The 143,759-nt window shown below is 43.3% G+C and overlaps 4 protein-coding genes and 1 long non-coding RNA gene across 10 annotated transcripts in view; 3 read left to right on the top strand and 2 right to left on the bottom strand.

Annotated features, from left to right (window-relative positions):
* Positions 1–21,165, top strand: part of SERTAD2 (SERTA domain containing 2) — a 79,801-nt gene extending 58,636 nt beyond the window's left edge. For all 4 annotated transcript variants that reach the window (XM_027663072.1, XM_027663071.1, XM_027663070.1 and 1 more), the window contains one exon: positions 15,580–21,165. In XM_027663072.1, coding sequence (XP_027518873.1) covers positions 15,584–16,528 — 945 coding nt within the window. In that variant the 5' untranslated portion in view covers positions 15,580–15,583 and the 3' untranslated portion in view covers positions 16,529–21,165. The remainder of the gene's footprint in view (positions 1–15,579) is intronic.
* Positions 21,166–39,346: 18,181 nt separating this feature from the next.
* AFTPH (aftiphilin) lies at positions 39,347–83,296 on the bottom strand. Of its 3 annotated transcripts, XM_027663067.1 has the most exons (10): positions 83,107–83,296; positions 71,054–72,842; positions 61,170–61,321; positions 60,555–60,681; positions 60,183–60,239; positions 58,599–58,721; positions 52,098–52,158; positions 50,364–50,447; positions 46,275–46,398; positions 39,347–40,562 (listed from the first exon to the last, which is right to left on the bottom strand). In XM_027663067.1, the coding sequence occupies exons 2-10, from the start codon at positions 72,809–72,811 to the stop codon at positions 40,418–40,420; spliced, it is 2,631 nt and encodes an 876-aa protein (XP_027518868.1). In that variant the 5' UTR covers positions 72,812–72,842; positions 83,107–83,296; the 3' UTR covers positions 39,347–40,417. The 3 variants fall into 3 exon arrangements, with proteins under 3 accessions (XP_027518868.1, XP_027518869.1, XP_027518870.1); XM_027663068.1 differs by lacking the exon at positions 50,364–50,447 and having other exon boundaries at positions 83,107–83,295; XM_027663069.1 differs by lacking the exons at positions 39,347–40,562; positions 50,364–50,447; positions 52,098–52,158.
* A 174-nt stretch (positions 83,297–83,470) lies between these two features.
* Positions 83,471–109,075, top strand: LOC113956419. Its single transcript, XR_003530845.1, has 2 exons — positions 83,471–83,715; positions 108,951–109,075. It is a non-coding gene; the product is annotated as an uncharacterized LOC113956419 (long non-coding RNA).
* Positions 102,848–112,532, bottom strand: LGALSL (galectin like). Its single transcript, XM_027663021.1, has 5 exons — positions 112,310–112,532; positions 112,094–112,165; positions 111,842–111,930; positions 111,221–111,398; positions 102,848–108,552 (listed from the first exon to the last, which is right to left on the bottom strand). Exons 1-5 carry the CDS (start codon positions 112,340–112,342, stop codon positions 108,409–108,411), a joined length of 516 nt encoding a protein of 171 aa, XP_027518822.1. The 5' UTR covers positions 112,343–112,532; the 3' UTR covers positions 102,848–108,408.
* A 27,505-nt stretch (positions 112,533–140,037) lies between these two features.
* Positions 140,038–143,759, top strand: part of LOC113956435 — a 6,926-nt gene continuing 3,204 nt past the window's right edge. The window contains exons 1-5 of the mRNA XM_027663049.1: positions 140,038–140,059; positions 140,565–140,676; positions 141,323–141,467; positions 142,555–142,668; positions 143,246–143,390. Coding sequence (XP_027518850.1) covers positions 140,571–140,676; positions 141,323–141,467; positions 142,555–142,668; positions 143,246–143,390 — 510 coding nt within the window. The 5' untranslated portion in view covers positions 140,038–140,059; positions 140,565–140,570. The remainder of the gene's footprint in view (positions 140,060–140,564; positions 140,677–141,322; positions 141,468–142,554; positions 142,669–143,245; positions 143,391–143,759) is intronic.

The raw sequence follows: 143,759 nt of genomic DNA, 5'->3' as shown, positions 1-143,759 counted from the left end.
CCGTGGTGCCGGGAGGGCTAAAGGGGCCTGGGGGAGACTTTCACTCCGCTGTGGCAAAGCTGACATATGGCTGGGCAGGACCCGGCTGGCCCCGCTGCCTGGCCCTTTCGGGGGTTGGTGGTAGGGCAGGGGATTAGCCTGTCTTTTCCCTGAGCGATAGCGCTCATGGGTCTTCCTTGGGAGCACCGCCAGCACGAGAAACGGGCGTTTGGGGGGGCTTTTGTGGGCAGGGTGGTTCATCTTTCGGAAGCGGTGGCGAAAAATATATTTATTGGGATTTTCTTCAGGGTGGGTGAGCGCTTGAAAAAAAAAAGTCTTTTGCGATGGCGCTTTGATTTAGAGCGTTTGCTGCTTTACTCGTGTCGGGATCTGGAAAGATGAGTTCTCCTTAAGCATGAAAATAGGAGTACAGTTACCTGCTGTCATTTCTTGCATTTTGTGAAGCACAGCTGGAAAACCCAGGGCCACTTTTGTTAAAAATCTAGGAGGGGGACTGTGTGCTGTCCAGTGGGCCCCTTGGTGGCTGATTTACGGTTATGGGTCTGCTGCCGGTGTAAAATAAAGCAAATCTGCCCATTTTATCTTCATCCGGTGGGGGTGGTGGGGGGGGACTGTCAGCTTCTTTACCCGAACTTCAGTGCAGCACGCCAGAGCTGTTGCGTGTGGCGGCGTGTGCTCAGACACATTCAAAGCTCTCGGGAGCAGGAAAGTCCAGGCTTTTTCATCTCGTGCCTGGTGCAGTCATCGGGGTGACTCTCGCTACCGTCAGTGGGTGCTGGATTTGGCCACCGTAGAACGTACTATTGCTCAAACAACGGTGGGAGGGGGCTTGGCTACCCCAAACACCAGTTTTATGCTTGTGTCTCTCAAATGAGGAAATATTTGCTTATGTGTGTGAGTAGAAACGAGACTTTCTGCCTTTTTATTATGATAATTTTAGGGGTTCATCTGCACAAATGAAGGTGCCCGTGTCTTACGGATTTCTCACAGGGTACAAAATTGACAGAGGCACCTCAGTTTGCATCCAAGTGCACAGGAAGCTTTCACGTGGTGAAACAAACCATAAAAATGAAAACTGTGTTTTCTTAAAAATTGTTGCTGCTTGTACTTACCTTGCTGTAGAAATTAGCCAGTTGATTTAGCAGGGTAAATTGAAAGTAGCCCTCTCTGGCTGAAGTTAAAATGTGTACATTTTTACATAATAAGGTGGTATCTTTGGAATCTGATTTAACATAATGAACTAGTGGTGGTGGTAGAGATAGGTGGAGGATTAGCAGTTTGTGCTGCCAGACAGGTATCTGAGAGCATGTCCTTGGGAATACTTCCATTGTCCAGGCTAGTATTGCAGCATCTAATATAACAGCTGGAGATATTCCCCCTTTCCTGACGGATCCTGCTTCTGTTTAAGTTGGTGGCAAAAACCACCCACTCCTTTTCTGCAGGAACTGGATTGGACTGCTAACGAATGGAGCTAGACTTTGTGCATATTAAAACACCACTTTGATTTTTGCGTCAAGCTGATTTCTTTTCCTCTGAAGCTGATTGAAAGCAAACAAAAAGAAACTTGATAGCCATAGGTCCTTCAAGTTTTGTCTGCAGACGAAGCAGTCTTAAAGAGCATTAAGTACATCTGTAGGTGCTGTTTTATTAAGAGTTGTAGTTGTATTCCTTTGTACACCTGCTTTTTTTTTTTAATGGGAAAGATGAAGTCTTGCAGTGTTTTGGTGGAAATAATAAGTATTCCAGGTGCTTGAGTTGTCTCCCTGAGAGGCATCAAGGAGTTTGAGATAATGTTCTAATAGCGAGGAAAACCTCAAATTTCATATTCTAAAATTGTTTTTGTTTTAGTCTCCACGAAGTACAGCAGATTTTATGCGATATCAGGTTTGAAGGGTTTTGCCATCATTTACGCTAGCTGCTTTTATTTTTTCAATAAATATTTCATAGGGAAAACATTTTTTTTTAGGAACTCTTGACTTGTTTCACGGTGATGTAAAGCACTCCTGGCACAGTTCATCTCTGGCAGTGCTAACACTAGACAGGTGATCCAAAATACTTGTGACTATTTTTGCTTTTATGTAACATCTTAAAGTGTAATCTGTCAAACAAGGAGAATGCAGTACTTTGAAAGTGTAAGTAGTCTTCTGGTGATCTACTTATAAGGGGCTGGATAGCAAGAGAGACACCTTCTTTAACTCAGCTTTATATGTGTAAGTGGCTCGTGAGGGGGCAGCTCCAGTTGCAGTGGTTCCTTAACATGCACACGCGCCCGAGTCAGTGCCAGAAACAGCAGCTTTCAGTTACCAAGTCCAAAGATCAGGAGCGTTCCAAAGGAGAGAGCAAGGTCCAGCTTCAATGTAAGCAGGTTGGCACTGAGCACAGATCTTTAGTGTTGATGAATCTTCGGCTAATTAATGGTTTGTGGAAGATGAAGTTTGCCAATCTGAGTACAGCACTCATTTTCTTCGGGGGATATAATTGCATGTTTTCTGCCACTTCTTTTGATTTCTAAACTTTCACCAATCAGAGAAGCTGTGCTGTCGTGAAGAGGTTGCCTGTTTTCTATAAATGGAGAGAGACCCTCAAAGTGTGTTAGTTCTTTATTTCTTCTATAAACAGTCAATTTTTGTGTTTGCTGTAGTGGAAGCTTCAGGTTTGTTCAGCATTACCAAGGCAAACACTATAACAAAAAATAAGATAACAATGACTGAACTGTTCAACACAAGTGGGGAAAGGAAGCCCTGTAAATGCTGTGCTAATGTTGCTGTTTGATGTGCTGAAGTCAAGCTGAAACTGAAGTCCAAAGCAAATGTGTGGCTGGGAGACAGCAGAGGTTTAATGGGAGAAACAGGCCTGGATGTGTCACAGGCCCTCTATCGTAAGGCTGTAGGGTGTTAAATGGGGTGTCACTGTGCAGAACAGAAACTGCACTGCCACGTTTGCTTCACCTATGGCTCCTGATGAACGTGTCAGACGCTGGGTGTCATTGCAAAGTGGCCAGGAGGAGCTGTGAAGATGTGCTGGCTGGGAGATTCCTCCAGCACAGAGGGGATTTTCGAGGTGGGGAAGAGCTGATGTGAGGGGCATTTCCAAGGGAGAGCTGGAGCAGTCTTCAGTGGCATTGGTACATCTTCAGATAGGGCTTGAAGTTGTGACTAGGAGCAAGAAGGCTTGAAAGGACCAAAAAAACCCTGTCAAGTCACTAGAGAGCAAGTTTTTGGTTTTCACGTGTCCCTTTGAGGGTGGAGGCTCAGCTAGCTCAGGTGAGACAGCAGCCACCACCACATCAGAATGACTGTGGATTCAGGCTGCTGCAGTAATAGTAAAACCATGCCCAGAGTCCTGCTTTAGGCAAGTTCAGACCACTGTCCTTCCAAATGAGGGGCCTGGTTCAGTACTCTCCCCTGTTGGTACATAAAATGGTAGGTGTTGCCATATACTGACTGAAGTTCACAACCTGTATAACATGATCAGTATTTTGAAGAGCAGTGGTCTTAGAGAGGAATTTCTCCTTAATATCACTCTAGAATTGCATTTTAAGTGGCACTGAATGACACGAGTCTCAGTCTGTGTAATTGTGAAGAGCCAAAGCCTGTTTACTTTGCATTCACACCATTAAAATGTATTGGATTTCATCTGACAGCTTGTTTCCAGTGAATTTAAAATAAAAATTGTATTCTTAATATAGTAGAATACAAAGAGAAAAGCGCAAATGTGGGTTGTTTTCTTTTAATTTTTTTTTTTTTTTTCTGAACTGGGCAGCATATGGAAGTAGCAGAAAAAAGAAGTTCCCTTTTCAAAGGAACCCTGAATTGGTGGAAAGATCTAAACTCGCCCTAAAACATGCTCAGATGATCTGTGACAGTTAAAACTGTTTTCTTGATCCCAGATTTTCCATTCCCCTCCAGAAACCCGTGTACTGTTTGATACAGACTCACCTTTGATGGAAATGTAACAATTATTACGGCTGTTTTCTTACAGTTTCTTACAGTAGCCTGTAACATTAGTCTTAAAACAACTCTTTCTGTTGTACCAGGCAGGCAATAAGGTTGAGTGAACTGCACTATAGAAAGAACCACCCATGACTGGAGGTAAACTATGCGGATATATGTTGGGGTGGAGGTTGAAAGGAGCGTGGAGGGCATATTTGAAGCAGACTGTGCAACTGCTATAGCAGGTCTGACTAGTTTGAGATGCCTAAAGGCAGCTTTGTCTTAACTTCAGGTAGCTGCAAAATGAAGTTTTAAATCCTAATTCAGTAATACATCATCATCTTCCGGTGCCTCCACAAACTTTACTTTTCATGTGTTTTTACAGGCACTTTTTTCTCCCTTGGAAAAAGGGTTTAGTAGGTACACACACACGTGCATGCATATCATTTGAGTATTCTTAAAATACACGTTTCATCAAGATAGGAGACTGGCATTCTGTGCAAACCACAGTGGGTTTTTGTTGGTGTGTTGGTTTTTTTTTTTTTGTTTTGTTTTTTTTTTTTTAAACACTGGTAACATTTTGCTTTCCCACTGTTCATGTGTGAGAAACCTCTTTATTTCAGCATTTTTGGCATGGTGTGATTTGTTGCTGGTCAGTTCTTGTGCCTGGCCCTATGTTGAAGGAGAGCCCCGGGCTTTTGTAGTCTGTGCTGTGGTCGGAGGGATTTTGACTGAGGTACTTTCTGCTGGCTGTCCCAGGGGCACAATAACCTGCTTAGGTTACCCTCCTGTGATCTGGCTCACTGTCTCCCCCTTACCCTCCTGTCCCATCTGTTTGGCAAAACTGGCTCTTCTAAACAACCCCTTCCTCCCCCAGCTAAAGTGTTCCACAAATAACTTGTGAATGAATAGAGGAGAGGAGAATATTTTCTGTGTGTGTAACACACAGTGTCAAGCTTCCTGTCCCTGCTCTGCTTCCCCTTGCAGGCAGGGGAACATATGTGATACATATGTGCTTGGGCAAGGACTTTTCTTTTAATTGTGGGGAAAATCAGTGTAATACTATCTTGGGCGAGGTGAATGGGGTTGTGCCTGACTGAATATGAAGTCCAGGACATTCAGTTACCTGAGCTGTTCTCCTTCTGTGTTTTCCACTCCCAATTTCCAAAGGCTTATTTTGTGGTTAAGTTTGTTTGTTCCGTGATAATTGACCTGTACTAAGCATGCTTCGAAATACAGATTTAATACACATGTTGTCAAAATATGCTGTTTAAAGGGTGTCCCCATCTAAGCTTAAATGACTTACTTGAAAATGTTTAAATTACTATAGAAATTACATGGATCCCGTGGTGGCTGTTTTTAAAGAGCATCACTTTTGTGTAGTAGTTTTTATTGTGAAATCAAGCAGGTGTCTTGAAAAATGGAATGTCTTTCCTCTCGAACTCATAGCTATTACAGGTTGAGAATAGTTCAAGGCTGGCCAAAGTTCCCTTTAATCAGTTTTCAGAAGGCTCCTTCATGGGACATGAAAACATATGCTGTATTTCAACAAATGCAAGAGCTTTAGTACACTGGATTGAAAGGCCAGTGTTATTATCAGTGCTAACATCATTTAACACCATCTTAGCAAACTTTCATGTCAAACTTTACCTTTTTTTTGTTTGTTTTGTTTTCACTGGCGGTAGAGAAATGTTCAACAGCTTTTTCACCTCTTTAAGAGAAAGTTGTGGGGTGAGTGGGTGCTATTTCACAGAATACTTGTTTACAGGGCTGTGTTTGTTTCATTTAAGCAAAAATGTTGAAAACAACTCATATGCTGTTATAGCTGCTATAAAAAATTCCAGGGAAACACCTTTCTTTTCTCCTCTTCTAACTCTCAGTAGTGAGAAACTGGTTAGCAAATAAAATCTGCAGCTAAAATGACTTGTCATTGTGGGGATGTATGGTGCATTTTGCAGTATATATCTCTTCAGAGGTGGGGGTTTTTTTCCTCCTTCTTCCCTCCTGCCATTCGCTGCTTTTCAGTTTGACTGTGATAATTTATTCAACACTGTTTTCAGAGCAATAACCTACTTTTTGGCAAATCATTCAGTTCTTTTCACAGTCGTGTGGGTATTGTTTTTCCCCCGTGTGTTTATTAAGGGTCTGTGACAAGGGGGAAAAACAAGGTACCTTTGGGGAAGAAGATGCTGTGATAGGATTCAGACAAAGTAATTATACATAGGTGAGAAAAACTCTCTCTCCCTTTATTATGCACAAAGGGGTCTCGTCTCTCTTGGATGCACACACAGTCCTCATTAACCTTTGTGGGAATTATGCACATCCAGTGAAGATGGGTCTACAATTGCTAAAAATATCAGCTGGCCCGTGACGTGCACGTGCCAATGGAGATGTCTTGTACAATGCAACACAGTGTTGCCGTAATCCATTGTTCCGTGCGACAGTGCAGGGGAGGAGGGAGGTACAGCCAGGCTGGCTATTTCATCATTCTCCCTCAGAGTCTGACCAGTAGCATCTTGTCATTACAGGCGTGTAATTTTAGCAGTGAAAAGGGAGTGTGTGTGTGTGTTGGGGTGTGTGTGTGTGTGTTGGTGTGTGTGTGTGTTGGTGTTTCCTAGCCTGTGTCACTTTGTGGTGGCTGTTCTAACTCTCTCAGATTGCTTTTGAATTTAATTTACAAGTGTGGTATCTCTTTTTTAGCCAGCACTTTTGCTGTGCCGGTGCCTGCTGGCTCTGCAGTGGGGAGGAGTGGAAGGCAGTCAGCCCTGGGCTGAATTGGGCCCTGGAGCAGTACACAGCCATCTTAATTGCTGCTGCTCCACCTCTGGAAGAGACGATGGGTCTGGTTCTCCCGGCACGGAGCTGTGTGCACTGGCTCTGGCATGGTTCCTCATCCACTGATGGGGGAATTCATCATGCTATGGCCTTGCTCGTGAGAACAGCATCTCCTGCTTCCGTGCAAGGAGGGCCCAGACTGCCACACTTGGGGAAAGAAACAGTGATGTGATGTGGAGCCAGGAGGAGCTGCTTGGCCGATCCCAGGGAGGCTTGTGCATAGAAGCCCTTGAGTATTTTTGGGGTGACAACAAGCAGAGTTTGCTGAATAATTAGCTAATCATGTAGTAAAGTCAGAGGATCTGGCTGTGCTGTGCCTGGTTTGCTTGACTGCAGCTCTGATTTCCTGCTGCTGATGCCCAGGTGTGTGAAGCAGCTCCCAGTCCTTGAGCTTTTGATACCGGCAGAGAGCTGCTGAGCCGGTGTGTACACAGCACAATAGAACCTGATTCACACTTGGCAGGCCTGGCTGCTGCCTTAACACTGCCACATGGAGACCCAAATTTCAGAATAACCTCACCTGGACTTCTTTTGGTGGTTCTTTGAAGCCCAGAGTCTCAGCTAAGCTGAACCTTGGGGAGGAGGCTCCTGTGTGGTGGCATAGGCACTGTGACGGAATGTGCAGCCATTCTGGGGAAGATTTGGCACAGAGGTGACCCAAGGCGAGGGCAGCTTTGCCATCTTGTTGAAAATCCCTCTCCCCTCAGTAACTACAGCTTAATAAAGCAGCTCCTGGTACTGGGAAGGGGAGACTCCTCCACTCTGATCTACCTCAAAGCAGGTGCTGCCAGGGTTGGTGGTCAGCAGGGCCGTGCCTGCACCAGGCCTGTGAAGAGCTGAGGCAGCGTTCGGAATCGTAGAGGGCTTGTTTCGTAAAGCTTCCAGTTAAGGACAAGACCAAAGGAGGGCAGGTTGGGGGCTTGTTTGCATCTTTTGGGTGCTGTTGTTAAGGATGCCCATGGGAAGTCCTGTCTGAAGCAGAACATGTGAGAATTGACATTTTGGCTCTGAGATCTTTGAGACAGAAGTTACTTTTGCTGGGCAATCCAAACCTGTTCTTTTTTTATTTCCAATAAAGACAACTGCCTTCCTGTACGTGAATAAAGCCTATTTTGAATAAATGTTTTTTAGCCCCGGTGTGTTACCCATCTAAATCCCCCCTCTTGCTTCGTACTGAAAAGGAATTGTCAGAGTTGCTGAGGGTTTTACTCTTGCCTTCAGCCTCAAGTGGTTTGCATGTGCCTTGCTAACTTTCCATGCACAGAACCTGTGCAGTCTTGTTCACCTTCTAGTTGTGCCAGGGTAGTCTTTAATGCTTTAACGAGCTAACAAGTGCTCCTCTGATTTAAACTTGCATTAAGTTCTGCTACCCTGATAGAATTCCTAATATTATAAACACCCTTAATAACACGGCTGTAATCTAGAAAACCTGCTGTCCTTTTTCCAAACAATTACTTAATGAGGCAGTAATTTATTCTAGGTTATATTTATTGGAGCCCATTCCAGCTTTATCAGACATACTCTGTTTGGATGTGTGCAGTTAGTCAAAAACATTAAAACTGCTCCACTTCTTCCAGGGGAACATGTTACATTTAGCAAACTGACAGCATTAGAAACTGTTTCCAATTTAATAGAAGCATATGTTTCCTGCAAGACTTTAACACACTACAGAGATCGCCTTAGACTGCGGCTTTGCCTTTTTTTAGCGCGCTGAAAAGGAGCTGGAAACTGAAGGCAGGAGCAGAGTTTGTGTTTTTTGGTTGTTTTGCAGAGCCTTCTAGCAGGGCTTCAGCAGCTGGAAGTTAAGGAAACTATCAAGAAAGTGGTGTGGGCGGCGCACGCAGAGCTCTCGCTCCAAATGCAGTTTCTGATCATGAACAAACAGCAAGAGCTTGCTTTGCCCTCTGGGCCTCAAATAGTACAGTATGCAACAAGGGAGAGCAGGCAAGGCACGAGGATGGAAACAGTAGGATCAGATTACAGTTTCAAAATATCGCTGGAACACGTTGGCTGGCGTTACACTATTGACTGGCTTTATAATTGCATTGCTTATTTGCTAGGGAAGGCTTCACCTTACTTTCTGATTAACATGGACACTCCTTCGGGGACCTGGGGACTCCAAGCTCTGAGTATCAAAGTCAAACCCCAGGAGACCTGCACGACTTCAGATGCTTCTCAGATGAGAGTCTGGCAAACAGGAGTCAACAGAGGAAGCTCAGAGGTCTCCCTGCACAGTCCTTAACTAATTCCTACTTAGATTAGCATCTGAGAGTCACCCACAGTGGTTTTCCTTCTTATTTTGATTTTAACTTGAGACTAGAGAAGACGCTGTCACTCACCTGGCTCTCTGCACAGTCTTCACTCATAGGCGTCTAAAGCAGGGGTCTAAGGCTGTGTGGGGAGAGGGAAGCTGCCTTTCTTGCTAAATGCAGGAGTGAGGTGCTAAGGAGCTTTACTTGCCTCTCTGTTTCTTCTGGAAGAGCCAAGGTTTACCCACCACCACAGGAGATGGGAGAAGAGTTGGGTCCCTGTAAAATACACATGAGAAATACCTGCCACTCACTGTCACTGCTGGCACTGACACTCTTACAGCAAAGGCTTGCAAACATAATAACAATTCCCTGTACTCTGGAAGCACAGAGCTACCCAGGAGGCCAATTTTTTTATATACTCCAAAGGAGTTTTGTAAGTGCTTATTAAACCTCACTCAGTTAAAAAAAAAAAAAGGCAGTTGGGGCAGCCAAAATTAATGTAAGATGTATCAGGGAAAAACAAACCTTGTAAATGGGGAATGCCTGAGCCCTGGGTCTGGTGAGGACAGACACCCCAGCACAACTCCATTCCCTCTTACCTCTCTTCTGGGGTTGGGAGATTTGTTTTTTAACTCACATGTGACATGAGACCCAATTCTTACCAGGCAGCAGTTGTCAGGAGTCCTTTCTAGCCAGGCAACATGGATGCAGTACACTCCAATGAGTAAAATCTGCATCAGATCCCGAGGAACAGCCTTGTAGAGGAAGAAGGATGCCCCCCCCTCCCCACCCCCCAGCCCTGGCCAGTGTGTGTACACAGTGTGAGCCAGCTGCAGCACCGGGAGCGTGGCCGTGCAGCACTGCGTGGTACATGCTGTCCCAGCTCCCGGGGATGCTGCCGTGCCAGGATTTAAAGACTCTGGTGTCAACAGATGAAATCCCTGAGGAGGGGTGATTTTCGTGGTGCTGTGGCTGTCGCCTCTGAAAGTCCATGCTGCTTATTTGCTCCAGTCCTGGAGTTAAACCTTGTCATCTGGGTTGTTCAGCTTTCCTCCTTTTTAGTGAGGCTGGGAGGTGGTGCCAGGTTTATACTGGCCTTCCCCTCTACAGTTTCTTTCCCTTTCTAACTTTGAATGGGAGGAGGATGCCAGTGCTCTCAGAAGGCTGGGGCAGGTTTGCTCTGCCTTGCCAGGATCCTGCAGGCCAAGGGGCATCATTCTGTGGTGGGTGAGCCCATGGTCCTGCACTGACAGGTCTTCCAGAGATCTCTCTCTGTCTCTCTCTCTCTCTGCTGTGACCCTTGGGGATGGGGAGAGAGAGGTTTACCTCCCTAGCTCTATGGGACAGATACTTTGAAGTCATGGGTTACAAGTTCAGGTGGTCCCTCAGGCTGGATCTAGCAGCACTGAAATACCTCACAGCAGCTCAACCTGACTGTGTTAGCTCAGAGGATCTGGCCCTTGTCTTGCCAGTTGAACCCAGTTGGCATAAAGGGCCTTTTTATTTTGGTCCTGGAGCTATCTGTGCCAAATCCTGCTTCTGCTGAAGTCAGTAACAAAACATTCATTGACTACTGTTGGGCCGGGATACAGCCAATGGAACCCTCAAGGATGAAGAGTGAGGTATGGAGGAAAGTTGTATTTCATATGCCAGAATTGACACAGAAAGCACTTGCATAATTCACTGGATAGGTTCTCTGAGAAACCCTGGTGAGGTTCACTTACACTTGAGGTGTGTGAAACTTTGTTTTGGGAATGAAATGTGCAAACTCAGTATTCTCATAGCATTTTGGGGGGCTTTTATAGGGAGCTTTTGTGTTGAGGGCTTTTGTTGGGGGTTTCATGCACGTGTCTGAAGTAGTGTTTTGTTTTAATTTCCCCAAGTTGCCTTTTTCTTTTTCTCTCCATTTTTTCCCCCTGTGGTTTTAATTACCCAAGATTTCAGAAAGTAACTGGTCCTGCGTCAAACTCCACTTCTCGCACAGGCCCCTGTGGTTCACACCTGTCTTTCAGCATTTGGCTGCGTGGGGAGGAATGATTGCTCGTGGACTCTGGGATTGGGTGCTTTTAGCTTTTTGAGCAACATGGTGTTGGTTCTAAAAGTGAACCTCACTCTATTCAGCTGTTTGTCCTCTACACTGACCAAGAGGGTGGTGTAAATCTAAGAGTGGAAATATGACTTCTTAAAAACCCTTTTCCGTTGTTCTTGGGGTTCAGTTCCTCTTTCTTTTTGTCCTTCCCATCTGCCTTGATGAGGAGGGAGAGCCTAGTGGATTGTAGAATTGATTTCCAAGAAGAGCCCTCAGTCTTGAGAGACATTTAAAACTTAATTGTTAAAAGTGTTTGAGAATTAACATTAAAGATTATTTTTATTATTGGTGAGCCAAATCACTTTTCCTCTCAATTTTTTACATATCTGGTGCTTTTTTTCTGCGCCAAACTCCCGATTGTTAAGGACTTCAGGAATAGTCCAGCAGTGACAAGGTGTAATGTCCAAAGCACAATCAATAAATATAATACTCTCACAGCGTGCACGTACCTCTGTGCTCCAGAGAGCCAAGGATTCGTCACTAAGTGGGCTCAGAGACGCAGGCATTGCACAAGCTTTCCTGTGTTTAATCGATGATGGTCGACTCCAGAGAACCATCCGCTCCAGGCTGATTATCTCTTCTGCTGAGCCCCAACTACATTTTTTCCCAGCTCTGTCTGAAAAGCATGCAGAGCCAATAAAAGGAAGCTAAATGACATGCAAATGAAAAAAAAAAGAAAATATTACTTTTGTTTTTCAATTAAGAAAAGACAACTCCCAAACAATGCTAGGGTTTCTCTGGCGCTGAGGCGCGTGCAATCACCCTAAATGGGCAAAAAAGCACGTTGAATCTTTCTCAGCAACAATGGTTTAGCTTTTGGTTCTGAGTCTTCCAGAGCTGGAGCCAAGTGGTAGATTAATATTGGGGAAGATCTCCAAGTAACTCCCCCCACCCCAATCCCCAGATAAGTGCAGCTTTTCCATTCATTGTCTTTCTTCAGCTTTCTGGTTCCACATACCTAAGTAACATTGGAAACTAAAGTTGCACACCAAACCCTGCAGCACCCTTTATTAAAACAACAACAACAACAAAGCGACGTCCTGTCTCAGCTCTTCACACTTGACCTCAAAGTGATGTTTAGCGGATGGATGAAAATGCAGCAGAAATACATCTGGCTGAGGTTGGTGCTCAGCCAAAATAGATGCATGAAAGACCCTCCACGAACGTGCTCCTTAATCTCTGCCTGTCCAGTCTTGCATTTGGGTGGGTTGCTGTTGTCTGGCTGCCCCCGTTAGGGCTGTATGACTTGGTAGGACAGCTCTGTCTTTTGACACTTGGCGTGGTGCAGGTTTAGCTCATTTTGTACTGATCTTTGGTCAAGCTGATCTGCAAGTTTGGCATTTTCGTTTTCCTAGCAAGAGCTTTGGCTGGGAAGCCTAGGAGCAAAGTTTTTGAGATGAACAGAACTCAGATCAAATGCTGGTATTGTACAGCTTCCTTTTTTTAAAAAATAGTATTCAGTGTCTTAAAGGCATACAAAACTGATCTCTTTAATGTAGGTGCGATGCTGTTGGTTGAAGGAGGGAAGAGATGTTTAGAACTGTAAAGAACAAGCAGGCAACATTGTCTTAAGCTCCCGTGGTCAGAAACTATGTAATTCCTTTATGAAGAACTAGAGAAAGACCTGCAAGCCCACAAGCATGTCTGCTTTTACCAACTCTATCAGTTGGTCTAAAAAGATACTGCCTCCTTGCTTCACTTAGCATGAATAAAGTGACTTATGGAAACCAGAGGAAAAGGTTTTTTACATTTCCTATTCGCATGCCAGAGGAGAAGGGAATAAAATAAAACTTTATAAAGCTGAGAGTCTAGCGGTGCTCATTTGAGCCCCCTCCTCGGGGGAATAAACCCCCCATGCTTAGGCTGGCATCCTGCTTTGGTGCTTTAGTGGTTAAACCCTCTTCTCAGAGAGTATTAGTGGGGGAAAAGGAAATTGGAAGTTGTGCTGAAAAGCTAGTAGGTGAAACTGGGAGTTGCCTGATCTATTTTATCTTTTAAAAGGGCAAGCTCTGAATCAAGCTACGTGAAGATCGAGTGAGGTGTGAAAACTTGACAGTCACACATACAGGAAATCTTGAATCATTTCTGAGCTTCCTGGAAAATGACGTAGTGAGGTTATCGTGGCGTTTACTTAATGATGATGCCACAGCTCTTAACTGATCAGCTTAAAAAAATGTGTTAACTACCAGCACCTCACTCTTGGGTGGAAATGGGCTCGATTGGGTTCTGTGCTTGATAGGGTTCATTTGAAATGCTTCCGATGTTGCCTGTCAATAATTAATAACTGAGTGCAGGGAACGGAGCCTGGGCTGTTTTCTTTATTGTGGGGGAAAAGGTTTGCTTTGTACAGTGGATGTTTGTATACATTCCTGGCAGAGGCTGACAAACTTCAAAACTTTTCTAGTCCCCAAGCCATTTAAAAACGTCGTCTTTAAATAGAGTATTGCGGAACGAGCATTGGTATGTCTTTAGGACAGAGTCTGTCTTTTTTCAGGGGGAGGAGATAGCAGGAAGAGATGAAAAACTGCTACCTCTCCTCCTAACGCCTTGCTGCTTTAAAAACGTGCTGGAATTGGGCAGGGGTTTCGATTCTTGCTAGCCTGATCCTCCCTTTCTTGCTCTGTCTGTCCAAAGTGGAAGGAAATGTGTCCACCATGAACATTTGAACAGTAAAACCCCCCCCTCACACTCCAAACCCATGTGCACAGCTCTGGAGTAGTCTGTGGAAGTGACACTAGGGAGCAGAGAAAAACCAGACTTCGGCAGTAGTGCTAAATTTCAGAGGTTTTGTTCACCCAAGATTCCAGGCGCGGGAATTGCTGGTAGCTGGCCAAGGAGCTTGGATGGCAGCCTACCTGTTCCTCAGCTCTGCTCAGCTTGCTCCCTCCCCCTGCCTTTCTTTTTTTAATTGCATAATATGCTAGAAAATTATCTGGATTTGGGACTTATTTTTAACCAGAAGAGGCTCACTTCACCCAATCTGATTTTGGATTTACCACCCAGCAAATGCTTTCTGAAGCCCTTTTCTTCTGGCTTCTTTTGTCCCCTCTCCTGCTTTCCAAAGGACTCTTTGCTCTTAAATGTTTGTCATTCATTCTTGGGTATGTTTGTAAGTCCTTACCTACGTTGTCTGTCTGCAGAACTGGTGTATGACCATCAAACTGGTGGTAGACCTGCCTGGTGCAGTCATTTCACAGCCACCAATCCCACTGGGAGAATTGGGAATTATACTCAAATAAGGAAGGTGGATTTTGTCTCCTACACGGTAGATACATTATATGAGAGGAATCAGGTTTGGGGTAAAAATCTGTGTTGGTGTTGCAACTTCTTTCTGGGTAGCTGTGGCTGAAAAGCCTCTTCTACTTTTTTTTTTTTTTTTTTAAACAAGGCAGAAATCTTCATACCATTTTATTAGAGTTTTGTTAAACAGAGAGCTAAAATGTTAAACACGTTAAAATGAACAGGGAGCTGCCTGAGATCCTATTAAAAGAGTGAGTGGTTTAGGGCTCCAGTACCTCACCACTGTACCTAGGAAAATGAGAGAGGAGAACGTCAGGTCATGCTATTGTCACAGCACAGCAATTCCTTCATTCCTCTGCATTTGGGGGGATCTTCATGTCACAAAAATAATGGTGACAAAATGAGGTTGGGGCTGTGCTGTGTAGAGGAGCATTTCCAGGTGCTGTGAAACATCCTGGAAGGGATAGCACTGGGGATTGAACTGCCCTACTTAATCTTAGCTCAGAAATTATTTACAAGGCGGGGCAAGTTTGGTAAAATCCCCTTTGTTTCCTTCAAAATCTGCCATCTGACCAACAGCAGAGTGTAGTGCAGAGAGTGATCCTGGGGATTAGACTAAAAGACTTGACAGATCTTCTTCTTTATCTGTAATTTATCTAATTCTGAGTGCAGTAACTGCATTTCCTGCTCTGGTTGTTCAGTCCTTAGGCAATCAGTTAAATAAACCCTTATGCGTATATCCTGGTGTACCGAAGGGCTGGATCTCCCAACTTCTCTGGGAAGGTTTCTCTTAATATACAATTGCTTGAGCCTTGCTTCCCTTCCCCTGCGAGCAAGCTTTTGAATAATAAAGGAAATTCATTGTAAGAACCTTGGTGCTTTAAGTTTGTCTTCCCAGGCATAGCACTGCATCGGTCAGGAAATGTAAAGAAACATTTAAAGTACAGTGTCTGTAGCCTGTGCACCTCTGTGCAGATATTTGGGGACCATAATGTATGCAAGAGGGAAATTTGCTGCCAAGCATGCAAGATCTTGAGTATTAGGGATGCTGTTTGAATCCCTGCTTGGAATTTACCGGCATAGCCACACCGAAACAGGATGGACTAGGGCACTGCGTTAAGGCGGCTTCTGCTTCCTCATCACGCTGCTGTGGGCCAAGACTGAGTTGTTTGTGTGGACAGTGTGGCACTGGGCTTTGCTGTCTTCATGGGTCTCCTCTCTTTCCTTTCAGATATATGTTGGGGAAAGGAGGAAAGCGGAAGTTTGACGAGCATGAAGATGGGTTGGAAGGCAAAGTGGTGTCTCCCACTGATGGTCCCTCTAAGGTGTCTTACACCTTACAGCGTCAGACTATCTTCAACATTTCCCTTATGAAACTTTATAACCACAGGCCATTAACCGAGCCAAGCTTGCAAAAGACAGTTTTAATTAACAACATGTTGAGGCGAATCCAGGAAGAACTCAAACAAGAAGGCAGCTTGAGGCCCATGTTTGTGACCGCTTCCCAGCCTGCCGACCCTCTCAGCGACAACTTCCGCGAGGCCCAGCCGGCGTTCAGCCACCTCGCCTCCCAGCCCCTGCTCCCCACTGACTTCGTAAGCACTATGCCCCTGGAATCCTGCCTCACCCCAGCCTCTTTGCTTGAGGACGACACTTTTTGCACTTCCCCGACTGTCCAGCACGATGGTCCGACGAAACCACCACCTCCCGCTCTCCAACCAGTAAAGGACAGCTTCTCCTCAGCCTTGGACGAAATCGAGGAGCTTTGTCCAGCACCTACCTCCGCAGAGGCAGTAGCAGCCGAAACAGCAGCCGATGACTCTAAAGCCCATCCCAGCGAGTCCAACATCCACAAGCCCGAGGGCCTCCCGGAGAGCAGAACGGCTGAATCCAAACTCATGGACTCTCTACCCAGCAACTTTGAGATCACAGCTTCCACAGGTTTCCTCACAGACTTGACCCTGGATGACATTCTGTTCGCTGACATTGATACGTCCATGTATGATTTTGACCCCTGCACGTCTGCCACGGGGGCTGCCTCAAAAATGGCTCCTGTCTCAGCAGATGAGCTCCTAAAAACTCTCGCTCCGTACAGCAGTCAGCCAGTAACTCCAAATCAGCCTTTCAAAATGGATCTCACAGAACTGGATCACATCATGGAGGTGCTTGTTGGGTCTTAAAATATTAGAAATATAGCAACTTCTTGGTTTTTTTTTTTTTGTTTGTTTGTTTGTTTTTTTTAATTTTAAGTACCAGTATATACACTTGGTAGTATTTCCATAGTTCCTCCCAGCCCCAATTCACAGCACTGTGCATGCATCCTTGCTTGCCTTTTTTGAAAAGAAAAGGATCACACTAGTTTTTGCTTCGAGCAGAGTTGGAGTGCCTTCATCCATGTATGACCACTTCTAATGTATTTTTTTTAAAGTGGTTCCTCAAGGAAGACCGAATATCCTGGTATAGGAAAGAATATGTATTGTAGACAATGTTATGTTATTACAAAAAAAAAAAAAAAAAGGAAAAAAAAAGGTGAAAGCTAAGCACAAGGATTATGTTGGGGAAAGCTGTAAATTGCATGTGCATACTTGTCTATTTTTTCTATAAGTTTTATTGCAAGAGGTAAAAAATTTTATTATTTAGATAATCTCAATACCATTTTAGCCCTGTATAGGTTGACTTTAGCAATTCAGCCTTTTGGAGGCATTAACCTGCTCCTCTTTAAGTGTTGCATTTACATGGCTGTTTAGAAACTGCTGCCCAAATTTATTTTATATTTTTGTACAGATTCTGCAGTTTATGATATTGTTTTTTCTAAAAACAAATGCTGTTTATACACACAAAAAATAGCTATTTTGATAGGATTTGCTCACATAGTTCCTGCATAATTCAGATGTACAAGAACCACTTGTACTTTTATACAGAGTTGTAATGTTTTATATGTGTATGGTGCAAAGAGAAAATTGGATCAAATAAGCCTGCAGTCGGTTTCCCTGAATGCAAACAAAAAAAAAGTGCTTTAAGAAAGGGCTGGGAGCTGCTTCTGTCGGAGTTTCACAAGTGTTTGCTCCCTGCTGTACCCACTGCGCACTACTGTGATTCCTGAAACTTAGAGCCATGTCCTTTTCCAACACGTATGTGAAGCAGTTGGCAGGAAACAGTTGTGGAACTTCCCCCAAAGAGGTCCCTGAGCGCTGCTGTGGCCGCAGCTCCCGCCCCGGCACCGGGCTGTCCCCAGGCCCGCCCACGTCCCTGTGCCAGGGCATCCATCCCACCAGACACGGAGCCTCAACACGGCGGCACATCAACACTCCCTCACCTGAAGCTCCTGGGAACGGTTTTGGCAGGGAGCAACGTGCCCATCACCCACCGAGAGCCAATCTCTCCCGGAAATCCTCCTGACTGATGGGCGCGGGCGGGAGAGTGGGGCTGAGCGTGCCCACCCGCCCTTTCTTGGAGCATTTCTCCTCCCCTCTCCCACCTCACTGTGCTAAGTGCTGAAAAAAGGCAACTTCAGTATTACTGCAGTGAAGCTCATCTCGTACCTGCACTGGATGGACTTGCTTTAATATCCATTGCTGTTGAAACTGGAGCCAGTCGTGTGACATCACTTGGCATCTCGTATAGAGTTGGGTTCTTGTATCAACTGTGTTACCTGCTTTACACTTTATAGACCCGTTTTACAACGAATATACAGACACAGCTTTCTATGCATGGTCCCCTTCCCCGTAACACCTGAGAAGTCTTCTCCTTACTGCACCAATAGCTTTGTTTTGTTTTGTTTTTTTTTTTTTTAAGTTCATTGTGGTGTACATTTAATTTAAAAAGAAAAAAAATGTTTGCAATGTATCATGCCTATTGCTGAAGTTGCTACGGCATTTTAGTTTTCCAATGGTACTTTAGTTGTTGAGTGCCGGTTACAACCTGTATTGTTGACATGCCTATGGCTTCTTTAGGAATAACTTTTATATTTATTTAAGAAATTTTAAATTATGTTTTACGTCATTTGGCAATATTCAGTCAGTTCTGCTCCCTTCTTGTCATGGAAGAAATTGGGTCTTGCCTGCCTTTTAAGGAGGCGGCTTTTATTATAAATTGGCACTTTAAAACAGGCCATATATATTTATTAGTATATAGATAGATGTAACGTAGATATGCACACAGACACAGGATAAAAGCAAATACGTTTTTGCAATGAAGGAACTCCTAATGGAAATGAAATGCATTGTGTAGAGCTGCAAAACGTGCTTCTGGCTCCCAGGGTGAGACATGGGGCTGGGGGAGGAGAGGGGGGAGGCACTGGCTGAGGGGGTGGGTTTGCTTTCTTCTTTTTTCCCAAGCTGAACTGGGTGAAGCAATGGGATGCTGATGGATTTGCAGGAGTATTTCCTTATGCAGCCTAAAAAGAAAGTTACTGCTTCAAACAGAAAGCTACCATTGACCAAGTGTAGCTTGAGGGACCACGGGAAGGGAGGGGTGGGGAAGGAGAAGGGACAGTTTTGGCTCACACCTGGTCCTTGCTCAGCCACAGTCCTCGGTCCTCGTGGGAGAACCAACAGCCCTGCCTGATTCTGCCCTTCTGGTACCTGGGAACGCCTTAGACAGGGGTGTTATCTGCACAGACCTGTAACACCACCAGTTTCATGTGGTAACTTGGTAGGCGCTTGCCTTGCCGTGGTTAAAAACTGGTTTGCAGTATGCTGGAGCTGCCATTTTTTGGGGGGGGGGTTACATATTTACACAGTAACATAATTACACAAATACTACAAAGGCAAAAGCTCCCATCAATGCCGTTTTTGGAGACCTGTGTTAAGTGGGGTTAGTTGAAGGTTTTGTATCCACAAAGCTCTGAATCCACTTCACCACTTGGACGATGTCTGTGGCTCCTTGGTGCTGAAGCACATGTCCTGTGGCAGAATCCTTACAGGAATCCCATAGGACAGAAACATACTTGAGACTTATGAGACTCAGCAAAAGGTTGGGAAGGCTGGTGCAGGCCAGGACAGGAAGGGCTTGGTTGTGACTTTCTCCCTGCACAGTCACTGGCTGTCTCTAGTTTGGCCTTTGCCGTGGTCCTGTCAGCAGCCATGCATGGAATTTCTCTGAGACCTACACCAGGGATGGAGATAGACATTAACGTGCAATGAAGTGACAAGATGGGAGCAGAATAAAAGAGCTTTGGATTTGAAGTGATTTTTTTTCATAAATTATTTATTCTTTTTTTTTTCTTCTGTAAATATATTTATTTTATTGTGAAGCTAACAACATCTGGATTGTAACATGTACAGAATGTATGGTAGGAATGTATCCTCTTGTAGGAATGTAAATCTGTATGAAAAAGGGTATGGGAGCCAGATTCAGAAAGAATGAACTGAGTTCCAGTCAGGATATGCATGGATCACAGGATTATTTTTTCCCTACACTCTTTTTCTAATATGGGTCTGGTTGTTTGAAATATGCAAAAAAGGTATGGAGGAGGGACAGTTTTAAGTTCAAAATTAGTCCTAATCAGGCTCCTACGCCCATCAGCTTCCTGAAGGGGGCCTCCCTTGGCACGCTACAGGAGCAAATGCAATCACCTCCATCATGCTGACCAAGAAAAGGTTGAAAAAGGTGATTTGTTTGTTTGTTTGTTTGTTTGTTTTTTAATTTTGAACACCCTTGGGAGGCCCAGCAGAAATCCCTGGGGCTGGACAACTGGAGTAGGCAGCAGGATGGTACCTCCAGCCCCAGAAGTTGTGCCAGAGCTGACACCACCTCCTTGCCAGGAGGTAGGGCCAGGCAGAGGGTTCGCCTGCCCAAATCCAACCCACTCACGGTGCTCTGTGCATCCAACCAGCCAGTCCTCGGGCACCACAGGTCCCTCTGGAGTCCAGCAGGATCCCACAGCCCTGCAGGCAAAGGAAGGGGAACGTCCCTCTTGAAGAAGCAGCCTTGAGAAGCGTTGTCTATAAGTGCATCGATCTGGCACCTTCCTTGCAGCCAACTGGAACAGCGCGACAGGAAAGCCACTCTCTGGAGCAATCACTGTCAGGAGAAATTCAGACCTTGTGAAAGGTAATTTGGTTTTTTCCTCAATGCTGCGTGGTAAGAGCCTGGGTTTTTTAAAACTGATATTTTGAATCCAAAGTTTACACTTTTATTACCATTAAATTGAGTAAATCACAATGGATCCTGTCTGACAAACTGTTTAATTCACTCTGGCATGTTGTGAACTTTTTGTTCTTGTTACAGGGTTTCTTTTGATTTGGTTTTGTTCTTTCCCCTTCCTCCCCCCCCCTTCAGGTTTCAGTATCCTGCTTCTGTGCAAGTTGCTTTTGATATTCTATGAATTAATGAGACTGAACATTTTAAAATAAATTAGTTCTTTTTAAGCACTTTTTCTTTTTCTGAAAATAAGCCTAATGCAAGTTCTGGAACCTCTTTAAAAACACAAATCGCAGACAAAATCCCAACCTCAACTCCTGTCTAGTTCTGAGCATATTCCATACTAGTGCCTGTAAAGGCCAAGATTCTGGAAAAGGTGTAAATAGTGTGACATGTTCAGTGCATGGTTGTTTGAACAGGGCTTGTTATTGTCAAAAAAAAAAAAAAAAAAGGAAAAAAAAGAAAAAAAAGAAAAAAGGCTGTATTTCCCCTTCCCCTCCCACAGACCTTAGAGCTGTGCCTTTTCTATGCAATATTACAGACATCTGAAACCAGATTACTGTATTCACATGTAGGTATGGGCTGTAATCAAAAAACAATTGGACAAATGTACATGGAAATGAGCAGTCTTACTTTTGTAGTTTTATATTATACAATAAACAATTAAAATAAATTCTGACTTTGTTCTTTCCCTCCACCAAAAAGGAGAGTCAGGGGAAGACAAGGACCCTATGAGTGCTGTAGGAGGGGGGCTGACAAGGGAGGGACAGCTCAGTCTCACACCGCTTTACCTGACAGAAGTATCACCTTGTGCGAGGGCTGTTCCTGGCACGAGGCTTTCGTCCCCAGCACACTGTGGCGGTTCTTGGACTCCGTGTGCCCAGGGATGCTCAGCTCTGCTGTGTTGTGAGAGCTGCAGCCCTGAGCTCACACCGTGTGGTGTGAGTGGCTTCCCAGGGACCCGCTGGGCTGACCCAGAGCGAAACCTGCCCAGTTTTAATACGTATAATGCACTGTCCTTTAGGGCATTAAATCCCAGCAGGAAACATCTGATACCTTAATCCACTGCTTCATTTATCAGTGCCCTCTTCCCCCCGCGGCTCCTCCAGGTGCCTGGTGTTCGCTTTCAGTGCCAGCCAGGAGGGCGATGTCGCCCCTGCCTTTTGGCTCAAGCCTTTTGTGGCCGCGCAGCACATGAGTCACCCCCCCTCCCGCCCCCCCCCCGGCGCACGCCTCGCCCGGCCTCCTACACCCACAGGAGCACGACTGCTCCATTTTGGATTTGCAGCGAGAAACCGAAATCCAGACGGAAAAGCGGCGAGTTCTCCGGTCCCCGACGTGCCGCACATCAATAACATCGCGGCCGCAGCGCCCGGGCTCGTGTTACCGGCGCGGTGGCCGCGGGCTCCGCACCGGCTGCCGCCCCGGGCACGGATGGCTGCGGGGACACGGGGCCCGAGAAGCGCAAAGAAAGGGGAAGTGCGAGAATCAAAGCCAGCCCGGGCATTGAACTTCCCGAGTGCTCAGCAAGCGCCGGGCTCAGAGGGGCGAAACGCACCCTCCCCCCCCGGGGCCACGGAGCGAACGCTTTTCCCCCGGTGGCTCAGCTCCATTCCGGGCTACACCGGCCCTCGCCGGCACTGAGGGACTGGCAGCTCCCATACGGACATGCCCAGGTGCCAGTGCGTTGACCCGAGGCAGGACGTGTGGGGATGCCGCTGTTGCACTCGCAAAGCTGCTCTGATTTTGTTGCCACCTACCTTTCAAGAGCTTATTTCCTCACTTTGTGACTTGTCAGTAAGAAATGGCTCCAGCCCACAAAACCAAGACTCCGCATAGAGCTCTCCCTAAGCGGGCAGCTTCCCACCCACTCCAACCCTCCAGCTTCCCACCTCAGTGAGGGCAAACCATCGCTCTCGGCTAAGATGGGGTACCCCAGGCGGGGAGCTGCATCTCCCTGTGGTGTTTGCACCAACCAGAGGGAGCTGCCAGGGACTTGTCTGCAACCAGCCCTTGCTCTGAGCCTGCCCGTGCAGGGGGCAGGAGGAAGCAGGCTGCAGTTTGGCACAGGTATCTCACACCAACAGCACACCAGAGTAAAGCACTCACCGTGCCTCTCGAGGTCACAGGAGTCTGAGGTACCCTCAGGACTGAAGAACAGTCTCTCCCTCCTTCAGGTACATCTGCCCCTGTGCCCCAGGAGTGGGTTTCCAGGCAGAGGAGACACTGCAGCGCTGAGAGCAGTGATGGCCCAGGTCTGCATTCAGCTCTGCTGCTGCTCAGTATCATAAGTCAGTGCAGCAATTCCACAGCTGACAAGAGCCACATTAAGCTCCTCTCTGGGCCAACTAACTGGAATATCAGGGAGTCTGGGCCAGGCACCCACCTGCTTTCACAGACCTTGTTCAAGCTTGTGTCATGTGGGCAGAAAGACACTTAAACGCAGCACTGAGGCAAGGAGGGGATGGCGAAAGGCACCCTGTGCATCACGCTCCTGGTGCCCTTGTCCAGGAGGGATACTGTTCCCTGCCTCTAACCTGCACATCCGTGTGGGACATGTGTTCCTCCCAGCACTGGCAATAGGAGTGAGTCCTGCTCTCAGCCCTGCCTGCACAGCACAGCCAGCTCCCCTGGACCACACACACCTCACACTCACCAGGGAAACCACAGCAGGGAAAAGTCATTGGGGAATAAAAGCCCCTCCAGCCACAGGCAGTGCTTAGTAGAGCTGCTCTGAACCACAGCTAACCCATCAGCTGAGACAGGTTCCTTGGGATGCTGGCTCCATGGCTGAGCTGTGCAAGGAGCTGCTGCTCCCTGGTCCTCCCTGCCCCTTTCCACTTCTCCCCTCTCCTCTGGGCTCCTTCCCCTCTGCTCCTGCTCAGCCCATGGTCCCATTTGCCACCATCACCGGTGGATGCAGGCTACTCTCTCTGCCTGGTCCCTGCGTTCATCATCTGCCTACTCTCCAGGCAGCTCCCTCCTTTCCACAGCTCCCCTCCCTCCCCTTTTGAAGAAACTGCCTTAGCAACTGGCAGCAGGCCAGCAAGATCATGGGTTTTTCCTCCCACCCTTCCTTCTCCTCCAAAGAACAAGGTGGCCGGGGAGGGGGAAGGAGCCATAAGAACTGATGTGCTGTGGCCACAGGGGCTCTGTGTGTGGCAGTGGGCTGGGCACACCTACTGACTTCCACACCTCATCCTCTGGGACTCAAGCTCCAGGTATGCCAGGTGCTCCAGGGTCAGGGCAGAGAGGTTTCTTTCCAGTCCTCCTTCCCTCTCCCTTTTCCAACCAACATGTCCCCAAAAGCCAGCCGATTCCTCCCCAAATATCTACAGATCTAGAGCATCTGCCAGCGGGAAGGCACAGAATGAACAGCTTTCAAATAGCCCATTTGCTGCAAGGATTTCCTTCCATTCTTCTGGCCCTGCCTTCCCCACCTCATGCTACTCTCCCTGGACTATTTCCTCTCCTGTTTCCTCTCCTTTTCCCCCTATTCACTAGGCTTCCTCCCCCTCGCCCTGTCCCTCCCCTTGCTTTCTCTCCTTCATACAGTTTGGCCCACAGCCTTCAGTACTTGCTCCTTTCCTGGTGTGAGTGGGAATGACATGGATTTTGTGCTTGTGCCAAGCTCTGCATTTATGAGAGACAGGGAGGGAAAAGAAAAAAAAAAAAAAAGCCTGGAAGTTTGCTAGAAGACAATACTCAGGTAAGTTAACATTGGTCTTGTTTTCCTTGCACACTGCCCTACAGTGTGCGTGGGGAAGGGATTATTTGGGCTGCTCCAAAAGTAATTTACTCCCATGCTCACAACCCTTCAGCATAGCTAATTTGGCAGCCCACTCCTGCCTGCTGCAGGGTCTGCTGGGGTGAGGCATGGAGGGACAAAACCCTCTCCCCCTTGCTCTGATGGCAGAAGTAGGCACCTACCTACTTTTTTCCTGCCTGCCAGGGCTTAATATCTTTGCACTGAGTGGTCTGCATCTTTTCCTCTGCCTGCTCTTTTTGGAGGGAAAACTTGGTGAAGCAGAACTGCCTAATATTAACCTTAAATTAAGGGGAGTGGGGGGGAAAAGTAGGAGACCGCACTGAGAAAGATCCAGAGGGGAACTCGGAAAATCCAGTGGCTGTGGATAAGGGGGGCTTTGAGTCCTGACTGGTTTAGTAGCAGCCTTTTCAAGCAAGGCCTGCAGTTGGCTCGGGACATGAACAGGGGGGTATCTATTTCCAGGCATTTTAAAGCCCAGCCCTCCGCTCCCACACCTCTTGCCACAGTGTAAAGAAACTGCTTCTGCCATCCTGAACTGGACTGGTTGCCCCCAGCTAGAGAAGATGGACAAGTTAATAATCTAATTCCAGGGCTGAAGAGCACCTATTTTCACTTTGGAGAACATCTGTTCTGTATGTAACTCCATTTTTAAAACAGCAGAGTACCTGGTGCAGGTGCACCAGAACATCTTACCTCCCTCAACCATCTCACCTCAACCTACAGCAGCAGTGGCTGCAGGGATACAGCTTTAGGCTACACCAGAGTTTGAGGAAGGTCGGGTGAGCTGGCATGTCAGACTTTGGCTTTCACTGGATGAAAGCAAGAGTAGGATCTGGGCCCAGGTCATATCCCCCAGGAGGAAATATGTACAATTGGAAGCAGCAGCAATACTCAAAAACCACACAGGGCTGGCCAGTGCAGCCCAGAGATAATCCAGCTCCAGCAGCGAGACTTGATCCCAGTCGTGGAGCTTTTGTCCAAGGAGGGGCTTGGGGGTCAGGAGCAGCTCAGCTCCAGGATGGGAAAAAAAAGCCTTTAGGGGTTACCTGTGGATGTGAGTGGTCTCCACATACAGCAGCTGCTCTGTCTCCAGCCGTCGGACACTGTGCCACAGGGAACACCACGGGCACAGACCCGAGCTGGCCGCGCTCCAGCGGCATCACCGTCACGTTCCTCGGACCAGTTCCTCCCGCTGATGAACCTCGTGAGCACAGTGACTCACAGCTGCCTCAGCCAGGGAGGGAGAACTGGATCGTGCTGCTCTGGGAGCCAGGCTGCTCCCACCTTGGAAAGGAAAAGGATTCAGGGAAGGAATAAGGCAGGGGAGCTGGGGAAGAGCTGAGCTTGCAGTTTGCTCTGCAGATGCAGGCGACAGCTCTGGTAGAAGCGATGCTGGCAGTGAGGCCACCCTCATTGAGATGACACTCCCCCCCCCCACACACACACTTGGCAACAGCCTCAAATAGAGCAGAAGTTCTAAGCAGAGAAGTGCTTAGTGTACCTCTAGTGCTACAGGTTACTCCAAAAACTGCGTGGCCTCGCCAGTCTCATGGCTTATTACCTACTACAAACTGAATTCTGGATAGTTTCCTTTGTCCAGTCCAACTCCAATCCAACAACAACAACAAAAAAATTCATCTAATCACCTCTGCCACTCAAATTGGGCCATTGAAAAGCCTTGACTTAGCAGGTCAGGGATCAGCAGGACACCCAGAACTGATTGCAGGAAGGAGCATGATGATGATTTGTACATCCCTGGTGTGTGTTGGGGGCTCTGGGGATGGCAGTGATGCAGAATGGCAGCTATAGCACAGCTCTAAGAACTGTGAGCTGCTGACAGACACTGTAGGAAGAAAGTGAGGGCCAAAACATGTCCAGTGAATCATCCACTATGAATTGGTTCAACCAGTTTGAAGTCCCACACACGAAAGCAAAGACAACCCAGGACTTTGTCATCCCAGGCAAAGGAGTGGGGGAAAAAGGGAGAGAAACGTGCTGGGCAGGAGGGACAACTCTTCAAGTTGGCCCTGGTGATGAGCTTGGAAAGATGGCAAGTCCCAGCTTGTTCCCTCCTGCCAGAAATTCTTACTCCTGCCTCCTCTCCCATGTCCCCTGCCACGACCTTCCTGCCTGCTCAGCCGCCACGCAGCCGCTCCCTCCAGGCAGGTCCCCGTGGGGAGCAGAGGTGCATGGGGTGAAGAGAACAAGGCTGGGGAAGGAGAAGGGCTCCAAGGGCACTGGATTTGCCAAACTGAAGTGTCCTCAGAAGGGATGGGAGAAAAACCAACCTTCCCCATAGTCCATGGACTGCTCCTGGGGGACAGCAAATCCACCTGGCTCCAACTAACTTCGTTTCATACCTTGACGCAAGGCAGGGTTGGTGCTCTCCAAAGGTGATGGTAAAAATAAATCTGATTTAAAAATAAAGAATAGTCCTCTCCAGGAAATCCTAGCTTGGCTCAGAACAGGCACGGTGACTCCAGCCTGCCCAGCACCCCTACCCAGGCAAAACCAGCTCTGGTACCATGTCTGGGTGCCAAAACGCACCCAGCTGGCTGGGAAGGACTCAGTGGGACAGTGGCACAAAGGGAAAATTGCAACCTCAGAACATTCACACACAGAGCCTGTTTTCTTGTGCTGCTCTAAATGCTCCAATGCTTCAAGTGAGAGGCATCAAGATTTAAGCTTAAATTAAGATTTAAGATAAACAGCAGGAACAAACCCATTTGGCCCAACTCCTTTCTCTCCAGTAGACTTGTAATCCAGGACCAACAATTTCTGGTTATGGTGTCTGTTTTAAAGCAATTGATCTAAACTTTTTTCCACCAGTTTCAGTAAAACAGGCAAACTTGTCTGTTGTTCCAGAATGCCCTGTGCCATCTGCAGATAACTCTCCATACAGGGAAAGGTACCCTGACGAAGAGTTAAAACAATCCAACGGTTTCATGTAATACATAATTTATCACCCAGAGTAACCATAAGAAGAGCGCTTTTTAAATGTGGGTTTTGACTGTGGTTAACCCTGAAATTAGGGACTTTTCTTGATTATTGGACTCATCTTTTTGAAGTACAGCTATCCCCAGAGCTGAGCTCAACTCTGCTGCTTTAAACCCATCTCCTAACGCGATGCCTGCTCCTCACACAGCCAAGTGTTGCCTTTAGCATAAAACAGGTCCTGCAACTGTACCTCAGCCAGCAAAGGTAATACCTGCCATGAAAAAGAAGAGTTAGAAAACATAACTTTGTAAAACATTGCCTCCTTATTAACCCAAGGGAGAAAAACCAGGCGCTTACTCAAGGTTTACTGTCCCAGGCAACCCTGAGAAGCAGAATAATTTCCCAACATATAAACGGAGGGCTTAGGGGCAGCTGCACCACATAAACAGTCACGGCGGGGCTCTGAAGTTTCTATCAGTATATGGGATATAAAGCTGGGTGAATAACTGATTTTTCGGTTCGCTGGCAATCCTGAAAAAACTCTCTCTCAAAAAAAAAATTCATTTGGGGTCGACTGAAACAAATGTTCCACTTTGACTCTTCAGCCCTTTAACAAAAGTTAGTGCCGAAGATCATTCTAAATGAAAAGTTGCTTCAAAGAGGAAAATCTCAAAGCCTTTTATTTGGAGAAGGCTGAAACAAAATAGGTTTGTTTCTTTTTTCTCCAGATGAAAAAAAAAAAGAAAAAAAAAGTGTGGCAAATCTAAACTCGTAAAATGTTTTCGTTTTGCCAAAATTTGCCTTTTCTTATTCAAGATTTTAGCCAGCTGCAGTACAACCAATTTACACATATAATAACTTAAACAGAGACAACAGTAATCCTGATGGAATACAAGTTCTTTTTTTTAAAAAAAACTAACCACTGCAGAAATGTCCCGAAAGTGAAACCCAGCAGAAAGTAAGCTCAAAACCACTAAGCTTTTCTTGGCTCGGCAAGAGAATCTTATTAAGTCTCCGAATCATAGAGCCCCAGATTTGGGATGTTGTGAAAATTAAATTAGTCTTACTTCTTATTAGCAAGGCAAGAAAGGAACCAGGAGATTAGGATGCAGCAACTGCCATTGTGAGCCAACTTTTCAGCGTGTTTCTGCCTTTCTCCTGCAAACCCACAATTAGTGGTGTTTGCACTGTTCGGTGCTATTTTTAATCTCGGGATGCAGGTTCCTGACTTTCCACTCAGTCTAATGCAAATCCAGGATTTAATGCCATGCCATGGTGAGATTCTCATTTCACTTCCTGATTTGTCTCATTTGAAGCCTCTGCTTACTTGTGCTCTGTAGGTGCATCTACTCTGTGGCTGCAAACATAAGATCCAGGGCAGCCAGGAGTTAAACTCTTGGGATAGAGAGGGAGGAAAGGCATCCATCCATATGCATTTCCAGAGTACAAGTGGGATGGCCTCACCCCTCTCCTGTTTTGCCTTTTGCTGGAAGTTTAATATTTGAGTTTGCTGGCTGCAGAATGGCTCTGATGCCTTGGGGAACAGAGCCTGGCCAGCTGGGACAGGAACAGTGCCCTACACGTGGGACCAGAGAAAGAGATGGGATTTATCCAGATTTATCCATGCTTTCATTCAGAATACAATGGCTTCATGTGCCAGGGAAGAAGTGGGAGCAAAGCACTGTGTTTTTCTAAGTGCTGTACTTTTAAATTAAGCTGGGCTGTAGCACAGCTCGCCTTCGTAATTCACAGCTTCCAGACATCCCACCACACTCCTCACTGAAAACAGCAGAAAGCAAAGAGCAGATATTCCAAATGTCACACCCAAGCCTGGGTTTAAAACAGTAGAAAACAAAATAGATGTGGTTTTCATATGTCATAAACAGACAAGGACAGACAGTGACAGTTTGCTGGAAATTGTTTTAACAGACCACAGCTGAAAGTGGATTTAAACCCAGAGAAATCCTTGGAAGGTAAAAAAACAAACCACCACCACCCAAAGAAGAACTTGGACCATCTCAAATCACCACTACACTATGAAATCATAGCCTTCCCAAGGGCAAAGTCCAAAGCAACATTTAATAAGCCAATACTTCCATTTATCATGAGCTCATTTGAATACTACAGTTCCTATGTAATAAATCAAACCTGACTGCAGTGTTATTATTATTATTTTGTTTAAATAGCACCTTTAATCCCCGAAGAGCTGGCTCTCAGCACAGCAGGGTTAGAGGTCAGCAGCTGGGCAGCACAGCACCTCTGGTCCCCAGGCCATGGTATATCCAGCAGGTGAGGTGGGAAGGGCTGTCCTGATTGTCCATCCTCAGCTCTCCTGGGAAACAGCACTCACACCAGGGAGAAACCAGTCATCTTCAACCCCACCTGGAATGAAAGGAGCTGAAAATCCCTCCAAGGGGGATGTTGCTTTTAGCTCAGCACAGAGAGGAAGCTCAGGGAGCTCCAGCACCAGATAGTTCCAGTCACCAATTCTGTCCTTCAGCCAAGGACAACAGGATCTCATCCCTTCCCCATCCCAGGTTACAGCAGGTTTTACAGAGTGCCTTCCTAGCCTGAGCTAAATTAAACAATAAGAAAGCTTGGTTCTGTGCAGAAGAGCGTGGGGAGCTGGGAGTTCCTGAACCCAGGACCTCTGCAGTCCTTGGCCACATCCCTGGAGGAGACGAGTTGCAGGGAGCTCCCGGCACACACATTCCTGCCCCTTGCACTTACCCCGGGTTTCACATCTCCTGTGCTGCACCAGAGGAACAGAGATATCCTCTTGTTCCAAATCTCCCCTCCACAGCCTTCTGGAAGCTGAGCTTTCCCCTTGTCAGAGGTCTCCAAGTCCAGGGTGAGCACATGCAAATGTAGCCAGGATGGATCAGAGCCCAGAGACTCACTTATTTCTTGGAGAACCTGGGCCCTGAGAACACCAGAGGCCCAACACCGCCAGGTGAAACCTACAGGAGATGGGATGTGGTGCCACTGGTTTTCCTTCCAGCAGAGGACAAAGGGCACCCAAACCACCACTGCAGCACCAAAGATGAGCAGCTCCCACGTGCTGCAAAACCCCAGGCACTGCACTCATGAGACACATCTGTCCTGGACCCTGGCACCAACTCAAATAGCATCCAGCACCTCTCAGGATAATCCCAACTGCAGGAAATGTTTCTCTGTATCAATCATTGTGTGTATGTGTCTAATCACATGTAACTGTATTGTAGCTATATAAAATGGGCTCCTAACAGCAAACTCTATACAGGGAAAATGGTCTGGGCAGCATAAATTATACGAACAAAAGCAAATGCAAATCCTTATCCTTCAACACTTCAGTTGAAGTGTTTTGCTAGAGAATCCAGCCTTGGGTTCATCAGCCTCTTCTCTGGCCAGCTCCAAAGAGGCAGCAAACAATCACACTGCGACTGTAGCATCACTCCTGACCCTGGCATTTGAGCCAGCTCTTTTTGCAGGGAAAAGACACCTATAACTCACGAGCTGCACTTCTGCAGCTACAACAGCAACTGCAGGAGAGCCTTTTCCTCCCCCCTTGCTAGTTAATTAGTTTCCCACCCGTGAGTTTGTTTTGCAGGAGAAGAGTAAGGCCTACCTCTGTCTTGCTTTCCTCTTTTCCAGGGGCAGCTCTATTTTTAGGGAACTTAGAGGAGCAGCAGCAGGTTCTGCAGTGCTCCGTCAGGCAGGAAGGAAAAGCAAGGCGTGTTGAAAGTGGAGCATGAACTCCCTTGTGGTCCTGCCAGCGTTCCCTCACCCACCTCCACCTGTTTGGGCTGCTGAGGAGAAACTGGAGCCTATTATCAGGCCTTTTACTTTGTCAGGTGTTCCCTTTGATGTAAACTCAACCACGATCAGATGTGCTGATGGCAGCAAACAGCCAAAGAGAACCAAACGTGTAAACTGCACAGTGACCTGCAGAGATTAGAGCGAGCAGGGCCGGAGACAAATCGAGAAGATTAAACACCAACAAGCTGAGAAGTCTTGGGAGAAGCACCCAGGGAGACAAAAATAAGCAACGCAGACAGAAAGTAAGAAAACAAGGCAGACCAAGGATTGGATAGATCCTACTAATGCATAAATCAAAGTCTTCCCCTTCCTTGCAATCGGAACTGTTCTGGTAATCTCAGTGTCCGCAGAGTCCCTTTCTGCTCAGTAAGCTCAAGGAAAGCCTACCTGGAGCTAATGGCACACCTGATATCAGTCTTCTAGCACTGTACCTTACCCAAGGACAGAGGACCAGGAGGCTTGCAAGGCCAGAAAATCCCACATCTAACAGGATGCAATCCCATGCTGTACAGCTTCCCTTCCCGCAAATCTGCCCCTGCCTGCGGCATGACAGCACTTTGCAAGGTTTTCTTAAAACCTGGAGAGTAGGGCTCTGCTTTTGAAGGTGGAAATATTTAATTTGGGGCAGGATGGCATACCACTGCATTACTCCATTTTTCATCTGTTGCTAGTAGCGATGTCCTCACCCTGCAAGCTCTCAGATTTGAGGACCATTACTGATTTAGGACCACTTAGCAGTATGGTGGGGACAGAGGGTATTAAGACACCCAAATTCGTGGGGGAAAACGACACCTAAGAAAAGTACTTTTTCCACTGATCAACCTTTCTGCAGCTAAATGAAAACTGATGCCTTATTAACAGGCATATCTACCTTTCAAATCCCAGTTGTAGACAGCACTTTCTGTATGCCTCAAAAACTGAAGTTCTCTAGCAACACCAGCACAAGAACTGTGTAAGTTCCTCCTATAAACATGCTAAGATCCCCCTTGCCATTGTGCATCACAGCTCTTCCCACTGTCACTTGTAAACCAGGGCAGCAACACTTTGTTCACACTTGCAAAACAAGAATGCATTTTCAACCTTGCTGACCAGAAGTGGCAGAGTAAGATCAAGATGTCAGCGAGGCAGATTTCTGCACACTAGGCCTATTATTTGCTAATGAGATTTCAGCTGTGATCCTCCCGACTCAAAACACACTTTAGAGATGGGAACACTCAGAAACAGGTTGCCAGTAAATCCTGAATTCTCTGCCCTGATGCTGTAGTGTGGCCTGGGCAGTGCTACACCTCATCAGAGCCAGATCACCTCACTGGTTATCTTCCTACACCCACTCCCAGTCTCAGGGGAAGGTAGCTTTTCATGAAGAGATGGGAATTTAAGCACGGCCACTGCAACATTTCAGTCATGTCCTGAGACAGGCTGACCTCCATGGTGCCAACATGGTCCTCCAGTGCACTGCACAAATTAAACACAGGGAATAGGAGCCTGTGCCACCCGCAATGTTCCTACAAGCTGGAAAGGATCAAACTCCCTACCTCTTTGGTCCTGGACTAGGGGAAAATTGGCTTAGGCTGCCTCTTGAATGAAAGAGTTTTCCTAAGGACTGAGCTCACACTGCCAGCCTGCTAAGGAGCTGCATTGATTTGAAACCTAAAGGACAGCTGTTTGTTCCTCCCTTTCCACTCTGCTTCCTCCTCCCCAGCCAAAGGAGGGGGAAAATTGCCAGAACAGACTTCATCTAGGTGGCCAAGGATAGAGAGAAAGGGAAAGGACATCCCTTCAAAATGGAAAAGGGGGGGAAACTGTACCCTTAAGAACACAAAGCAGCCATACAGCTGCGCCTTTTGCCATTGTCAGAGGGAGGCAGCTCAGTCCAAGAGAAAGTGGAGTAACCTGCAACAGCCCTAACAGCTGCAAAACACCCATTGCCAGCTGCATGTTGCTTCTTAACTCGCTTCAGCATTAACTAAGTGACAAAAGACTTTAGTGCTCCTAATGAAAACACAGTCCCTGTATCCAGTAAAATAACACAGCCTTGGAAAAAAACCCAAACCTTTTTGGTAGTAGAATTCATGTGTAAACAGGTTTCAGGTCCAAGTTGCTGAGATCGGGGAAAAAACATTTGATGAGATTTGGGGCCAGGAAGAGAGAGGAAAGGGAGGATTTGAAGGTGTGTGGGGGACAGTTCATGAGTGCTTTTGATTTGTTTCCAAAATACCCATGTTTTCTATTTGTGCTAAGGCTTCCTTTAAGAGTTTAAAAGCCAAAATGTGATCCAAAAAGGCCTTATGGGCCCTGAGTCAGCCTTCGCATTTTTGAAAGAGCCTGTCAGATACTTTCCGCTCTGCTCTGAACTCTTGTGGAAGCTGCTCCCACATCCTTCTCCAAGGCTGCTGTAACTGAAGGGCTTTACGAAGAGATTCAGCAAATCTTGTTGCCTCATCTTCTGTAAACTCTTTGGACTGGCGAGCATAAAGGAATAATAAAAAAAATCAGCAGTCCAGCTACTCATGGAGTGTCTGCACACAGCTGCCAGTGTTCACTTGCTCGTTCCAGACAATCTCCTCACACACTTCTTTTCCCCAACTGAAAAAGACCTGAAAAACCAGCTCCAACCACAGCAAAAATTACAAATCAGACAGTACCACAGCTCTGCAGACCTGAGTAACAGCCCAAGGGGCCACCAGAATAGAAATTAGACAGACATTCTGCCATGGCCACACACGTCTTCTGCATATCCCCCTGTACCTCAGTCTGCTCCTCTGACCATAGAGCTGTTCACTGGTTTTGGAAAAGCATACTGGGATAAAGTTGTGTGACAGAAGCAGCAGGACTGCCCTCCTTTCCCGTGTCACTGTGGTCAAGACTCGTTGCTGTCTCAAGCAATAGGGCAGAACATTATTAGTTTTCTTTTAGCTATTTATACCAACAGGCTGCAGTTCACACTTGGAAATATTACTGGGACCAGCATTGGAGAAGCCAATTTGTCTGTTTCTTTCACTACTACTAGAGTTGGGACTCTGTAACAAATTCCCCGAAGTGGCACAAGGTGCTGTAACCATGACACCAGAAGTGGTTGGGGTGGGATGGGCTTTTCTCCCCAAGATACAAGTCCAGAAGGTTTACCCCTCCGCAGAGCCAGGCCAGCTGTGACACACTGTGCTCATGAGGATGGAGCTGAACACCACAGTGGCCCCTGGGGTTTGCACTGGAGCAAGGTTTGGGGTACTCATGGCACAAGAGGCAGCTCTCTGAGGTTTGCTGGACAACTCTTTTTCCTATGAGGCATCGTCCCAAGCAGCTGGAGCCCAGGTAACAGATTAAGGCCTGATCCAAAGGACTTGCTTTTCTCCCCTTGTGTAATGCCTTCTGAAGACCAGCTCAGGCAAGACAACACTTCCTGCCATTTATAAGATTAGAGCAGTCTTGAAAACTACACCTGGCCTCAGTAAGCTGCACTCACTGCAGTTCTGTACTGAGGGAAACAAACACCAAGTGTTTTATCGCTTAAAGAGCCAAAAACAATTGAGACACGTTTCATTGCAAAAGTGGAGACAAAGGCTGAAAGTGCCCCTCTGCTTCCCCTCCCTCCCCACTTAATACCTTCATTGCTTTAAATATGGAAGGTGAGGCTCACACAATGGCAGCAATTCCAACAGAAAACCTACTTGTATTCCAAGGGGATTTGCTCGCTAGACCTGGTGTCAACGATGCAAACACTTGCATGGAACTGTACCTGCACAAGTACTAATAAACCCCCATGATGGAGCCCTAACAAGCAAGGATCAGTCACAACAGCTCAACTGCCAGCAGGTGTAGCAAAAGCCACCTTGGTCACACAAACAGTGAGGATAGATGTGACAGTCCAGCAGAATTCCACAGGGAATAGAGCCCAAGAGGGGCAGCTTCCTTTTGATGCCTCAGATCAATTTATTGCACACAAGGGGGACGTACTCTAAGCATACAAAACTATGCCAAAAAGATCATTAAGCATATGGAAAACCACACCAGAAGAATCATTAAGTCCGCTTAGGCAGACATTAAAAATATGTACAATACCTTAATTTTGACTCTCCTTTGAATTATTTTGTTTTCCACAGGACAACAGTGACTTTAGTCCAGTGATAAGTATTTTTTTCCCCCTTCATATTCTAGAAGTAGTCCCAAGCCTTATTTAAAACTCACAATCTAATTATTATGTGGGGTACAGCACTAGGAACCTTTGCAGATGTACGGCAGGTGAGTCGGGTCCTTACAGAATCAGTGGGTCTGCAGAGGAAGATTCAGAAACCCTAAACTAGAAACGTACTTCTCTTTGGTGACCATACAGTGAATCCATATGTAAGACTGAGCATTCCCCCACGCCTCTGAGATGTGTGTGAGACCTGTATCAGCTGAGTCCTTCTCAGACATTGCTGACAAAGAGGAGCATGGCATTCCGAACAGAGTTAATCTCTTCAGCCTGGCTGTAACCCAGGGTTAACAACGTGTATTACAGTTTTAAGTACAGGCTGACAAGATGCAAACAAGAGCTCCACCAGTTTTAGGTGCTTCACACGTGCTCCTGACCCCACAGAGCCATGACTGTATATCAAACAAGCAAAGTTCCTAACTGCTTAAGCTGCATCACAGGGAAATTAGCATTTGTGCACATCCCAATCAGGCAACTCATGCTGGGCACCAAATGACAGAAGTGCACAAGTGACCTCCCGCAAAAAAAGCTGGCATGGCCAGCTGCTCCCAGCCAGGAGAGCATTGCACTCCACTGTGCCTTCTCTGCAATTTCCACATAAGGCCATCCATTCTCTTCAGCTGTATGAAGCAGGGGCCCTGCAGAGAAGAGTTCCACTGCACTGTGCTGATTCAGAGAATAAATCTGCACAAGGAAGGCATGAGGCAAGGATCAGGTGAAGACAGGAGGATATGTAAGTAACAACTGTTAACATTGCAGACACGACAGGACTGAAGCTGCAGTTCCAAATCACAGTGGCAGAGCTTTGCTCTGAAGGATTTGGTTTTATGCCTACAGTCTGGATTTATAATGTACCTCCTTATCTAAAAATAACTTTTGAAAAAGGTATTCTAACATCTGGACTTGCACCAACACTAAAACAGGCACCAGCAGCTGCATTTAAACCCCTTATGTCTGGAGTCCAGCTCTCTACCCAAAATAATTGATAGCAATCCTGGGCTGTGGTGATGCACAGAACTCACACTCACCCCACGGGTTCGACACATTTTCTCTGCAGCACAGTAATTCAGACACTTGGGTCTCTGAGGCTCAGTTCCAGATTTTGGAGAAAAGCAGCCAGTGGGCACCTGTAATCCATCCCAGGCTTTCCCTTCTCTCCAAATGCTCCTGCTCCTCATGCTCCTGTATCCCACTTTCTCCACCACCTGCTCTTCCTATAGCTATCCCAGCTGCTTATACTCAGAGTCCTGCTTCACCTTCTTATTCCCCTACTCAGAGCTTCTCCTGAGATCTTGCTTTGCATTTATTTCCGGCTCCTTCTTCCCTTGTTTTTAGCCCTCTAAATTTGAATGTTTTGTTTCTTCCCATCTCCTTTTACGTTCCAGGTTCACCTGAGGGAGCAGAGCAGGCTTGCTGCCTTTCGTGGTTGTGCTCTTTGGCACAGAGACCAGATGATGAAAAACTTCTCTGCTTTTGTAGCAGACACTTCTAGCAGGTGCTATGTAATTATTAGATGCCATATGCTTTTACAAATTATATTGAAGTGTATTTTGCAACTGTCTTGTACTTTGAGAGTGCTCTGAAATTTAAAAGGTAATTATGCATAGATGCCAAGCTGGCACAAAAGGGTTGCACCCAGGTGTAAATGGTTGGACCAAGGGTGATCCATCTTACACACACTGAACTAAGCCTCTCTGACATGCTATATAAACTACTAGATATTCATCCCAAGAGCAGCAGTCCAACGACAGAACTTCTCACACGATGATTTCATTACCAGGTAAAATTCTGTACAACAATTCAACGTGATGAAGTGTTAACTTCAGTGCACACTAATTGCATTTGAGGGTGTCTAGATAACATTATCTGCGAGCTTTACTTTTGGCATCTCAAAATGAATCTGTCGAGCTGACGATATTCTGAGAAGGTCTGAACGTCTCAAGTGCTGTGGGCTCCCTGCTCACACCTGCAGCAGGTGGTGATGCTCAGGGTAAGGCGGTGCTGAGTATTGGAGTGCAATCTTTTGGATAATACAAGCAGAGTCCAGCTCTTCTTAGCAGTCATTCAGGAGCCTGCAGCTTGCTTCACAGCAGGGTCTTTGGACTTTGCCTCATGGCCATGTGCCAGCTCAGGCAATTGCATCTGAACCAAGTGTCCTCCGCTGCTTGTGCTGGACGGGCCCACGAGCACCTCGCTACTAAATGACACCAGTTCTGGAGTGAGAGTGATGCCCACTGACATGTCTGATGACAATGCACAGCAACACATATGTGCAGAAAGTATCAATTACCATCCTGCCCATAAACCTACTGGCAAGATTAAACTAGATAAGGCATGCTGTGTCAGCGGGAACAGCACAATCCCAATGCAGCTGGATCTGTTAGACAGAACTTTCTGCATAAGAACAAAGCTGCCTGTACAAGACAAGAGGACAGAGGCAGAGAATCCTGTCTGTCCATCCCACCATCAACAAGAAAAAAAGGAGGCTTAAGCAAGGAGACAAAAAGCAGTGCTGCATTCTAAGGCAGGCAGTATCCACCTCAAAAAGCTGAATTTGGACATAAGCTTTATGTCTTTCAGCAGTATGAAGGTCTGCTGGATGCCTTTTTTTTTTCCTGGGGCAGAAAGAACATAAAAACCCCATAAACACACTCTGGGTAATACCAGGTTTCACAAAGTTTCAGATTGGTACATCAGTCACAATAGAAATCTCTTTTTTTCCCCTCCCCCATCCACGGCAGGCCACCAGAACTGCACTCGGAGACTGGAAGACAAATGGGCAGCTGCCTCTGGAGGCAATTGTGAGGAGACTAAAGATCAACTTGCAGCTGGCACTTCCACCCCCACCTCTCCTTAATACTTCAGTCCACTCACTGCCAGACAAGGATCATGAGTCAGCTCCTAAACATATTCTCCTTGAAACAATAGCTATAGCTCTCTGCTGCAGCTATCCCACTGCTCCAGCTCCAAGGGACACGCCACAGTCATGGAAACAAAGGGACCAATTTTAACCTACAGCAGTCCAACACCAGAACTGAATGATATAATAAGCATGCACTAAAGAATACTATGCTAAACCCTGGAGATTAGCAAAGCTAATTTTGACATGTAACAGGCATGAAGTCAGTACTGTAATGAAAATCTGCAGAAACAGCAAAGAGAAGTGGGTTTGGGGCTACGTGGAAAAACAGATGGCTTTTGCACAAACCTTTTCTGCTACAACTGGGTGCAGTTTGATACCTCAGCACTGTACACTGCAGTACTAATTAGAGGGCAAAGGAGACAATTTAGCCTTTACAAATTAACTTTATCATAGGCATAGAAGCTGCTGCTCTCTCAATTCGAGCAGCCACCACTCACTGAAACTCCTGCGCTCAGAGATGGAACCCCAGCACTCGTCTCTCAAGGGCATTTCAAGAAGTAAAAAGCTGCTTTTTGCAAGGACAACATTTCAGCTTACCCAGCTAATGACATCAAACTCGAGCTTTCCTGACCCAAGTGCTGTCAGACAATAAAGAATTTAAAGAACAGGTAAGAAAACACACTAGAGATTTCTCAGAACTAGATGTTAAGTGCTGAACTGGTGGTGACTACAGAGCACTTGAAGAGCTGTGCACACAGTAAAGATTACACATGGGAGAGTCTATGTTCATGCACCCTCCAGAAATATCAGCACCCAGAACATGTCTTACCTGCAGACAGTCCACTGAGACCCTCTGAAGAGATGTTGCTGCCAGAGCTGCAGTGCAAGCTAATGTGTTAGGAGACTTCAGTGACAGCTATGTTTACATTTTTATTTCTAGCTAAGAAATAGGCAAAATCAGTTGTCCTTTCTCACCTCACCATAACCGGTGTTTGTCACAGCTGAGTACTGCCAACTACTCTGAAGAAGTCTATAACCCGAAATATCATGAGCCACACTGCCCTACAAGCCAGAAGGCAAGCTGGAGACAGAAATAAGAGACTAAGTCACAACATGATAAAGAGACAGGACAATTAAAGGAAAGTCTGCAGGGCCCTGCCAGGTGTGGTTTGTGGGACTGGGCAACACAAATTGGAAGGTCCTACTGTTAATGCAGCACATCGATTTTACCATCCACAGAGAGGTGACTAATGCATACATTCTGTATAAAAAGAGAGCAGGCTGTACTACACATGTATCTTTTAAATTATTTTATTTTGTGTAAGCTAAAAGGAAATTTACACACTTAAATCTCAAAAGACCTTGGGCATGCATATTGACCTTTTTAGAGGTTCTTCGACATAGCTCTCTTTTTTCCATAGGAATTTCCCCAGACATTTACAACCCATAGTTTTTTACTGTATATACAGCCTAAAACCATAGCAATCTATGATTATGTCATTTTACACTGTGCAAAATCAAACAGGAATAGTGGTACAACAGAACATAAAATTTTTTAACAGGTAAATTTCATTGTAAGACATTCATATTGTTTTGGTCCTTCTTTTCCAAATCAAACTGATTAAAAGCAGACAACCTTCTAATAACCCAAAAAAAAAAATCAAGTGTTCAGACAGTAATCCATAACTGGAACAAGAAGTTACTGACAGCATACCTTTCAAAAGGCTATATAATGACAGAGCCATACTACTGAAGTTCAAGAACATAAAAACTGATCAGCCAACCAATCAAACAGGGGGAGGGGATGGGGAAAAGAAAAGGAAAAACACATCTTAAGCTTGTTAAAACACAAAAGAAATTACTGGGTTTTAAAGAAACAATAACTGAAAAAGCCACAAAGGGCCAACATAACCTTTTGATTTTTTTCCAGCAAGAAGTATTTTAATATATGCAGGAAAGAAAAAGTTGCTCAATGCAATCTGAAAGTCTTCAGGGGAACTTCACAGATTGTGAAGATTGAAGTTTTCATTATGTGTTTATAGGACTTTTTTTTTTTTAACTTTTTAAAGTTTTGTAAGAAGGACACCACCAGTGTATTTCACAAAGACATAAATGTATACAGCCCAGCACAACAAAAAGAATAGATCTTCAAAAAGATTTACCCCCAATTATTTACATTTTTCTCTAATATAAATTTAGGACTCCAGTATGTAAATAAATATACATTACTATGTATACCTTTCTAGTGCTGCTTACCAACAAATCATCTGAACTTGATTTTTTTTTAAATTAAAGCAAGATTGCTTTTTACGACCCACAGAGGGAAGAAAAAAAAAATCAATAGAAAACGTCCAATTCACATCACTTTAGTCTACCTTTTCTTGGCAGCTTGTTGAAGGTGTTAATGTGGCTGGGAACATCAACACCTTGGCATGCATGAAAGTTAAGTCAGGAAGGCTAGAAATCACCTTGGCAGCCTCTTCACTAAGATGTTCTTCCTTTTTAGGCTTCCTGTTGAGAAGAAAAGAACAAAGTGCATTAATCCAGTACCTGATATCCCTGGGATCACTGAAAGAATCACTGATTGAAGCAATGTTCTGTCAGCTTGTCTCCCACTGACAGGCACTTCTGTAAGCTACCTGATGGTAGTCTAATGTTATAATACTTACCTGCCTACCAATAATACGTTAACATGGAAAGTCAGATAAACGTTCCTGTGTATATTGTTGCAATAAGCAAAAAGAGTCCCATTCAAACGATAATTTTTATATATGATTTCTTTCTTTTTTTGGCAGCGTCAAGAGTGAAGAGACTCACTTGAAGAGATAACCATGCCCATATTCTACAGACGGAACAATAGGAGCATTAGTTCTAAACTACCTAAATCGTGTACAATCTCCAAAAATAAAGTGGAAAAAATCTTAAAAGGACACTCAATAATTTTAAAATAAAAAAAGTACTTATGCTGTGTTTCCAACACGACTGTTCTCAGACTATACATCATGCCACTCTACACTGTGATCCACAAACTCTCTTTTCCCTCAGGACTCATCAGCAGCAAAAGGTGGCTCATGATGTGTAGCTACTTGCTTTGAAGTGCAGTAATATGGGGAGCCATGATGATACACATAGCAGTTTGGGAATCATTGGGGTTTACTTTGCCTTTTGCATTATTCACAAGAATTACTGAGCACAAATGAATAAAGAGGTCTAAATCCCATGTCGTTTGGTTCTCACTATTATGCAAAAAAAATCACACTTCCCAAGTAAAATGAAGCCTGGCTCAGAGTGCTACAGACCCCCCTCTCCCTTGCCCAAACATCCATACTTTACAAACATCTGGCTTATCTTCGAAGAACACTGCCTACTACTAGAAATACTCAGTTTTCCATCAAACATTATTCCAGTTCCAAAAAGGCATCTGCTAAGTCCTGCAACAGTGCAAGAAATTCTAGCTGAATAAGTTCCATCACCTTTGAGATAAAAAGCTGAGGAAAAAAGGCTTGAACCAAATAAACTGCTTTCCCTAGAACACTTCAGAAATTTCCTTTCTGTATCTTATCTATAAACTTTAAACCAAACCCACTCCGATCACAAAGTAGCATGTACTCATATTTTATTTTGTCAGCACCCATGAGGATTGCTTCCTCAGCTGATCAGAGACCAGGGGAAAGCAAGGGGCTACAGCAGTCTTAGAATTCCTAAGCTAGGAGAAGAAAAAAAGAGCTGGACTCAACCTCATCCTTGGCATCACTGAACATTGCATTGACATTGAGCTATCATATTTGTTTGCTATTTGAAATCTCCACTTGATGGAAGTTCTCTAGATGAGGCAGCCTAAATACTAAATACTAAATCTGACTTACCTTCAACAGAATAGCAATATTTTTCTTTCTCTGCTGCAGTGGAATTTCATGAGCTACTGACTAGGCAGATTACCAAATTCTGCAGGATGAACAAAGCTGTGTGCTGGATTTACTGAAGGAAGAAGCAGAGAGCCAATATGTGCCTCCTCTAACAACTTCACAGTCAGCTCTGTTTGCACTCAAAGGACTATCTCTGAGCTGTTGAAATGTGGTTCTCACCCACCACTGTGTTATCAGTATCTGGTGCCACTATTAATAACCACTTACCACAAGCCTCTTAAAGGTACAAACTCCTGGTGATCAAGGACTTAGAGCTAACAAAGGAGTGTTTGACAGGGGAAGCCAAAGGAAGAGGCTGACTCGGAGATGTTCCTGTAATTGTTAATCAGGCGAGATGGAGCTCACACACTCCTTGCTATTTATAAGCCTCTTCCTCCCCTGCTCATCTATGGCATGCTAAGAAATGGCACTGTTGGGTCCCAGAGCCAGCACTTCATTTTATTTGGTGGCCACATGCCATCCTTTATCACAGGACAATGTTATCACTCTTGCTGTACCAGCTGTTCTCTGCAACATCACTGCAGAAGGGGCACACCAGTGAGCCCGGTCAGGGGTGAATCTCACCCAGTTACTGAAGGCTCCCCTCCTGGTTGGAAGTCCTTTGCAATAATTTATCTACTTAACCTGCAATGTAAAAAGTATCTATAAAGAAGAAGCTAACACACTAACACAGCAAACGCTATTTAACTATGACCAAGAGAGAGCTATAGATACAATCACTTGTTAATGAGGCTCAAACTCCTTTTTGAAATCATCTCAGTGTAGAAAGAGTGGAGATGTCCTAACTTCTCCAGTCCTCAATGGAGAGGGGCAAGTTCCTCTGCAATACAGTAAAACTGGACACTGCAAGTACCCTTTGTGGGTAACAATCAACACTTTTGGTAGTAAATATCACCAGGGCAACCCTGAAGAATTACTCACTAACTCTCTAAATTTAAAAGACAAAGTAGCATCGTCACTGCAGACAGATCTTACCCTTAAAACTTACCAAATTGCCTAATAACTGTGATGCTCTTTGATAGAGGCAAGAGAAATAACTGCATTCATTTCAGTCACTACTTGTGCTGAAGATGTTCCCATCATCAAGAGTTTCTTTTGCTGAACCCTGGTCAGCAGAGGGGGGCATTGCAGAGCTTCTCCTGCTTGTGCACTCCTAATCTCTAGATACCATGGCTAAAAGAACAGACACCCAAGTGAGCAGACTGTCAATGGCAGCTGCACTACTTCTGTCTGCTTTGAAACCAGAACTTTTGATTACTAAACCATGGAATGCCCCGGTTCTGGCTCATTCAGGTTTTAAAATTTTGTCCTCATCCACCTCTTCTCTTACACGAGGTTACATTTTCTCCCAAGAGAGAGGACAGAAGGGATGCCCCCACCCAAGCAACTGTGTCAGTCTATCTACCTGTGGGCATTAAGTTCCCTTTTCAAAGGCATGTTAACACTAAGTCACAAGAAATGAGCCAGACTGATGGGCAGGAAAGTTGCTGGAAGAAAATTTAGCAAGAAACAGGGAATTCTTTGTCGATGCGTCACTCACACCTCACTGTTCTGTTCTGCATTCCAACCCCCTTCTGCAGCATTCGAGTCTTTTGGGGCTTCAGTCACCTCCCATGTTTGCAAAGGGTTTTGTGGATAGTATCAGCAAGGCCAAGCTTTATCAGCAACACTGAGCCGATTAGAGAAACACACTTTAAAAACACTCTGTAATTAGGAGTTTGGCTGCTCCATCCAACACTGTCCCCAAGGAGTATTTGCAGTTTACATGCAGGTTTCGGCCATTTCTTGGAAAAGTATCAGTGCTCTGCTTTCCTTCAAAAAGACAACAGATAAACTTTTGATCTCTGCCAATTGTATGGAAGCAGGCTAGGCTGCAGAGTCTCTCTGGAATGCTGTACTGGATCCCTGACCTTCAGCACTTACTGCTGCCATCGAGGTTCCAGGCTCAAGCTGAGGGGGAAGCTTCCCCTCCTCTCCCAATACCATCCTTCTGAGAAACTGCCTTTGTGGTTCAAGAGATGGCTTTGCAAGCAAAAGATGGGGCTACTTTAGACTCTTCACATGGCATCCCACAGCTGAACAATGGTATTTTTACTCTAAACTTCACCCTAAAGATCCCGAGCTCAGACAAAGTTACACACATGGGAAAGCCTCAGCACAGCTGAAGTTGGAATCAAAGGTACTGGTTCCATCTTCCCCAACAGTTATATTGAATGCCTAACAGTCCATATTTCCAGGTTGGTGCATTAACATCAGCCTCATTGAGTTGGCTGTACCCAGCCACTCCTATTTTAAAGTCTTCAGTTCATTACAAAAGAAGTAAAAAAAACAAACAAACAAACAAATTTTTTACAGAAAGCTAACATTCTGCAACATATTTGGCATACTGCTGAGATAAGACCTTATTTCTCTGAAGGCTTCTAGCTTGGAAAAACAGACTGCTTTTCTTTTGGAGAGTACAAAATCAAGAAAGAAAAGAGCACTTTTTTTTTTTTAATTTAGAGTTGACAAAAATATACAAACTGTATCACACACTGAAAACAGCTTCTTTAAAACAGCTAATCCTTGTGTGAGTCTGAACTTAATCTCCAAGTCTGAGATCCCATGCCTCTCTCTACTGCCTGACATACTGCCATACCATAGATCTAGTACCTCTTCCCACTGGTAAGCAATGCTCTCCAGAACAGGGGAAGAACTCTGACATCTGGATAAAGAGCTTTAAGTGCACAAGTAAGAGTTTTCAAGTGTATTGTGGAAGCACTGGGAAAAAAACCCAAAAAACCACCCAACCCCTCATATCAAAAAAACAACAATACAGAAAAATGAGGGTCAACATTCATTTAAGCAAAGCAGATTTCCCTGTTGCTTTGTAAGGAAAAAGAAAGCTAAGACATCTTCAGGCAAGCAGGCAGGTACAAAACTATGACTTGAAATAAAAGAAGGATAGATTTGGAGTTTGCATTCCTATTGCAGTTACTTTAAAATCAGGCTTAGAATATAATACAAAAAGTATTTCAATGTAACTAAGTTTTCTAATTCATGAAAGTCAAACTTTTCCATTAGTGTAACCTCAGGAAGAATATATGTGCTCCATGAATAGAAAAAGAGGCAATCCAAAAGCTGAGACCCAAAAATCAGCACTGAAGTGGGGAGTTCCCTCTACTGGTTCTCCCTGGAAATTTCATGGCTTGTTGATCCTTTTTATTCCATGTTCACTTTCAGAATCATCACTGCAGGAAAACTAGCAAGATAGTTTTCTCAGTGAAGGAATGTGTTTTAAAAGAGCACTTAAAAATTAAGAGTTTTAATAATTTTAAGCAAGCCAGCTCTGTCCCACCATTCCTGTGCCTCCTCCTAAGTGCTTCTGCTGCATGTTTTAGAGTGCTGAATAAACCCTAAAGCTCGTTTACAAGTGAGGGTATGTTACCACCTATTTGTTGCATGTTGAGGCACACACTTCCAAAACACCAATATTTACTTTGGTGAGAATCCCTCAGTGATTCTTTTAATGGGCACGGACACTAATTATATGTTAAGACAGTTCAGGATGTGACAAGATATACGTTAAAAAAACCAAACCCCAAGAATACAAGCTTATAAGTGGAGAGACTATTCTGTACCCATTCAACTGGCCAGACTTCATGAAAGACATTTGACACCTGAAGACTTTCCATAGAATCTACCTAGAAAAAGCACAAAAGTACTTCACAGGTGCTCCTGGAAGCAGAAAGGACATCCTAAATCAACTACATGCTCATTTCCTTAACCTGCAACATCAAAATTAAACTCATGTTTGGTCACTGAAGTTTTGACAGGTGCTAGAAATATTTGTGAAGGGACAAATATAGTTATAACTATCAGTCCATTTTATCATTTTACTTGTGGAACATTCTGTATTTATAAGTCACACAGAGGTCCAAGGAGAGTCTTCTGCCACAGTCCTCAGGCTCTGAACTGTGTGGTTCAGTTTACCCTGCCATTCTTAGAAACCAGCTCTGGTGTTCACAAAGTCGCTTCCTCCAGTTCAGCCTTTGGCTCCAGCTTTTCAACTTATGTCCAGGTGATCTTCTTCTTTCAGCTCATGAACTATTTCCACACTTTAGAGTTCTACGATAATTTGAGATATGAACTACACGTGAACTACTAGTATGGTGAATTTCAGATTTAAAATTTAATTATTAAATTTAAGGCTTTTGATCATTCAGGAACTTCTGCCCTAAACCAGCACACGCGTTCACACCTCACATTTCACATACCCTTAGAAACAGAAGAAAAATGTGCAGGGAAGAGTATTTACCTTGTGGACGTGCTTGCCTTCTCCACTGTGGACATGAGTCTTGCAAATGCATCAGTCACTCTGTTGCTTGCATTGGAAGTTTCCAGTTTTGAGGTTGTCAATTCATACAACTCAGGATCCACACCTTATAGTATAAAATAATAATCAGTGATGGTTGGAGGCAAGTATAGTCATAATTAGTCACAGACCAACTTGCTAGAGACTGTTTTCTGTAAACATCTGAATCATTTATAATTTCAAGATACATGAAAAGAACATGACAGAACATGTTTGTGTTTCTGAAGCATCATCCTTTCTCCCCATCCTTTTTCAGCAGCTTTTTTAGTTGGACTACAAAACAGACACACCTTGCATCAAGTCTGGCATACAAGGTCTCAGTCTATGAGTAAAAACCAATTTGATTTACTTTTGAGTGTGAAACCTCTGTTAAAAGTGTCAGCTGTGTCAAAATGGATTGTTTCAATTATTTCAACTCAACTGCCTCTATTAAAAGAACACTGCATGTTAACAGGGACCAACTCTTCACCAAGAGATTACAAGCAACACTGGCACGCATTAGAGTGCATTTAGTATCTTGCTTTTCACCAGTGGTTGTGTTGAAATTTGAAGTGAAGAAAAACAGCTTTTATGAAACACAGAAGTGGAATGGCATTAAAAAAGTTACACAGTAATATGTATAGTACTACCAAGACTTTTACTCTGTGCTCCATTTTCATCTTTCAAGTATTCCTAAAGCATTAAGTATCTGGATGTTTCAGCCTTGAATTCTTAGTTTCAGGTATCTTAAGTCAGATGTTGAATTTTCACATCACATATGTTGGGAATGGATTTCAAATTTTATCACAGAGGTCACTCTGAGAACACTGCAAACAATGGAAAAAATATTTAAAAAAATACGTATGTATGAGTTAAATTCTACCTGCTTAGTATCAAGCATCACATCTCAGTAGGAAGTAGATCTAGAATTTCCAGATATTATGTATTATTTCTTTAAAAAAACACCTCTAGAAATTAGAATTATCAAAATAAATCAAGAGGAAAGACAAAAAATTTTGTTGCTCAGAAGCATTTTAAATTGGTGATATTCCCCTAGTTACAACTTCAGATATTTTATGTTTCATGGGTTTCAATGAAGCGTGCATGTGTGCCATTCGCAGTTGTAAGTATTTTTCAAAAACTGCACAGAATATTTTTACATAAGCAGTGTGATTTTTAGAGACACCTGTGTCCTAAACAAGTGTCACACTTGTACCAGTTGGTTTGGACAACACAAACATCCTACTGCAGAACAAACATTGCAAACACTGGGACCTGATGGTCCCCTGTAGCTCCCTAATATAAAACCAGCATTTACTAACGTGTGCTGACGATTGTATCCAGATTACTTCTCAGGATCAGGATGCTTCTAAAAGAATTCCTGACACATCAAAAGATTACTAAATAAATAAATGCCTGTGCTTATTATCCTGCCTTTACCACCAGTAACTGCAGCATTGCATGTGCTAACAGATGAGGTTAATCATCCTCAAGCCTGTTTTGCATGAGCTCTCCCCAAGCAGTGTCTTGACCCTTTGCCCTTTGGACACAAGTTAATTCCTCTTTTATTGTAAGGAAACACAGCTGACCAAAATGTAAAATTAAGAAAATCATCTGGTTAAGCTGCAGGAGGTGGGGAGAAGATTTGTTCCATATAACATGAATTGATTAGAAATTAATCAGCTGTCCTTTCAACATACATTTTTTTAAAGTCTGGATTTTCAAAGTTAATTTCATCCAGTTCCATACAAAATATTAAAATATGTACTGTCCCGAGACCAGTATACCAAGACTTTTAGTGCTGTCAGATGTTTACAGAACTTGGAAATAGGAAAAAGCCCAAATATTCCATAAAATATCCACTTTCAGTCAGGGAGAGGAAGCCTTGAAGAAATACACTTTGACTTGCAGAAGCCTGCGAAATCCCATTAAGGTACAAATTGGAAAGCTAATTGAAACGAGGAGCCCTTTGACATGCAACTCTGCAACAAACATTAAATGCAACCTTATAAGTTACATCATTTAGATATTCCCATTTACAGTCATTACATATGAAAATGAATTCATTTTCGCTGTATGGAGATGTCACTGCTCAATTTACTGTTCTTTAGGCACCTCTTACTCAGCTACATTTATGTTAAACTATTAACATGAAAAATAAAACAATACATTGAATTGTGGGAACATAGTAGAAATGAGTAACTCCCTGTTCATGATGCAGAATGCAAATTTTTATTAAAAAGTTATTTTGGCTACTGATAAAATCGGACTGAGAAGAATCCAGTGTTGATCTGTAGCAAGTAAAACTAAGGTCTCCAAAGAAAGAATAAACTTCTACTACTGATAAAAGTTTCTTCTTTAAGCCAAAAGATCTAGCAATTTGTCTTTCAATTGTTTTTTTGGTTTTTTTTGTTTTTTTTTTAAAGAGTTGCATATTCTCCATTTAATTCAAATGATGAGAGAATATTTAAGGAAAGCACTGCAAAACCTTAATGAGATATTGAAGGAAAGTTAGCCAACCAAACCCCACACAAAGCTCCTAAACACACACACAAACACACGAGCTGCAAGCCATGAAACAAATGACTTTCCCAGAAACAAGTCAGGAGGAAAAAAAAAACCTAAAACAAAAAAACAACCAACCAAAAAAAAAAAAAAAAAAGCACTATAGGGCATACCAGGGAAGGTGATAATACCTGTAACTTGGTGAAACAACAACATAAAAAATAAAATGCAATAAAAGGGCTAACAGTATTCCTGAGTAATCCCTTCCAGTGTGCACACCACCTGCACAAGCAATAATACATGTAACCAACTACATGTACTGGGCACTGGTGACTTGTGTCAGTGGACTTGCACACACAAAGAATCTGTAAGACTACACTCCTTGACTTTACTACCTAGCACTTCCATGACAAACCTGCCTTTTTTCATCTCATAATGACATTTCTCAAGGGTGGAATAAAAAGACATTTAGATTGCCATGCCACAAAACTGTCTTCAGCAATCAGATTTCAAAATTAAAAAATTGTGTTTCTAAATCCAAAAAATACAATAATAATTATAATTACTTATTTGAAATGTGGGAGAACTCCAAACATCTTAAGAACTGATTTTAAAAAATTAAAATCACTAAGAGGAAAAATATCCTTCCTATGAAGAAACTGATATTATGACTTCAGGCATTGTATTGAAAGAGTACCTGCCTTATCAACTTAACCTGTGCCCTGGAATAAACCCCCAAAGCGTTCCCTTAAACTCCTGCAGAAATTTGTTCCAAGTGTAGGTTTTTCACAAGCCCGTGCAAAATACTCAGAGCATGTCAAAACCATGTGATAAATGAACTCAATTACTTTCACACATTACTCAATGAGAGAGTGGTATTTTTCATCTCCTTTTTAAAGGGAGTAAGTTGCTGATAAAGTGCTTTGGCTTTACAATTAACATTCATGAACTTCTAATGTCCCACAAACATGCAACTATATCTTTTTTCTATTATAAATGCTGTTAAAACACTTTTTTCACTTTATCATTAATATTAGCAGTTTACACAAAGAAAAAAATTTATAGCAGCAAACCCCAGCAGGGCTGTGATATATCAAGCTCTGTAAATTTATATTCACACATAGTTTCCAAACAACACCATAATCCTACAATTTGGAGGTACTTATTTAGAGGAGAGAGCAAGGCTCATATTTTAGGAATTGTCACATCTACCCCATTTTTCAAATTCCCTTAAGTGCTTAGAAGAGCTAACTTCCAGGATTTCTCATTTGAACCAAGTGTTTTAACATGTTATTTGCAAGAGCATAAAAGCCATTCATTCCTTCAGCAGGTGACAAATACAGAGCTGACAGTACCTTTTAAATACTTCGTACTCGATACAAAACACCAGAAAACAGAACACAGATTAAAGGAAAAAAAATGCAGTAGAAAGACATTTTAGAGAAACGCCATGAAATTTCCCCTTGTTTGTAGGAAAGTCAAGTGATGTGCTCATGCTTTTAGTAAGTCGTTATATTCTTACAGTTGTGGTTTTGACACTCTGCTGACCTGGGATTGTGGTGGTGCTGCTAGAGCTACTGTCATCCACGGGCCCAAAGAAATCAAGGTTCAGAAGAGTGGAACCTCCACTAGCTTGAAATTCAGTGACCGTGTTGGTAGGCAGCCATATAGAAGGTAAGCCAAGGGAGGGGTTTATGTGTAAAAAGGGGTAAGACACACACTTGAACATGCAAGTTATAATTAGTACTCAGTACGCAATTTTAAAAAAAATCGACATGAAAACAATGCTTACAGTATTAGTTTGTACCTTCTAGAATGTTAACAACTTAATTCAGTGCACGTTTCCTCATGTACATTGCAGCAAGGAAATCAACACTAGTAACTTTAAAATAGGAGTATTTATTTCGATCTAAAAATGAAAGAGAATCAGCACGACCCAGAGAGAAAGATGTGATCAGTTAAAGGGAAACAATATATAGGTCAATTGATAGTTAAAATACAGTGGGGTTTTTCTCCCCTCACTGAAATTGAAAGCCATTCTTTCATCAGGAAGACTTAGCAGATCTTTAAATAGCAAAAAACAAAAAGAAAAAAAAAACACTTTAAAATTTTATTTAGCAGTTTTAAGCTATTAATTATCATTATCTTGAAGCAGTGTGACCACTGGGTAACAAAAGCCACTCTTAGGTCCAGTTCCTCACTGGTAAATTATACTGTTCCCCTTTAGTACTAAAACAGAAATCAAACCAAGATACATTTTAAAGTTGTTTGTTAAAAAGAAAGCATGATGATTGACTGAAGTAATAAGACACCAGACAACAGCAAAAGGGTCCATCCAGGCTTTCCTTCAGCACCGTGATATTGCTATCCAAAACTCTTACATCCCACAGGTTCTGTGGTAACACCAGTGCAGTAAGAGATGCTGTTTATCTGAGCCTGCCTTCGAACGACCTGTGTGCCATGAATTAGTTGCTGTCAGCAGGCTCCTCGTAACAGTATCAGTTTCTTTATAGGTTCTGTCAGTCAAACAAGTTTCTAAAACTTGTTTTATTTCCTTTGCGTGCACTTACGTTTCTGACACTGGAGGCAGTGGCACAACTCACTTTGCTATTAAAATAGACACATGTGAAGGGTCTTTTATGTGATGACTATATACATTTACAGATACAAATAAGTTTGTAGCTACCTCTTTAATATATCAGCTATAAGTAGCTCTTCAGTGTAAGCAAAAGTGATAATGGATGAAGTCACATTTTTGAAATATAAAATTATCTTTAAATCTGAAAACTTTCAGCTCAAGAAGTGTATATTTTGCAAAACAGTTCATGGTTAAAATATTGTGCTTTGAAGTAGCCACTATACACAAGTCTGTCATTCAAAAGATGTCTAAAGAGATAGCTGACTGGTGAAAAATACCTTCAGGAAGTAAAACTCCTCAATCTAAAATGCTCATTTGTTCAGTTTCATTATAATCTCCAGTTAGACATAATGAAGTGTTAATATTGCCACTGTGTCACTAGCATATGGAAGGAATCTAAAATAATACTTAACTTAGTGTTTTTCAGACTACATAATACTTCACATAGGGGCACTATTAATCAGAAAGAAAGCCTGAATTTCCAAAGTTAGGAGTAAGAAATAAATATTATATATATTTTTATATATATATATATGTGTGTGTGTATATATTTAAAAAAAATAATCAGCAGATAGATGTTTGTCTGAACTTTGTAGCTTTCTTATCTCTAGCTCTGGTGCTAGAGGCTCTACGGAGAGACGTACCATCTAAAGGGTTAGTAAGGCCACTGCTACTCCAGTCAAACTGGACAGGTGGTAGAGATTCCTAGAGTTGAAAAGTCAGAAATCAGATTTTATAGTCAGTTCAGGTTACAACAATGCAAAGCAGTTCAAACAACAGATTCTTTAGCGTCTAAACACTAAAAAAAAAAAAAAAAAAAAAAAAAAAGACAACTAGATGATCAAGCCCCAGCTTTTGGGAGGCATGTATTTTCATTATATGCACTAAAGATTCAAAGTAGAATTGTTCTACCACAGGAAGTCTCATTAAATTCTGAACAGTACAGATTAGGTAACTTCTAACTCAAACAGGATTTGCAAATTAACTAAAACACATGAATTGAATAACAAACCTTAAGGCACAGTTGAAAGTTAAACTACTATTACTTTCATGGAAGATGAGGCACTTAGCATAAAAAGGTATGTATACACAATTACAGGGCAAATGTAGAATAGTGAAAGCTGTCTGTACATCCATGCTTTGTTCTGACTATGTGTATTATTCATCATCAATAAGCCCATGGTTCTTTTTGCTTTGGTTTGTTTTGCTTTTAAGAGACATAATCCCTACATGTGAGGGACAAACACCCTCTCCACTCCACTCCCTTCAAAAATAAAAGTCCTGTGACTTATTACCCCTTTACAATTAACTCATCCTGGTCTATGTACAAACCATTAGTATCAATGCTTGAACAAGAGGAGCATGGAAACACTGACTCCTTCTGGGAGCCCATCTTTGCCTTTTCCTTTCCTCTTGTTAAGTCTTTTGGACACAAGAAGCAGCAGGGAACATGCTCTACTGGGAGGGTGTGTTCAGGTGCAGTATAACTTGCGAGTGCTATTCTCCTGTATTCTCAGGACATAAACTGATGGGACAGCATCAGAAATGTCTGAAATAAGTTCATCTTTTCCACCTCTGTGTATTACACCTCTGCTCTGTCCCCTGACAGTGAAGTCAACTGTCAGGAAGCACTGGGAAAGGATGTTCCCTCAACTTCTAACAAAACAATGACAGTATGGAAGAAAAGCAATAGAATTTCTCAGCAATATTACTCAAAATGCATCAGGTACTTGTCCAGCTTCCAGTGGCTGAGCCACACCTTCTCTTTGCTTTTGTACAAAGTCAGACTTGATTTTTTAAATTTATTTTATTTTATTTTTAAAACTTCCAGCCATCTAACGTTGAAGAAAAATGCAGATTCACTAATGTACAATTAAGCTCACTGTAAAAGGCTTTTCCTCAGTGATAGAGGTTTACAGAAATAAAAACAAAGGGAGCTGGAGATTTCTGTATGTACTTGTACTAAATGTCTTGCCTGGAAAAATCTTTCCTACCTAATGTCTCGAAAATATTTCCAGTACTGAGCACAGCTTGAACAGTATTCACTGCATGGAGCTTAAGGAGCTGATCCTACACTTCTTACTTTGCTTTGGTAATGAAATTACTGGCATTGAAATGATTTGCATGTAGATACAATGTTAGCAGTGTGGAAGCTACACCTGATGAAGTAATAATCACTATCATCAGTAGCTTGTTTAAACTCTGTCACATCTAAAATATATTAACGTTAAAAGGAGTTTGTAGGGGAAAAAAAAAAAAAAGATACTATGACAATTTAGTAGCTTTCTGCCCTGAGCAAAATGAAGTCAAATTGAAACAAAGTGGCTTCCTACCAACTCCCACTTACTGAGGAAAACACCCACTACATTTTGTGACAAAAGCCTGAGTCAGGACTGATGAGTGTGACAGAATTGCATGGAAAAAGTGGTACCAACGACTGGCTAAGCTTTTGCCTTTAATGATGACTCGATTCTCAGATTTGTCAAGGAAAGGACAAAGGATGTGACGAATTCTTCCTAAAATGGGAAAAAAAAGAATCTGACTCTAAATTAGTAAGAGTATTCTAAGTATATTAGTTGCTCTGTGGGATGAGACCATTCTGCTGACTTCAACCACTTCACAAAAGAGGGGGTAAGTAAAGCAGACCCCACCTATACAGGATGCTGGCAAGCTCTGGTCTATACAACAGCAAAAAAAGTGAAAGGAGAAGGCAGAGGAAAAAGCAAATTAAACAAAGTTTTCTGTTTCTAGCGACCTCAGCCCTAAGAAAACTAACTACACTGGGACACACCTGAACACAGCATTGAAATCTCAGACAATGGAAACATACCCTGCAAATGGGAATATAATGTTTTGCCTTTCAGAGATTGTGAGGTTGCTAGACTACTGCATTTACAACTATTATTTTAATAACATGCTTTAAGGAAAAGTGCCCAATCTAGGAGAATACTGAGAAATGGGGCAAACTGCTTTTACTCCTCAAGGCCTCCATCTTAGATTACAGGACATGGTACAGAAATGAAAAAAGCACACTCAGCTGTCAGAATACTACTCTGAATGTCAAGGAAGTAAGAAAGAGAAAATTAAAATGCCTGCTGGTTTTACTGCACCATAGCTCACTTTGATAAAAGTGAGAGATGTTTTCACACAGTAATTTTAGAATGCATTATGTAAGAGCTTTTATAATCCAAACGAGTAAAATGTAAATGTTTGTGTCTGTGCCAATAATTACCCAAGGAAAATTAAACAAAGGAAAAAAAAAAAAGAGCATTTTGCTGTCTTAAAGCTGGTGGAAAGAAATAAAAGGGCTTGTAATACAAATATAATGTCAATATTTGGATGGATCCCACAAATGAGCGTCATAAACATTCCAAAAAAGGGTTTACACAGAAGTAATTCATACATTTCATTGTGTGTATTCATTGGCAAAAGTACATCAGTTCTGAAAACTGCTCTTTTCAGACAACCCCCTTAATCAACTGCCACATCTGATAGAATAGCAAGTTTTGTAATATCTCTTACCTGCAAATCTTTCTCTCTTACTCTGTCAAAGCTACACGTACTCTTGGATCTTTCTCACATGTATAACTGGAGAGCAGTTCCTGATGGAGCCTTTGGCTGGTGGCCAACAATATGGTAGTTTGCATCTGTCATTGTTAGAAGTCCTGATGGTCTCTTATGTAATTAAAAGTGTTTTTAAAGACTGTCACCCCACGGGGTTTAATTAAGGTTCAGTCCCTAATAGCCAGCAAGTGTAATATACATATTTCTGTTATAACCTGATCCCTAATTCACTGCCTTACATGCAAGTGGATGTGCTGTAATGGACACCTGCAGAAAAGAGTCACTGGCCATTTTCTTCTAGACAGGTCTGGGTCACTGCAGATTTCCATTCCAATATAAAACTTACTATGCAAAACTAGGCAGGTAACTCTACCAAGGAAACAGTCCTAAATAGAGAGAAGAAGATGCCTTGAAGCAACAGCAAAAGAGCAGAAATATCTGGACAGCTTTTTTCAAGAAATCCAAAGAGAAGCAGGTAAGTAAACTCTAAAACAATGTTAACCAGAAGAGAGTATCAAATCAAGAGAAAGCAGTCACCATTAAGTCCAGACAGCAACCTCTTTAACAAACACTGGAATACATTTTAATTGCACTGCCTGAGGACTTGGCTGTGGTGTAGAAGCACAACTGGAGCTGTATTAAAAAAAGAAGTGAAGGACACCAGTCTCAGGTCTCACAATCACAGGGTGCCTATTCCAGCAGCCACTCCTTCCTACACCTGATGTGCTTTGACAAAGCCTTTTACTTGAGCCCTGCAAAGTCTTTGAGATATGCTTAGATCAAGGCAACAGTAATCAGGGGATTATTTCATATTCTGTTTACTGCCTTACAGTTATGAGCACAGAGGAACAGAGAAATAAATCCCTCAATTGTCAAGATAAACAACAGATCAAAGAAGAATTTAGATGCTACCTTCAAATATAAACCAGAATGAGTCTACAAAAAATCATCTTTATGCAACAAACTAATGTGATGACAAACCAGTCAGTAACTTGCTTGAGAGAAGTCTGATTTCAAAAACCTTGTCCTTACAGCTTAAATGGCTCAGAGAGAAATTTGTCCACTGTATTTGCACAGCCTAACCAATTCAGTGAGACCCTCTGCAGGGAATGAGGGCAAAACATACAGATTTTATACCATAACTAGGAAAAAGTATTGCAGCTCACTTACTGCTTTTTGCCTCATTCTTTTTATTTCTAATGTTCTCCATTTTAAACCTCTGCATGCTTTCCTCTGTTTGCCCGCAACAAAAAAATTTAGAAAGCATTTCTGTGTTTCTACCACTGTTCTTTCTATTCCTACCTTTGCATCATCACAGTCTTTCTTCCAAAGTCTTACTCTCTCAGCAGAAAGTCATACACATACATGCACAGACACTGATCTGTATACAAATCCCATAAATGCCAAGCTTTGAACGGAGAAGAACTCTTCCTTAAGGAAAGAACAGGAACCTATTAACTAGAACCTCTTCTTCCAAAGAGAAAGCCAAGATTCTGAAGTTTCTGAATAAAAGAATGCAATCATCACTCTCTGAAAATGGAGGAATTTCGAAGTTTTAACTAAATAATTACATATTAACCAGGTACACTTGTAAGATACCTAAGTTGCTGCACCTAAATTAGAATAAGAAGTTTCTGGGTCCACTAGAATTGCCTGTATCTCCACTGAATATTTAACAATGGTTTTAGCACAGTTCCTAATGAAATGTTTACCAAAGTTTGGGCACATCATCTTATTACCACTACAACCTGGGCTATTCCTAAAATGCAGCCTGCACAACGTGTTGTGAAGCTGCATTCTCCCCAAAGCAAAGAGAAGCCACCAAACATTGAGAGAAGATGAGACCAAGAAAGAAACGAGGTGGAGAATTGATCATCCATGCCCTGAAACTTTCTGAGTATCACTTAACTGTGGCCCCTTAGCCTTCTTAATGGTTACAGCTCTAATCCACCTCTTCCCCAAAAGCTTATTTTAGTATTTGTCTTTTCGGAAAAAATAACCTAAGGCCAACAGTGCAAACAGCACAGAAGCTTCTCAGATGTATTCCTGGACCACAGCTATTGAACAGAGATAGCCTTGTCAGAACAAGCTATGAGACAAGATAATCAAACTGTGACAAGTAATGGAAAATTCTGCAGCAGGAATTCATAATTAGACAAGAACAGAGATTTTGATAAGTAGAGGTTCTTATTTTCAGCATTATGACTGCCAAGCAACTGAGAAAATGGCAGTTGTCAGAGATGCTGCTACTTCAGGCTCTTGCAGCTCTTTCACTGTTTAGTGTGTGGTTTAATTTATGTTTTTCCCTCTGCAAAAGAAGAGTACTTTGAATGCTGCAAAAAGTGACATTTTCCTGCTTTGCTCATATGCAGAAATCACACAACCAATTTCTTCAGCTCAGATTGGTTGCAGTGATCATTATTGTTACCTTTTCTCATACCCAGTTCAGCTGACCAGTTCCACCACATGAGAGGCAGCACAAATGTGTATTGCTGTATAAAACAACATCAGCTCTGAGCCTACTGACAAACTGCAATTTGATCATGAAAAAACTCCTCCTCTAGTACAAGCATGTCACACTTAGAGCTCTGCACTACGGCAGAGCAAGGAGTGCAAGAAAATCACTATACTCAGAAGTGCCTATGAGAATAATTCCTTCTGGAATGCCTTCAATCAGAAACCACGGGTATAGCAAGTAACTAAAGACACCAGGTACACCAACAAGACCTGCACTAAGGAGGGACACAGCTGAGTCTCTGAATATGTGCCAAGAATCACGGTAGTGACTCTGGAAGTGAAATATTTCTGCATATCCCGTTAGCTTGTTGAGAGCCACACATTGCAACATGCATGGCACTGAAGTGGTCTTCTAACACCATTGCATCAGAACAACAGTGACCACACAGAATTAATGAAATTCAAAAGCTCACTCCTAAACTCCTCTGGATTCATTTTGCATCAAACTTTAAAGATAGAAGCCGGCAAAGCAACTCTGTTCAAGAGGTAAAAATTCAAAATCTGGCACAAAGGGCCAAGAGAATTCATAAATCAAAAAGTCAGGCATGTATGATCACACCCAGAATCTCTTTCCAGGCAGCTGGGCTGCTTTTCATGTTACTCTGAAGAAGTAAGAAAAGGTAAAAGGAAACAAACATGAACAGTACACATGTAAATAGGATCATTCACAAAAACAAGTGCTAACCAACAGGTAGAAGGACCTCCAACAATAAGCTCCAGGAAGAGCAAAGATGAAGAACCTTAGCCAGAGGTCAGATGAGTCTAATGTTGCACACACAATCTGTGTAACTAACTGCCTTTTAAAGTAAACTGCTGTACAACAGTATCATCAGGACTCTGACATGCTGGCCACCAACTGCTACAATCATAAGGACTCCCATCCAGTCACACATGAAAAGCAGATCCAAGAGCATGACTTCAATCTGACACAAGCAACACCTGCCTCTTACATACAGGTGTCTTTGAACACATTATCTAAATGTTTTAAATATAAAGGAAGGACAAGGCATCCCACTGTTTCCCTCATTCTTTCTTTTCCTCTCTCACCCTTCTCTGATTTTTACCTGGAACTGATCAGATGCACATGTGTTCATCTCTGGTGATACAGGAGGTGTCTGTCCTATTGAAGCTATTTTTTCTGCTGCAGATATTGGTTTCAAAGGTTCCTTGGTAGGTTCTAACATACCCTGAATAAATAAATAAACAAATAAATATCTAAATTAAAAAAATTCACATGCACACACAGACACACATTTTTATATATTTCAAGAACTGCAGATGCAAAAAAATAGAACACACTACCAGGTAGTACTACCCTCAACTAAGGGCTTGGGGGTAACCATATACCTTTGGGACACTTTCACTGAGAGGGGCATGAGTAGATGGAGCAGGGGGAATAGTCATCCTGGGTCCTTAGGGCTAAGAAACATCTTAAGAGTCAGTAACAAAAACCCAAGTGTCCAACTGGAGCTTGCTTTCAACTTTCAGTAATGTAATTTAAGCTGGAGAAAACAGTTACTTGATAAGGTGATGTCTTCTCCTCCTAATTGTGTGTAGGCTATTCCAGAAATATCAAATGGCCCATCACAAACGTACAAGTGCATTTGTTCCATTTCAACAATGAATTAATTCAGAAGAAACAAGTCAAATTATTAGTTTGCAGAAAGATACCAAGAACAATAATTACTGACATGGAAATAAATGCATTGAGAAGCATTAAGAAAATAATTAAACTCACCTTTTTTTTTTTGCACTGAAACGGGCAAACTGCCCCAGAACAGTGAGAAACCCCCAAATAAAAAAACCATGGGATTTGCAAATAGCACATTTTAAAACAATTTCTGGAAGTCAGCTGCCAAGATCAGCTGTCTCACAAATGTTTCTACACCACTTTAAAGGAAGCTTTGAGTTTACCCACCAGTTAAATCAATTCTTTTAGAAAGTGGAGAAACACATGAAGCAGTGTGGCAACAGAAAGCAGCAAACCATTTTACTCTTACCATCACTGCTATCCAGCTTATCATGTGCAAAAGTACATTAAAAATCTAGGAAATAACTAATCAGCAACAACAATTCATTCAGAAAAATACCTGCATGTGTTGCAAACATAGTTTTGCTCACAAACAGGAAGAAAACAACAATTGCTATGAGATGTCTCAACTATCTGTATCAGAATAGCATGTTTACATCCAAAGAAGTACATGAGTTCACCTCGATGCATCAGAAAACAGCTCTAGAAACTGACTGTGGAAGTCACTCTACAAAATCAAATCAGCTTAATATATACCAAAGAAAACTAACTTTTTTCATATTCCATTTCTAAATGATCATATAAAAGCTTAGGTGTGTTTGTATGTGCATGTACATGTATACACACGCTTCAAGAAAAAAAACACTTCTCACTGTTCTAACTAAGTACTTCTTTCACCTAAAATCAAGTATCTGCTTGCACACATAATGAAAATCATGTATTTGATGACTGTTTTTAGCATTTCTACTGATGCCTAAGCCATAACTGTACTTACAGAAATATTTTTCAGCACACTTGGTGCTTAATGTAATTTAATATATTTCATTATGTAATGTCATTGGAACTATAACAACATAATAACACTAAAATAAGACTAATAACACTAAAAAAAGCTTACCAGTCCTGCTGCATACATGGGTACTATAACAGGCTGTTTCTTGTTGCCTGTAAAAAGCTGATAAAACAACAAAAAAATTTACTTAAGAGCTTCTGTGTCAGGGATGAAAATGTTTTTCAATGTTACATAACATGAGTAAGATTAGAATTAGAGAATAAATACAATGTTAATTATTACACAATGGTTAAAAACTAATATAACTTTTAATATTAATAGGGCTTACAAAAAGTTGTCAGATGGTCTGTCATGAAAAGCCACGTTGAGTGCAGCCATGCAATTAGGTGACAAGCATTCATACAAATCAACTTCCACCTGATCCTACATTTAAAGCAGCTTTGTTATTTAGAAAGCCAATTTTACTGACAGACTCACAATATTTCTTGTGTCGATTCCCAAGGAGCACAAAAGCTTTTTGTTGCTGTGGGAGCCACCCCACTGGTATCTCAGTCCATATGCATCGTGGATATCCTGGAGCTCCGTCCACACGTCCGTCAGTTCCCTGCACAACCCATCATAAGTCAAGTTATCAACCGGAAAAACAGCCTGGCAGCCTTGAATATTTATTCTAGGTTTTAATGTAAGTGACTTATTATATATTCCAATTAAACTTATGCCCAAACCCCACACCCAAGGGAACTGCACAGTGTTCTCATTCTATTACAGTTCAGACTTCCTACTGGAAAATGGTGTCCACAGCAGACAGGACAAAACCTACTTAAGACTACATCATCACATAAATAAATAAAGTAATTTATAGCAAGTGTAACTAATAAGACATATTCTGATTAATTCAGAGGCATCACTGAAAAGATGATATGCTGCTAAGTTGCTAAGTGAACTACTCCTGTCATGTGTAGTCACTAAAAACAAGCATTCTGATAGATAGCTAATTTTTGCTCAATAGCTTCTCAAATGCTTGAAGCAAACACCTGAGTTTGAATTACATGTTTAAGTTCATTTTAAGTTCATTGCATTGTAGGTTCTTACTCAGTATTTGCTAAGGTCTCCTCAGTTGTCATCTGCTTTTCACCTGCTTCCAACAAATGATTCAAGGAACTTATTTCTTCTTCAATTTCAAGAACAGGCATGGAAGGAAAACAGACTTCAAATATTCGTTCCAGGCGACTTAGCAATGTTGTCTATATCAAAGAGAAAATATTTGTCAAGTTATGTTAACTGCTTTAAAGATAATAAGTCCAAAATTATAACAATAAGACAGAAAACAATACGTAGCTAACACAAGGTTTCACTTACCACGAAATATTAACTGTCAGAGGACCACAAGACTTTTAAAGCACCAAATACAGGCTTTCAGCTACAAAGAAACAGTAAGGAACGTACCCTCTGCAAAGTGAGTTCTTACAGAAGAGTCCAGATCTGGTCTTACCAGAGTCAGTCTGTTATAAATTAGTAGAAAATGTGTGCAACAAGAATTACACTATGTAAGGACAAGGTCTCAGCAATATAAACAGCACATATTGGTACTAATGGTTTCCAGGCATTTTAATTCCACAGCACGCACTGGGCCTTGGCAGATGGAATTGGTACAAAAAATAAAAAGGAATCAAACTCCTACCCCCCCCCCAAAAACCAACAAAAAAAACCCCCCCCCCCTTTTTTTTTTTGACAAGCATACTATGCTTTCTTCTTTTTAAGTTCCTCCTTTACATTTTTCTCTCTTCTCTCTGTTGTATTTCCATATAGACAAAATTTCAACTTCTTAGAGGTCTAGGAACTGACTCAGACATCAGATGTACCACTGATAGGGAATATATTTCTTTTCCCCAGTTCAACTATTAAAAATAGGTAACCATCAAGCTCTTAATATTTAATAAAACACCAGTTGCAAGGTATGCTCATAAAAATGGAATTAAAGCCCTTTTTAATGTACTAATTTTTCACCACAAACACCTGAATCTCTTTTCTTGCTAAAAAAAGGAGGCACAAGCCTGGCAATAAGAGCAGCATTTCTATCTTTCCAGTTTAGAGCTCCTCAACAAACACTTCCCCAGTGCTCTGCTGCAACACACACACAGGGCAGCGTCCAGCAGCTCCAACACCTGCTTTTCCACTGGGGAAATGGAAACGAAACCGAGTAGGCGGAAATCCCAGGGGCATCCCACGGTGAGTGCTGTTATAGCTATGCCAGCAGAGCCCTCCTGTGGAGACACAGCATATTCCAGCAACAATGTTGAATTCACACACACAAACCTCCAAACAGAGGGGGGTTTGTTACAATGATTTGAAGTTCAGAGAAGGCTGTAGGAGGAAGTCAGACCGATCAGCACAGTTGAGACAAATCTTTACGCACCAAAATACCTGCGGCACAATTCCAATAGTTAAACAACATTTCTCATTTGAATTTTAAGCTGAAAATTTGTCTTGTCTCTTGTCTCAATTAAGCAACTCACTGACCAGGTACATCAGCAAACACAACAGAGGAAAACACCATGTTATCAGAATGTCTGGATTCTGTATAGGAGTCTGGATGACGAGTCAGGAACTGGGAGTTGAGTCTGTCCAGACTATTCTCTCTATTCAGCCACTAACTGCAAAAAGCAGGAGAATGAATTGGCTTAGAACATCAACTCTTCAGCTTTACTACCTGTGAAAGAAACTCCTAACAAGGACAGCCACCAGGTACAGTCATTTGCAAAGCATCCTGTCAAAATGCACAAAGGATCTGAATTCAGAGCTTACCTGACTCACCCCCCCTTTTTTTTTTTTCATTTCTTCTTCATTACCTCACTGAGATATTCCGACCATAATGAGCCATGTTCTACAGTATGTAATTTTCCTTTTAATTGCCTCTTGATGCCAATCATCCTGGCAATACAGTAAGTTACAACATTTGTGAGCTGTTTTGTGTTTGTTGACCAGAACAAACACAAAACAGACACTAACTTAAATTTTTTGGAAGCAAAACTAGACAGTATTCCAGACTCTAGGCTAATGCTCCAGCACACAAAAGCATACTCTACTTCAGTTTTAAAACTGAACTTTGCCTACAATATATATCTTGGCCTTATTTTAAATCAAGAGGTGATGGTTACTTCATTTCTGTAATACAGCAAGAGTACATACCCCCAGAGAAAAGAAAAAGGCAGCTGAAAGGCACTGGATTATGGAAACAGCACATTTGTGAACATGGTCGTGACCAAAAATATGCTCACTTAGATAATGAAAGAAGTAACAGAAAGTCTCTAAGAACCAAGCAGCATCTCAGTCAGCACCCTGTTTCAAATTTGAGCTTAAGAATGGAGCTAAAATTTCAGGAGCAGTTTAACTATAGCATTCTTTACACTTGCTGTCATCTTTTCTACATTTCCAGAAATGCTTAGCCCTTGTTCCTATACGACAAAGAACTGTTTCCATAGCAAACCAGAGTAATTAATTCTGTGTGTGCAAATGCACACAGGGATGAGTGCACAAACACACATCTCTGGGCAGTGCCAATGTCATTAATGGAAGCAGCTGAACTTGTCCTCCTAATTGGTAATGAAATTCTGTGGCCAAAGCTTCCAGGTATAAAGGACATTACCAAGGTTTTAAAGTTAGTGCAAATGTCCACCTCCTACAAACCTTAATCTACTGTTTGCATAAATCAGACTAAGAAAATACTACTTTGTATGACAAAAGTAATGTCATGTCTGTCTTCAGGAAAAAAAAAAGCAGAAAAAGAGAACTTTTATCCACTTTTCATGTCACTAAAAGCATTTGATACCCAAGTGTTCTGCAGAACCACTTCAGAAGAATAATTCTTAAAGGGACTTGCTGAAGATGTGAACAAAGGCTCGAGCTGCCATTAAACATTAGCTGTGATCCTCCAAACAGTGATAAATTCAAAGCCCCACAGTTTCTATGACTGCATAGAAGTTTTTTGGTAGACTCTTTAAATATGTGGTAATCACCACCAGAACCAATCAAAATATCACAGATGTAACAGACTTTAAAATAAGAACAACCACAGAATTAGAATTTATGTCCTTGGCAATTATATAGGGGGCAAGATCCAGCCCTCAGAGCTGAAAACCTAAAAGTCTTGGTTTATAGAATTTGTTTTTCTCTTCTTTTCCACCACAAGACTGTAGAATTGATGAATTCCTCCAACACAGCAAATCTGCACTGACCACCCAGCACACCAAACCCTCCACCCTCCTCCACATGAACTCAACAGTGACAGGTCACTGCCTTTCTTCAGAGCTATGAAAAGAGCAAATATTACAACTTGCCATAAAGACAACACACTTGAGCCCCACTACGGAAACAGTTGATTTCAGTTTTCACCACCTGACTGCTGTAAAGCTTCTCTGGGTGAAGTTTCAGGGAACTCTGTGAACAAGAGCAGGAAAAAAACCAGTCTTGCTTCTCTCTATGACTCCAATCACATATGAACTACAGAGCAGACATGAAGAGCTCATCCAGTGAACTCCTCTTCCCGATGGAAGATGAAGAGTTGAGTGGCACTTTGTCCTTCCTCCCTCCCCTCTTTTCACTGGAGGGCACAGCCCACTTCTCAACACAATGGTTTTTTTTTCCCCTTAGGAAATCCCTTACAGCTCACAGCATCTCTGCTCTGGCAGCCTTCAGAGGTGTTTTAAGAAGGGAAGAGCCAAAAGCAGAGCATGCCTTCAGCCCTCCTTATCCTCCTGCCAGGAAATGAGGCCATAGAGGAAGCAACACCAGCTCTGGGCTGTTTCCATCTGTCAAACACAAAACTGGAAGACCCAAGAAATGAAACCAGTGTAGCAGTTAAATTACTGAGTATATTCAGATATTCAAGCTTATATGAAATGTAATAAAAGAAAAACATAAAAGAGACAGTAATGAGCATATAAAGGATCCAAGATGCTAAATGCATAATTAGGAATGGAATAAAGTTCATATGGACATCACTGGCTTCTAGTTAGAACTCAGAAGCTGACTGAAGACTCTCAAAAAATGATAGAACAAAGCTCCTGGGCCAGAGGCCAAGAAAAGAAACTGAATAACCAGAAAGATTTTATTTATTTTAAATTGTGAACCCACTGCTCTGCAATGTCTAGCACAGGTATTTATGACCATTTAAACAAAATAAAGTAGTGGTGAAACAAGAAACTCCCTTTGCTGGGTTTTCTAACAACCAAACCCTATTTTCCAGCAGCACATTTGCCTGTGAGGAACTAACTTTCTTCATCCTCCTGTACCTTCATCATATGTGTGTGGGGGAGTTGGGTGTCTTGGGATTGTTTGTTTGGTTTTCATTGGGGTTTTTTGAGGGTTTTTTTTGAGAGGGTTTGGGGATTTTTTAAAAAAAGTTAGACTACATGACCACACATAAGTCAAGGGAGCTGAAAAACTTATGCAACTCACCATGGGGAACACACCAATCAGCTTCAGTGGGTCTCAAAAGTTTCTGGACTCAGCATTAAACAGCTAAACAGATAACTAAACACAATAAGCAAACAAACAAATCACTAAGTACTTAGTTACAGGGGGGTAGTTTTTTCTTTGAAAGGGTTTATGGACTACTTAAACCATGAATCCATTTCCCTTTCACATAGCAACAATTTATTTCTTTGTCTGATGTGCAGGCTCTGCCTAGCAAAGGGAACACCTCCTCAAAAGCAGTGAGGGAACAGCTGCAGGCAGAAAAACTCCTGAGTAAAAAAGACAAGCAAAGCTTACAAAGAACACTACCTAACTTCTCATGACTTAAATGTGAAGGCTTTTCTCCTGAAAAGCAGGTAAATAATAGGTGGTGCCACAAATTTCTTAGATGCAAAAAATTGAACTGTGGTATTTTTCTTAGCAGAGGAAATTCATAATGAAAATACTTGTCCTAAACTGAGATTTGCAACCCAGGAAAAGGATGCCACGAGAACTAAAAACTCTCACCAATGTGAAATGAAGATTCAGGGTTTTTTACAATAATTTAAAGAATTAAAGGAGGCAATCTCAGTCCTAAATATCCCAAATCCCTTTTTAAAGAGTAACTATAAAAGTTGTGAGATCAGCTGCAAAGCAAATCTGAAAATTTAGTAGCTTGAGAAAAAAAGAACATGAGTTCTGTCCTCTCTTTACTGATTGATACAGGAGAGTTGTAAAGCACAGGGAAGTTCAGGGTAGAAGTATGAAGCTGTCTCCCTCCTTTTTGCTGGAAGCATTGACCATTTATTCTCCCTCAGCTGAAGAATGCAGCAAATCCTGCACCTGCCATGCCAGCAAAGTGAAGTTTAACAGTTATTTATCGTGACTACATAAAACTTACTGACCATTTCAGTTTGCCATGTTGTTATTATCTACTGGTGTTGTACTAACTTCTCAGGCTCTGAGAGGAAGTACAGCAGATGACACTTAAGTTTACAAAATGGGGAATAATTTTGTCCTGTGATATACAAACAATAGTAATGCTAAAACAAACCCCTCTCAAACTATTTTCTTTTGTAAGATTCCCCCTTAGCCAGCCTATTCTGAAAAACAGCAGTTATGGGCTACTTTTAATAGTCTGATTTTTATTGCTGTTCAGCTGCACATGCTTAAGAAACTTAAGAAACCCAAACCTTTCCAGAAAGATATATTTACACTGTAAATTGCTACCCAACTGCCTGAACATAATTTAGCCAACACTACTTTAATTTACCTTAGTGAACTGGGAGGGCTGAAGCCTTTATGGTCATAATTACTTTTTCCCAAAAGGATGATCACTGCCCAAGACAAAGTACACTCCAAGTGACAGTGATCCAGGGTTTTTCTTTGTCTTGCTGCATATGTGTGGCTTAGTAACTGTGCATCGCCCACACTGATTCATCTGAAGAGGCAGAGCCCGTGAGCACAGGCTCTCTAATCAGTGGAGAATCTTAAAGCCCACTTGGAGGACTGTTCACATTTTCCTTTATCCCTTTCCAGGATTCCTTAACTCTCGGCTAAATCAGGTAAAGACTTTTGGCCTCCCAACCAAGCCACTGTTTGGCTCTTCTTCCTCCAGAGATGCCTGTGCTCCTCGAACACAGCCAGGCACAGCCGTATTCCCCACCCACACGATTACCATGGATTATAACTGCTCTTGTGCTTCACTGCTCAAGTCCTATATATATATTCTTAATGCAGCAGAGTAACCCCCTCAGCTGACTAATGTTCAGCACTATCTCATGGACAAAGCAGTGCTACGAGCCTTCCATCCCTTATAAACATAACTCAGTAGTGTGCAGTATGACCACTTAAAGGGACTAATGGCTATGGTACAGTGCAGGGACTTGTTAAGTCAGCCAGTTCACCCACAGATACACCCTAAATCTTTGTGTTAGTGAACACAAAGGCACATCTCTGTCTAAAGCAAAGTGCAGCTCAACGAAACCAAGCACTACACATTTTCAGCTGCAGACATGAAATGGATTAAGGTATACAGCAGCATTAATATGGGCTCAATTAATAGCCTCTGTATCTGTGTCCATTAGCCTTTGACACTGGAACCTTTTCTAAGGGGTCACAAATTCTTTCAGCAGGTTTAACTGAAAACACCAAGCCCTTTCTCTCCTCCCCTCTACACAGCACTGCTGAATAGAAAAGGTCAGCATGTTACAAATCCTGCACTGCAGACTGTGTGCAGGATTCAGAGCCTGAGACCAAAGGCAATGAAAAAAAGGCACAGTGATCTTTTTGCCACTACGTGTCACTATTTAAGGTCATTTCTGTGACCTTGCCTCAGTGTTGTCTTTGATATTTTCTAATAAAAAAATGGATTATATATTTGAATTGAAGCAAAGTCTATTTTTTAATTAAAGAGTATACCAAATCCAAAATCTTTAAAACAGTTTGCGCAACACACACTGTACAATCAAGACCACATTCAGAAAGCACAAAATTTTGCTGCCATCTCCACATCCAGAATATAAAAATTAAGAAAACAGAAAGGAAAATACACAGAGGCCTTTGGAAAGGAGACTTGAGCTACTGATAAATAACTTTGCTTTCATGCTGCATTCTGGATGGATGAAAATTGCTGTATACACCATTTCCACATTTAAACAGCAATGCTAAGTATACTTTTCAATTTTCTGCCATTGTAAAGAATCCTATCAGGATCATTCTGTTATACACCATTCAAAATTATTTCACTACCACATTACAGTGACTCTCCCAGTCTCATCATCACAGGTCAAGTGTACACAGTATCTTGTAAATGATCTCAGTCCACCCTTAGCCTAAGCTGAGATCTCGATTTTCACATCTATCTCAAGTGTCCAACACATGCAGTATTTCTCCCTTGGACACAGCCTGCTCCCTTTGGGTTGCTACAGCAATTGCTAGTTAGATCTGCCAGCAATACACTGATCTCCTCCTCCCTAACCTTCTTTAGCCAGGGTAGCAGAAAACTTCGTTCATTTACCTCTCGTGAGATTTATTTTGTGTGCGAGTGTTCCTGCCCTTGCATCCAAACAGCTGCAGAACTCAGCTTTAATACATGGCAAACAGAAGACTGGTAAATACTTTAAAATGCTGTATTCTGTGTTTTGACCCCAGTGACATCATCCTAAATGAAAGCAAGGAAGCTGATCAAAATCTGAGTTTAATTTTACTAAGGTTCTGCACCCTGGGACTGTCTGCTGGCTCATGCTGACTCATTAGTTAATCTCAGTGTTTCTAACTGCAATTTAGTAATCTGTGGCTCAATGGATTAAAAACAGAATTACTATTTAATCTTAAAACGAGAATGTTTTTAAGATAAAAAGGTTTTAATAGATCCTTCCAAAACTTTAAGGCACTCAGAGAATACAAAGTACATTTTGAAAAAGTGAAGCTGCTGTTTAAGAGTTAACTGAAAAAAAAAATGTAGCAACTAACTCATATTGCAAGGCTAAGGAAATTATTGCAACAGAGAAAACATGTCCAGCTCAACTTCCTCTCCAGGTTCTTTGTGTAAAACATGGTCACAGTTGTACTTCCTCACTGTCAGGGGATCCAAACAGTCACAATTGACTGCAGCATAAAGAAAGAGAATGAAAAAAAAACATTTAAGTCTTAAAATTTGCTTTACAATCTAATCAACTACTGTATGATTTCTTCTGGATCTTGAGCAAAGAACTTCCGTTTAAACTTTACTTTTATCTTTTGTTAAGGCAGACTTGGGGAGGGGGGAAATTAACTACAGAACCTCTGAAGGTTCTGTTTTTATAAACATCTACATTCAGAAATGCTTTCTATTAAAACTCCATCATAAAATTACACACAATTTTAAAAGAAAATAAATATTTGAAACCTTTAGACTATCCCTTAATAGTGTAATTAACTAGAAAATAAAAGGGATGATTTACTAAAATCATCTCCCCACCCCATTTCTTTGTCAGATTCTGGACAGTCTTTCAAGTGGCAAGAGATACAATTGAGATTAATTGCACTACTGACCTTAGTACTCTCCAATTTTTATGAGTGAATGACTAACAGAATAGGTAACAATAGGTTTGTGCTTTCAAATTAAGAAGTGGACCAACACATTCAGGTGTTGCATAGCAGCAGGGTTTTGCATAGGCACAAAAATCTCTCTGCAGGTTCACTTGGGAGCCTTTTTTTGGCTTGTGAAATCCCTTTGAGATGTGCTGTGTTAGTGTTAGTTAGCAGGAAGTGTAAGGACCTGAGGGTCACAGGTTTTAACGTGACAAGAAACCATTGCTAAGGCCCAAAAGCTTCATTCCATTTGCTGGTGCTGGCAAAGCTCCAGCTGGCACAACCTTCTTCTGAAAAGCCATTTCACCTGTCACTGGGCAGAAACGGGAAGAGGCAGGGCTGCCACCAACCAAGGTCCTGGAAGAAAGGACTTACCTCATTTCCTTTTACTGCCAGAGAAGATCCAAACCTTTCAGACACTTATCACCACTAACACCCTTTACTGCTGGTGCTGCTGCACACTTCTCAAAACACAGAGCATACTCTGAACTACTTATATGGGACGACGTGAATAAAAAGAACTGATGAGAATTCTAAATTCAAACTGTTGTTCTGAATTCTGTAAAAATAATATCAAATACTTGGTAAAAAAAAAAAGTCTATGTATGAACAGGCATAGATCTCAAAAATTACCTGTAAAAAGACTTAGGAAGTAACTAATTAGGAATTAATAAATGCCTATCAACTAAGGCAGAAAACACAGGGGGTGTGGTAAGAAATAAATCTATTTACTTCACCCTCCCTGGAACTCCTAATTAGAAGTAGCAGCAGCTTTAACAAATCACCAATCCTGTATTTCTGATGTTGCTATAATGTGAAGCTTCCCACAATTAATCTATAACAGAGACTTATTTTTAAAGAACTTTTTAATGGTTAACTTCCCAGGAGCTGAAATAACAGGGACAGAACTCCACAGGTTGTGTTTTATCATGCTCTCTGCTCTAAGCAAATGAGTGCAGCTATTTACAAATCAAGTAATCATTTTTAATCGGATTTTGAAAACACAACAGAGAATGGTGAAGAAAAATTTTGGGAACCAGTAATCCCAGCTTCCAGTCACATCACTACTTTATGAAAAGGCAACAGAGCGCCTCCCCAAAAGTAACTAACAATGGAGCAAAGGAAATAACTATCACAGCTCTGAAATGTTCATGCTGGCTTATTCCTTTGATCAATTTTTTTAAAGGATCACATGCAATCCTCAAAACAAATGCATACAAGTTCCAGCACACCCTGTTCGTTTTTCTGCAGGAAGTAACAGGACAAGAGCTGCAAGATCCAAACACAGCATACTATTTCATATCAGCCTGTCTCACACACCACATTAAATCTCTCCTGAAAGACAAACAAGGACTATTCAAATATTTGCTGTATGCAGAAGTAGGAACCAGGAAGGGCTGTATGCACAAGAACAGAACAAGGCCGAGCAAAATCAAGGACACCCTTACCTGAACTGAAGGTGTTAGCTCTTGGGATTGCTTACTGATAGTTCCTTGGGAAGATGCTAAAGCAAAACTGTCAGTCTTGTGTAATACTGGGCCATCACTCCTGGCAGGTGCTTCTGTCCTATGTGACTGCCATGTCTCTTTTCTGTGATGAGATTCACCAGCTTGTTCCTCTCCAAAGGCAGCCCAAGAACAGCTGTCCCTTTGTTCATCCTCAAAAGCATTCCAGTCCGTAGCCTGGTTACAACCTGCTGAACTGAAGTCCGCAAAGTCGTCAGAGTCCTGGAAAGCAACACTCTCATCTTGAGGTTTTGGCACTGAATCAAAGTCTCCAAATTCACTATCATCACCATTTTCTACCTCAGTAGTATGCTGGAAGTCTAAGCCAGAAGTTTTACTGGTAGTATCACATTCTAAAGTGTCAGCAGCCTGCTTTAGTTCAGCTTGATCCAAACTTGCTGGCTGCTGAGAAACAGTACTTGTGTCCCTGAATTCACCAAATTCAACATTAGGTTTGCTAATATGTGCAGGCTGTTCAGCAGTTCTTTCCAAATCTAGATCATTTATTGATTCTTGAGCATTCCTGAAGGTGGGAGACACACTGCTGACTGAACCAAAGTCACCAAAAACATCTTCATGTGTGTCACTGCAAGCTTCAACTTCAGTACTACTTCCACCATTCTTAAGATCTTCAGAATCACCCGATTTTTCTCCTGCAGGATCACAGCTTAGGCTTTGGATCTTATCAACCTTGATGTCTGCTGCTTCTGAAGAACCATCAGGCCTATGAAAATCTTTGCCATTCTCTGTGCGACGTTGTCTTCTCCTCCCACTGTGCTCTCCATTTTCAGTAGTGCATATTGAACTTCCAGTTGTTTGAGACGTACTAGAAACAGCAAATTCATCATCTTCCAGTGCTGAGGGACCCTGCTCACAACTCGCTTCTGAAATGCAAACCTCTTCTTCAGTACAAGTTACTCTGTTTATTCTGTTGTTCTCCTGAACGCTCAGTGAGTCTCTTTCACTAAGAACACTGCATATTGTAGGCCCCGTTCCCTCTAAATGGATTGGGTTTTTGTTTGAGAATGTTGCAAAATCTGCAAAGTCTTCACCTGAGCTAGGCATTGAGTTCAAATTTTGCTCAGTACTACGGGTGCTAACAGTTTTCAGTCCCTTTGAATCACCAATACTGTCTAGATCTTCTGTTCCCTGAGGATTTACAGGGTCTGATGCTGCAAATCCGTTTGTTAGAATCTCTAGACATGGAAGTTTCTCACCATTACAAGCATCTATTTGCTCATCCTGGCTCTCAACTGTTACACCAGTTCTAACCGGACGAGAAGAAAAACCCTCCGATTTTCCAGTGTTGTCTCTTTGTTCCCCCCTTCTGTTTACATCTTCTAAAGCAGTACCTGAAGTTCTAAGCTTAGATTTTTCTTTGATAGTACTAGTAGCTGACATATCAGAAAGTTCCTTAGCACGAGCAGGAAGCTCTGCAGCGCAGTCTTTAACATTTTTAACAGATGTGAAAGTTGCAATGCCAGCTACGTTGTCGGAATAATCGTGAAGCGGGATGAAGTGGTTCGTGGGTATAAACTCTTCCTTTGGATGACTGTAGTCAGGTGCATCAAAATCAGCAAAAGCCACACCAGCAGTGCTCACACCAGAAAACCCTCCAAATTCATCTTCATCGTCATCATCGGCCCCGTTGTCCAGCGGTGGAGGGGATGAGGAGTACATTCGAATAATGTCTGGTTCCATCGTTTAGTTCTGCTTCAACCTTACTGTATTTCTGTAACAGGGAAAAACAGAAGTATATCAGAATTTGGACAGCTTTGGTATTCTTAGACACTTTATTTTTACAGTTTCGTGCCTTATTTTAAAAGTGTGAGTATAGGTCAATGTCTGTACTGGATATCTGAAAGAAACACTCCCCAAATCCACTTGTTTTAGAAGGCACAGGGACTGTTCAAGGCTCTTCTAAACTACTATATGAGCCAATTCTCAGCTGGTAGGGCTGAAATCATTGTCTTGATCTGTTGTGCAACACAATTAAACTCAGTTTTAATTCATCAGTCCTGCTGCCCTATTGTTTAAGTTTCTTTCTACCAATTCACTGGTAGCTGTGCTGTCCCCACAGCTGCTGCCACCAGCCTGCTTCTGTCTTAGGAACCAGTTGAGAGATGCCATTATGAACACCAGTAAAGCCTAGAGCCAAACACACTTCATCAAAGCTTATTCTCAAAAGGAGAACTGAGCACAATTATACATAAAATATTTAAACACAAATCACCAAATCACAGAGGAAAAAGGAAAAAAAGAAGAAAGTATTCCCATGGCCTAGATAGAAACAGATTAAGGACTCCCTTAACATTGTAAACCACTACAGGAACAAGCAAGATGTTTATGGAAAATTTTCTTTCCTAAAGAATGATCTGACTTCTTCAATGTTGTGTACAATTAATGAAACACTAACTACTAGTAGGTATAGGCCCACAACTGCACATATCACTGAACTAGTTCATACCTTAAAACCCTTAAAGGGAGAGCTACGACCAAGCTCTTTCCATTTCAAAAAAACTTGTCATGAATGAGCTGTAACAACACACTGAGCCTTATCTACAGAAAAAGAGTGGAAACAGCCTATACACATTAGCAAATATTTTAATTTCTAACCACCAGAATAAGCACAGACTTTACAATACCATGTCTGAAACACAGGTAAACCATGATCCTTAAGTCCGGCATCTTCAGCAAATGACTTTGTGAACACACCTTAAGAGCAGCATACAAAGGGTAAAAGAACAACAAATGAAGCTCTGCAGTTCTTCTTGAGCACAAAATACCAAGCACTTGAGCCAAACAACTCTGGATATTTGCCAGGAAACTCTGGTGTCCTTAAGGTGACTAACAACATACCTACAATTTCTTTTTAAAAGGGTATTTTGCGGTTCCAAAAGAACTTCATGCTTATCAGATGAAACCCTGAAGTAATTTGTAACATAACATGCAAACTGAAGAGAACTGCAAAGGAATTTTGTTTAGAATAAAGCCTAAGTTGTCAACAAGCTCCCACATAGGCTTACTCAGCACCAGCTGCTCAACAAGGTATTTGAGAGAAGAGCTTCGCTCGCTTATCTGAGAGGCCTCATCTCCCAAGAGCACTTTCCCTTCTACATCATGGTCTAGCAATTGCTGTTTAATGTCCTGCATGGAGATAAAGATCCTTCTCAAGATGTTTGCAGAAGTGTGACTTTATGTTCACAGACAGATTACTCCAATCTGTTTCCGAGCTTCTGGGGTTTCACTTCACTAAATACCATAACAGCATTTCGTCTTTGTCACTATCACAGCAGTAATTCCTTCTTTATATCCAAATTTACTGAAGTCAACCATCAACATCGGGATTAAACACCCAGTATATCCAGACTACAGTTGCTTTCTGAATGTTTCACTGCAGAAGCAGATCCACAGGCTGTGCACAAAGATATGCCCTGGGAGGTGGAAGTGCTCTATTGGCTCTTTTGTAGAAAAGAGACCAGTCTGGTAGATATTGGTTCATATTTTCTGTGCCCATCTTAAGGCCCCTTATCTCAGGGATAGCACTACTTAAAGTTATAGGGGAGCTGGTTGACCAGTGAGTGGCATTGTGTCTGGAATTCATGGCTACTGGGATCATCAATCAACAGCTTTTTAGTAACAAGACACATTCAGGAGAAAGAACAGAAAATTGCATCAATGGGACTCACTCTCCCCACCTTCAGTTCCTGGAAAGGGAAGGGATGGGTTTATTTGGCTATAACAAAACATCCCTTGTATTTAAATTTGAATCTCCCGTTGAATCTCAGTAGGCAATAGCATAAATTTATTATTAAACTTTCTGAAATTTAGTAAGAGCTGTTACACCTATTTGAAAATTCAGTTGACAGAATATTTATCATATCCCATGTGACAAAAACTGAAGAGATGGTAAAGGCAAGAAACTAGTTCTTGAAACAAACAAAATAATACTCAACATTTCTCCAAGGACAGCCCAAGTTAAAGCTAGGAAGCTAACACATTTGGTTTTGAAACCAAGATTTCTGAAGTCCATGAGACCCATTCTTGAAGCTTTTAGTGCAGTGTAAGAAATAAAGACATAAGCTCAACACCAAAGTATTATAATATATTATATATATACAAAAAGCAGAAAACAGAAGCAATCTTAAATTTGTTTCTAACTGGCAAATACATAAACTTACAGCCCCGTACACAGACAATGACATCAAAGTATAGTTTTGCTGGTTCAGTAATAAAACAAATCCACATTGTATTCCTACAGCATAAAGTTTTTCTACAATTCTTGGAAAGTACTTTGATCAGCTGCAATTCTTTTGTTTGGCTAAAAGACAACACCAGCTCAGTGGTCTCCACACAATAGCACAGCTTTTTGGATAGGAATTAGATGCAGGAGGATGCTGATGAGCCTCTTAATTTATGCATCAATAGCCCAGCATTACTTAAACTAAATTAAAAAATGGCAGTCATCATGACTCAGACTAAGCAACTAAACCTAAGGGTTTTTCTTGTATCCCAAAGACATATCCCAACACTGTGAATCAGAAGCCTTGGAAAACGCCTCTGAACTTTCCCATTGAAAGAAAAATTTGACTGTATGGTTCACCAAAAAGCATGTGTGTTTGAAGTCTTTGCAGACTTATAGGCTTGTCTAAGTTGGTTTTCACTCGAGTTATTTGAAATATCACATTTAGGTCTGTATTAGTAACTACTCTACCACCTGACATCAGAGGATCTCATACAAGAAATAATAATAAAAAAAAAATTCTTACCCTACACTGGCCATACATCCATACACTATCCATCATGACAACCCTACCCATTTATTTGCTGGCCATTTACTGTGTATTTTAACCTCAGCCAAAAATAAACGGTAAGAGAGTTGAGAAAATCCTTAGAAGCAAGGATGATCTAAAATAACCCCAATGTGCAGTTTCAGAAAACAAACTGAATAATGTGAGAGCAGCAAGCACCACAATCAAAGGGATTTTACCTGTAAGACTCCTTTTCTTTCCAGTTATCATAAAAAAAAGGGAGACAAGGAACAAGAATAATAAGGACAAGCACAGGACAAAGATAACTGATAGAGACTGCATGGGGGCTGAAGCAGCCTGACAAAGCCCAACTGAACATGTAGGAAGATCTCTGACCATTTAAAATTTTTCTCTCCTGCAACTTCTGCCATACAGCAGAAGAAACTTCCTTCAATTTTTCATTTCAAAGCACTTTTAAGAGATCACAGGGATCATTTACACAGCAGCAGTCCAACAGCACAATGCTCCAGATATGTTTCAGTAACAGTTGCCAAAACAGGATCTGCAAGGAACATTAATTGTGCATTTAAAAATCTGATCATAGGTTTGAAAGTCTGCTAAGTGTTTAATCAGTTTAACCACAAGAATCAACTTATAACCAATTGTTTGGACCTGTGTATATTTTTCTTTAAATGTCAACTATTTCCACTTATGTTACAGCTGCATTTTAAAAGCCAAACATGAAGAGCTCCAAAATGTATGAACCTGAATTAGAAATGAGTGTAAGGTTGCTAGGTTAACACAATTTAATTGTTGTTTATAGAACTCAAACATACTCAAACTGTAAGAGAAGGAAAAAAAGTCATACTAGTATTCCCCCTCCTCTTGAGTAATTAGTGATAAATTTATAAGCTGTGCATAATCCCAAATCTCCTCACAATATAAAACAGCATGGGAATTTTATAGCCTTAATGTAGTTTTCTTCAGAAAGAATTTAATTATAGTCCCCTTTCTCAACTACCAAAATTGTTCTATCTGCCAACTATAAACAAAATTTGTTATCAAACTCGAATTCAAATTTTTTATTTGAAACAATAGCATAGTGAAAACCCACAGGTCTGACAGAACAACGACTTTGTTCCTTAATTCATTTAGTTAATCCCTGCTTTGTCTGGAACCTCAAACAGAGCTGGAACAGTGGCTTCATCTTTTGTAGTACTTTATACCCAGCTCAGACATTCTTGGTCAAGATATTAGGCTATATAATTTTTTAAACCTGGTATTTCAAGTGATGAATGCAAAACATGGTTTAACCCAAAGTAGAATTTGAACAAATCTATGACCAATAATGTGGATTATTTATCTTCCCCGTAGTTTTCAGGGAACTGGCTCCCAAATTTAAAAGTCAGCTATGAAGTTCACATGTACTTATTGCACTTATCTGTTAATTTAAACATTCTTGGAACATGTACTTTTTAAACAACTGGAAACCACCAATTTTTCAGCATGCTATATAGTAAGGACTCCTATTTGAAGGAAATGACAACAGTTTTTACTTACATAACAGAGCACAACATACATAACTTCTGTGATTTCTAATATGCAACATCTCAGGTTTCTGGCATCAAACCTTACACCCTGAGGTGAAGAATCTGGCACAGTTAAAGTGTTCATGTTTAGAGTGGATTACTTTAGTCACCATTACAGATTTATGTTGACAAGGGTCAGCAACACTTGCAGATCTCAGGAGTTTACTATTAGACTGAAGATGGATTTCCATCAATTGCTCATGACATGCAGTTGTCCCAGCAGTTTCAAAAAAAAAAAATTATTAAAGAATTGTATTCTCTTTCAGGTGCCGTTTTCTGCCTTTCTGTCTTTTTACCTATTTGTTTGTTGTTTTTTTTTAAACTGGAAACACTAGTTAACTTCTTGTGTCCGTGTGTCTCTTTGCATTCACACTCTAATGTTCATTATGAAGGAATTTCTCAAACAAATTTCAATACCATTAATAGAGACCACTGTTAAAAGTCACTATAAGTGCAATCCACCAACATACTTATCAGTATATACTGACATTTTATTCAAAAGAAAAAAAATTGCTGATTAATTTATTAAGATTCAATTTTGATACTGCAGCCTCTGGTTCAAACCATTTTTCTCAAGTCACAAGCATTTAAGAATGTAACTCAGGTTAGTTTAAAACACTCAAAAGAAGAGAGAAAAGAGAAATCAGTAATGCTAGAAATGAGAAGTAGTTGACTTAAGTTTTGATAGGGCAAGGAATTGGAAAGAGGAAATGCATACTCTTCTTTTATGGTCACTAACTAGGTTTCCAAAACATTTACAATGAAGCCAGAGTATCCTATTATTTGTTTGCAGTAAATAGGGAACAATATCTGCTTTCCTCATACACAGACCACATCCTTGTTCACTATCTTTTTACAGAGTAATAGTAACAGTCTAACAAAGACATGGCAGCAGAGGGAACAATGTAATGACACCACACAAAAGCAGGTATAAATAGTTCCTTTGCTGCCTATCTTCTAGGGCAAAACCTGAAACAGCAACTTTGGCTCTTACATAAGACCTAAAAGATCAGGAAGCCACAAAGAGTGTCTCTAAAGAAATACATGAGGCATGTAAATTCAAAGGAAGAAACCCCTTGTAGAGCAGAATGTTTCCTTTACCTTAAGAGGAAGCCAGGCAATGAGTAACCTCTCATTGCCCCAGTAACCTCTCAGCTGTGGATTATTCTGAAAACAAAGCTGAGTTAAGCAACCCATCACCTTAAAGCACACAGAAAACACAATAATCAAAAATGGCACCATCAAGATCTCCATGACAGAAATGTCAACATTACTGAAACACCCTACAGTAAAAGCCTTGCAATGGCAAGAGATGGATTCAAGTCATCAGCTGCCAGCATCTGATCTTTCCAAGAACATTTAACTCTTACTGCAAGGGAGTTCCTCAAGCAGATGCCAAAAATACCACAGCAAGGACCAGATTGGAACTTATCACAGCACAATGTTGGCTTCCAGTAGGAAAAGCTGTCCTCTTCTGTTATCACTCTGCCTTTTCCTTGGCTTATGAACAAAGGAAAACATATTCACACAGTCCTTCTGCACCTGAGAACCTATTTCTAGAATGGTGGTTGTAAACAAAGAGAGTCTGTCTGCTAAAACAGCATTTCTACAACCCAAATCCACTCTAGAGGGAGAGCCTCTGTCCAGGCTAAAGTCAATATGTTCTTACATTGGTTTAATGAGCTTACTTTTATTTTTGGAATTAGTTACCAGCAAACAAAATACAGCAAGAAAATGTTTACTTCATAAAGCCTCCAAGAAATCAATGTTTTCGATTTTGAACCTGATGCTGTTACAGCCAGGAGGTCCATTACCCAAAGCAGGAGTTTCAGAGCACTCTTCTTTTTCCTTGGACATATACAGGGTTGAAGAAAAAACAATGTTCTCCAGTTTCAGTAAGGCAAACATCTGCAAGCCCTATTTCTCATTACCCAACATTTGGAATTAAATCAATACCACTGTACATCACTGTGGTTTCAACAAACACCGAATATGTGAGACACCTTCATCACAAAGGGTTGTATGTACAACAAACATTAAAGTAACAAAACCTGGGAGGCTGACACCAGGAATCAGGCACTTTTTCCTCCTGTCCTTCTGCCCTCCAGAGGCTGGCACCCCCAGACAGCCCAGCCTAGAAAATATCCAAACCTCTTTGACAGTGCTCCTCTTCCTCTCATAACTGACAGCACAGTGTTAGGTGGCAAAAATGTGGCATTTACACAGATATTGGATATAGCTATCTTCCTTTTAAAGGAATACCTCCTTTTTAGACTATACAAAGAAGCAATCAAACATGTACTTTCAGTAGTTGTGCTGCTTCACTTCTCCCTATTTCATTTTAGCTTAGCTGTGGAATCAGAGGAACATTAGGAAAATATCAATCTAGATGTTGTGCTGATTCATTAGACTCTTTTTTAACCAAGAACAGCATTACTTCCCAAACCTAAAAGACCAGGTTATCTTTGTAAAGTTAATACAAGCAAAAAAAAGTCTCATTTCAAAATCTACTGATGTGCTTTATCAGCTGCAGATGAAGACGCTGCCTTTAGTTAAATCTGTAACCAGACAGTGGAGGAAATGTTGTAAGAACAAGCATATTTTAAAATCCTATAGGCAAACACAACTGGCTGGGAAAGTCAATCAGGTTTAAAATCTGGCTCTGCAGGAATGCAATATTTGTGTCCAATGTAGAGTACACAGCCCTACGACGTGTAAAGACAGATGTCTTAAGTAACACATAGCTGAGATGTTTTCATTCCTATGATTTCTTCAATTCCTTTTAAAACAGGTGGTCAGCTCACTGAGAAAATCTATTTCTGGATGTTACCCTCAAACATGCTGGCTGGGAACCTGTTCTAAATTAAGATAAAAAGATGTTAGATTAAAAAGTATTAGAACTAGATTACCTAAGGTCAACTGTTCCCAGAGACTTATTCACAGAGCAGTGTGTTCTCCACCACATATAAGCCTTTCAAACTTCACACAGACTACAGCAAAGAGTAAATTACAACTGCCCAGAGGTGCACTCTTATGTGAAAGGTTCTCCTATGGTGTGGCAGAGGAAATACAGCTGCACAGGGAGAACAACCACATAGGTCTTCTTTCCATTACTGAGAACTTTCCCTTGTTTTTCAGTGAACAGCCTTACATTATTCATCATTTATCCCACCTACAGACATTACATCATATTAAAAACACAATACAGGCGGGACACCTAATACTCCGAAGAATAAAATCTACTTTTCATCACTTTTCAAAAGACACATGAACTCAAGGTTTCACATTTCCTTCGCCCTGGTACCAACTTTCAAACATACTAAGGTGATGACAGGATTTGCCCTTCCTTGTGGCTCTCCCAAAACAATTTGCAAAATCCAAATTATTTGCCTTACAGAAGCAGACTCATTAGATCACCTTGCAAATGGCACCAATACAGAAACACTCCTTGAACTGAAATTAGTTGAAAACTTTAATTGCTAAAGACATCAGCATTAAAGAAAGTCTACTGAAAATGAGACTGTCAGTTTTCAAACAAGGCACGTTTCAAGACTTTTTTGTGTGTGCAATAATAGCAGTTCACACAGTGTGTTTTTTTGCACAAATGAAAAAAACCTCACAGACAAAATTTCTGACACCTGGGAACGAGTAGGATCTAAGCCACTGCTTTTAAGAGGACTATCCAGAAAAGTTCTAAGTATTGTGAATCCTTGTGAAAGGGTTAGTGTGTCACTGTGCTGAAACACTCACAAAGAAGTAGTTTAAGTTGTCAAACAGCAAAATAGCACAGAGAGGAATGAACATTCTGTCAGAAAAGATAATGAGGATCTGAAGGAAGATTATGTCTCTGAGTACAGTGAAAACAACCAGACCAAGCATCAGTTTCTTCATCACTGGGTTTCCAACTGATACCACCACAGAGCTGCAAGGAGAGCTCCATGAATATTTCAAGAGGAAAGGGCAAAGAGTTGACTGAGGTGCATCTAAGCTGTTGTATTATTTCCACCGTTAAAGACAAGTCTTTGCAGAGTACTGAAAGTTTCAGAATATTACTTGATGTAATTAAGATGTTAAAATGCTCAATAAGTTATTAGAGGAATTTTTTCAAGTAGAAATGTAAGATCACATTGCTTTCATCAACAGAATTATTTAACTGTGTATAACTCTAAATTTTACAGCCTATTAAATCCTTTGCTAAACAAAACCGTGATCTGGACAAAACTAAAATACATAAAAGAATAAAAACAAACTGATGCTGAGCTCCTTCAATTGCTTACTTATAAACAAATAAAGGAAGTAAAAGGAAGAGGTCATACTTTCACACTGCCTTAGAAGGTCATACAATGTGCACTTCATGCAAATATCATGTGGAATGAAAACACCATAGCCACATTAGTTTCTCTGCATCACTTCATATTTTTAAGCTTAGAGTCCCATATTTTCACATTTAGGTTACTTTTTCTCACTGATACGACTGTTTCAAAAAACCCACAACGCCTCAGTAGTCACAGCTACTTCACCTCTTCCCCAGGCTCTCACAATTAATGTTGTATTTCTCCAGGTACAGCTCCAACTTCAGGAGGAGGAACCACTACCCAAGCATTAGCTGCCAACTTCTGTGCTGACAACACAACTGAGCATTTTCATGCTTAAAGTAGGCTAATTAGCTTTCCAAGTCTAGTTCATATGTCCAGAGAATAACACAAGGAGGAAATACTTTTAATTTTGTTCAGTCTCCAAGGACCAGTCCAGTTAAAAAGCAGCATCCATCAAACTCACTTTGCCATGGACTCAACAGCTGAAAAATTATTCCTAATGAAGCACGTTGGGCTGTAAACCACGCATGGAAACTAAACTCACAGGACCGACGCAGTGCAGCTCCTGTCAACAATGCTCCTCTACTCACTGTTTATGAACAGATGTTTGCTTAAGGAGCATTAAACTCCTGAAGGTCTCAGTCTCTGTGCTGAAGCTGGGAGGAAGGGGCTGTCACCACCAAGAGGCCAATTTACTGACACCCCGAAGGAATCCCAAGGTTTAACCCTTTTTTTTTTTTAAGGCACTGTCTTCTCTAAGGAAAAAAAAATATTTTGGTTCATCAGGAAGACACTTATAATGGTAAACTCAAGCGTCAAGACCTAATAGGCATTTGAGTAACTACCTCATTTTAGAATAATATTGCTTCTTAAAAAAAAATAAAAATCATCATTATGATGACACACTGAAGCAGAGTTACCTCCAGACGCATTTAGCGACCGACACGCTTTAAAAGAGAAAGCTCGCCAGGAAAAGCCGAGCGCACAGGACAGGTTAACTCACTGTACCACACAGCCCTGATTCCTCTCTCCCTCTCTCAGCTGAACCCCAGGACACCGCGGGGCACCCCGCGCTGGGGCCCCGCCGAAGGACAAAGCCGGGACGAGCCGAGGGAGCGGCCCCTCAGCGAGGGGGGCCCGCGGGGCTCCCCCCTGCTCTGCCCTGCCCTGCCCTGCCCCGCGGGGCCCGGCCCGGCCCCGCCGCCCTCCCCCGGGGGCGAAGGGGAAAAGGACGGCGCTGCCCCGCCAGGCCCCGGCCGCCGCAGCCCCGCCGAGGGGTCCCCGCTGCCCTTTCCCGGCCAGGCCCGGAGCGGACGAGCCGCCCCGTCACCGTCTCTTACCTGCGGGCTGCGCGAGGGGCGGCGGGGCCCGGGCGGGCATGGCTGCGGGCGGGGAGGGGGACAGGGAAGGGAGGGGGACAGGGAAGGAAGGGGAGAGGAGAGGGGGCCGCGGCCGGTTATCTGCGGCCTCCCGCGGCAACCGCCATGGAGGGGGAGCCGCTGTGGGCGACAGGAACCGCGTCGCTGCGGCCCGGCCCCCTCCGGCCGCCGCCTCCTGCCCCGCCACCGCCCCCCGGCCTCCCGGCGCTCCCCGCGCCGCCGCCCCCGCGCCGCGTCACGTCCGGCCGGGCCGGCGAGCGGGGACGGTGTGGGCAGTCAGTGCTGCAAATAAACGAATGAAACGTTCGTGTGTGTGTGTGTGTTTGTGTGTGTTTGTGTGTTGTGTGCTCTGTCTTGGAGCACACGGAGTCCCAGAGCGGATTGAGTAGAAAAGGGCCTTAAAGGCCGCCCGGTTCCGACCCGCGAGCAAGCGCGTGTTAAAATTTAGAACCACAAACGTGCAGAGCCTGCCATTTATCCCTCGGCGGTGGTTAACTGAGCTCCGCACGGCGGTTGAAACGCGCTGGCGAATCGCGATAGTGAAACAGCGAGTGGAGCGTGGTATCAAAGGTTTGCTGAAGAATCACGGAATTAATTAGGTGGGAAAAGGCCTCTGAGATCACCGAGTTCCAACCTGTGACAGAACACCACTGTGTGAACTAGACCATGGCAGCGTGTGACATGTCCAGCCTTTCCTCAAACACCTCCAGGGACGGTGACTCCACCACCTCCCTGGGCAGCCCATTCCAGTGTCCAATCACCCTTATTGTGAAGAAATTCTTCTTGATGTCCAACCTAAACCTCCCTTAGCGCAGCTTAAGACTGTGTCCTCTTGTCCTGTCACTGGTTGCTTGGGAGAAGAGGCCGATCCCCACCTGGCTACAACCTCCTGTCAGGTAGTTGTGGAGAACAATAAAGGTCACCCCCGAGCCTCCTCCTTGCTTCCTCCAGAGGCCGTATCTACACACACCCCCCAGGTATTTAAGTACTCAGTAGTTTGGCTGAGGGAAGGCTTAAAACAAGGCCATTTGCAGAACTTTTCACGTTTGAGAGAGGTTTGTGGAATAAAAATGCCTTTAAGAGTAATTATAATTAATGCAATAATTTAATAAGCAGTAGAAGGCTTTTGTGAGGCATAGGGGAATTATATCGTTAATGCAGTGTTTGTGTGACGTTAGGAATCCTGCTACAATAGCTGAACATACTTACGGGTGACTATTAATGAGGCTGTGTGATTAATTCTCTATTATTTCGCCGCCTGGTGGCTGTTCCCTTTTTTCCATCTTAGTGTCAGAAACACATAGTAAAGCTTGTGCTGACCTGGCAGGACAGAAGGAGAAGCATGGGGGAATAGGAAAGAAGGTAATTTTGCAGTCTTTGACCTTCAACCAGTGTACAACAATGTGTTTTACAAACGGTAAAGGTACAGAGAAGATCCTGTAAAAGCAGTTAAATACTTTGTTGTAAAGCAACAGACAAACTAGATCTTTTTTTCCGATATCTGGCGGTAACCATGAAGTTCCAGGGGCCCAAAGTATACCTCAGTGTGTGGCGCTAGCCCATGAAAAATCATTTTCCATTCCAGCTGTGTTTAATTGGTGGTCATTGGCTATGAGTGTTAATCACCCTATTGTAAATAATATAATTAGAGGAGGTAAAATAATAATTATCTTCTCTTTTACAGCTGCTGTATCAGTCATTTGAATGATCATACACAAGAATAATACGCTGCCCGTAGACTCCACAGACAGCAACACGAGCCCTCGTGTTTCCAGAAAAATCAGATTCATTACCCGGTGTGCAAAAAGCCAATAATTACACACTAGACAGAGACATTGATTATTTATTTTGGAGTTGTGCAAGCCTGGGTGCTCGCTGGTGTTCCACAAATCAAGCACACCAACTATCAAAACTTTTTACTATTTATACATTTTACCACAAAAAGGAATTAGTGTTCATTGGATATATGTTCTCTAATTAATTAATAGTCTATCTTCTCTTGGTTAATGACTCTTTAACTTCTCAGGCTAGTTAGTCCACATGCTCAGTCTTTCTCTTTTTTGGGGTTGGTGTGTTTCTTGGATCAGTTGTCTCCAAGATCTGCCCCTGTCAGAATTACCTTTTACCCTGTCAGAGCTGATTCAGCACAGTTGCTGAGTTGGCTTTATTAGTTTCTTCCTTATCTTGGGACTTCTGCCTGGTGTCCTTGTGGCCCCCAAATCTTGCGTTCTTCGTGTCTCCTATCAGTGGTACATCCTCCTTCCCAAGCTTTGTTAACCTCCCTCTAGGTCTGAGATTGTTGAAGCATATCCAAACCTAAACCTTAACAAGGCAATTCTACCCGCAAGTAATTAGTTTTTCTAACACCTGGACATCACTTACAGCTTACTTGTTAGCTGTGATCTGTTTAACGGATTAAGTCTCCCTTCTTGTTGCTTAGGCTTGAAAGTATACAAAGATCAAACATCAAAGAACATCCTTTCTTAAGAAAATTTCACATATTCCACATTTTACAACAGTAGCACCTAAAAAAAAATAGTAAAGCCCTTGTACAAAAGTCCAAAACCACAAGCACAATCATGTGCCTCAGAAAGAGGGCCAGAAAGATCAGCAGTGTCAGTAATTAGGTTCTAGAGTAGAAGGAAATTTTTAAAGTAAAATTCCCACATGATTTGGGGAAGTGGCTCATACCCTAAGCTACAAAGAAAGGCAGAAAATCCCTCCAAATGGTCCCTGCCAGTCTAACCAGAGGAAAATTTTCTTTCTTTCTCAATGGTATTTAGAATTTTCTAGGACCTGAAGCTTTAATCAATATGCAGTTATGAATACATAAAATTCATTTAACTTGAATGCAGGATCAGACGAGAGGTAAACATTTCATATTAAAAAAAAAGAAAGTGATATTCACTTAGACATAGTGTGAATGATTGAAAAGATGTGTGGGATTTCTTTAGTCATTCCTGCATAAGCTTTGCTGGTTCAGGGAGATTACGTTTGCTTGAGAAGGCAGACTGACTCTTTATAATAGCATTAGCCGTACTATGTATTAGTTCTGTGAAATGGAATTCATCGGTTACAACACTAATTTCAAGGTTATATTTTTAACATATGAAACTTTCCTTTACAGAATTGCATGGATTGTAAACACTGTATCTTATTTGGAGATGATTCTAGCACGGTATTTTATCCGTTTTCAAACATATGGTGAGGTGTTTTTAAAGCGTGTACTTCCAACCCATTTATTTCCTTACAGCATAGTGAAAAAAAGTTGTAATTTCAATAGACCCATCTCAATTTTACTATAACTCATCTCAAGGAAGCCCTTCTGCATAGTGCAATAGAGGTTTTAAATCGAGCAGGACTGGTCTTAGTAACTCCGAGGTTAAGCCTTGACTTGTTGGCTGCAGCAGAGCAGCTTTATCAATCGCTGCTACTGAGTCCTGAAGTGCCAGGAGAGGGCGCAGCCTTCCCAGAAGTCTCAGGTGGAAAAAGGTCTGGTGGTGTGTCAAGATGATTCAGAAAGGCTCTCCCAAAAACCTGCGTGGTCTGGAGGCTCAGACACTCCTCCTGGGTTGGGAATTTAGGATGGCAAGGGCAACTTGTTGTGGTCTACATCCCTGTCCTCCGTAAAACTTAATAATTCATAATTCTCAAAAAATTGAGTATGTAGTATTTACAGGGAAACAATTTAGTTTTTAATTTTTCATTTTGAAGTTTACAACATGGTTCCTGAATGTAAATTTTAGTTATACTATAAGCTGTACCATATATTGTGTAGTGTGGTGCAGAATATCTTCTGAAATATGTTGGGCTGTTAGTAGTGGATAGTGCAGCTCTTTTTCTTTTTTATTTCAAAAATACATACAGTACAACATGGCTCCTGGCAGTGCAAGATATTTCTGGCTTCCCCACTCGGTGGGGAAGAAACTTGCTCTAATGAAAGACTAGATAAATCTTCAAATTTCAAGCAGTTTTCTTCCTTCTATGCTGTATCTGGCAATGCTGTTGAGCAGAAACTAGATAGTCAAGAAATTATCCTGCTTGATTTTTGTTTGTTTTTGTTTTTGTTTTTTTTAATTTACAATTGAATCGGACATTTAAAGAATTGAAATTGTCCATAAAACGAATTTAAAATCATCTTTGGAGACCCTGACAAATTAGAGGACTGGGCAATCATCAACCACATGAAGTTTAACAAGGGTAAGTGTCAGACTCTGCACCTGGGATGGGGCAGCCCTAGATGTACAGGCAGATTGGGGAATGAGAAATGAGATGCTGGAAAACAGCGCCATGGAAAGGGACCTGGGGGTCCTGGTCAGAGGCAAATTGAATATGAGTCAGCCCTGGCAGCCAGGAGGGTCAACCATGTCCTGGAAGGCATCAGGCAAAGCATCGCCAGCCAGATGAGGGAGGGGATTGTCCTGCTCTGCTTTGCACTGGGGCAGCCTCACCTTGAATATTGTGGCAGTTTTGGGCACTGCAATATAAAAAAAGACATTAAGCCATTGGAGAGCATCCAAAGGAGGGCAGTAAATATGGTCAAGGCTCTGGAGGAGAAACCATATGAGGAGTGGCTGAGGTCACTTGGTCTGTTCAGCCTGGAGAAGAGGAGACGGAGGGGAGGCCTCATTGTGGTTCCCAACATCCTCACAAGAGGAAGCGGACCAGTGACAGGACTCGAGGAAATGGCATGAAGCTGAGTCAGGGGAGATTTAGGTTGGATATTAGGAAAAGATTTTTCACCCAGAGGGTGGCTGGGCGCTGGAAGAGGCTCCCCAGGGAAGTAGTCACATCACCAAGCCTGTGTGAGTTCAAGAAGTGCTTGGACAACACTACATCTCAGGCACATGGTGTGATGTGTTCTGTGCAGGGCCAGGAGCTGGACTTGATGATCCTGTTGGGTCCCTTCCATCTCAGCATAGTTTATGATTCTGTGATTCTATGAAACCATTGCAATTCATCTTCACAGAGCTTTTAGGCTTTTTCCCATCCTGACATGAAAATGAATTGGCACGTTTCTCTGAAATGTTTTTAATTCAGTAAAATTGCATTTGTCTGAGAGCTGTATAGCTGAAATAACCCTACTGCTGCATTATCAAGCAGAAAGAGCTTTTCTGACTGAATTCACCAATGAACCTCGAAAGCTTTACATGAAAATTTTTTGTGGCTGTCGTTTCATAACGTGGGCATTGTCAAAGCTAGCTGAATGAATAATATGTGCTTTCTGCTGGCTTCTAAATGGGCATCGGTTAGTAAAAGAAAAATCCTGCAGTTACTGTTAGCTGAGTTAAACAAAAGTGCAGCTGAGCAAAGACTGAACTTCCTAAAGCAGCCTGTTACTAAACTACACTGTCCTTTGGCACTGAAAGATGCTAAAACAGATCTATGAGCAGTGGATGCTTGTTTCTTTGAGGAGTGGTTGGTGCCTTGAACTCCACCCCAAATCTGCACCCTATGTGGTGGTCTCTGTTTCCTTGCAGGACTGGTCCCCCTCAAAGCTTTTCAGAGGCTCTGGGATACTCTAGTAAATATGCCAAATCCCATGTCTTCTGCATCATTGCTACTCCTTTAGCATTGACCTCTGGGCATGCAGAATGGCCAGGCACTGGTTTCTCTTGTTTTGGGTATCCAACAAAGGTGGTTTTTTTTCCCAGCTCCTCGAGGAAAGGACTGTCTCCATCTGTACTAGTTGCAATTGCATGAAGTATAAAACATTGTAATGTATGTTTTAGATGGAACAAAGAGATCTTCTGTTTGGAGTGCAAGTTTGTTATTACTTTTTACAAATCTCCTTGGCTACCTGTACTATGTACTATGTAGTCATAGTACAAAAGTGAGAAGGCATTGCTACATCAGCAGCCCGTTCTCTTGTGATTCACAGGCCATTAAAAAGTCCAGAACAGTCCTTAAACAAGCCTGAATGTGTTAACTACAAAGAACCCTGTGTAGTTACAGAAAACAGATGAAATAGCAGTTATTTTAGAAGTTTCTTACATCTGAATATAGGTTCTTTGTGTTTCTGCTTAGGCTTATTTGAGCAAGCATAGGGTTGTTGCCATTCAACAGTGTTTGCTGGGAAGGGGTTTTTTTGTTTGTTTCGATTGGGGTTTTTTTTGCTTGGTTTTGTTTGTTTGCTTGTTTTTTTTTCTTTTAAGGAACTGCTTTCTGAGTCTTGACCATGTTTGGAGCTGATCTGGGGCATCTAATGAACATGAAGGCTCACATTCCTGCCATATGAGGGCTACCCAGTGGATCAACCAGATCATGAATGTCAAAACAGCCCCACCTTACCTGCCATGGTCTAGACCACATCCTCCAAGTGGTAGAAGTTAATGACTTCAGTGTGGCAATACTATGTGTATACTTGGCCTCAACCTATTTTTATACATAGCTCATCATCAGCCTGTGCAAAGTGTGTTTTAGTGTGTGTACATATTGATGGTGGTAAAGCTTGTCAGCAGAGTCAATAGCCAAACCAAGGTCTGACAATACTTGCTTCTCCTAGAGGATGGTATTGTGTGAGTACCTCAGCTGTCAGCAGGAAAGCAGGATTTCTAGTGCCCTCAGTAGCAAAGCTTTCCAGTGCAACTAAATATTTTTTTTTTAATCAAGGCTCTAAATGTAGAAAACCATTAAGAAAAGAAATCAAAATTATTCATTTTGCCTTTAAGTGGCATGGCTTGTGAGCTTTTTACATTTAAGATGAAAAGTCCTCAAAACGGTTAAGACCATTTTTCTGTTTTAATGAACTAATTTATTTATTGGACGAAGGTGAGTTGATTTCCATAATCATCCTCCTTCCTTGTGCGTCAGCTCCTCTCCGTGACGACAGGAGTCAAGAGCCTCCAAACACCCATCAGGAAATTCCAAAGTCCAAAGTACTTACTCTGTGTTTGGGATAGGCACTATTACAGCAGTCTCTTGCACACTGAGCTGTGCAGGGTAGTAGCATATATGTTCTGTAATCTCTATTATCATCTATTTTAAGACCTTTTCATTTCTAAGGCATCTTAGAGTTTGGGGATGTGTTGTTTCGTTGGGTTTTTTGAGGTTTAGAAACACTGAAACTTACCTCTACAGCTGTTTTTTTGTATATATTTCAGAGGACTTGCAATATCCTGTTGTAATCACACAAGTTCACTTCTGTATGTCAACACAGGCAGTGAAATTCAAGTGCCAGATTCAGACATTTTGATCAGGTTCTCCTCACAAACCAATGTTGTGTGACTGGCAGTGATGCTTATCAATAAAAATAATTTGAGAATTTTTTTACAAAGATCATGTCCTTTTCTCTTTACAGGGAATGACAAAATGTCCATTAAGCATAAATGAAAGTAGGATTCAGTTCCAGGTTTTAAAATGTAAATGGATGAGGTTTTTCTGAGCGAATGACAACTTCTGTCTCAAATGCAACTGATATGCAAGGAAAGTGGTTCCTTTCACAGATATTTGTCAAAATCCTTCTCATTGTCTTTCAGACTCATATCTGATGCCTTGTTTCAGTACCACATATGCCAAATTTATCCTCTGTAATGTTTTTCTGCAATAGGTTTGCTTTGTTGTTCTACATTCATTGAGATGCAAAGCATCTGGGATGTAGGCACAGAACAAGGCTAGATCTCGGAAAAACAGCATTACTTTCTTGAAAGCTCTTATGCAAGAAATATGTGAGATTTGCCATACCTGATCCTAAACTACCTGACAAGGCTGTTGTCATAAGCAACAAGACAGAACCTAGAGAGAAAATGCCGTGCTCCAGACAGCTACAATGTGTTTGAGTGCTAACAGAAGTACTGTCAGCCGCAGGAATCCTGCATGCACCGACCCTTGGCTGCACCAGCAGTCAGGGTGAGCCCCTCAGGTGGAGGGATCTGTTAATCTCTGTGTCATCCCCTGCTGTTGTCTCACAAGCAGAAAGAAAAGAGGCAAGAGTGAATGCCTGACATTTGTACCAGGAACAGGCAAAGTGGGGGAAGGAGCAGGCAGAGGGGACTGTGGAGAACAGGTCAGGGAGGGAAACAACAGGATGACAAAGGCAAGCACAGAGACAGTGGGGCAGATGAGGAGATGAAAAGTCCAACTTCCACCCTTTCAATAACCAGAATCAGTCAGAGGTCTCTGGAGAGCAGCTGAACCAACTCTGTTTCCATGAGGAGAGCTAGGAAAGATGAGATTAGGTAAATCCAGGTACCTGAGCAATCTGTTTAAATTCATTAGGCCCTGAGAAGAAACCCTCTTTTCTACATCATGGCTAACTGGGGTTTAGTGCTGGGAAATGTATGCTGTCTCTCAGTCACGTTCTTGGTTCTAGAAAGCAAATATGATCCCATCAGGCTTACATGGTGTCACTGATGTATTCTGCAGGAGCCCTTGCCAGGATGTGCCTCCCCTCACCATTCTCTGCATCTCTGCACCAACCATACAGTCTAAGTGCAGCCTGTGGCATTTCCAGGGAGCAGTGAGCTGCAGCCACCCCATCTCTAAGCTTATTGAACTCGAGGGGTCTGCATTAGTGATGAATTTGTCTCACAGCTTTCAGTTTTTAACCCCTGAGATTAAAAAAACAGTTTCATTTTATAGGGTCTAGGGCTTGTTGCAAGGAGCCTTGATTCCCAGCACAAGCTGATTGCCAAATGTTTCAAAGGAGAATCTTTTGTCTTGACTTCACTGCCTTTATCGAATTGTTTATAATGTAGGCCACAGGGTCTTTTCTGTCTGCTCAGTCGGATGTAGGTCAGCAGTTCAGTGGATTTAAATGAAAGACTGATGGCCAACCTCCAACTGGTTTGCATGGAAATGGCATTAGGCCAGTTGCCCAGTTGTGGAATGTTATAAGAACAGAACAGACATAATTATTTCCAAATTTGGCCACAATCCATATTTTATCCATATTTATCCATATTTTGCTGCAAATGGTCTTGTCTCCTTTTGCAAGAAATCCCCTGGGCAGAGAGCATATCCTTAGTAACTCACTGTTCTTGTACTGGGTATATACCACTGTATCATACTGGGTGGAGCCTCCAACAAGTTCTCCTCTGTGGAAAGGCCAAGATGCATGACCCTTGCTAATGATGCAGCTGTCTTCCAAAATCAGACTTCTGTCTCCTTGGCAGCCTGTCTCAAACGTTGCAGTTTATGAGATCTTCCACTGTTCTCTGAGCAGCAACTAATTCTTGATACAAAACCTGTTGGCAATAGCCTGGGTTTTTTGAGGAACAAAGACTTCTCTGCATATCATCCTGTGGAGCAGGAGGGAGTTCCAGGAGCACTACAAAGATCTCCCACCAGTCAAATGTTTGTTCTTCTTATTCAAAGATGTGAACCAGCTTTTGTTCAAAAATAACGTAGCCATTTTAGCACATGACTGCCCCCCGCTCAGCATGTCCTCTTGTACCTTCTGGGATCAATTTTTCTGAACTGTGCTGATGGAACTATATCGCTGTCAGATGGCCCTTCACAGGGTTGCTTGAGGGGTGAGGAAGATGTAGACTGAACCTGCTGGGGTAGTTGTCACAGTTGTCACAAACTGACCTATTCTTCTCTTGCTTGTAGCCAGCCAGTAACGGATGGATGGTGTATCCACTTCGTGGCTGCTGATCCATGAGTCTTCTGATCTTCTTTCTGTATAAATGTCTTCAGATGTAGTTTGACAGCAGGTTACACTGAGAAGATTTTTCCACTCTGCAGTTCCACATTATCAAGACATGCTTAAATTATCCTACAGGCTGTGCCTTCAGAGAGGCCCATGTTACTTACACATCCCTGGTTTTGACTGATGATTTATACACCCTTACTAGCTAGGCCACTTCTCTGGAGAGTCCACCTTTCTCAATCTGACAGAGATGCAGGCAGACAGAGCTACAACACTGTGCTACACAGAAGAAACCCAGGGCGATAACCTGCTACAAAGCATGACAGAGAGTCACCACGTGCTCGAGTTTGCCTTGGAGCTGGTTTGCTTTTACAGTGCTGGACCAGTTTCCTCTGAGTCAGATTCTGTTATATGCACACTGGTGTGGTGCCTTTAATTCAGTTTAAGAGTGGATCAGATAGGTTTCTTCCCCCTTCACAATTATTACTTTATTACTGCTCTGTTTTTTAACATGTATTCTGGTTGCATCGCACAGCTACAAGCATACCCCAGGGCCTGCTGCAGTTAAGTGTCTGTGGTGTGTTTTGCTCCCTTGATTGTATAGAAGGAGTCATCACTGCATTATAAACTTATCTCTGTAGCTTTTCAAGGCTCATTCTTGCCTGTGGGAAACCTTCATGTGTGAAAAGTGTCAGGTTTTCTGTGGGATAGGCTGGACGGTTACACCTTGAGCTGCATCTTGCCATTTCTTTCCCTGCACTGGAACTGATAAGATTGAGCAGCAGATATGAATGGATTAGAGCTGTGTTGGACCCCAGTCTAATGCTGGCCCTAGGTAAGCCTTGCAGTGGTCTCCGGGTTCCCCTTGGAAGCCAAATATTATGATATTGAATGAGTGAATTCCATGAAGAATGGGAAACAATCTCTGCAGTTGCGGCAGCTAATGTGTGGAAAATATGTAGCATTTGTGTGAACTTTCGAGTACCAATTTTATTCCTGTGAGTTCCTTTTGATCTAACACCTTGATGTTGAATTAAACCATTTCGGCTCCCAGAAAAGAAAAATGACCACCACAGGACCTTCATTGGTGCACAAAGGTGCTGTTTGTGCTTCCCATTGCACTGGTATTGCTCTGCTATGAAAGACCAGAATCACTGTTTTTACCAAGGCAATGGTTGCTAGAAGAGAGGGGTCTCCCTAGGGATGGTAGGTGATATGTGGCTCTGTTGGTAGAATGCAACAAGCTCTAGTGATATCTACCCAACACACATCTGTAGGCTTTGGACTCATTGGCATTAAAATAATTTTGAAGATTGGGAATAAATCTATGTGTGACTGCCTGTATGTATTTACACTTTTCTTGTAAAGGACAAAAAGAAAACGAGATGCCTGTTTTTTTGATGATTAATATTGCTTGTCTGCATGAAGATTGTTTTCTCTGATGCTTTTATGCATGGTCTTTTACAGCTAATGGGCTGCTCCCATGTAAGATTCTTCCAGAGGATACCGCAGAGGAGCCAGCTGCAATCAGAACCAAGAAAACTGTGTCCCAGTCCTTCTTTGTAATCTCATTCTTTAACTTCCATTATCTTTAAATTACATCCTTAGTGTTGTCGCTCTGACAGAGTAGGATCACCCTTGCCTTGATCTTTGCCCATGAAAAGTTTAGCGTAGCCCTAATCTAATTAGGAATCTGAGGGTTTTCTCCTCATTTCCTTGGAGTGTATTAAAATGGATTATCCTGATATGGAGACTGTAAAATAGGCATAAGTAAAAAAAAACCAAAATATTCAGGCACTGTTTCTCTATGCTCCAAAGACTTTACCATCCTAAATGCCACTGGCAATAAAAAATACCTGTGAATGCAAAGCGTTGTATTCCTGAAGTCTTCAGGTTTAACAAAATGAACATATCATTGTCCCTCGGTTGCTGCAGTCCATTAGAGCCTGTAGCCCCAAATCTTTGATCAGTCTTTAGCTGGACAAAGTAGACAAGGAATTTGAAGTGAGTTAGAACACATCAGGGCTCCTGAGTTTAGCTAAGACTGCATATAAAAATAATATTGTCTTAGTGAAAAGCCTGTGTCCTGCATCTGCTGAGCAAGGGGTTTCAATCCAGTGTTTTTTTCCTGTGTGCTGGCAGATTCACAAAATAGGATGCATTCTGACTGCAGCTAAATAAACAGTTGGAGGAGTGTTGTCTCTGTGCAGAGCCACAGGACTGTTCCCTTTCCGTTTTCAGGCGCTCTGCCCATTCCCCATCCTTTGTAAACGCTCTGGCCTTCTGGGAGGGCTCACGTCTATGATCTGAGACTGAGCTCAACAAATGGTTTCTGTCCCATTCCCCTACAGGGCATCACTTAATACCTGGTATGTATACATTTTGGCAAAACACTCCCAAATAGGCTGAATCAGACTTTATGTAGCTAATGGTCATTCACCCATCCCTGGCATTTGGCCTCTTTGGAGTCAAAGGAGGGGATCGTCCTGCTCTACCCTGCACTGGTGCAGCCTCACCTTGGGCACCACAATATAAAAAAGACACTAAACTGTTAGAGAGCATCCAAAGGAGGCCACGAGGACAGGGAAGGATCTGGAGGGGAAGCTTTATGAGGAGCACCTGAGAGCTGTTCAGCCTGGAGAAGAAGAGGCTGAGGGTAGACCTCATTGTGGTCTTCAACATCCTCATGAGGGGAAGCAGAGGGGTAGACACCAACCTCTTCACTCTCCTGACCAATGACAGGACTTGAGGGGATAGCATGAAACTGAATCAGGTGAGATTTAGGTTGGATACTAGGAAAAGGTTCTTCACCCAGAGGGTGTTTGAGCATTGGAACAGGCTCCCCAGGGAAATGGTCACAGCACCAAGCCTGTCTGAGTTCAAGAAGCATTTGGACAATGCTCTCAGGCACACGGTGTGATTCTTGGGGTGTCCTGATGATCCTAACGACTCCCTCCAGCTCAGCATGTTCTATGATTCTATGCTAAAATGGTAAGCTATGCACAAAACTGGCAAGGCAAAGCAGCTCAGGTCAGATTTGTTTGCTGCTGTAACCTCCTCAATATCTGTGGAGTACCAGCATTTTTTCCTCTACATTCAAGAGTAGGAGTCCACCAAGGAATGAAGGTTGAATACTGAAACATTTAGCACTTCCAGTTCTGTTTGTAAAGAAACCCACCAGCCAAGAGCTACCGTGTATCTTCAGTTCCAAGAAGGTGCTGCTCTGTGCCTTCCTATATATATGCCAGTGCTGAAAAATCCAAAAAGGACAGTGACAAAAAAATTTGCTATCTTCAGTCTAAGAAAAGTGATAAATCTACTCTCTTGAAATACAGTTCTGCTTTATCTGGTTTTACTTTTAGTGGAAAGGGAGGCACACAGTGTTTTCTTATTGCCACCCGTTTCTGGCAATGCAAGACCTGCTTGCAAGCCACTTAAAGTTCCCATAACCAATAATTACTTTGGATCTGGCTAATAAGAAACTCTGCTCTCAGCAGTATGGAAAGTAATTAAAAATAAATAAAGGTCACATGTTTATAGAGCCCTTCCCACATTATTAGCATTGCTATTTGATAGAGTGTATTGTTTCTTACTCCTGTGTGTAGAAGATGCTTGCACTGCCTGTGGAATGCTGAAGAGTGATGTTGTGCAGGTGCTCCCTAAGCACCTTGACTTCTTCCGGGGCTTTTTATTCATATCTCTTTCCAAGCCTGACAAGACAGGTGAACCCCTGTGAAAGCAAAATTGCAAGAGACTTCTTTATTGTATTAGTTATGCATTAGCCTCTGCCTTCAGCACTGAAAGCTTTTGCTGGTTTTCATTTTTTTAGGGTGGTAGTTTCTTTCCTATTAACAGGTGCTAAAGGAAACATCTGGAGTCACTCATCTGTGGCCTGTTGGGCCTGTTGTTTCCTGTTGTATATACCTTTTTTTTTTTTTTTTTAACTTCAAAAACAGGGTGTGTATGTGTGTGAAAAGAAGATCAGGCATCTACATTTAGGTGTTTGGTAGGAAGTGAATGTCCTCAAGGTTCTTGTATAATCATTGGAGCAAAGGCCTCTGAAAAACCATTCAGGGCTTCAAAATTCTCTCTGCTAAATCATCCTCTGGGGAAGCATCTCTCTTTCCACTGCCCATATGGGGAACCCACAGAGATCAGACTGAATTACTACTGAAAGGCTTCCAGTTTTCCCATTAATGTAGTCACTCAGCTCCCCTGAGCAAAAAAAAAAAATTGCACCAAATAGCACTTTTAAATCCTCACCCCAGGAAGCTGTTGACACATGTTCGAGTCACTCTACCACCTTCTCCCAACAAATGCATGTGTAATTTTATTTGTGTACGCTGGTTACAAGTTGCTGTGGAGGTTTTGGCATGCTGACATATACCTGCATGCCAACTGTCACAGCCTGTGTGGCTTCATGGCCGTATATGGAAGTTCACCTATGAAGGTAACCAGAATCTCCCTTTGGATTTGGTTGAGGTCTAAACTAAGCAGCTTAGAAGATGGCAAAAATGGAGCTGCTGCGTGCCTGAGATGGGTGGCAGTCTCTGGCAGTGACCAAATTGTGGCTTTCTGTTTGAAACCTGTCTCACATCTCCGTGAGTGCTACGAAGGATGTTTTTTCCTGCTGCGCCCTCTCCAGAACAAGACGTTCCCTGCGGAGTGGTGTGCTCTGAGAGACTGGCTACTCCCTTCCAGCACTACAGGTAGAAAAAGATGGCTTTAACATAAAGGAAGACACGAAAATTATCTGGAGGCTGGCCAGGGGCAGGTGGGAACAAGCTGAGGAGATGGAGGTCTGTTTGGTCTGGTGATGTGTCTATGTAGATTTAGTACCTAAAATCCCTTGTGGGGAGAGAATGACATGGAAGGAGTCATTTGCTGCAGTTAATTGAAGGGGAGTTTCCTTAAGGCCAGTTGTAGGAAAGCTTAAAAGCACACATTTCAGCATAATTAGAGGCTTTTCTGAAATAAAGATAAAATTTGATATGCAAAGTCTGTACACTTGGATTATGTGTTGTGCTACACCCCTGGAGTAGGCCTTTATCTTACCTTTGCATCAGGATGTTGGGTAATATACCACCACCTGCAATTTGCTTTGACTCTGGTGATTGTTAATTCTTACAGTGTGGATTGAAGACATGTTTTAGAAAAGATTCCAGTTTGTTATGTGGTCATTAGGTTGAAAAGGTCTGGATACCTTGAAAGAGGTGATCATGATGAAAGTGTATAGAAAGCTAAATGACATTGAGAAGTTAGTTTATGGTCTTCTCTTAATTCATCCACCTATTAAATGATAAAAGGGCATATAATGAGACAGAAGAGAGGTACATCAAAGACAGACAGGAATTTTCTTTGCAAGTAGTATGTTGCCATTCATGAACAATATCCATATGCATAAATGTAACAGGATCCTGAAAAAGATCAGGCATTAAATATCCTCCAATATCACTGCAATATATCAGTGATAAATACATAAAATTCAAGATTATTGAATAGGCTTCAGACTAATTCTACTTAAAGAGAACTGAAAGAAAAATCTGTCTGTAGCCAGCTATGCTATAGCTGTCTGTCACAGCATCTCTTGTGCTGTCCTCCAAAACACATTCCTGTTAACACAACCAAAGTTGTGAGCTATTTGGACTGCCAGATTTATCAAGTGCAATAGTCACCATGCTCCTGTGATGGCCTGTGACTATCAGTTTGTTTATACTGAATACACTAACAGTGTACACTATACAGAAGATACATGTCTGACACTACTTGAATGACTGCTGAAAGCTCCAAGTGAACTTTAATTAGTTCTTCTACAAGTGAACGCACATTATGCTCTACTTAGAGACACTTGGGTTGGCTCTTAGTGGAAAAGTTCAGACCTCCACTGATCCTGTACAAGTCCTGTCTAAGCCAGCACAATTACAGGACTGGTAACCTGGCTGATATTATTCCCAGAGAGTCTGAAACAGATACTCTGACATGAGACATATAAATGCTTTATGAGACATATAAGTTCCCAGCAGATGCTGCCACACATGGACTCTGCACAGGCAGCACCTGGTTGCCTCACCACCAGCTTTGCTTACGGGCAACTTGGCCCTACCTTCTCTCTGTCTGCCCACATCTGTGAAGGTCTGTGCCCAGTAATAAGCCTTGCACTTCTGCAGTCTTGGTGAGACTTAGTGAGCCAGGGACTTCTGCACTGTGATTTGTTGTGCAACAGATGCACCCCAAACACAGTCTGCTGGTGGCTGAGGCCCAGGACTGGGCCCTTAAAGGATGTCTAGAGGTGGCCATCAGTTCTCTGTACTGGTACAGAGATTTAATTTCATGTGTAATGGGACCAGGTCTGATCTGCAAATGTATAATCTTTTCATCCTGGAAAAGGAGAAGATTCTGTTTTTTCACAGCTTCCCTTTCAGACTGGCCAATGTGAGCCACAAATCCCTCAGAGGACACTCTTCGAGGTAAAACTGCTGTGCTTGCAGTTGTTGAATTTCCGAGCTGTGCATTCCTTCCCTTTCCTCCTACCCCAAACAGTGAAATGTTTGCTGGCACTGTCCAGGAATTCATCTGTTGGCATTTTAATATGCATGTGTATGATCATCCAATTGCCACAGTTACACTGTGGGAATCTTGTTTCTAAAAATACACCAATCTCTGCTGCTCTCCAACACTAGCACGAGATAATGTATCATGTTCCCTAGCTGCCAGTGACACTCAGAAAGAAGGTAATCAATACAGCTGGCAATGCATAAAGACAACAACAATTATAATTACAACTAATTTCCCTTTCAGTTTAAAACATCATCTTCTAGCCTGCATTATCACAGCTTCAGCTGTACAATGCATTAAGACAATCATGTGCTTTCTTTTGCTGAATAGAATCCTGTTATTTTGCCTAAGAGCATCTTCTGAATAGCTCAAAGAGGTAAGGTTTATTATGGGGACCTTTAACCAGTTCCTGCTCTTAGGTGCTCAGTTGCTATCAATCAACGTACTTCCACCAAAATTGAGAGAGCTCAGCCTGTTTTCATCACTCAGGTGTATTTTGTCTAGGGAAACATGTGCACATCGTCTTTTGAATTTAAGGTGCAGCAAACTCCCTGCCAAGAAACCTGGTCTTGTTCCAGCTTCTCTTCTGCATTATTTAAATGGCAATTGAAGGCACTGTGAGTCAGTGGAAGCTGCAAAAAAAATTGACAGAATGCCATTCATTTTTACTATTATAAAAAAAATCATATTTTGGAAGGATTTTGCATTACAAAGAGTCCCTCTGATCCCAGAGGAGTTACTCAGTGTATAGCATTACTCAACCTTACCATTGTATATTCTGTCCCAAAATAACATGTCTGCCTGGTGAGCAAAGGAGGGGGGCTTGGGAGCCTGAACTTCAGTGTTGTAGCCAAAAGTCACAGTGATGAGACGTTGTGTGCCAATCAGTGCATTCCAAATTACAGCACTGATTGCTGAGAAGTGGTTGTTGCATCTCTGTTCTTCCCTCTCCCTGCTCATAGGATAACAGCAGTAACACTAGAAATGGCAAGGACCATTCATAAATTAACATGAATTTTAAATTGAAGTTCTTCAGTGAGCAGCACTAAATAAGGTATACCTTGGTCAGTGTCTGTAGAAGACATATAAAAGTCTGAAGCCACAGAAGAGTTCCTCTGACGTTCCTCCATCAATGGTTCTCTCTCAGGGAGAGGACTGGCTACCCCTGAGAAAATAAGTGGAAATGGAGGGGAATGGATGTGGAAGCTGTGTTCTGCCTCCATGTTATAATCCAGAGCTTCTCTCACCTTTGCCCCTCGGAGTCTGTTTAATACCCACTGTAGCTCATTATATCTTTCATCCAAAAATAGGGTTTTAAAGGAACTTCCCTATCCTTGCTGAAGCCTTTGTACTTTTAAATTATTTTGTTTTCCCCTGGAGATTGTAGCGAATCTGTTGCTTTCCTGAGAATGTTTCTTCTACCTAGAGCTGCATTTTGTTCTTAGTACTGGTTTGTATCTCTTCTAGACAGCTATTATCTTTCCCATTGAACAGAAAATTTCTTAGAGAGCAGCGAGGAAAGAATCCTCTTTGCCTCGGAGCACGCAGTGCTGGAGCTGCTACTGGAGCTTGTCATACATTACAATACTGTCAGCACTGGCTTTTTGCCCATCAAAGGGGTTTTTGGAGCCAGGCAAAGGCAGAGCCACTGAACAGTGTCAGAAACCTCCAACATCTTCATCCATGCTTGGCCACAGAATGGAGCTTTTCTTCTCTGCTCAATAGAAGCAACACCTGCCCGTGGCCTCTGGGCACCAAGGGAGCATGGCTCTCCTGTTAGTATCAGATTGCTTAGCTCTGAAATCCTCCTCTTTGCTCCTTAGATTTACTGTTCAGCTTCAGTGAAATTTTTCTAATTTTTCTAATTAACCAGGCTTTTGTTCCAGCCTCTCAGAGTCACAAGGAAGCCCTGTTCTGCCAACCAGGATTCAGCATAGCTCTGGTTTGCTGTCACTCCTGACTGCTGGGGGAGACTAGCATGTCTCCTTCTGCCAAAGAGAGCTGCTGAAAGACACCTCCTTGTCAGGGTCTTTCACAGAATGACCTCTCCTGGTATCACAGCCCTGGCCTAGCAAGGCACCAGTGAAGAAACTGAAGCCTCAAAACCTGAACAGGATGAGAAATATGTAGCTTTCAGAGAATGCTGGAGCCAACGTGATGTTTCAGAGCCAGCCTCTATTCTTAGAAGAGTGGTGAAAGTCATAATTTAAAAATAAGATCCAGTGCAGTGCTAGCAAAGAGTCATATTCATGGTATTCCTGTGAGTAAATCACTCAACATGAATTGGCTTGGCCTGAAGCTCAGAAACACTCCACCAAAACAAAGCCCAGCTGCGAGGCGTCCATAGTACTGATCCGAATGGGAGAGAAGTACACATGGCACTTGCCACATCAGGTGCTTTGCCTTTCCCCCAAACTCATGCCTGTAGTTTACTCAGTATTACAGGTCAAATGAGAGCTTTCCAAGGGCCTCTGTAGGAGTTAGCCCATGCAAGAGGTGAAATTTGATGTATCTATTCCCTCTCCTGAAAATCCCTCCCAGGCACTTCAGCTGCTGTGGTTCTGCTGTCTGATGGGGGATAGATGCTGCTTTTATATCACTCACAGCCATTTCTGTTTTGCATCGAGGTTACCAAATGCTGTGTTTTATCTCAGAATCTCTAGATGTCCCCTCTTAGAGTCATGTGTAGCAAACACAGGCCCAGTCTCGGGCTGGCTTTGAGCAGGGATGGCCACAGATTGATGCTCATGGGTTAGATGTAGGATGAACTTCATGTGGAGCGTCTGAATCAGGGTCATTTTATTGGGAGAAAAAACACAGAACTAGCTGTATTCAAATCCTGTTCATCTGTTGCTTTAGTGCTGTTTGAATTTTGAGGTTTCCCACAGAAACCTCACTTGTTTTTTACAGCCATGACTGGATGGAGGGCATAATCCTTTCCCACTTGGGTCATACACAATTTTTCCAGTAACTTTAACTGAAAGAAGTTGAGACCTTATAGTTTCCTCTTGCATTTAATCAGGCCAATGTGAACTTCAGCTAAGATGATGCCAACAAGTAAAACACTGGATCTCATAATAATGTGCATCTGGAGCTGATTTGGTGGTTTTACTCACCATGTAACACTCACCTATGAATCCAGTCCCACCAGAGTGAGCTGGAACACGTGTGAGTTAAACTGCTGTTTTATCCTGTGCAAAATGATCAGTGACCTGTTCTCACGGCCTGGCTGTGAGGTCTGAGTCGTGCCTGTTAATTCCTGAGGCTTACACTGCCCAGTGATGTCAGCAGGAGTCTTGTAAGAGTCAGCAAGATGTTCTTTCCTCTAATGAAGTTATTTGATTATTCTGTATAGTGCATCTAAGCTGTAAAGCAGTTTTACACAAGCTGCTACCAAAGCTGCACTTCCCATTCTAAAGTTTCACACTACAGTTTTATGAGGGAAAGAGTTAGCTACATCTGGAAAACAGTCAGATAAAAAAAGCCAGAAGTTAGAGAAGTCAAGAGGGTATGTAATGAGCATTAATAGTTCAGACAGAAGACAGAACAACCTAGTGAAGATTTCATGTTTTATTGTTATTAAAAGTTCATTATGAAATCAGCACAACACATAAAAATAGATCTGTGGTGAATGGTACATATTACTGTTATTGCCCGGTCAGTTTGTGCACAATCTCACTTTGTAAAATCAGAAGGTAATGAAAACAAGACATTTCATCAGGGAACTGTGAAACCAGTGTTTCTGCAGCAGAGAGAGGCCGTGCTTCCTGTTGACTCTACCCAATGTATAATGCAGTCAGAAATAGTCCTCTATTCATACTTAAAAATAAACTCAGTTTTAGAGTATGCCCCAGCTGAAAATAACCAGAGTGAGAGCTAGAAATAACCCTTTTCTTAGGGACCTATTTCCATGAAAGTCAAAGGGATTTTTGACATGGATTTCAAAAGCAGCAGGACATGGTTATTTGTTGACAGACAGATGGAAAGACCTAGCAACAGGAACTAGGGAGGACCTGTGGCAGAGTAGGAGTTTATTATTTAGATCTTGCACATGCTGCTGAATCTCCTTGTTCTAGTAATTGTCTATGTTCATAACAGCAGTGATTGCTGGGAGGAGCTGGGAGGGTGTATCAAAGCCAGATAGGGCGTCTGCAGCTCATTTTTTCTCCCTGTTCGGGTTGGCATTGGTTCTAACCCCACACACCATCCATTGCAAAGTGACTTTCACCTGTACACTTTCTGATCCATGTGATAAAATCAGAACAATATCCACAATTAGAAAAAACCCTCGCCAGGTCACTTACTGTTCCTAGACTGGTGTAAGCTTTTCTCCTGAACTTCTGTGCTTATCACAGTGAGTATTTGGGGCTGCCTTCAGCCTGATTCTTGTGCCTTATACTGTCATATTAATTCCAGGGGTGCTGGGAGGTTGTTAACTGGCTCAGCAGAGTTGTGGTTTTGCAGTTTTCTGCCTGGAAAGGTCTCTGCAACCAGCCTCAGTGCAGAAAACAGCGCTGGAGTTTTCTGTGGGACGTCCTTCTCGTGGACAGGAGGCAAAATGAGCCCCACGTCAGATAAATGCCTCTCTTACATCAGACGAGTAGGAACACGAATCCATTCATGCCTTCCAAGCTCATAAGCAATGCTGGTTTTTTGCCATGTGTCCTGGCAGGGGGTTGCAGAAGGTGGCAAATAAAAATGTGGCAAAAGCCCATCCCTGGGAAGCTGTCCTGCATCTCCACAGCCTGTGCTCCTGTCTGGCTCTGAAATCTCCACCAATGCCCTCTGAACTCCTGCTCTGTTAGGGCTAAACCATGTCATGCTACCCCAACCTCACCACCAAGCTGAAGAGTGCTGTGGCTACTCTGGGTCTTGTTTGCTCCATGGTGAATAGTTTGAAATCCAAAGATAAAAATCTCAGTGCTGCTCCCTACATGAAAATCTCTGGGCTTCAGTCTCAGCCTCAGAGCAGGAGAGTGACAAGGGTGGAAAGCTGGCACAGCAGAATGGTGAATCAGGCTCTCCCTTTGGTTTCCAGGCTGTTTACTCAAAGCAGCCCTTGAGAAAGGTGCAAGGCCTCAAGCAGATGTCACATTCAACCGGTTTAGCAATATTACGCCTATTTGTGCTCAAACTAGTCAAGGAGGGGAGAATATAATATGTTAGTGCAAGTTCTCATAGACAACACATGAATATTTAGTACAAAATGTTCTTACAAGGTGGGGCAAACATTTCTAATTGTGACACAAAAAGAAGGTATTTTGTAACATTTTTAACAACTTGCCCGTGAAAAAGCATTTATGTGAAATATGTTTAGACACAGACTACCTCACATGACACTGAAATATTTCAAGGCTCTGAGTAGGCAATAACCTACTTTTGGTTTTTCTAAAATCAAATCAGCTTTATCATAGCCAGTCCCAAGCAAAATTAAATAATTTGGTTGTGGGGTTTTTTTGGTTTGGTTGGTTTTTTGTGGTTTTTTTGGTATTTGTTGTTTTTTGTTTGTTTGTTTTTTTAGTTTTTCCTCTTTGGAAAAAATAAAGCTATGCTAAGTTCAGTGATTCCACTGCACATGGATTTTACCCATTCAAGGCTTTTTTAATTTCAGAATCAACTTCCTCATTCAGAGGAAACCGCAGAAATATTCAGCTAATAAATTTTAGCATAAGGTTTCAAAAGTTGCTTTACACACTCCTTAAGTCCTGAAGATTTGCAGCTTCCAAGAAGCTCACAGACTACTTGTCTCTACTGAAAAACCTGGTGCAATTTGGAAATAGTCTTTATTTCAGGTCTATTAGGACTTCAAAATTCAAAATGAAGATATAAATAATCCCTAAGCTGTGGAGACCTAAAAATTCAGATATAAATTTTGCAGCACAGTCTCCCACCTTAAACATTTGAAATTGGTTCAAGGTCCAGCTGAGCAGAAACAGTTAAGGCCTCCGTTTTCTCTGACTTACACTGCACATGCAAGTGTTCTGCAGTTGCTTCTTAACATGATGGGGCAGTGTAAGCCAAGCACCTGTGGAAACAGCCCTTGGTGACATAGATGTCTTCCTTCTTTCACCTGCCATTGCCTGATAGCGCCCAAGAGCAAAAGAAAAATAAAAAGGCTTCCAAGCAGGTGACAGATAGATAGATAGATGTGGAAGCCTTAACTGTGACTTTCTGCCCTTTCGTGAGCTCTCAGCCAAACCACAACCCGTCAGCAGAGGGTTCACAGCCCTTCTTGCCTTGAAGCCTGGCTCAGAAACCACAACGGGGCAGGATCAGGTGGTGGGCGCCGTGGTTGGTGAAGTTACACAAAGGCAAAACCAGAAACAGGGTAAAAAAAAAGGCGTTTTCTCCAGACAGAAAACTCCTGGAGCAGGAACAAATGGGAATGCCCAGCACAGCAGCTGGGAAGAGAAGCAAGGCGGGATCAGCAGGCCCTTTGCTCCCACCAGAGATGGCACTGACAGGTGGTGCACTGAGTTCACCTCACCATCCCTGGGGTAGGCACTGCGCTGTGCCGAGACTGCGCGGAGGAGCAGAAGTGTGAGGGCTGTGAAAATGCAAGGCAGCCAAATTGCTTTTCCTGGGATCCAGCAAAGGCATGGAAGGGGAAATCTCTATTGGTGTGCTGTCAGGGAGATTCCCTTTGGGTTTGAGCTACTCCAGGGTAGACATGCTACTTACTCTCTCCTGCCTCCTACTTCTGGCCTCAGGCACTGGCCCTGCATCAGCAAACCTGGCTTTAGACATCCAGTTGGGAGAAAGCACTAGGCACAGAGGGTGCTAAATTTCTCTCCAAACATCTTCTGCCTGCATCAGCTTTGGAACCATAGATCATTTCCAAGCTGGAGAAAAATCCAAAACACCTCCTGTAGAAGCACCTTTCCCTTGGATTTTTATTATCATAATTTTTAAGAATATATTTTGTACCGAAACACTGTCAGCGTTTTTTATACAATGGAAAATGACACAGTCATCATGTATCATGTAAAAGAGTAAAAACAGAGCAAGACAGGAACATTTCAATTCAATCTGGAGTACAAATAGAATCTGATGTAAAGCTTAAAAGCCACACACCAGATAAAAAAGTAACCCGGAAAACAACAATTTCTCTCTTAATTTGGAAGTAGGAAGAAAAGTCAGGGAGTGTCAAATGCTAAGGCTAAAAATTGCATTTTTAACTTGTATTTTATAGGTGGCAGCCTGATTCTTAATTCGTCTGGAGCAGCAGCAACAACCCCTCAGCTTTACAAAGAGATTTGCACTTGCATGAAATAAGAATCAGGCTTCTATGCTCAGAGGACTCTGATTGACCTCAACAGGCTTTGGACTAGAGCCACAGTTGGAATTTCAGCTTGCAGTCTAAGGCTTCTTAACTGCAGGCCAAATTAGCACAAAATGAGGCTTTGCATTGGCATTCTACCCTTAACTTTGGATATTCCAGTTCTGGTGGCTTTAAACCACAGTTTTATTGCAGGTTAAACACAGTTCTGCTTGTGAGATTCTCCTCTCTTTTTTTTTTTTTAATACTGTGCTACCAAGGATGTTTTTTATAGTCTGTGTTTTAGTCCCTATATTATGTGTTTTCAAAATTGCCTAAATGTATGTTTATATCACGATTATAACTACTCAGAAAGACCCACTACAGTCCATTGTGAGCAGCCAAGGAAAAAAGTGTATTTAGTCCTAAAGAAGTCAAGAAAGTGGCTGTGTTCATTTATAGTGTAGCGCAATGACTGTGTTTATACACCTATACCTACTATTTTAAAAGCTACTTGAAAAGTTATTATTCATGTGCAGTAGCTGATTTTCAAGCATTAATAACTTGGCTGTCTAGACAAGTTTTAATTGTCATATCAAAGGCCGAATGTGTTCTCAAACAAGTGTAAAGAATCTCCCATCTCCCTTGGAAAGAGCCTGGTTCTCTTTCTGAACTAAGAGATTGCCAAATTTAACTTTTTCTCAGGTTATAAAAGCACAGTTAAACCTACGAATTTGGTTTTTAAGTTTTTAAAATGGATCGACTTCAACTCAAACCCATCCTGTGCAGCAAAGTTAGTAAGCCCTGAAAAACAGATCCTCGTGAATACGCGGAGTTCCCCCCACCAGCTACCATGCCCACGTTTTCCCAGGGCCTAGAGGGCTCCACTAAAACATAACTAAGTGTTCAATAGGAAACATGGTTTTTTTCAAGAACGATATGTAAAGTTTACCCAAAGAACCTCAGACATTTTGTACATTCAAAATGTTTACACGTTGCCGTTCTTAACCGCCAGTAAGATTGTTCATTTTTTACTAATAATACATACAATGAGTATAAATAAATAAACTACAGAGAAGCTTTAAAAATTGTATTAACAATACGTTGTGCAAAAACTCATAACGACCTACATTCTATGCAAATACCCTGACTAAAATACACAGGCTGTGTCCACACACCCTCAGTCAGTTTTTGCACAGCCCTTGGGCCAAACCAGCAGCTGGGAGCAATCAGCAGAATTCCACTGCAAGCTGTGGAGGTAACGCTGATTTACACCAGCAGAACAGCAGGCCCCAAGGTGTGTGCAAAAATGCCATAGAAATCAGTGGGAATTGTGCTTGACTAAGGACTAGACAGTTTGATTGTACCCCGTTAAAGTGAGTGGGAGTTTTGCCATTGATTTCCATGGAACCAGGCTCAGGCCCCGGGTAAGGACGTCAGCACGTGGCCCTATGTTGTGCTACACTACTCCACTTCAGTGCAGAAACAATATTTGCAAAAGAAAAACTCGTTTTTGTTGTCACTACTGTTCAGTAACCGGTTTTAGCGCTGCATTTCAGAAACTGCATTGCTGTGAGATTTGAAACCAAGACTGCAAGTCTTTCTGAATCCATTCCAATTTGATTATCCAGCACAGGTGGGCTATTTTGATCCAAGAAAAACGGCTCAATGTCTATTAACCAACAGTGCTCTTCATTAGGATAAAAAACAGCCCAATTCATCGGCACAGGAGTGAAGAACTGCATGCGGAAAAGGACCAGGGCAGCCTTCCTACCATAGCTGTGTCCAGAGCTGGCTGTCACTGCTCCAAACGGACGATGGCACCTGAGCTGGTTTGGAATCTGCAGTCCTAACAAGCTCAGCCCAGTTTTGTAAGCTGAAGATCTCCATTTATCTTTATTGTGTCAATTGCTGACAGTGTTTCAATACGGTGGTAAAAATCAAAGAGCTGATGTCCATCCACAAATATTCTAAAACGGGGATGCTCGCAAAGTATCTCAACCTGTAAAAGATAAATTGTTAAAGCACGTTGTTCGCAGTGTAACTGGAAAGTTATTTCACAGCACACAAAGAGCACTTTAAGTAGTGTTAGTGCAGTTACACACTGTGCTACTCATGTGCCACGCAACAGCCAGGGCTGAGACCAGTTTTCCCCCTTGACACCAGTTACACTGTGATGGATCTGCTCTTACTGCCCGGGGACATTAATCCAATCTCACGCTGTCGTAGCAGTAAGCACACCGGAACCCAGTCCCACTGGCTACTGGGAGGTTTCGCCTCTTGGAATAATGCCAGAAACAGACTCAAACCGCTAATCACAGGAGGAAGAAATTGTATCTCCAACCCAAACCTTGCATCCCTTGCTACTTTTTTTTTTCTTTTTTTTTTTTTTTTCTGCAGAATAAGGCGGCAGTTCCCTCTGCAATGCTTTCCACACTACTGTTAATTCACTGGAAGGGAGCGAATATGGAGCAGGGAGATAGGTTTGTCTTTCCCTCCCACATATACAGAGCTCCTGCATAACCTGTGGTTGCAGACAGTCCCTGTTGGACTAGACTCCATCCTGGGGCTGCAGTGAAGGTGATGGAGAGTGCAGGATTGCTTGAATTCAGCTGGGCAATTTGCACGAGGCACAAACCAGATCAGGGAAGGACACAGCTCATCCCTCCTCCTGAGAGACCTGCAGAAATGCTCTGGAAAAGCAATAAAGCCTGGAGCTGAACAAGCTTGGACAAGTTGGGAGATTCCTGACGTTAGGGGTGGCTTGAGAGGGTGTCCCGTTGTTAAGCTCTGCTGGAGCTGCCCCAGCAGGAAGCAGGAACACGAGGGCACAGAACATGTGCTTCTCCTGCAGGCCTTTGGAGACCTCCAGGTCTGGACAGGCTAAGGAGAAAATCTGCAGGGGAGCCACATGCGAATCCTGGGTCATTTCAAGAGGTTGTCCAGAGTGAAGTGCTGCTTCCAGGCACTTGACTCTGCTGCTATTACAGTACATAAAAACGCGACGGGGGTGACAAACTGCCTGAGCCAAAGCCCAACTGATGTGGAGCACGTCACACTGGGAGAAGTGGCAGCTGACAGTCCAGGAGAGCTTAAACTCCTGGACACCTGGTAGTGCACCAAGCACCAGGGAAGGGCCCGTGCTGCCACGTAGCTCCTGTGTCACTGCGGCAGGCGCAGCCAGCCTGAGGCCTTGTTATGTAAAAGATATGGTTACCCTCAACCCTGCTCACAGTCCGCTTCTCCAGATCACCCGGGGCCACGCCGGAATGATAATTGGACTGGGCCACAAGTAATTGGCAAGAACACTTAATAGTCTAATTTATTCACTGAGAGGGAGACCATCAAAGGTACAAAGTCAATTGGGAGCCTAAATTCCATTTGGGAAAAAAGGATAAAAGAAAAAAAGAAAAGGGGGGAAAGAACAACTCCCTATCTCCAGTATCTCACAGTAAACGTGCAGTACTGCTGTCCTCCAACATCAACTGCCATTAGTGGGACACCCACAAAACATGCTCTGCGTAATTTGTCTGGCTCGTCTGAGGGCCCAGTCACCACCCAGTGCAGCAGGCAGTGGAACCCTCTCAGCTGGAGCAGGACCCAGCCTCCAAGTCTTTTCAAGTGCATTTCCCACACCACCAAAGGGTGTTGCCAGTTCTGATGGGAGAGTTTGTAGAAGCAAGTAGAGCGCAACCAATTTGCAGCAAAACCAGTCACAAACACTCTTAAAGCCCAAGCATCTGGGGAGATGGTGAGCTTTTGGGGCTGGGGGAGATTATCTTGGAGGCAAGAAGGATTAAGAGAGTTTGGCAGCTGGTCAGAGCGCTGGCATTTAGCAGAGGGGCTAGTGAGGTTTTGCAAGAGGGGCGGGGAGGAGGAGGAGGAAGGTTTTTCTGGGTCAGCTGCATGGAAAAGGCATGCAGCCTTTTTTCCTCTATGTAGTGAAGCAGCCCTCTGCAGCCACATACTTTGTTAGTCCTGATTTGCAAAGACATCTTCACGTAACCATAAACACTACAGATGGGAATCTGCTTCTAGGTCAACCCAGTCCATCCACAGTGCCACAACATTTCCCAGAACACCATTTTCAAGTGACTACAGACTTAAATTTGATGGGACGTTTAATCCCAGGGTTCAGGAAAGAATACCACTATTGCTTAGCTGTTTAATCTGCTAACACGAAGAGCTACGGTCAACCTCTACAGAACATCCCTGGAGACAAAGGATGAACGTGATCCTTATTAGCCACACTAAACTGCAAACATTATGTCCATTAAAAAAACCATCAAAACATACAGCAGTCCCACAGAGTATTTACATTCTCCAGTAATAACTTGTAATGCACTAATAACATAGAGGTACTTTTTAATATATAGCTATAAAACTAAGCTCAGGAAGTTGGACTTCATCACACAGTATTACAACCTCCGACTTGTCATAGCGCCCAGGTGAGGTGTTCACAGCCCCATCCGGACTGCCTGCAGCTGCACGTAGCAGCAGGATCCCTGCACAACTTTTGATGGATACAAACAAACCAGCAACTGGTGTCTCAACAGGAGCAGTGTGGGCTACACTGTGATTTCACGAAAGCCAAGTCAGGTCCTGCTGCAACTCAGATCAAATGACACTTTATCAGACACGTTGTAAGCCGCTGTCATCCTGGTACTCACCCTAAAAGGCTGGTCCGGTATAAATGGAAAGTAAGGAATAGACGACTGCTCTTCCCCCCATTCTCCGGCTACACAAGAGTTTCTGACAAACTGTCTGTCTGTAAACACAGCTTTCAGTTCTATGGCTACATCCGCAGGAGGATCTTCTGACTCCCCGCAAGTCAGACTGATGCCAAAGCTGCAACACAAACAGAACGGTTCTCGTTCAGCCAGGAAAAAACCAAATAAGCCCCAAATGCCACCCAGGTCCATTTCTCAGCTTATTAAAGCCATTGGTATAGCGGCACAGGGGAGATGACAGCTCAGCTCGTTCAGAGAAACCCTGAAAGCTCAGCAGTGTAAGGAACATGGTTATGGCATATATATATATATGTCTGTGTGTGCATGGTGTTGTACATATATGTGTACATATATGCATATACATATGCTCTATATGCTCCTTTACTCCCAAGTGAAAACGGGATCCCTTGAAGAAATGCCCCCTCTATGGGTCAAAGGAGAAATCAGCATGCTATATATAAAATGATAAAAATAATCCTTTCCAGAAAGCAGGGATCCGTGTGTATGTGTACGTGCGTGTGGCCGCTCCCCCATCTCCCCCTGGCCGGGCCCAGGTGTTACCTCTCAGGGTTGAGGTCCACTATGCCCATAACTAAGATCTTCTTTCCCGGCCTCATTCCTCCTTTGATGTGCCCACAGAAGGGGACGATCTGGAAAGGACAGGGGGAAGGTGGCGAGGGTCAGCTCGGCATCAGCAGCGGCCGCCGTTTTGCAGCCGGGGCGGAGGAGAGAGGGGGAGTAAAGGGGTTAAAAAAAATAAAATACCGCCCCCCCCCCCCCCCGAAAGAAAGAAACCAAATAAAGGTGATTTACCAAGCGAGGGAAGTACACATCAGCTTGCACCGGGGATCCCAGGGAGTTGTTTAAATGCCCGTCCTCTATTTTCTGCAGGTAGAAAGGAGAGCGCTGAGGCAGGGCCAGGCGCAGCCCCCCCGCCCCCGCCCCGCTCCGCAGGTGCCCTGCCCGGCCCCCCCGGCCCCGTCCCGGTGCCGGTCCCGGTGCCCGGGCGGGGGGTGAAGCCGCACTCACCAGCGCGTCCCGCTCGGCCACGGTCCCCGCCATCTTGTGGAAGCGGCGGCGGCGGCGCTGGGGACAGGGCGGAGGGCGGGGGAGAGGGAGGGAGGGATGGAGGGAGGGAGGGGGGTCTGTGGCAGCCTCGGCGGCGGAGGGGCAGCGGCGGAGCCCGAGCCGAGCCGGTGCAGAAGTAGGAAGGCGAGGAGGAGGAGGAGGAGGAGGAGGAAGAAGAAGAAGAGGAGGAGGAGGAGGGGAGGTGGCAAGCTGGCTCTGCCTCGCCCGGCGGGGAGCCCAGCCCTTGGCCCGAGGGGGAGCCGGGCAGGGCGGGGCGGGGGCCGCTGCCGCTTCCTCCGCTCCGCAGCCCCGCGGCGGGGCCCGGCCCTCGGGCAGCGGGGGGATCCCGGGTCCGCTGCTGTGGTGGGCCGGCCTGGCGGGGTCCGGGACCCTCACCTGACACTTGCAGGTGATGGATGCCCGGAGAGCGGCCACGGGAGCCCCACGCCCCTCGTGTCAGGGAGCACCTTTATGTCTGAACTTGGACGCCCCGGCGAAGGCGAGGTGTCCTGGATGACTCCCCTTTTCCAGGGGTGGCTCGGTCGCTCCGAAATGAACCCCCCACCCCGCTCCCCTCCTTGCCCCATGGCGAGGACCCTCAGGGGGCCAGTACCCCGAGCGGGGTCGGTGGGCAGCGCTCCCGCCGGAGGGCGAGGGGAGCCCAAACCCGCCGTCCCTGCGGCCTCGCAGCGGGGCGCGGTAATTGCATAAGCCGGTGGATGCCGGTGGGGAGCTCCGACTGACATGCAGTGTCCGTAGTTATGCAACGCGGCCGTGCCTGCGGGGAGCACCGGCCGAGGCCACCAAGCCCTGCCCGTGCCATGCCAGGAATCCCTCGCCTGGACCACAGCAGGAGTGACTTGTGCCGTCAAACATGCTGTAATGATCATGTTGACGAGTTCGGGGTCCTGGGCGGGGGGTGGTGGTGGGGGGAATTGAGGAAGGCTTTTTTCCTGCTTCCTCATCGCTGGGGTTTGATGGCATGACTATCTCTTTAGAAACGTGACACAGCAGATGGACTTGGCCTGCGCTCTGCAGGACCTCACGCAGTTCCCTTGGCTTTTTGTGCCTCATGCCTGCACACGGGTTGGGTTGGTCGATGCCGCTGTCCTTCTTCCTCTGAGGCGCTGTGGGGATTAATTACATTGAGTAAAGTGAAGTGGAAGAAGCTAAGTCACTGCAATATTTAGGGTTTCAATATGACTGTATCCGTTGGGAAACGCTTGCAATCAGTGGGTGATGCCATCTGAAAAATCAAGAGGTACTGAGAGTAAGTGCAGATTGTGCAAGTGTTTAGACACTTGGCTAACTTTTTCAGCAGTGCCCACTAATTTGAGGATGTTTTCATCTCTGGACGCCCAGCTGGAGATGGCTCACAGAAGCTTATGTTTGAGCATACAGCTCTGCTGTAAGTCACGTGCTGAAGTCATGGCTTCTTCAGGTGTACCAGCACAGCTGGGCACGAGGGCAGTGAACATCCCTGTAGCCCAGGCCTCAGCATGGGAAAAACCACTGGACTCTTTTCTTCATGCCAAATCATTGGGTGTCAGCTGCCACCACATGGAAAAGCATCTGGCTTGTATACTGCCAGGAGACTGAATTCATAAATAGTGCAGTAACATGAACCTATCACACAACACAAACAGCTGGCTTTCGAGTGGGGAGGTGAGTGCATTCACAAGTTCTCCGCAGAGTGGAACTGGAGTTAGCTTGATGGGTTTGTCAGCTCCTGAGTGCTGCTTACTGCACCACAATCTGATGCCAACTGCATTATGCTTTTTTTTCCTGCTGGCCTAAGAGGGAACAGAAATCACCCTGAGTTTGTTTGTTTGATTTTTTTCTTTTTAATTTAGTTTTATGGTGTTATGCATTGTCCCAAGAGCTCTTTTCAGAACCCCTTGTCTTCTGTGCTGTACAGGGAGCCACTTTGTTGGATAAGATTAAATTCATTGGACATAAAATCAGGCCGGCCAGTTATTTGTGCCAAAGCACAAACTTATGAAGAGAGAGGTAATCATTATGTCTTTGTTTTGTAGCTGGTTTTAATTGAACTTTTTCATTTCAAAATAATTAAATAGCGAAACTTGTCTATTTGGCTGGCTGCTTTGCCTTGTGTTTGTCTTTTTGGCATGTTTTCTGAAAACTAGCACAAATGCAGCATTTATTTTGTTGGCCGTGGATTGTCTGGAACAACCTGCACTATGAAATTACGGTGGGAGAGGACATTCATCAGTTTTTAAGGCTCTGATGGTCTGTGCCTTTCTGTTTCTGTGCCTTGTTCTCCTCTTACCCTGTAACAGCCCAGGAGGTTATTGAGAATCCCATGTACAGTACAAACAAGGTGAGGCAGCCAGAGCAGGAGCTCTGCCTCTGTGTGCCGCTGTCCTGCCTGCGTGATGGTCACTCCTGTGGTTTCTCCAAGAGGGATGTTCTCCACGAGAAGATTACCTGCCTCTGCGTTGCCCAGCAGGCTGTGGAGCAGGGTTCCATTTCTGGAATGGCAGCACCATGCCTCTCACCCATGGAGGGGCTTCCTTGAGACTAAGCTTCCCACCCCCTCTGCAAAGATCTGCAGGGTGAGTGCTGCACCTGAACTCCTGTACTTGTTCTTCTGAAAAAGGAGAGGTCTGAGCCAAATCTGTTCCCTCACTCATGTAGTCCTTGTTAAATCATCTTCACAAAATAGTATTTTTCCCATTCAGTATTTTTAACAGCCTTCTTGGCAGGGAAGCTCTTGAGTCTTCATGCTTGAGGGCCTGAGCTTGCAGACCTTGTGGCAGTAACTGGAGCAACATGATAAATATTTGTGCACCACTGAAGTAGTGCTGAGGTACAAGTTACCAGACTTGTCCAGTTGACCAAGTGCAAAAAACCTTTTGGATAGGTATTGTCTTCAGTTTCTTGGTTTGTACAGCTTTTTGCCCAGTGGGAGCCTGGGACTCTTGAAATACAGAGAATCATATAAAGATTAAAAAGAAGTGAACACCGTTTGGGAGCATTTAATGACATGCCCAGCCCAGCCACCAAAGCCATTGCTGAGAACTGGCAAACCCAGAATTTCATCTTAATCCCAGCACCTTGTATCTTGCAGCCACTCCCTTTGATGATTTAAAAAGGTGTATCTAATTCTTAGCTGGCCTTCACCAGCAAGGAATGTGGCACGATTGCAAATTTGGTGTGGTATAATTACCCTGCCTTTCTTGCCCCATTACCACTGACACTACTCTCCTCATGACTGGGTTTATAGGCTGACTTGTAGAACCTCTCTGGTTTGTTTTGCTTTTTTAATAACAATGTTGAGAAGATGGGAGGTGTTTGCTGGTTTCATGGAAGCTTCCTTTGGTTTCTGGGTGGCAAAGCACTCAAGTCCTGGTTTTTGTGAGACTCGGAAAAAGCTGAGTCATCCAATAAAGGAGAATGTCTTGGAATAAGTTTAATTCAGTGGTTGGAGCCAAGTGTTTAATAGTTCAGAGGAATTCCTTCTTTTCATAATTACAGCAGTAAAATGGCAGTGCTGATAAACAATTATTTGGGTTGTGTGATTTTTTTTTTTTACCTTTGTATCTTTGCCACTGCAAATCCTCAGGCAGAGGTCTATTTTTTTCAGGCATAGATTTGTCCTGAGTGGGTGTTCAAGGCAGGACTTGGGAGACGATAGTGGTGACAATGAATAGAGGGTTGGAAGCGGCAGGGGCTGGAGAGCAGAACAGGAGATGTTGTACATGCCCTGTTGCAGTGTGGCTTCACAGTGTTCCAAGGACAGGTTCCTCTGGCACTGTGTGCCAAGGCTGAAGCATGGGATGCCGTGTACCGGTGGAAATGTTCCCGAGCCTGCCCTCCCACGCTCACCCGTGGGAAAGACAAATGACAGTTATTTGTACGGACAGCGTGGAGAGAGTGTTTACCACGCCTGTGCGCTTTCACAGGCCAGTGCTGTCACATCCTCATGGATGGAGGAGGGAACCCAGGGCCAGGAGCAGCACCCCTCTCCTGACATTTATTTCATGTGGCTTCCTCGCCTCTTGTTGCCCCCTGAGTTATTACGGTCAAGAGTTTTGCCCTTAGGGGTTCGATCTCTGGCTGTGCACAAATCCAGTGGAGAAGTCAGTTTTCTGGGGCTCCCAGTAACAGGTTGTGTAAACTGGTGTTTAAGGAGATGGTCCTGGTGACTGAGTCGTTTGGTTGCACACAGAGCCGCTGCACATCTGCTGCAGAGCAGGTGTGTATCAGAAATACCTGTCTTGAAGATTGTTTACTGGAGTTTGCCCCAGGAGCCAAGGGCATATACGTAAAGGCAAGCTGGATATGGCATTACTTGCTGGTTGAAGGCTGTTGACATTCAGGATCTTTCAGCACTTCCAATTTTTTCTACAGAGAATCAATGTCTAAGGGCATCACAGGCTGGTCTTGCCTGCTCTGTCTTGTTTGGCACTTCTTCGGTATTTTCCTATCTCAACAATTTTTTCATGAATCTCATAATGTTGGTTCTTTTGTCTTTAGGTTTCAGTGTTGAGGCCTTTGTCATTTCACAAATACCTGGCTCTTATTTTATTTAAGCTGCTTTTTTGTTGTTGTTGTTGTGTGTGGGTGTTTTTGTTTGGGTTTTTTAGTGTGTTTGTTTGGTTGTATTTTGTTTTAAAGAAGCCATTTCTAACAATTTGAGAATTTAGCTATTTTCATAACAACTGAAATCTAGTGGCAAATAAAAAGGACCATTATATACATGTATTTAAAAATCTTGTGATTTTTCAGTCCAGCTTTGGCAGGAGGGGATCAGGACTTAAGGAAGCCACTGCTTGCCTCTTCTCTTTGCAGACAGGGAGTCCTAAGGTGCCAGTCAGGAGGATGGAGAGGGTTGGAGAGCCACTAGGAGAATTAGTATGTCCTTGCTGTTGTGTGGGACAGGGAGTCTGGAAAGACAGAGAATCCTGGCTCTGCCGTGCTCAGGCTGCTGCTGGTGGCCCTTTTTGCTGGGGGGCTGCTCTCCCAAGGGGAACAAAATCCTGCCTCCCCCTGCCTTTCCAGTTTTCTCAGAGCTCTGTGGCTGTTGTTGTAGGTGCTGATTCCTGTTCATCAGCTGGAGTGCTGTGACTCTGCCCCCCCCCCCCAGGTGATGTCCACAATAAAATGATCTTTCCTCTCTTCTGACTGTGCAGCCATAGGACATCCTGGGGTGGGGAACTGTTGTTTGGGGATGAATCTTGGGGGAGAATTGAGTTTGGGGTCATTTTTTTGGTCCCAGCAGGCAGCAGGGTTGAGTTGAGGTGCTTTAGGAGTCAAACCAAAGCAGAATATCCCACCCGTGTGTGCAGGTTGTAAGGCACCTGTGAAAGTCATTTTCCTAGTTAGAACAGCTGGGACCAGTTCATCACTGTATGGGTGTAACCCAAAACTGTGTATTCTATAGCCTTCCATGCCATTTCCCAGAAACTGTTATCAATATGCCATTTACACCATCTGCCCAGAGCAGCCTGACTCCTCAGGCTATAAACTGGGTGTTAAGAGGCCTGTGAGATAGGAGGATGCTCCTGTCCTCATACTCATTGTGGAACTCCCTGCCCTGAGGGAGGTACTGGGCATTCCTGCCTGAACTGAAGGATATATAATCTTGGGGTCTTGGGACTTCTTAACCACTCGTGGGATCCAGAGGAAGACTGCAGGCCACCACTCTCAACCAGACTGCAACCACCACTCTTGACTGGACTGCAACAGCACTCTCACCAACAGGTTTTTTCCTCTCCTTTGACTTTGGACTCAGGGGCCCAATGAACACCACTCTGTTCATGCCCCAGGGTGCTGGGTTATACATTCGGGTTTTGTGGGTTAAAACCAATTGTTTGTCTGTATAATCGTACTTATTGTATTATTTTATTAAATTGTTATTCTGATTTATAATCTCTCTTTTGAGTTGGATTCATTTCCTCTGCCAGTTTACCTTTAAACCAGCACAGTCGTCTGATCCAACATCTGCTCCAGCAACCTTCCCTAGAGCAGGGTGGCCAGGACCAGACCCCAGAGAGTTTAGGGGATCTCCTTAGAGCAGGGCCATGTGGTCAGAGCAAGGGCAAGACATGGGCAGGGCATGGTGACCAGGAAGGGCTAAAGGGCCTCTCACAACCACCATCAACTGCAACTTGCTGTCCCCTGCAGCCGGCCATCCTCCTTGCACACTGGGTGTTGGACACTTTCCTCAGACCCCTTAACTCATGGCAGTGGGAGAGATTGACTTCCACGCTGGGCGGTTGAAATGTGTCAGCTCACCCAAAAAGCCTTTGAAGCAGCAAGACCAGCAGCTGGACTGCTGAGGCTTCCATGCATCCTGGTGTGATCCAGTTGGACAGCTGGACCCCGATGGAGAAGGAAGGACGATCACTCTCACCATCCTCTCTGTATTGCTCATAAGTGCACAAGTTTCTCAGTTGCAGGTTGCCTGTTATGAGTTAGAGAACATGAGTGTTCGTAACCTGATGAATTAAGTGGTAAATGAGTGAAATGACGTGTTAGACTCATATGTACAAAGGGGATTGAGCCTTTATTTGCTGGGTTTTTTTGTTTACTTTCCTAATGAGCTCATAAAATATAGTTGAATTTATGGAGTACCTTGTATCCAAACATACCATGACACTGTTCAGCCCAGAAGAGGTTTCCTGTAGCTTTTCACTGTCTGCAGGACAGGGTGGGGGCTGTTTACTGTACTGAGAAGCTCCACAGGGAATATTCTTCACCTGTAATTTAAAAGACCTGCCTTAATATTTCTGGGTTTAAAGTGCTTTTCTGCAAATGAAACGTGGAACACAGGAATCACATCTTTACATTTAATGGCGATACTACACTTGGTTGTATGTGGGCAATGCAGTCCCTGCATGGATTTGCTGGACATCACTGCTTTGTCCAAAGTGGTTTGCTGGTTTTGGTGCACCTGGAGCAGAGCCAGCATCTGACTGAGTCCTGAACATCTGCAGCTACAGCGTGAGACTGGCAACTTCCCTTCATCCTCCAACAGTGCCAACAGTGCCTTCAGAAAATTCCATACAATCAGCATGTCTGCCCAGGCTGGGAAATGAGGCCATTCCTGGGAAGAAAAGGGAGAGATAGGAACTGCCGGGTGGCTGACCAAGTCAGGTTTCCCTGCCTGTGCACATGGATTTCAGGTACTGTATTCCCACCCAGGACTTGTTGCAGTCTGAACTCCTCTTCCCCCCTGGATTGTATGAGGTCAACATTTTGTAAGAGCAACGCTTTGCTCTTACAGGCATCCTGCTGTGCATTCCAGCAGTTCAGAGCTAAATAATTTATTTAGGAAGCATGTTTTGTACATGACTTAGAAAATGGAAGAGAAGAGGAATATTGCAACAGCAAACTGTGGGGTGGACAAATACATCCTGCTCTACAGTTCCTAAGCATTGCACTTTGCCACTTTTGTTTCAAAATTGCTTTCTCTCCTGTAATTATCTTCAAAAGAGAAAGCTGATCCAAAGTGTTTCCTTTTATTTTACTTTATTTTATTTTATTCTTACTGTTCAGGGTGGCTCATTGATTTCCATTTTCAATAATAAAGGTGAATAAATAGTAGAAAAAACCCACAACCATATGTTACCAGTATTCAAAATAGAGAGAACGTGCATCTGTGCCACAGCACACTTCGTCTGTGGACATCAAAGTGTCTCACAGAGGTCCCAATCCTCGTTTCAAAGATGAGGAAACAGAGGTGCTGAGAGGGAAAGTGGCTTAGCAGGTCAGTGGCAAAGCAGGGCAAGAGTCTCCCGAGCCTGTATTGCAGGCAGAGGTAAGGGAGCGGAGGAGAACAAACCTGTCCTCACCTAGTCAGGACAGCCAGGTCCCAAGTGCAGTGAAGGCACAGTGACACTCCAGGGAGAGCACCAAATCATGCCACAGGCTGTAGAGCCAGCAAAGCCTGGTTTCCTCCAGTTTTCTGTCTAGTATGATAGTCTGGGTTTGTCTGCTGTTGGCCTTTGATGGTACAATCATGGAGTACCACTGTGGCCTTTCTCTCACCAAGGGTACTGGTGGAGTCTGGCTCCTCAGCTTTGTCGTCTGTTTTCCCAAAACTTTTTGGTACTTGAGAATTTTTGAGCTTTTCTGTCATCTGTGGTCACTTTGAGACATTGGAGGCACAAAGAACACATTGTTGCACGCGCACGTTTGACTTGGCATAGAAATTTGGGGTTGCCTTATCCTATGGAACTATGCAACCAGTCAACACTTTAATATTGTAGATTTGTGACTTTGAACATTTTTTCTCTGTAACAGAGTTCTGAAAGTGGATAAAGGGTGGCACAGCAAAGATGTTCACAACATTGATTCAGTAGCCACTTATGGAAAAATGCTTCCCAAGGGAAGACACAAAATTGGACTCACAACTCTGTAGCTGCAAATTGTTTGAGCCCTGAGAGGCTCACAACAAAGTGAGATTCATGTTATTCATTTGATGAGCAACTTGAGTGAGAAGATTTCTTCATGCCTGCAGCCATGGCCCCTTGGGTCATGGTCCTGTCACATCTTGTTACCCAGTGAGAGGGAGGTTGAATGGGAATTTTGATGTTAAAATCCAAAGTAGTTAGCTCTTCAAGCTTTCTAGATTTGTGAATTCTGAAAATACTCCTCTATCTCTTCTGTGTCATGAACCTAACATTCCTCGCTGGATGCCCAGTGGTCTGATGTCAAGACAAGCCAAGAAATCTTTCCTTCCCTCCAGCCAATGTGGGTGCTTTGACAGGAGGTGCTGGTTTGTTCTCTGTTAGACTGAAGGTGGCATTTCCGTGTCTGTTTTGCCTTTGGTGAATGTCACAGTTCTGTTGGTTGATGCACTGCCTCTTGGCGTGACAATGTGAGAGCTAAAGCAAGGAACAATCCTCTTTTGTTCCCATATACCCATGGGATTCAAAATCCACCTTGAGGAGGCTCAATGGAGGGGATCCATTTTCTTAGTTCTTCTTACTGACCATTTCAGGTGTTAATTGCAATTACCCAGCAATTATGGTACCTCCTATTGGAGGTGTAGCTGAGGAGCTGGGGTTTGGATATTTCCCTGCTAGATCCAGGCACAGGGATGGGAGGTGTAGGAGTTTCTGTCACCACACCTAAACCTTTTGTCAATCTGGGGCCACAGTGCCCAGGGTGATTAGTTGTTAATGATGGAGGAGCTGCCTTGTTTGTCCACTGAATAAATAAATCATATTTTCTAGGTGTTTCCTCCTCCAAGTCCCTCCCACCTCCTTCCAACTTCCCCACATCACTCCCTTTTCCTAATCTCTCCATCTTCTGTCTGTGTCTTCCTCCTGCTGTTTCAGCTCTGGTGGGCAACTCCTAGGGTGACAGAGGGCTTTCCAAGGGCAACCTGAATGTTCCGAATGTCCCTGCACAACCCTCTTTGTAAAATCATCCATGTCAAAAAGTGATGTTTTTGTCTTGCATTGCAATGATCACATTTAATTATTAGTTAAATATCGAGGTCACCAGCCACTCCTATCCCTAAAGAAGCATTGTGCCTTTTAAGCAAGTGGAGCTGGAGGGCAAGGGCATTTAATGATCAAACCATTAGCAGAAGAATTGACCTTTCCATTTGTCCTTCAAAGCCAAGGTTGCCGTATTTTCCCAGAGCCTGTGACCTGTATAGCAAGTCAGTGTCCTGCTAGGATGGCTAGACCTGAGGTGCCCGTGTTTCCTGCCACCTGTTCCAGGAACTGCTGTGTCTTCAGCATCCTTACGAAAAACAATTCAGACAATCCATTATGTCTTTCCAAAAGCAGAAACACAGCACAATGGGACACACCAAAAGCCATTTTGAAAGTAGTACACTAGTTAAATGGACAGACCCTGCAGACACTCTGAATCAATATGCAATAACAGTGGTGCTGTATGAAGCTTTTATTCCATCAGAGCAGCTCTGTGACATTGATTTGTGCCAGAGAATAACTGGGGAGCTTTTCTGTGTGAAAATCCACTGCCTAACCAGGCAGACTTTTACAGCGCCAAAGGGGTAGTGAGATGTTGGTGCTGATTTCTTCCATGTGTTCTAACAGGGATATGTTTCTGATCCTCTTTGCCCATAGTACATCTCCTTTAGAAATGTTTTGGGTTTTTTTCTGGAGGAGCATTACTCGGGGAGAAAGTTAATTTTAATGACAATTTTATGATGTTCAAATATTAAAGTCTTTGCATAGCAAAGGTACATATTTTCCTAGCATAAAAATGCTTGTGTTTACATGGTTCTGGGAATCAGTAGAAATTATGCTAGAAAGAAAATGGGTTTTTGTTTATATGTTGAAAAAGCCAGTACTGCAATTGAATATAACACTAAACAAAACTAAGCCAGGTGCAATTTTTCACTCACAGGCCACCCAATTCAAAAATATTCTCACCATCACTGTATCAACGAGGGCAACTGTGTGGAGCCAAGTGAGTTGGAATCAGACTCACCTCACCACCTTCAGCCATCCAACTTCAGCAACATCAACTTGATACTGGAGATTCTTTGTATAAAGGAATTTAGGATTAAATGAACTGTGGGCTACAATTATCTACTTCTATCTGTTGGGTTTTAAAGGAGCACAGAACTGCCACTTACAGTGTAAATATCCAATATTGGGTGGAGAGATCCTGTGTTTGACCCCTGAGATACTCAGTAGGTCTCCAGACTGCCAGTCTCACCTCCCACTCACCTGGGCACAGTGCCTGCGGTGTATATAAAGCACCAGTCCCTGCTCAGCCTGTCTTAATTAAAAGCAGCTTTATTATCTGATAGGTACCAACAGAATATAATCTGCGATGCAGAAGGCTCCTGCCCTGGGGACATTTCCCTTTAAACAGATGGCAAGCAGAAAACATTCCAGAAAAGCTCTGCCTTGGAAGGCTCCCCTTCAGACCATCACTGCTGGCTGGTGTGGGCACCAGTTACAGAAGAGGTCTCCAAGGCTAAGGCAGCATGGAAAACCTGCAAGGGAAAAACATGAAACCAAACGAGGGAAAAAGACGCAACCAATTAGTATTCACCAGTGAGGATTTTGTTTCAGCCCGTTGCTCTGCCTCTGTGCCTAGCACTGTACATACACACCATGTAGGAGAGCAGCTCTGCCCAGGGAGGTGTAGCATCCACACAGGCAGGAGAAGGAGTAGGGGACAGCATGTACTTGGCTTAATTTTGCAGACTTGAACCAGATTTCACCAACTGACGTCATGACTGGTATGAGGTTGGTGGGGATGTCGGCGGCAGAGGCAATAATTAAACCCCTGGCATTCCAGCCAGAGGCACGGTCACGTCCTGCTCCATCTGAAGCAGAGTTGGTCTGACACAGCAGAAGCCTTTACATAAGCAGGCCAGGTTTTCATTTTTGGAGCAACAGTTTCAGAAGAGCTCCAGACAGAGTTTGTCGCTATTTATAAGCTGGGGGACGAGCGCGCTTGTGTCGCCTTCTGTCTCTCACTTCATCAGGTGACATGTACGTCAGGGAGCCAGGGCTGCTCTTCCAGCTCACCACGCAAGACTTCTGTTTGCATTCCCATTTCCTCTGTGTTTTGTGCTGGGATAGCAGAGGTTTGCACTGGCATGTGAGACGTTTTCTCATTGCTCCTCTACAACCGCAGTCGCGTTTCAGAAGTGTTTTGGCACGTTGCCCTGCTGGCAGCCCATGACCGCAGTAGCAGCTTCTCAGGCTGAAATGTTTTTGTTGCAATGCATTAGCCCATCTCTATTCTTGAACAAGCTTTTTCTCCCCCCCCCCCCCCCCCCCCATATGTTTTGGTCCTATCAGAAGGTGCAAACCTTTTCCAGGGAATCTTTAATCTTTTTCAACATTTGGAGTGGACCTGAATTGAAACTTGTCAGGAAAAGAAACTTAGTTGGAAAGACTTCGTGTGTTTCTTGGCTTGTTATTCTGGCTGACACCATCCCTTGCAGATGCAGTATTGCAACAGCAGTAGTGCAGCAATACACTTACAATGGCCTGGTACATGATTGTTTGTAATGAGAAGAATCATACTGACATGCCTACCAAACTCCTGATGTGGTCATTGCCTATCCCATGAGCATGCTTTTCTTGCAGACACACTCACCTAGTGGTTTCCTGGAAAAAAAAAAAGAGGCTTAATGCTGTCATTTTCTAACAACACTTAAAACTGTAGGATAATTAGGGTTAAATGCTTTAATTCGTTGGTTCCTTTTTCAAGTAAAACTATTCATTCAGCAAGAGTAGGGACAATAGATGACTCCCCATGAGTTCATCAGCTGTAAATCTAGGGTGTAAAGTAAAGCAAACACATCATAAAACTTCTGCCCTGTTTTTTCCCACCTGTTCTTCAGACTACCCGTCCTTTTTTGGAAAGTTTATTATTCCAGGACTTTAAAATCATGGGCTACACACAAGGAGCAAGTATGATGTGCACATGGAGGACACTGAGGTCTTGATTTGAAGCAGGAATGGGAAAGGCAGAATGTTGCTATCCTTGGTGAGAAATAAAGCAAGCCAGAGAGTAGTAGACTGAAGAGGGGGACATGCATGGTTTGGGGATCACTGCCCAAGTTCAAAGCACTTATGCAGATACTTGCCTGTAATTTAAACCCAGACCCAAAGCAGTTAAGTACCTGCACAAACATAAAACTCTAAGCCTGCCACCTAAACATGTGCCTCTGTGCTTTGCTGAGTCAAAGCCTGCACAGTGAGGTGGGTTGTGGCAAGAGGATTGCTGGGCTACAGGCTCACAATGACTGGGACCAGCAGAGCTGGAGTATTTTGTAGGAACTCAGCTACCAATGTCAAAGTCTGTAGAAGCCGCAGTCTCCAATTAACATCTTTAATCTTACTATCTCAAGCCTTTTATCTTCACATTTTCTTGTCTGTTTGTTTGTTTTCTTTACATTTGTTTACATATACTGAACTGAAAGTTTTTCTGGAAATGCTGGTGTAGCTTTTAACTGCAAGAATGATTCACTGAGAATAATTAAGTCAAAGATCTCGGCATCTCTTTTTGTTGTAAAAAAGGTGGTGGATATTCCGTGATTTTCTTGAAAGATTTTTCCCCCTGAATGTGCATGTTTACACTCACACCCACACAGACTCACACACATTTGCAAATGCAGACACTTCCCTCTTCTTTTGGAGCTTTCAAGTTCTGGAGCAGCACATCTGACCTGTACAATTTACCCTTTCTGCTTTGTACCTCCTTTTTTTGTGTCTGAAAGCAAGACAGAGGTTTTGAGGTTTGTGGGACTCATCCTATAGGTTTTTGTCCATACCATACACCTCTTGAGCTTCCAGCATGGAGCGGGCAGCTCATGAAAGCAGCAAGAAAAGTCTGTGCTGCAGATTAACTCCTGAAGTGGTTCAGGCTCCATCTGGGATGCTGCCAGTTGGCCTGGGTCAAACCAGGCATTTTTCTAAGGAATTAAACAGCATAGATCTGCTCCCAGGGTCAGGATTGTTCCTCAGCATTGTTTAGTTTATTAAGTATTGCTCTTCATATAGAAGTTATAGCTTGCTCTCATTTTACTATCTATTAGTAGCAAAAGGAATGAGTTCTGCCTCAGACTTTGTAAGCCCTCAGGAGTATTCTTAGGTAGTAAATTAAGCCTGGACCTTGCAAGTCTGGAAAACAAGCTCATACAGAACATAAGGGGTAGGATTTCCCCGCTGGCCCTATACATGAAGTCTCTCACGAAACTTGGAGTGGCTCCTCGCTGTAAACATCAGCAATACTTGAACTATTTGCTTTGTAGAGCTTGCAGTTTCATTTCGAATTTAGGCACCTAAAGAAAAACCAAGGTACTAAACACCTTTGAAGAGTAAGATCTTATTTTTTCCCTTATTCTGAAGAAGGTCACTTATGCAATGCCAGAAATCCCTGTAGTTTAGTACTTCACACTGTTATTTCAGAAGTTAAAAGCTATGATGGTGCTTTTTAATCACCAGCACAGTGTGACAAAAATCCTAGTTGCTTTGCAGTGATGGTCATATCATTGCAATATTAACAGCTCCCTTAGGACGTGTGCAAGGTAACAAGTAGGCTGGAGGTGAGCTGGGTTCAGCCAAATAAACACAAGGAGACCACAGCAGAATATGGAGTCACTCACTCTGTAATTATACTCCTGTTTTTTCTGCCTTGTCTGTGAAGGAGAGTCACTGGAACAGAAGAACTTTCATGAAATCAGGGAGGGCCAAGATTATTATAACTAACTACAACAACACTTGGCTCTTTGAGGGCTTTCATTCAAATGTCTCCAAACCCTTGCTCTTCACAAAGAGAGATAAATGCAATTATCACAGTTCTAAAGTGAGGAAAGATGAGGCTTAATTAACTACTTGTGGATATACAGCAAATCAGTAGCAGAGATGGGAACAGAAACCAGTTTTCCTAATTTCCATTTGTGCTCCAGTCACTGAATCCCAGTGACTTCTCTATCAGGCAGCAACTGCAGTGGGATACACAAGACAAAAACACTGAGAGGGCAAAGCTGAGCCCACAGACAGTCCCATGTCCAGCTGAAGTGGCTCTGGGATACACCTATTGCCTATGGTCTGGCATTTAGTGAACCCAGACTGGCATCAGGAACCTGCATGTTGTATGCGTGAGAGACCAGTTTGATTCTCATACTGTCCTCCCAGTAATCCTAAAGTTTACTTGCAGGAAAAGTTCCTGCTGAGGCATCTCCTGGCTGCTCTCTGCTGCTCCACCCCTCCAGCTGTACTAACCTGGGACTCCTGGCTTTATCCAAGTCAGGGAAGTCAGTGGTCTAGGATGAAGCCACAGTGATATACACCCTACGCCATCAACTGAGGGCTCTTGCTTTCCAACCTGTGTCGCTTTTGTTCCAACAGCAGGAATGTTCATGCAGGCTCAGACAGGACCTGTGGCCACTGAGCCATGCACTGGGTGACTCCTTGTTCCAGAAAACTGAGCCACACGCCTGGAAGAAGAGGCTGTACTAAGAGGTGCAGAGATGAGATAAGCCAGGCACTGATTCCTCAAAGGCAGCATTTAGCCGTTGTTTTCCCAAAAGGCTGATGACGGAGTAGGATAACCTTGAAGTGTTCTGTTCTGAATAAACAGTGCCAAAGCAGAGGAGAGGATCTCTCTTTCACCCCTCTTGCTGACTTTGGGGCAGGTATATTCAAACTCTCTGTTTCCACAGACTACACAGGTGCTGTGTCCTCCTTAGGCACCGCCGGCTATCGTAACAACTCTGGAAGTCAAGGTGCTCATGGCATCTCCACAGGCTCTCTGGAATTTTCTCCACCCATTTGACTTGTGGGGTTTTTCCTATGGTTGTGGTAGAAGTTGTCTCAGCAACTGAGGAGAATTCATCACTACACAAGTGAGATCACTTTCCTGTTTCGGGTCAAAATGTAACCTTGAGTCTTTGCAACAGATCAGACTTCTCTCCCTGCGGCTCCCTGAGCACACTGCTGTGTGTCTGCAGCCATTTATCTAACTCCAGGAAGCAAATCAAGTTAAAATGCCCAGAACAAGATATTTTTAGCCTTTACTCATGACTTATTACATTGCAGCAGTGAGGTTTTCAAAACAAGAAGGTATTTCTACTCTAGGCAGAAATAACAGGCTTTAGCACACCCAGCAGGTATCTTGCTGCTCACAGACTGGGAAATACCTGCTTTTGCTGAGAGCAGAGGTACAACTGTGGCAAGGGGTGACTTTGATGGCAGAAAGAAATCTGTAAATAGGAATAACAGCTTTTGCTTTCAGCCACAATAAGAAGGCCTATTTAGCATTTGGTCAGCTTCCTACAGGACAATGTAGGTGTCATTGTCATCCCACTAAAGCTTAAAGGTGACAGAGGAAACCTTTGAAAACTAGCTGTCTTAACTAGGGTGAGTCAAAGTGGTCACTGACATTTTTGGATGCTACATACAAATGCATGCATGTACATGTATGTGTCTCCTATTGAAGATTTTCCAGTGTGACTTTATGTTCAGGGCTTTCAGCTCAGATGGCACCTAGAGATACCCATATGCTGTTTTTTTTGTCTCAACTGCTTGAAGAGAGAAGTGGAGACTCTGGCTCAGTGTTCTGGTGGTTGCCTGGGCCATCACCCAGCTATTTTATCCCAAGGACATATTTCAAAATAGATGTCAGTAAAGTGCTTATTTGTGAGAAAGAACACAAAGAGTGGGGGAAAGCAAGGAGGGAGGCAGCAGCCATCACCTGAAGGCGCTGTGGGTGGAGGTGCTGCTCCAGCTGCCCTGCATCCCCTTCCACTGTGCAGATGCCAACAGCTGTAAGAGGAGCCCTGGGTGTACCTCAGGCTCTGCTGGCATTGCTGATTCCAGAAGCTATTCTGGAATGCCACCTGCTGGCATTTTTTCCTATTAACTGCCCTAAAGATGAACTGTTGTGTGGTTGCACCCCAAACCTGGAAGAAAAGACACAAACTTGACGTTGTCAGTGAATGTCCTTCTTGGTTTTCTTTTGGAGGGAGGCTGCCCCAGGGCCTTCTGAAAAGTCCAGTTATGTAAGGGAGGGACTTTTTACGTGGGACTAGGAAAGGGGATGCCGATGCCAAAAGAAGTGACAAGAATGGAGGCGGGTGAAAGAAACAAGGGAAAAAATAAAACAAGGGAGAAAAAAAGTCTGCAGGCACTAGTGAGGGATAAACTGGAGGTCTTCCCTAGCACAGATCTGGGGGAGGAGGAAGTTTATACCCATCAAACAGCAGTTTAGATAGCCTTTAAAAAGGAGCACTTAAGTCCATGATTTTTCTTTTTTCTGTCAAGGCTTATATGGCACCGATTAAAAAGTAACCCCACATCTTTTTAGTTTGTGGCTGCAGCATTTTAAATTGGAAAGGAAGAAGAGGCACAACTTCTGACTGCTCTGCCTTTTGGCACCAACACCAAAATCTGTAGCGCTGATGCTTACAATCCCTGACAGTCCCAACAGCCAGACCAAAGAAAAGAACAAAGGCCCATAGTGGTCAGTCGCCCTCATTTACACAGCAGGCAGAGCTCTGCACGCTGCTGCTGCATGCAATGGGAATAAGCCTCCCAGCTGCCATTCTCCTCGTGGAGCCACAGTCCTGCTCCTCCTCCAGCTTCCCAGATGTGAGCCGTGGGATTCCAGTAAAAAAACCCCAACAAACTCCCAATGCACCCGTGAGTCCTGACTGCTCTGAGCAGCCTCAGTGGGGACCTCCGCCCATACTCTCTGTGCAGCAGCTCTGTTTGAGCCCAGCCTTGAGCTGCCTTGCAGGTGGGTTGGTCCCTGGGTTTGCTGTCCAGGGGTGTGTGGTAGCTTGTCTCCAACCTCGTGGGCTTGGTTCACCCCTTTGCTGTTTCTGCAGCTATTGATGAAAGCTGCTGCCAGGCACTGCGTGGGTGAGGGCACTGCCTGTGCTGGGATCTCCTCGTCCCCCTTTGTGGGGCAGTGCTGCTCCCCAGTGTAGATAAATGTTATTGATACTCTGCCACATCTTGTCCCTCAGACATTTCTTGTCTCATCCAGGGGTTTTTTGAACAGAAGTTCCTCTTAGTATGTGTTTATTTTTTTTTATTTTTATGTCTATATTCCTCTTTTGTTCTCAGGGTAGTCTCACAAATTTTCTTTTTTTAAGTGCTGTGTGTGAAATGGTTTCTCTGAAACATGTCTACAAACTGTACTACCTGATGATGAAATCTTGCTGTCTGTGACTGCCATGAATGAGTATTTTTGAGCAATAACCTCTAGCCTTATCCAAGACACAAAGATCCTTAGATAGTCTACCTGGGAGGCCTTAGCTTAGCACTCATCCTTCTGGAATGGTCTGAGCTCTTTTTCAGGCTTTTATTTTAAGAGACCAGTTAACTTCTGGGCATAAGTCTGACTGTCACTGATGGCTGGGAGGGCAGAAATGTAACAGGGCTGTTGGTGCTGTGCATCCAACGGTCTGAGTAAATCATCATTACCTGCAGAGATCCTGCTGGCATCTCTGGATAGCCTCCTGCTCAATGTCAGGATGGTACAGGCAGGAAAGGCTCCTGGGACTTTGATGCGATTTTGTCTGGTTTTAATATCAATTTCCTTTTTTGTTGGATGTAGAAGTTGATGTATAAAAGATTTATCTGGCAGCCCTTGGAAGTGGAGTATGGTACACACAGGGTTTGAACACAGCATAATGGCTTTTAATATTTGGAGTTTATGAAGTGATTATGATGCCTCTCCCCCTAGCAAAGCTGGCATTCTCTTCCTTCAGACACTTTCTGTCGTATGGCACATTGCAAAAGAAAGCTTTCACTTCTGTGCCATATCACCCAGGGCTCTCCTTTCAGGTGAACCCTGCCAAGTGACAGATGTGTTCCTGAAGAACACTTACATGCCTTGAGAACACATCTCTGGCCAGAGAAGCGTTCTCTGATTGGGCAAGTGCTCTTTTTATGGGGAAGTAAAGTAAGAAGGAGATTTATAGCCTACACTGATATAACATGATCCAGCTGTGACTGTCCTTTCATCATAGTGAATGATGGGTCTAGTTGTTATTACTTTGCTTTGTTACTGTAACAGGTAGGTTTGATCTACATTTGCCACAAAGGATGAATGTGTTTGGAAGGATAACACTGGAGTCGTTGTGATTCAAACTCACTTAAGAAAAGCTGCCCTGCATGTCAGGTGTGGACTGTTTCATGTTGGTGAAAAAAAGCCAAAAAACACACCCAAACCCTTGCTGTTGGAGTCTGCTCTTTTCGGTGTGTGTTTCCTAATTTTTGACAGTGGAATTCCTGTGTTCTGCTTCTCACATGGTTGGTGAGGTCTCTGAGGAAGTTTCTGTGGTCAGAGCAAGTCTTTTAGCAATTAATACTAGCCCTGATTCTCCTGGATTCCCAGTTGCTTACAGCTAAGTTGTTCAGAGTGGGTCTTGTATTTGCTGATGTTTTAACATAGGAGCTTTGCAGGGTCACGTGGCAGACTGGCAGATTATGTGGCCTATAAATAATCTCTTTTGCAGTAACAACCATCCAGTGTCTTTAAAAAGAAAAAATACACTTGGTGAGAATGATCCTGTGTTTATCTGTAAGACCTGGCTCTCTCACTTCTACAGACTTTCAAACAGAATAAGTCATGATATGCCTCAACTTGTATGACAGTCTGAGCTTCTAATGATGATGAAAGAGGGGTGGGGACTGACTGACCAGTCGTCTGTATTTTGCACGGCCCACATTAAATCCCAATCAGGTGCCTTAGTCTGTGAGACTACCAAAGCCTTGTGCTGATGGCACTTTCAGACATTTGGAAGCTGTAATGTAGAAGAAAAGGATTTTGTCCTACTATCCCGTAGTTCAGCTGTATTCCCAGGCATGACAGCAAGCATGCAGTGATGGCACTACTGAGGATTCTGACTGTAGACAAGCCTCAACAGAATAACCAGATCAAAACTGCTAACACCATAATTTCACTTAAAAATTAATTTATAGGAAGGAGGGAAAGGAGGAAGGGCAGTTGAGTTGCGAAAAGTAACACCATGATAACCCTGAAGGGTGTTTGGACTAAGACAACACAGAGTTTTGGTGTTTAGTGGAAAATATGGTAAGAAGATATGTTGCACAGTTGATGCACCTCACCAAAGTGCACAGGGCTTGGGCTCTCATTGTCTGTTTCTGGCACTTGTGGGAGCTCTGTCTTCATCAATCTGCTCTTAATTGTTTTCAAAAGAGGTGGATGATCTCACTTCTGACCTTTCTGGATGCTTCTGATGTTCTAAGGTTTAGATTGGATATTAGGAAAAATTTCTTCACTGAAAGTGTTGTCCAGCCCTGGCACAACCTGTGCAGGGAAGTGGTGGAATCACCATCCCTGGAGGTATTAAAAGATGTGTAGATGTGGTGCTTGGAGACATAGTTTAGTGGTGGCCTTGGCAGTGCTGGGTTAATGTTTGGATTTGATGATCTTAGAGGTCTTTTCCAATTCTATGACTCTACATTGCCTGGGGAAAGAATTCCAGTCCCTCCAAAGAACAAGCCAAAGGACAAGCTAAGGCATCTCCTGCTAGAGGTCCCTTTTTTCACTTCTAACTTCACCAAAATTCCCTCTTCAGCTGCAGTTTTCCCTTGTTGCTGCCATTTTCCATTGTTTCTTGCTTGCCTCAGGCTTAGCTTGTTTCTGAGCAGTTACAAGAGGTCTTGATGGTTTTGACTAAGTTGAGGAGGAAACTGTTGTTTTCTCTTAGATTTCTGACTGAAATAACTTTTTGATTATTTGAACACTTCCATGTTCTGAAAGGAAGCCTGGAAATCTGGCTGGAAGATCAAGATGGAACAGTGGGTGTGCTTTTTTTGCCTTTGGAAAGTAACCAAATGATTCTGCTGAGTTATAGGTCTGAAAATACTTTTTCACATCCTTGTGAGAGAGGAGAGGGTAGATATTGGCAGAAAACAGCCTTTGGAAATGGTATTTTCCTGAAGGGGAAGGGGAAGGGAGCAATTTTTTGGAATAGTGAGAATGAGACAGGTGAGCAGATGGACAAGCAAGGATGAGGGATATGGGAAAGAGTGAAGCTTGTATTGTAACATATACACAAGGGAGCAGAGGGACTGCTGCCTAAAATTTGCCACAATATACAGGAATTTTCAAACTCTGCATTTCTCTAAGGCCAGCAAAAGGCTGTGTAGTTTGTTGCCAATTTTGTTCCCTGCTCTGGTTCACAGCAAGTGAACAGCATTCGACTTGTGCCAGGATCTCATGTGGTTAAGACCTGCCTGATGTGGAGGTTTTTAAAAGAAATACTGGCACTGGTGTGAATGGAAATGCCTGGCTGAAGATAACAGAAAAAAACCCCAGCAGATGAAGGGTTAAAGGAGTGATCTGTATTAATTGCTGCAGAACCACCCCATGTGTTTCATACAAATAAATAAGCAGAGGACAATAAACAAACTGAAGCCTTAGAGATAAGCTGACAAGGTGATGACCCACAGTACAAAAACTGTGAAATACCCAGATAAGGGTAACAACAGACTCAGTTTTGCCTGAAACTCTTGAGGTATGAGACACAAAATCACAGTATCCACTGCTGACGGGTATAAAAGATGCATCCAAAAATAAAGAAGAGCCCACCCCGGAGATGCAGGGAGGTGGGGATGATGTTATCCCATGTGCTTCCTGCTGCACAGGGTTGATCCTGGCCAGCTCTGTGCATGTGAGTATGTCGATGGGAGAGTGGGAGTGGGTAGAACCAACTTATTGGAATCTTATCTTATTAATAAAAAATCATCTTCCCTATCTGTAAGGTCTTGCAATGAGTTTTGTTCCACTAATTTCACACAGTAATGAGACTAAATATTCTAGTCCTGCTCATAATTCATGTAGGAGGTGGTATATACCCATATGATGGCATTTTATATGAACTCCAGTTGCCTTTAAAAAGACCTAGATAATTAGATTGCAAAATTGCTACATTAGAGGAATATTCATGCAAAAGTGAGGCACTCAACTGCTGGGAATGGTAGTCATCTGTTTAAGCTTCATGCTGCCCTCTTGTAGAAAAGCTATTGCCATCAAAATGTTTCTAATTTCCTAAATGCTCAGCTGGAGACGTGCATTGAATGCTGCCAATTATAGGTGACACTGCTGCATTTAAGCATATAAAATGCCACTAAAAAAGTACCATAAAGAAAATCAGGCCACCCAAGTTACCTCTCAAGCTGGTTTTCTGCATGAGAGGTTCTCACTGACCTGGATGCTACAACTATATATGAAGGCAGCTCTCTGCTCTCACAGAAGTCAGAAAAACTTCTGCTCTGGACACAATTGAGGTGGCTTCCATCCCTTCCTATCTGTCTCTGTTCCTGACCGTGCTGGGTGGCCGTGTGGGCTCTGCAAAATAGCCATCTCTGCCCAGTGAGAGCTTAGGGACAGCTGTGCTGCTGTCAGTGCAAGGGGCATGTTTCCTGGTTGCCTTTTGCTCTTTTTGGTGGACTTGTGGGGAGAAAAAAAAAAATGCTTGTGAAGCATTCCAGGGTGATAGTAGTGAGGGCAGAGAAAAGCTATCCAGGAGGGTAATATGTCTGTATTCTTAAAATCAGGATATAGAAGTGACACTGAGAAACAGAGTGCTGAATGAACGCTGTTGGTTGTATCACTCCTTCAGTGATGGAGGAGGACATGGGAGAGCCCTGTGAGCAGCAGTAGTATCATGGGATTGAGTAAAATATACTTTACACAACTAAGAAGTTTATAAATTGAAGATATCCAGCCATATAAATGTGTCTTTGCTTACTCCTGCTCAACTGTGCTGTTTTCCTCATCTCTTCACAGCCACCCTGTTTGAAAGGGTGGGTTGTGCAGGTGAGTTTCTGGTTCCTTGTACCTGCCTGCTGCTGTGCTCCTGGTCTGATGCTGTGGATGCTGCCTGCCAGACAACAGACACTGCTGCAGACGCTTGGGCTGCCCTCAAAGAAGGAAAACTCACCAATAAGTAAGTGAGAACATCTGGGGAGAACATTTTCTGTTACTTCTTAGAAGTTTAGCTTGAAGACAGAAGTGCATTGTCTTTTTTCCTCTTTCTCTCGCAAGAATGGGCAGGGGTTAGTTTGAATTAGTTAAATGCTTACAATAATGTCCTTAATCAGAGTTCAGTGGAAAGACTTGGAGAACAGTCAATGAATTTTAGCATGGCAGCTTCAAGTCTGCTTGAAAATAAGAGGGTAGTGAGTTCCTCTTACTCTTATTGCTCCCTCAAACCTAGGGATATTTCCCTGCTGCCAAAGGGTGGATCTGTTCTGTTCTCCAACAATAAAAACCAGATGATTTTCCTTCTTAAAATACCCGAAGGGGATTGCTAACACAGATCCTCTTCACTGTGTGCCCATCCTAGTGTGCACAGTCAAATCCCATCCCTCCCAGCAGCAACGAAAAGCTAATCCGTGGCATTGAAGGCACCCAGATTAACCCACTGCAGGATTAGGATGCTTGAGCTGTTGTTAGAAGATTAGTATATTTGGTTGTCAACACTTGCTGAACTTGGCCTGAAAATGATTTCCAACGAGGTCGCTGACTCTTGGGTGCCAGTTTGCCTGGCACATTAGGAAAGGCTGGAGTTAAAGCAAGTGGCTGCAAAGATTAAACTGGAGTTCTGAGTGTGCAGAATACCTTTAGGATTTAAACCTTCCGTCACTGCTGATAGGCACAAAGGGCTTTGGCAGTTTCATCAGAATTGCTGAGCTCCTGCTTTGCTGGGGAAGTGTTTCTGGAGCTTTGCCTTCTGGAGTTTCCTGCTGTTGACAGTGTGTGGCATTATGTGGGTGAGCTGCCCACAGATGAACTTGTCCCAGTTCCTGCACAGTGCAAAATGAGTTTATTTTGAGGACAGGGTCTCCACAGGGGCACCTCTAGGTAGAAAGCAATTGGCTTCCACTCCGTCCTGGGACTCAAATTGTCTGTTCTCATAACGTTTTATTTCAGCTACTAGCAGGAGGATTCATGTTTTTTTTAAAAAAAGGGTCTTACTCTTGTCAGCAGGGCAGTAATACCAGCACAGAGTCTGCTCATGCTATTTCAGCACCTTGTAAGTGCTTACATGGCTTTCCAGTGCATGGAGGAGTGGCAGTGGAGATGTGGTCCCATTGCAACCAGTCCTGCTGTTGTGTGTGAACTGGTGTCTGAGGTGCCCTGATGCTGGGGAGCACATCATGGTGCTGCAGGGAGTGTGCCTGGGGAGGGGTGGGCATGGTACAGCTCCTCTCTTTCTTGCAAAGCAGCTATTTTCCTATTTGTTTTTTTCCCTCTGTGAAATTGCAGATGAGAGCTCTCAAGAGTCTAAAGATAGACCCTTCAAAGATTTTTGGTAATACAGGGAGAGTATGTGTTTTCCTCTGTTTATCAGTGGAAAACTGCCATGCTTGTAAAGTAACTGTTAGTTGGAAACTGTTTTTCCCTGTCATGAGCCAGGTGAATACACACTTATATTTGATTCAAAGGAACTTGTCTTGAAAAGTACCAACTGCTGTCTGTGTCATGGAATTGGTTCCAGTGATTTCATTCAGTGTTGCTGCAACTATCTGGATTTCAAGGCACATCCTTTTATGAATGTGGATTGTATCATGCTTCCCTTTGTGCATACAAACTTTTGCAGCCATTTCTTGTCTGAAATGTACATAACTGCATTTGTCACTCCTCTGACAAATTTTTCTTCCTCAGCAGGCCAGCAAAGATATTCAAATGAAACCCATGTTGAAGATATAAGCCTAAAAGTTCTTTCAGTGAAGATACACTAGAGAAAGGTAGGGTCCTTCCATAAATGCTTCCTTTGAGTTTGATGCTGGTGTCTTAAATCTGTAGCTGTCCTGAGCATTCCCACTTTTGGGAATGCTGTACAGCCTAGTGAAGCAAGAGCTGTTCAATTTTAATACCTTTATAAGCACTAAGTACATTCCTCTGTACTTTACAAACATACTTAAGGGGATTTCTGTAGAGCTGCATGATAAAATAATTTTGAATATTTTATCTAAGGCCTGTGTTGCAATTTATTCTGCAAAAAACCCTTCTGAATCTCAGAACGTGGGCCTAAAGTTTCTGCCTGGATGACTGTGTGTGGCAAGAGGACAAGGCCACCACTATGGTGGCATTGCTTCCAGCTGTCTCACTGCAACAAAAGATCCATTATGGAAACACCAGCAAGAACATGGGACAGCAAGGGGTGGGTGTATGTTGGTTCTCCCACTTGGCCAATGTTTCCCACATGCAGAACTTACCTGGATTTGGATCAGCATGGACCTGGCTGACCAACTGGTCTGTATTCAGTGAAGGATTTCAAGCCACCCATTCGTTGGATGGAAACGTAATGTCTGACATCATGCTAAGGTAGTCTGGACTATCTGATGAGCAAACACACACACATATATATTCACTACATATATACACAAGTAGGCCATAAATAAGACATGGTCCAGTGTGGAAAACGGTGCACTGTAGATTTTAATATACTAGGAAGAGAGGCCATATAGTGGCTCTTCTTGTATTTCAGCCCATGCTTGATGTAACAAGAGCTTATAAACTTGTAACCTGAAGGGAGTTTCTAGGACAGGGGCAGAGTCACTGGGTTCATATCTGGGGGATACGCAAAGTGAAAAAAGGAGAGAAAAATGCAAATGCCACCCTGCTGTGAGCTCACGCCTTTGTCTTCTTCAAGGAACAGGTTATGTATGAGCAGCTCTGGCTAGTAAGAAATGATCATACTTAAGCCACTGGTTTCCACATCAGAATACCTTCGAAGGGTGGACCTCAGAATACCTTCAAAGGGTGGACCTCACACCTACACTGATAAATAGGCGAGGACAGTGCTGGCTGGATGCCCTGCAGTTCCCACTGCTGGATAATCCATGTTCACACAGGCTTTGCACACCTATCTGAATGGCCAAGGAAGCTCCAGCTGGGTTAATTCCCAGTCCTATGATGTTGTTTCCAATGGGTGAGGATAAGTGCCAGTTAATCACTGCCTTTATATTTGAGATGGGGCAGATCCCAGCAAGACTGTCTGCTTGGTAGGCACTGTAGCTACATAAGGTAAATAACATTTCGATGCTGAAGAATATTTTAAATTGGGTATAAAAGTTTTAATTTGAGAGGAAACAATCAGAAATATAAAATGAAAGGGATGGATGTGGTGAGCCTGTGGTTCTGTAGCAGACAGAGGTGCAGGTGGAGGCTGATCAGGTAGCACGGCTTCCACTGCTTCTGTGGGATGGGCTTGCACTGGTGGGGGGGGGGCAGGAGCCTTTTCCATATTTAAGAACAAAAATTTACCTGTGAACCAATCTCCATCTGTTGCTATAGGAAGATCTGTAGCTGCTCACAGGATCCAGACCTTGCTGTGTTGTTAATGGTTAGACTGGATCTTAGAGGTCTTTTTCAGCCTAAACTTTTCTGTGGTTCTGTGTGTTACATCTGGGTGTTCATCCCTGGAAGTGTTAGGGCCAGGTTGGATGGGACTTTGAGCAAACTGGTCTAAGTAGAAGGTGTCCCTGCCTACGGCAGGGAGGTCGGAGCTAAATGATTCCTAATGTCCCTTCAAATGCAAACCATTTTATGATCTCCATCTTTCCCAAACCCCAAATCCAGGCTGTTTCTCCAGCACCCTCGGCCAGCATCCCCTCTCCCACTCCGGAGTGCTGATTCTGAGATACAATATTTTGCATTAAGTGCTCAGTTTCCCCCCTCCTGGCAGAAATGGGGAAGGACAAAGCAGGCAAGAGCCCAGAGCACGCACTCATTAGCTTCTGTCTGCCAACAAGTTTGGGATCATGCAGTGTTATATGCAATGTCTGGCTGTTATAAAAGGCTTTGGTTAAGTAATCACATCTCTCTTGCATAAGTGCTTGTTTTTGGGAGGCTTTAGCCAATTGGAGGCTGCAGCAGCTCACAGACAGAAAGTATGTCTAACTACTGTGATACTTTCTTTGCTAATAATACAAGATTATTAATCTGCTGAAAGTTGTATAAAATCTCTTTAGATAAGATTAGGCGGCGGAGACTCCCCAGCGCTGCTTGTAGCTGAACTCAGCTGTAACACTGCCAAAAATCCTGTGTGGACCCTCGTGAGTAATATTTCTGATTGTTCTAAAGGGTGTTTGTGGCTGGAAACTACAGGCAGAGACATATTGCAGATGTTTATTGCAAGCAGTAAGTTAGAAGGAGGCAGGAGGTGAGAGACAGTGGTGAAACTATTGATGGGTATAATAAGGCTTTCCTCCTAGACTTCCGTAAGCAAGCATGGGTTTCTCTGAAGATGTGCAATCAAGATTCTTCCAAATAAGCTAATGAAAAAGAAATGGGGTGCTGAAGACAATTACAGGACTGCAAGAGGACAGAGATTTGGCCTGACAGTGAGATTAAAGGACCATCTTGATCCATATATTGGTTTGGAGTGGCCAAATGTCCTATTCTTATATTTTTCCTTGATCATTGACAAGTGTACAATGATATTTTTCTCCTATGTTTTCATGGCTTTCAGAAATCTGCATGTCAATTATTTCCTGAGCCAGAAAAGATATCTCTAATAGTACAAGTGGATTTTTCTTTTCAGAATTTGCTAATCCACTGTATCTGTTGAAGACAGTGATTTGTTTTGTGATTTGACTGACATAAATCTAACTGGGATTTGATATCTTGAGTTAAATGAGTTCTCCCACATAGGATTTTAATTTTTATTTTAAAAAAAGGGTGGGTTTTCCACTTAGAGAGAATTGAAAAGGGCAAAGCATGTATGGATTTACAGAAAACAGGAATTCCCTTCCCACTTCCTTGTGACGTGTCTGGATGCAGCTCAGTCAATGAACAAAGCCCGGAACTATAAAACCATCCACTGAAGTAGGAACTGAAATTTATTAGTTCAAGACTGAGCAACCTGGAATGCCTCCAGTTGTTATTCCTGCCAGCCCTGGAAGGCATTAGAGTGCCATTGTACAGAGAAGGCAGCTCAAGTGCTGAGCTGTGAGGAGAAATAAAGGCTGTTGCCTATAGTTTGGATGTATGTATGCTTACTCTTAGAGGTGGCACAGAACTCTGCCATGATAGAACAAATTCTGGACTAATGGAAAGCACTTGGGAAAGCTCAAGTCACTACTTACTAACCTTTAAAAAAATGTAGTATGTGGATTTTACAGTCTATAAAGTTCTTGGAACCTGCTAAAGCGTTTAAATCTTATTGGCAGCCAGTCCATGAGGAGGTAATACCACCATGAAAGGAAGTTAATTTGTAGGAGTTATGGGATTAGAGAGGTAAATGTGAAAAGTTATGTTGAACTAAAAGGCACTTGGCTGCAAGGCCAAGACTTCAATATTTTCATATTTGCTTCCTAGAGTGGGTAAAATTGATAGGCCTCTTTGCTTCAGTAAAACTGCAATAGTGATGTAAATAAGCTGGGATCACTCTTTTGCTGGCTAAGTATCTAGGCCTTAAAACCTTTGATTTAGGCAAACCTAAGCTATGGCTCTTGCACTGTGCCAGTAAGGGATGAAGGCATGGAGGGATGGAGCAGACTGCTCACTGGACAGCCAATGGCTTCCCATTTCCATTCTACCATCTAGTGAGGTCTCCTCAAACAGAGGTGCTCCCAGACCATGCAAGTCCTTTTTAGTTCTAATGAAAACACCATGAAAAAAAGTCAGCAGTTAAAATTTGGGAATTTACAACATTATTTCTAAAACAGTTTCTGTTTTACAGAACAGGAACAAATCCAGGCATCCTTTAGGGTAGTCAAACAATGTCTCTAACATGTTGCAGGGTAAGATGGATGCTGTACACAAGTTGAAGGTTTTGGTGATGTTTCTATCTCTGGCTACTTTCACGGTCATGGTGATAATGAACGCTGGAAATGCCACTGGGATATTCAAAGGTAACACAAGCAAATTGGTTTTGTTCAGAGGTGGATTTCATGCGCTGTATAGTTTGATGATATAAGGATGGGATAGATCTGTTTGTTAGCTCATCAACTGTCCACACACACCTTGTTCTGTGAAAGGTGGAAGTAGCTGGTGCATCCTCCAGGTGTTTCAGCCAGATGCCTGAGCCCCATCCTGTCCCTTAAAATCCAAGGAAATGGTCTTGTCCCTGGTGACCCTGGATCTAGTGGTGCAATGTCTTTGCAGACATTGCCCTTGTGTCCCTGCTGAGAGATGTTCAGGCTGCTGCTGTGGGTTTATAGAAGCCAGTGGTGCCATGTTTGAGCACTACCCAGCTGAATCTGCCAGCAATTGTGCTTTTTCTCTGGATTTCACACACAGCTGGCTCCTCTGGTTCTGTATAAGAGGGAAGGTGCTCGGGGTTCCCCATAGGGACAGTGATCCCATAATGGGTGTCTAAAGGGAAGCCAACTGCAGCATGTGGCTTGTTTACACCAAGGGTGTGCTTTCATCATCCCCAAACCCACTGGGGTGTGGATGAAATCTGGAGGCAGATTGAAGGGTGAGGGAAATCAGCAGTCTTTCCCCATCCTTAGGATGTAGTAACAGTTTTGCCTGCAATGACATTCACCAACACAGGTCTGTTCAGGACAACCCCTGGAAACATCTCAGACAAGTACAGCACTGATTTCACACCAGCTGGCTGGACTTTCCTCATCTGGAATGTCATCTATGCCTGGCAGCTCGCCTGGCTTCTCTACGCCTTGTCAGGGATCTGTCGAAGGTATTTTCCCTATTTACTGTTTATGGTAGAAATGAGAGGGAACAGTGACTCTTCCTTTCTGTAGTAGCTCAGAGTCTTAGCCCCTTTTCTGGGGTTTCTAGTAAGAGTAAACCCATTGCCATTTATCTTGGCATGCGAAAGGACTGCTGGAGCACCTCTTAGGCTCAGCATCCAAAGCTGGGAAGCAGTTTGGAGGTGTACATGAACTGCTCTAACATGTGAACAGGTATCAGTGTGTAAAGTGCTCTGTGAGGCCTCATTTCCACTAACTCGTGGGATTTGACAGTTTTACCTGCACTTACCCACTGCTAGATGCTGACAATCCACAGGGGCAAAATTAATGGATTATGGATCTAATGCTCTGAGTTTACTTGCTGTTAGACATCAGAGAATCACCACTGGGGAGTCTCTTGGCTTGTTGAACTGGACTTCAAGCTTTTTCTGGGGCTATGAGGTCAGTAACTGCCTCATGCAGTTCCTTGCAGTATCCGTAGTATTCCAGGATGTCTTCTGTGGGGCAGACTTACACTGTACCTCTCCTGTCAAGGGGGACCATGGACTGCTTAGATGGAGTTGTGTATCTGCTATTTTTTCATGGTTTCATCTCTCATTTGGTGATGACCAACACCAAATGAGGGTTGAGGGAAGAATGAAGTGTGTGTTTGTACATAATCACCAATCAGTCCATGCACACATATGAGCACACACAAAATACATACTCACATACTCACACAGTGATCCCAAAAGCCCCAGGAACTGGGCTAAAATTCCATGACCATGCCATTGCTGCCACCAGCAGTGGCACAAGCTTTACAGCATCTGTGGAGCAGTCCTCAGTATCCACTGTACCTGTGATGGTGCAGAGACCAGCAAGAAGTTCTGTACTGTGGGACAATGTCTGGATGGGGAAAGCCACAGGGACTGTGTTGTGTCAGAGAAGGATGCACAGGAGAAATAGTCTGATTTAACTGGAATATTTAACTCCAGTGTAGAGTCCCTGGTAGTATAAGGAAAATGAGGCCAGGAAAGTTTGGTTGGTCAGTGCAGGCATTGTTTTCCTTTCTCCATGCCCACTTTTTCCTGGCAGGAATGAATTTGGACGTGTCTTCATAAAGCCAGACTTGCTGCCAATACCTTTTTATGTGTCGTGGTGTCTGAATAATGGCCTCAATGTTGGATGGCTCTTTCTGTGGGATCGAGAGTAAGTTGCCTTTTGCTACAAATGCTTTATAGCACTCTTGTTCAGAATACTCCAGTACTTCATTTTGCCTTTTCCTCTGTGTATGAACACTTAATCACACCTGTAAAACTCTGTGGCAGGCCTTGGCAAAACATAGCCTTCATAGAAGTTTAGAGTTTTTCCATGATGTTGTCATCTTACCCATGAGCTAGATTGGTCACTGAAGTCTAAGATCTCCTCAAAGCTGCTGCTCTTCTATGTTTTTACCTCCACAGGTAAGACAGGAGCCATGCCTCTCTTCATAAATGCTCCCTGCCTTGGATTGTTTTCATAATCATGGCCACATTAAGGGCTTATAAAAGCACCACTGTCAAGAGGTGAAGAAATTAGTTGCAGTTAGGAAAATAACTTCATGATTAACAGAGTAAAACAGCAACAGCATAATGTCAAAATGTGGGCTACATGTAGTGATTACCTCTATTAAAGGCTGATCAACTTAAATTCAGTAAAGGCCAAACACTAAAGCTATGAATTAAAGCATTGTGACACCACTGAAAAAAATGTACTGTCTATTGTGTGTGCGTGTTCTTTGTCCTAGATACCTCCTTCCAGCCCTGGTGTTCCTGGTAGTCCTCACTCTTACCACGTGTGTCTCCCTCTTTGTTTCACACCGAGCCTTGAGCATCTATTCCTCGTGGTTTGTGAAGGGTCACAAAGCTGAGCTCTGGCTCATCCGCATTCTGGTAGGTAGCATTTGGGAAGCTGTGCTGTGGGTAAATGCTAAAAAATGCCTCCCTCTGCGCAGTGTTGGAGGTATCGAGAGTGAAAGATTCAATGGCAGGACACGGGTTAGGAAAGAGCTCTGCCCTGACTTTGACTTGTGCTTGCTGCCGGTGCGCACAGGCTTAATTGCATCTGCTTCCTATCGGGCACCATGGGAATGATTCAGAGCAAGGTACTTCTCCAGCTGCTACAGAATAAAGTTTTCAGTGGAGTGGGAAAACTTCAGCCCAGACTTGCATCTGGGATGGGGAGAATATTTCTTGCAGGGGGAGAAGCCATTGCTAAGGGTCGCTTCTGATGCTGTAGCTGATCATGACGTTCCTGACATT

This window comes from Corapipo altera, unplaced genomic scaffold, assembly GCF_003945725.1.
Source record: "Corapipo altera isolate COAL_440 unplaced genomic scaffold, ASM394572v1 94, whole genome shotgun sequence".
NCBI classification, from domain to species: domain Eukaryota; kingdom Metazoa; phylum Chordata; class Aves; order Passeriformes; family Pipridae; genus Corapipo; species Corapipo altera.
The sequence above is the reverse complement of the archived record's forward strand: the minus strand, read 5'-3'. Positions and strand labels throughout refer to the sequence as shown.

Coding starts and splice junctions, on each gene's coding strand:
- AFTPH (XM_027663067.1), bottom strand. CDS start 72,811: ATGGAACCAGACATTATTCGAATGTACTCCTCATCCCCTCCACCGCTG. Junction 46,399..50,363: donor CAGCACCACCACAATCCCAG/GTCAGCAGAGTG, acceptor TTATACTATAAG/GTGTGGATCCTGAGTTGTAT. Junction 40,563..46,274: donor AAGGCAAGCACGTCCACAAG/GTAAATACTCTT, acceptor TCTTCTCAACAG/GAAGCCTAAAAAGGAAGAAC.
- LGALSL (XM_027663021.1), bottom strand. CDS start 112,342: ATGGCGGGGACCGTGGCCGAGCGGGACGCGCTG. Junction 111,931..112,093: donor ATGTGTACTTCCCTCGCTTG/GTAAATCACCTT, acceptor TGTCCTTTCCAG/ATCGTCCCCTTCTGTGGGCA. Junction 108,553..111,220: donor TACCGGACCAGCCTTTTAGG/GTGAGTACCAGG, acceptor TATCTTTTACAG/GTTGAGATACTTTGCGAGCA.